Source organism: Aedes aegypti, chromosome 3 (genome assembly GCF_002204515.2).
Source record: "Aedes aegypti strain LVP_AGWG chromosome 3, AaegL5.0 Primary Assembly, whole genome shotgun sequence".
NCBI classification, from domain to species: Eukaryota; Metazoa; Arthropoda; class Insecta; order Diptera; family Culicidae; genus Aedes; species Aedes aegypti.
The window spans coordinates 369,513,945-369,620,161 of record NC_035109.1 but is presented as its reverse complement, the minus strand read 5'-3'; the positions used below and the strand labels follow the sequence as shown (position 1 = coordinate 369,620,161).

The window sequence follows — 106,217 nt, the reverse complement described above, 5'->3', positions numbered from 1 at the left end:
ACGTAACGCAAAATTTGCCAATTTTTGACCCCCTCCCACCCCCACGTAACAGCTTTTGTATGGAAAATTTTTAATTTTTGTATGGATCGTAACACAATGTAAGACCACCTCCCTCCCCCTGTTGCGTTACGTAATATTTGAACGATCCCTAATTAGGAGTTGAATTATTGATAGGACAAACATTTCAAAAGGGCACATCGACATTGGTAATAAACAAATTCTGTGATTCGTACCAGTATCATGAAAATCCTGTGAAATACACAACATTTAATCCTGGAATCATGTGATGTAGGAATAAAAATCAGCGGTGCAGCCAGCATGGCCAACACGCTGAACTATGGCTGCCCCTATTTCGATTCCATCCGTTCTAATAATGTCCGGGCATGGATCAGAAACGTTAAGCCAAAGCTACGTCAGCAATATAAAAATCCATCATCATTGCGAACATGACAGTTTGCCTATACCATTGGAATAAAACACATTTTTTTACGTTTTTCACTTTTTAATTTTACAAAAAGAATAAAGATACGAGTAAACCATATATAATATAGCTGGTCATCGTCGGTCTCCTTCTTGGCCTGAAGTGTCTTTCTGCTATTGGTCGAGGCAATCACGGCCGTAGGAGGCAACCACGCTGTAGGAGTCAGAAGTGAAGCTAGAACTGGCGGGGCGGGGACGATACTGTTGCTGGTGCTAACAGGAGCGATCGTCCACGGCCTGTTGTTGCCCTTTGTTGTTCAGGAAGTTGAGGTACTGAGTCAGACGGAGGACAGCAATCAACGTGACGACGTACTCCTGTTATCTTCCTTTCGAAGGGATTTGAACCAAGGGTGGAACTGGCGGCTCTTTATTGCTACCCCGACGTGTCGCTGGTTCTAAAATGTAAACAACCATACAAAACAACGACCAAACAATGGTGACGGCGTAATCAATTTTCTCGCAAACATCTTTTTTGGGAATTTAGCAGAATTTTCTGATTAAATTGCCAACAGCGCACTGCTGTAGCACGTAGCAAATAACTGCTTGCAAACAATTTCTTTCAAGCGCATTGATTACCTGTAATTTTGCGAAGAATGATTTTTACTTTTCCGCGTTAAGCCTTAAAACTGGTTCTGGACTTAGGTTGGCGGCTTTTCAATTTTACTCCCAGTTGACAGCCGCCCTCCACCCTTGATTTGAACTGCTTGTACACGGTGCGGTAGACGCGTCAGGCAACATTGTTGGAAAAGCGTCCTACACTCTGAACGGTGTGCAGGGCTGAATATTCTTAACCGAGATGGGAGCGTCATCATCATCGTCGCCTTCGCACTTCGGGAAGAGGTAGTCCAGTAAACACTCGGCCAGCTGAGCGGTGGTGTCCACGGCGATGCTTCCGTACTGGGAGGCCAGTACTTCGTTGGCTTTCTTTCGTGAGAGCTCTTTCAGGGAGGTGGCCTTTTGCTGGAAAGCCTGTCGCAGTTCGCACACTTTCTCGGTGTTAAACCGTGCCGAGGACCTTGGTATTTGCCTAATTGTAGATGTCCTGCAATTGGGTCCTAAAATGTTTGATAAAATCTTGTTTTTATTCAACAACACGAAAGAGCATGTTACTTCAACTACTTTAGCAATTTTTCCCGCTCATATAACGGCTATATCATGTTTAAACATTAATTTTAAAATTGGGTCCATAAATGAACCTTGACACTTGAGATCATGTTTGACATTCGCTTAGTGGACAAAAACACCACAGGGGTTTTATTTTTAACACTGGGGTTGTTCCTATCTGACATTTCGGAAGGGACACGGAAAACAAAATTCACCCAAAATTTGAGTTTAAACCAAGGGGTGTGACAAAATCTAAAAAAACATAAAAAAATGTTTTTCGGACTTAAAACAACGGAAAACTTTGGAAAATTGAGTAAACATGTGTTTTTGGCCTAAACTTAAGCGTTTGGCACTAAAATCGGGACAGGGCTTTAGGACCCTATTGACAAAAATCGATGAACATCCCTAAAACTCGAATGTCAAATTTTGATGTTTATTTTGTTTCGGTTCCACTTTTTACTACGAAGCAAAAAGAGATTCCCCAAAGCACTCGCACCAACAGAAAACCCCATAAGGAACTGTCATCGTGTGCGTGAAAAAAAAACAAAAAATATCTCTCTCCTTGTTTTTCTCACAGAAAACCGAAGAAAACATCGGCAGCTTCGTAGTCGCGATTTGTGACCGGCATTACTGTTGGAGAAAATTTGATTGCCGGACTTCGCAGAGTGACTACTACTCAAATTGATAAGAATTGATAAGACTAAAGTGTCCGACTGATTGTTTCAAGTAAGTTTTACTGAAAATCGAAATAGAAGAATCAGGAAGTGAAGGAAAATGGAGAATCCTGCTCGACCGGAGACGATCAGTCGAGCCTGTTGCCCCATCGGGTACCGTATGCTCAAGCTGCACGCTATGGACGTTACTTGGTAGCAAACGCAAAATGTATACGGACACATGAAAGACTACAATCCTCTTTTGAGCTGGGCCTCCGGAACGGCCGAGGATGTGGTCCACCGTGCCAGCATACCCCGCTGGTGCACAAGTACGACCGCCTGCTCCAGCTGGTCGACCAAACCCTGGTCAAGGGCATTGACCGCCTCGAGGTGAGTGCACCAGTCATCAAGGAACAATAGGGTCCTAAAGCCCTGTCCCGATTTTAGTGCCAAACGCTTAAGTTTAGGCCAAAAACACATGTTTACTCAATTTTCCAAAGTTTTCCGTTGTTTTAAGTCCGAAAAACATTTTTTTATGTTTTTTTAGATTTTGTCACACCCCTTGGTTTAAACTCAAATTTTGGGTGAATTTTGTTTTCCGTGTCCCTTCCGAAATGTCAGATAGGAACAACCCCAGTGTTAAAAATAAAACCCCTGTGGTGTTTTTGTCCACTAAGCGAATGTCAAACATGATCTCAAGTGTCAAGGTTCATTTATGGACCCAATTTTAAAATTAATGTTTAAACATGATATAGCCGTTATATGAGCGGGAAAAATTGCTAAAGTAGTTGAAGTAACATGCTCTTTCGTGTTGTTGAATAAAAACAAGATTTTATCAAACATTTTAGGACCCAATTCGATGAATTCTTACAGATTTTAAGGGATTTTTTTGGATTTCATCGATTTTTGGTGATTTATTATCTATTTTATTTATTTCGTTGAAAACTTGACTAATATGAACATTTTTTGCCTAAAATGGAGATAACCTGCAAGTGTCGTATCCCTAGTTTTATCCTCATCTTGCACATCCTTGCGTTGATCGGCTGCCACCCGATAACGCGTTGTCGCATCTTGCCCAACACTATGAAGCCAGTTCCTAGCTCATTTGTGGTGCCACAGCTTTGGTAGAAGGTAGCCGCTCGATGCCCGCTTTTCCACACCTTCTGTCCAGTCCAACAAAGTTCCTGCAGCGCTACGATATCGAAGTTACGGGGATGTAGTTCGTCATAGATTATCCTGTCGCAACCTGCGAAACCAAGTGACTTGCAGTTCCATGTTCCAAGTTTCCAATCGTAATCCTTATTTCGTCGCGTGGGTCTTTGCCGATTGTTTCGGGTCGTATTATCTCCTATGTTATTCGCAATAAGGTTTTTTACGGGTGGCTTATTGGGCCTACGCCAACACTCCTGTCTCGCCGGAGCGCCATCGTGCCAGCTCTGTTTAACGTCCCAACTTAATGGGATGACCGGACAATTCGGATAAAGACTTACGTAACTCGCTAGTTATAACAAACGTGTCTTTATTACTCGAGGAACTTTTACAGAGTGAAAAACAAGATGGCTGTGTATCAGATCTCAGAGGGAGACTGTGTAGAGATTTACTATACACGGTTAAACGGTATTACCTGAATTATACCTCAATACCCCTCCTTAATTCATGGAATCTCGTAACCCTATGGCAGATCGGAGACGCTTGAAATGACCGGCTGGCAAACCTTTCGTTAAAATGTCAGCTTCTTGCGTTTCCGTTGGAACGTATTTCAGCACAACGCTTCCTTGTTGCACCAAATTCCGCACAAAACAATCCTTCACATCAATGTGCTTAAGTCTGCTTCGATCACGAGGTTCTTGGACGATCCTTATGGTAGACTGATTGTCTTCATGATACGGTATTGGCACGTCGCTTCTGTAGCCAACATCTTCGAGTAAACGTGTCAACCAGACTCCATCGCAGGTTGCCTCGCAAAGAGCACACAGCTCGGCCTCGGTGGAAGATAAAGCTACGGTACGCTGCTTACGAGTTGCCCAAACTACCGTACAGTCGAATACTTTAAAAAGATATCCGGTAACCGACCGCCTGTCACTGATGTCATTCGCCCAGTCAGCGTCGCAGAAGGCCGATAGCATATCAGCGTCGTCTCGTCCCATGTATTCGAGTCCCAGATCAAGTGTACCCTTTATGTACCGCAAAATTCGTTTTAGGTGTGTCCAATGCATGTCTGTTGGGCAGGACTGGAATTGGCTGTAATAATTTACTGCTGCCAACAAATCCGGACGGCTCGTCAGAGCTACATACATGAGACAGCCTATTAGTTCTCTGTATGGCTTACTCGTTCGGTTTTCTTCGGTGCCCTTATCCAAACGAAGACGGCACTCCATCGGTATAGAGCTTGTTTTACAATCAGCCATGTTGAAACGATCGAGTAGAGCTTCCAGATATCTGCGCTGACTAATTCTCATCGTACGACGTTGCAGATTTCGCTCTATCTTCATCCCAAGAAAGCTAGATATTTCTCCTCCATCTGTCATGTCGAAACCTTTTGCGAGACTCGTTTTTACAAGTTCGATCTCGTTTGAATCATGTCCGATGACAAGAATGTCGTCGACATACAGAATCAGAAAAATCTTCTTCTTACCAGTGCCGCGCACATAGAGGCATTGATCGCTCTTTGATCGTCGAAATCCTAATTCAGTCACAAAGCCATGAAACTTGTCATTCCATGCTTTGGAAGCCTGTTTAAGGCCGTATATGGACTTACGCAATTTGCAGACTAGTCCATCTTCTTGGTGCATACCCTCAGGCTGAGTCATATATATTTCCTCAGAGAGAACACCATTCAAGAATGCCGTGCGCACGTCCATTTGATGGACAGACATGCGCTCTTTATTAGCTATCGCCAGCATAACGCGCAAGGTATCCAATTTGGCGACTGGCGAATACGTTTCATTGAAGTCAAATCCTTTCTTCTGGCAAAAACCCCTGGCTACTAACCTTGCTTTAAATCGATCCGGCTGCTCGTCGTCTCCGGGCTTGATGCGAAAAATCCACTTACATGTTATTGGCTTTCGCCCCTCCGGAAGCTTACACAGGGTCCACGTTCCATTTTTCCGTAGCGACTCCAACTCTTCTTGAACGGCCAACTTCCATCTCGGCCAGTCAGCACGCGTTCTCAGCTCAGCGATCGTATCCGGCAAATTATTCACATAATTCATGGCACCAAGCGCTACTCCAGCGAAGGTCATGTCATAATCCTGATGCCATGACGGCGGCTTCCGTTGCCGGCGAGCACTGCTTTGCACAGGAATTATTTCTTCACCAGCACTGTCATCACAAGTGTCAAAAATCTCAGAGTTATCACTTCTCACGCTCTCTTCTAGTTCCGCTTCAGCGTGGTTATCGTCTTCTTCTTGCTGTCCACTGTTTTCTTCAGCGTAATCCCATACGCTCGATTCACGCACTACTTCTTTCTTCGATTGCACATCGGCCAATCTCGCATTCTCGTCGATGATGATATCACGCACAGCAACAATTTGTCGCGTTTCGGGGTTCCACACTCGATACCCATTCGCGCAGTACCCGACCAGCACTCCCTTCCACGTCTTCTCATCCAGCTTCTTCCGACGTTCTTTTGGGATGTGGCAGTAAGCTGGCGAACCAAAAACTCGCAGCTTCGAAACATCAGGTTTCGTGCCTTCCCACACTTCACTCGGCGTCACACTCGAATCGAGAACACTACACGGGCTTCTGTTCGTCAAATACGCCGCAGTTTGTATCGCTTCCCCCCAGAACTCACGACCGACGGCGGAATCGAATAACATCGAACGCGCTTTCTCTACGAGGGTTCTGTTCATTCGTTCACATATCCCGTTTTGTTCGGGAGTGTAGGGCACAGTAAGTTCCATTTTGATACCCTTACTCGCACAGAACGAACGCATTGCCTTACTGGTGTATTCACCACCATTGTCCGACCGAAAACGCGAGATTTTCACTCCGAACTTTGCCGTTACTTGCGCTTCATAGTTTTTGAAACAATCCACTACTTCGTCCTTTGATCGGATCAGGTACACGACCGTAAAACGTGTCCAATCGTCAATAAAACTCACAAAGTAACGCACATTGTTCCATCCGACAGGGGTCACAGGCCCACAAACATCCGAGTGGACAATTTCTAAGACACGACTCGAACGACGCTCTTCACTCAGCGTAAACGGATTTCTCGTCTGTTTCGCAGACACACACGGCTCACAAATTGTTGTCGCACCACCACTACACTTCGACGGAATTCCCTTCACTGTTCCGTTCTTCATTAGTGACGACAAATTTCGATCACCGAGATGGCCATACCGGCGATGCCAAAGCTCGGTTTCTTTGCTGATTTGTCCCGAAAAACACAACATGTCATTGTTGCACCGACGCGAGAAAAAGTTCAACTCGTACAGTTTATTCCGCCTTTCACCGGTGGCTACTACATTCGACCCACGAAATATTTCCAGCCGACCACCAGCAATCACTACTTTCATTCCGGCAGACTCCACTTTGCTCAGCGAAAACAAATTACATCGCGCCTCCGGAATAAACAACACTCGGCTCACTGTCGACTCGATCACTTTTTCTCCGACGACCGACAATACAGGCACATCACCAACGTATTTGGCTGTCACCCACTCGCCGTTCTTCGCCACGGCTATTTCCATCGGCTTCTTCAGTGGGGAGAGCTTTGCAAACAAGCTTTTGTCATTGCATATGTGTTCGGTGGCGCCCGAGTCCACGAACCACTGCACTCGACTCATCGGTGGTTTGCTTTTGCGTTCGTCCGCCAAAAACACTACACCACCACCATCATCACTTGGCTCTGCACAGGGCTCCGCGCTGTAGGCCGACGGTTTCACTGCTTTCTTCTCTTTCTTCTCGGGGCAGTTCGCAATCTTGTGTCCCTCTTTCTGGCACCCGAAGCACTTCCACACTCTTGGCTTTTTCAGCTTTGGGGTGCGAGAAACTTTACCACTACCACTGAAAGCGGCGGACTCGTTGTGGTCTCCACACACATCACTCGCGGCAATTGACTTTCGCTTTATCTCTTCGTCGAGAAGTCTACACTTAACGAACTCCATCGTTATTTGTTCTTCCGGCTGACTCTCGATCGACGTCACGACAGCGTCGTACTCCGAGCCCAACGACAAAAGCAACCGACAAACGACGTCGATATCGTCGATTTTTCCACCGGCGTTTCGGAACAAACGAATAAGCCGATCGTATTTCACAAAATAATCGTGTAATGGACCACCCGAGTGACGTAGCTCGAAAAGTTCGCGGTTCAGCTGCATACGTTTTGCAACACTTTTTCTCTCGAAAATGCGCACTAATGTATCCCACATCTGTTTTGCCGAACTTTTCCCGTGAAGCAACTCTAACTGATCATCGTGGATTCGCGATACGATGATGGACTTGCACTTTTTGTCTTTCTTCTGGCGCTCCGCGAGAGCTTTTCGTTTTTGCTGCTGCTCAGCCGCCGTATCTGTTTCTTCCACTTTTAACTCCTCTACGTCGTCGATTTCGACATCGATACACTCGACCAAGTCATGTTCCTCTAACAAGGTCATCATGCGAAATTTCCACGAGACGAAGTTGTGGCCATCAAACATGGCGACTCGACGGATCTCCTCCTTTCCGGAATCCTCCATGATGCACACAAAACACTTTCACTCCGCGTTTCTCAAAGCACCAGAACTAGAACCACTTTCGCGACGCAATCCGGAACCGGTCCTGGGCCCATAACCTAATGGGATGACCGGACAATTCGGATAAAGACTTACGTAACTCGCTAGTTATAACAAACGTGTCTTTATTACTCGAGGAACTTTTACAGAGTGAAAAACAAGATGGCTGTGTATCAGATCTCAGAGGGAGACTGTGTAGAGATTTACTATACACGGTTAAACGGTATTACCTGAATTATACCTCAATACAACTAACACTAGGACGATCGCGCTGATGGGGCTACCACCTTGGATTTAGCTGTGCGCGATTCAGCATTTCTTGCTCAGCCGCTGGATACCAGAACAGACGCTGTTTGAGCCGCACCTCCTGGTGAACAGACGCTCGAGACGTACCTCCTCAATCTAGCTGATGTCAGAAGGACAACAGTGCCCAGGCTGCACTACCAGCTAAGTACGCAACCCTTAGCTGGCGGTCTTTGTCATCGTTTGACCCGTGGAAGCGTGAGGTAGGAACTTGTGAGGACCAGAGCTGTGTTGAACGCTCCTTCCTTGTTGTCGACTCACCGTTTTGCAGCCCACCTGATCAAAGTGGGTTGCTATAAAAATCACAGTGAACTGAAATTTTCGTCCCAGCAACCATTGAGTTTTCTGAGTTGTTTGTTATTTGTCAAACAAGAAATTCATAAAACTTTCGCGTTGGCTTCGGGTTTACTTTCAAAGACGGAGAAATGGGTAAAACGTGTAGGGATCTTCGGAGACATAATCGTCATCGTGTGTCCAGAGGATTACAGTATTCCACACATACTGCATCCCGATGATTTCACCGTAATGATCTCCCAACTTTTCGCATCCTCTCCCTTGCCCCACGATTCTATACATAACCGTTGATGCTCCGTGCAACTGTTTCCATGTTGTCTCGGAATTCATATGGGCCTTTTTCTACACCTTCCCATTGAAGTCTTACATCAAGCATATGTATGGCTTTCTCGTCTTCCCCTGCGATAAGGGAACGTCCATAAATGACGTAGCATTTTTTGGCAGATTTTTAACACCCTTTCCCCATCGTAGCTCCTATTTTTTATACCTAATACATGGTTCGTCACAAAATCGTAGACTTCTCCCTCCCCCCTAATCTACTATGTCATTTATGGATGGTCTTTGACGTTAGTAAAATGTATCCCGGATAACTACCGCCCATGAAAAACAATGACGGGGAAGTAATGTAAAACTTGAAAGGCAAACCAGAAGAAAATTAAACATGTCAATGCTTGCTGAGACAGTTTTTCCATAATTTCAGTTCATTGTTTTTTATTGCATGTAGTATTATAGTACGCTTGGCACGCTTGGCACACCTTGGCGCTCTAACGGCACAACTGTGCCGAATGAAGTGCGTAGAGTGACCTCCCCCTTGGGTGGCGCAGATCATTGATGCGTGACACTAGTTCTCTCTTTTATTCTTTCGCTATTCTTATGCAGAGCAAATAGTGACGTCAGCCGGAAAATAAAAGAAAGAAAAAGTGGCACACAACAATGATTTGCGCCACCAAAGTAAATTCAGAACATTGGTCTCAACTTTGTTGATATTCGGGTTTGGATGCACTACCAAGACCCCAAACAAATGGAAACTGGGACCATCAGGAAGAGCCGTCGCGATGAAATTCTTCATGGACAGATGAAAGATCCCCTTCTTATCCTTCGCATGAAGTTGCTGTGGTGCTCCAGCTAAATAATTCTCGAAAAGAGTGCTACTCACTCCTGGTTTTAAGGCCACTGGAAAATAGGCGACAAAAAATTTCACAGCGTGGCAGCATAACATCTTTGGGCCCATTCACATATTTCATAACGCTGAAGGGGGTGGGTGGGTGTCTTCAAGATGTTACAAGTCATACAAAATTCGGAAAATATTCTTACAAAATGCGTTATGAGGGGGTGGGTGGGTGTTGAAAATGATTATTTTTGGCGTTATGAAATTTGTGAATAAACCCTTTTAAGCTATTTGATCCTAATTCGAGATCCGTAACAATGCCGCTTTCAAGGTTGCAAGAGCTGTTTGATTAATAAATTTGATTCGGATTCTGCCCCGGCTTCCATGGGATATCCGGTAATAAAAATGAGACGCTTCCGAAATCCTCGTTGCCAGTTTGCCGCCGGCCATAAAACCACAAAAGAGCAGGAACCTATCGCGGATCATCCGGTGCACCACAGCAGCTTCAGCGGGTTATTTGTTGTGGTCCTGAAGGATTTCAAAGTTGAGAATATCATTAAATTCCAACTACAAGGACGGCCATTTTTCGTGGAGTTCTTGTGATTTCGGTGACTGTTTGAGGGCATAGAAGCAGCACGCTAAACCAGATTCACGCATCGCATGAGTTCGATCTGCATAAAATAAGGCAATGAATGCAAAAATGTCTGAATAAGTGAAAAATCTGTGCAATTCGCACACATTCTTTGAGCCTATACGAAAACATGTTGGCTATTGGCTATATGCAAATCACTGAAAATAGAACTGTCATTCATCACCCATGTGACAGCAAACAGTTGACTGTTGGTAAGATGATTTCTTACCGGGAATTTTTTCATCGAAAAGCTGAAAGATGGTCACATTCTGCGGTCACATTCACGAAATTTGTTTCCCCATTTACTTCCGCTTTAAATATTAAAATAGAAAAAAAACTGAAAAACTTAAACATTGTCATGTTTTCATAATCAAAAGAAAAACGGAAGCGAATTCCAAATTTCGAGCGTTCCTTCGCTGTGCGTAATTTACTCATTGATTTTGGTTTACAAGACATTGCTCAATAATGAATACAACCTATTTTCACAGGAAACGTGCTGCATGTGAAGGGGCCAATTTTGTGCACCCGCTACTTATTTTTGAGCGGAACAAGTTTAGCGTGAGGTTGATGAACAACAAACCAACGAGCGAGTCAATTTTGTTGTTGCTGGATTTGACATTTTGTTGTGTCTACAAACATTCAATGCAGGGATGTTGTAAAAATTTTGAGAAATCTCGCTTAACATTACTGAAGGACCTATCTAACATTGAGAGGCTCTCTTTGTTTACTTTCTCTTTCATTAATAACTGTGTCACATTAACCTCTTCTGTTGCGTTTTTTGTATGAAACGCTAGTCAAGGAAATTGACTTTCGATCTATAGTGAAAAACTTCTCAAAATCTTTAGTATTCCACTGTTTTAATCGAAAGAGAACGAGAGAGAAGAGAATCTCTCATTTGTACATAGGTCCTTTAGTAATGTTCCGCGAGAAATCTCCACTTTCTACACCCAGGGTTGAAACAACTGTGCCGCACGACGAATTTCACCTCAAATTCCCAAATTTTCAAAAAATTGTAAGAAAATCAGGAGTGCATACAAGGGGTCATGCACAAATTACGTCACGCTCCAAGGGGGGGGGGATCGAGCCAAGCGTGACAAGCCTTACAAAATTTTTGGAGGACTCATACAAAAAGTGTGACAAAGGGGGGGGGAGGGGGTCGAAAAAGTTGAAATTTAGCGTGACATAATTTGTGTATCATCCCCAAAAAATATCTGAAAGCGCCAATAATCATTAAAAAGTATCGCCTTTCGAAGAAAAATATAAAAATTAGGGGTAAGGTCTGACGGAAATGGTCTATTAGCCGAACTTTACAGTTTACATAAAGTTCTTTTAAGTTAAACACAAAAAAAATTCAATTCAAACTTATTCTCAACTTTCAAGTTGTTCATGAGTTACTCTTCTGAGAATCAAGTTTATTTAATGGTGCTGATAGTTTTTTCTTAATCAGCGAAAATGTTTCACTGAAACTAGGTTTACACCAAAAGTGGACTATGGACTTCACTGCTTAAGTACTATCCGAACTATTGGTTGCTTGGGGACCTAATGCCAAGAAAAAGAAGAATGGACAAATGCACGAGTTCACTAGTTTGACGTTTGAGCGGTGCCGCATTCACTCGTTGCCATCATGGTCACATAAATAACACGGCACCGCACAAACTTTAGATAGTGAACTTGGCATTGGTCCATTACATCGGAGAAATTACATCGGTCGCATTTATTACACCAATCTGCCGCGAGTATTATAATATAATATATTGTGCTCTGCAAGATAAATCCACGTAATGAGATTATCTGAAAATGTCGATATACTGTCGCAGTGATAATGAAAATCATTAAATGTTTCAGTTTTAGCAAATTTGAAACATTTGTGTCCTTGAAGCCTGATTTGCTACTGAAAAGGAATCGCTAAAGAAATTTCTCGCCGATTCCTTACAGAAATTTTCTACAGCGACTCCCATTTGAACTGACATTTCTTTTCAACTGCGTACTGCGATCAGAAAAAAGTGCATTCTTGATCGATTCCTTGCAGAAATTTTCCATGCATCAAGATAGGCCGAGAAATTACTTGTCAGCAGCGAATCAGGCTTGAAGGACGAAAAAATCCAAGCCTACTTGAATTTTGACGTTGCGTTTGAATTGCGCGCATATCTTCTGCGCGTTACTGCCGCCGCTGGATGTGGATTTAATATAAGCGCCGCAATAACACGATCGAAGGAATGACTTGGTTGCAGCGGTTTCGATGTATTTACATAACATACTCAACAACTTTTTACTGTGTGAAATGTGTGAATCAATCAGCAAATATTTGTTTTTCAGTGCACGTTGATGCCATAAATAAATCTGGTCACCTTGGCCACATTCATTTTTTGATGGTGTTCATTTTCGTAAGCAAAGCGATAGGCCTATTCACATGACGTCTCAAATCAGCTGATCGGGAAGCACTTTGACAGTTCTTCTATGAAAATGACAGGCCCGTGTTAGCACCGGTCCTCCACCGATGTAAACAAATGCATAGACGGATCTGTCACATGAAAAGGCCTATGATCATCAAAAATTTTTTTTTTCTTTGGATTGTCGTACTCGACAGGCTAAGACCATTGGTTGGTCCATCTCGCCGATCATCAAAATTTAAGCAAAAGCGACAAAAACAAAGTGAAACCCGATCGAAAATTGTAAAATTTATATTGATTCTCACCTTTAAAGTGCTCGTATCTGGCGAAGCCAAACGTCGCCATGCCAAGTAAGTGCGCCGTGTTGAGTTGCCCCATCTACTCCCCCAGCAAGGAGCACCACCTGTTCCGGATTCCGGCCGTTCGGGTTCGGGCCAGTGAAGACCTTCGACAGCAGATGCTAAAGAGGAGAGCCCGTTGGGGAGAAGTTCTACGGCTGACCGATCCTCAGATGACGCACGCCTTGGTGTGTGGACGACACTTCGTTTCCGGCAAACCTTCCGCGTCGGATGACGTTGAAAGCGTAGACTGGATTCCGACGCTTCATTTGGATGTTCAGGATGACCAGGTCCGAAGGCGCAGTATGTATCAACCGGTGAAGCAGGAGAGCGACTTGGGGCATGAGCCAATGGCCGGGACGGGACTGCCAATCGTGAGAATTGAGACCACTTCATCGACGTGTTGCATTCCGGGATGTGTCAATCGGGAGCAGCAGTGGCTGACGGATTTTCCCCGGGACGACGAGTTGCGGGAGAGATGGCTGAAGGCAATTTCGGTCGGAAGCGGGGAGACGATTTCTGCGGATCAGGAGGAGGAGGCGGACCGTAAGGCGCAAGTTTGCAATATGCACTTTGCTGCTCAGGCTCCGGAGGCTATTGCAAATGGCGTGGATAACAAATACCGGGAACCGACTCTGTTCGTGAGGTGAGCACTGATTTTTTTTGGGCATTCTAAGGGACTGGTAGCAGGGCTGTGTTTAGAGATTTGGTCACTATTTAAATAGTTTTTTGAAGAATATTTGAACCTTTTGTATACTATGCTTAGGTGAGGTAATAGAAATACCATTTAAAAGCAAGCCTATGGAAAGGATATGTGTAATGGATGGTCCCCAAACTATCGTTTTAACCAAAATGGTCTCAATACTACAAGTGAGAGAATACCGGGGAATTCAATTTTACTCCTGGTACGCCAAGGAGTTTCACTTAACAGGGTGTCTACTACCTGGAAAAACCTGGAAAACCTGGAATTATCAGGGAATTTTATTCAACCTGGAAAAAACCTGGAATTCTCAGGGAATTTCGATCAAAATCAGGGAAATTATTTTGAAGCAGTAATTCATGATAGAATATGTTCACGACAAAGGATTTTTGCATTATAACCCAGAGCTATCATTAATTGCCAGAAAACTATCTTCATTCGAAAAAAATTCGGCTGCGCCGCTCTCCAAAAACTATATGAGCTGTTCAGTGAGAATTCTTTCGAGTATGAAATTTCATCAGCTTATCAAAACATGATTGATGTTTTTAATGTATCTAAATTTATTCGGTAAAGGATTAACATATCTACGGCTGGTAGCAGGTTTCTTTTTAGATACCATTTTTTTGCAAGTCTCTAAAAAGTCTCTATTTTTGATAAAAGGTGTCTGAAGTCTCTATTTGAATCAAAATAGTATCTAAAGTCTCTTTTCTTTCCTGAGATAACTGAGATGCAAAATTTCTTCTCGTATTTCTCGAGAACAGCCTCAGGAAATATCCTTGTGGTTTCTCCAGAGATTTTATTATGAAAAATTGCTTCAGCATTTTTTTCATAGGATGCTTACAGGCGTTCCTCCATAATTTGCTTCAGGAAATCCTTGAACATTTCAACGTTGATACATGTTATGAGATGAACCAGCCTAGGGCTGAAAGTCTCAATAATAAAGTAAGAAGAAGAAAAAAAAACGTAGATACCTCTAGAATTTTTTCTCAGGCAGTACTTTGAACAAATACTATCTTAGGACTTCCTCCAGATATTTTTTCACTAACTATCCAACCGAATTCTACAGTCGTTAATCAAAGAGATATCCAAAGTTTCCCACAGAATTTCTCCCAAGAAAACTTGACAAGAATTTTAACGCCATTTCGTCTACGGTTATTCCAAAGAATTGATCCAAAAGCTCCTCGAGGCGTTATTCGAGTCAATATATTGAGAACATTTCAAATAATTTCCTCAATTCGACCTGTTTTTCATTATTAAGTTTCTTTAGTTTTTTTTCTAGGAATTTCTCCAACATTTCATCCAACGATCACTGGAGTTCATCCAAACATTTTTCAATGAATTTCTCAAAAAATCCCCATGAAATATTGAAAAGTTCTTTTAAGGTTCCACACAATTTAACACCAATTTTTTCTATGAAATCCTTCGACTGTAGGAATGATTATTCCTACACAATTTTCTAGTAATTTCGTCCTGTGTTCCAGGAGATCCTGCGCAATATCCTGCGAGATATTATGATTTTTCTTTTTATTCTACGATAATAAGTAGCAATAATCTTGGAAATCTTCTAAAAGTTCTTCAAGAGTAAATCTTCCTGAAAATCCTCTTTAATCAAGGGTGGCCTAAGAAATTACATAAGTAACTGTAACAGAAGATACCCATAAATTTACGTCAAGGATTTTTTTTAAATTTCTCAGCTTTCTTGGTGAAAACTCCTGGAAGAATGCTTGAGAAAAAGGTTTTAAAAACTTCCTTGAGAATTAATAGAAGAATTTCCGAGAAAAAATCCTAGGAGCAATCCTGAAGGTATCCTCAGAGAAATTTGTTTTTTTTTTTTTTACTTAATCATTTATTTACTAGGCTCATGCGCCATTAGGCATTACGGAGCCGACTTCTTTTGATTGTTTTAACAATTTCATGATGTCTTCTTAATATACTATGTTAGCTTTGGGGAACCGTAAAACTCGCGGTTTGGTCGAGGTTAGGGGTAACAATAATTTCAAGGAAGGGATAGGACAATGGGATCGTTCCGTTGACAGCAGCTTGAAGATGTGACGTGTTTACTTTGCTGCTGGTCGAACGTGGAGTGGACAATGACAACCTGTAACGATACAACAAGACGAATTTCGAGGGGACACAAGGTGGACAAGTAGACCGACGAGATGGGGGAATCAAACACAGATGTTAGCTTGTTTCAAAAATTCGTACAAAAGCTTCATGTACACAAGGTCAAGTTTACCCAACACATTTCTAATGTCTTCCTTTTCTGGTTTCCCTTGGGCCCTGAGGGATGTACAAAAATTAGATCTGGCAATACCGTATTCGAGGCACTCCCAAACTACGTGGTTGATATCTTGGTAACCTGCACCGCAGCTGCAGTGATTGCTATCTGTGAGCCCTATTCGATAGAAGTGAGAGCCTAGAGAGTAGTGGTTGGACATAAGTCGACACATTACCTTAATAAAGTCTCGACTTAAGTCTAACCCCTTGAACCACGGCTTCTTCGATACTTGCGGGAGAATGGAATGTAACCACCTGCCCAATTCTCCGGCATCCCATTTTTGTTGCCAGCTGACCAATGCATGTTGACGAGCAATTGAGAAAAATTCATTGAAGGCGAGTCCGCTTTCTCATTGCCCGGGATCGAGCAATGTGAAGGGACCCAAACCAAGGTGATAGTATATGAATCATTCGATAGAGCACTCAATTTAGATCGTATTTCACTGAGAAAATACGGGGAGTGCTTCACCGGCCTCATTGAACGGAGCTAAGGCTATCCGTAAAAATGAAATATTGATCAGAGGGAAGAGAGGCAATTCGCTCTAATGCGTAATGTATAGCCGTTAATTCCGCGACATATAAGGAGCAAGGATTCTGAAGTTTATATGCGGCGCTATGAAACTCGTTGTACATACCAAATCCAGTGGAATCATTCGTTTTTGACCCGTCGGTGTAAAACCTTCTCTCGTAGCTGATGTGACCGAACTTGCTAGCAAAAATTATTGGTATATGCTCCGAGCGAAGCAGATCTGGAATTCCACGGATTTCTTGCCTCATGGACAGATCAAAAACTACAGTTGAACTTGAGAAGTCTGGGAAACAACTACGATTGGGAACATTCGAAGAAGGGTTAACCTCCAGAGTCATGTACGCGTAGTACAATGTCATAAATCTTGTTTGAGGATTTCGTTCGATTAGCTTCTCAAAATTTTCAATTACCAACGGGTTCAACACTTCACAGCGGATGAGGAACCTTAACGACAATTCCACGAACCTATCTGATAAAGGCAGTATTCCTGCTAATATCTCTAAACTCATGGTATGAGTCGAGTTCATACAGCCTAACGCGATCCGAAGACAACGATACTGAATACGCTGGAGCTTCAGAATGTGTGTTTTCGCGGCGGATTGGAAGCAAAAACTACCGTATTCAAAAACCGACAGAATCGTTGTGCGATATAGCTTTATCAGATCGTCCGGGTGGGCCCCCCACCATGTTCCTGTGAGTGTACCGTAAAACGGGGCGAATAGAAACAAAGCGACCTTTTGTTAAAAATGCGACTATTATGCAATTATAAACTTCAGAAACGTACTGAAATATATTTTTTTCATTAGTTCAATAACAACAGAGTATCGCTAAACTATTTTCAAATTAAAAATTTTGCTACATCTCAAAAAAGTATTGATATTTATTGAACAATGTTTCTATTCGCCCCATTGCGGGGTGAATAGAAACATACAACATTTTCATAAATCTTTGTACGATATAATTTTTATTTTTTAACAGCGATTGGGGTCATAGCAAAGGAAGACGCGACCCATATTTAAGACTAATAAAATTGGATTTTATCCACACGGTTTAAGTTGTACACATTCAAACATGAACATGTCGAAAAGTGTTTCTATTAGCCCCATTTTACGGTACGCATGAAGTTGATTCGTTGCTGGCACTTCTGATACAGATACCTAATTTGTTTTCCCCAGGTGCATTTAGAATCAAACCAGACCCCTAAATACATATGCGATAAACCTTGAGTCAGTGCCTTACCCATAAACTGAAGTTCTAGCTGTGCTGGATCACGCTTTCTAGAAAAGACAACTAACTCGGTTTTCTCCGGAGAGAATTCGATACCCAGCTTCACAGCCCAAGTGGAGTCCAGAGTATCTTGCAATGGTCCTTGCAGATTGTCCACCTCTGGTCCTGTAACAGAAACAACGGCGTCATCCGCAAGCTGTCTTAGCGAGCAATTTCCCTTGAGACAATCATCAATATCTCTTACGTAAAAGTTGTAAAGAAGAGGGCTTAAACAAGAGCCCTGGGGGAGACCCATGTAACTTATTCGAGAAGTTGTTGAGTTTCCATGTGAGAAAAACATGTGCTTCTCAGACAACAAATTGTACAAGTAGTTATTCAAAATCGGGCAAGTCCACACTCGTGGAGTTTGTCTGAAAGGACATCAACGCAAACTGCATCAAAAGCCCCCTTAATATCCAAAAAGACTGAGCCCATTTGTTCTTTTTGAGCGTAGGCCAGTTGAATTTCATTAAAAGGAGCGCAAGACAATCGCTCGTTCCTTTGCCTCTGCGGAATCCAAATTGAGTATCTGAGAGAAGGCCAGTCGATTCAACCCATTTCTAGCGTAACATTTGAAAAGGGCCTAACTGCAAAATGTAAACAAACTTGATTATTCATTATTCGTATCATTTTTTACGTAAATTACTCCTACATACTCTTACGGGCATGCAAAATGCATTATTAAGGGTAATTTTATTCAAATTTAAAAGGGCCTATCTGAAAATGATAAAACTAAGAGGGCCTAACTGGTCATAAAAGGGCCTAACTGAAAATTTCCATCAAAATCAGATTGGCCCTTCCGTGCATTTTTAATTGTCCTCCATATTTTTCAATATTTAGCCATTGTATAGTGCTTTTCTCACATAATGGAACCTGGTGAAATAATTGAAAAGGGTCTATCAGCATAACGTAAAAATTGAGAAATGCTCGATTGAAGATTCTGTAACATATTGATTGTTACTATTTTAAACTCATTGCTATCTAATAGTTTTAAACTTTGGTTCGGCACTCATAGTCTATTACTGGGCCACGTAACGTTTTGAATCTAACATAACATAAAAACTAGTAAAAAATGTTGAATTCAAACATCATCGGCAGATAGGCCCTTTTACGAGTCTTCAAACCAGTTAGGCCCTTTCAATTAGGCCCTTTAATTGAACATGGTTTCAGTTAGGCCCCTCCAGTTAGGCCCTTTTATTTAACATAGTTCCAGTTAGGCCCTTTTGGAATTTGTTAAATTTATTGATTATTGAATAGATTTTCAAAGTTTTAGAACATAATCAATCGATTATGTGAGAAAATCAACATTGAATATTGAAAATTCTTTATTGAAGATTCAGTACTATATTGATTATTTATATTTCAAACCCTTTCTCCTATTTACTAGTTTTATACTTGTGTTCGACACTCATAATAGTCTACTAGGTGGCCCATAACGTTTTAAATCCTAAATAACAAAACAACTCGTGAAAATGGTTGAATTCAAACATCATCGGCAGATAGGCCCTTTTACGAGTCTGCAAACCAGTTAGGCCCTTTCAGTTAGGCCCTTTGATTGAACATGGTTTCAGTTAGGCCCCTCCAGTTAGGCCCTTTTATTAAACTTAGTTCCAGTTAGGCCCTTTTGGAATTTGTTAATTTTATTAATTATTGAAGTGATTTTCAAAGTTTTAGATCAAAATCAATCGATTAGGTATGTGAGAAAATCAACATTAATTAATAAAAATTCTTTATTGAAGATTCAGTACTATATTGATTCCTATTTCAAGCTCATTCTCTTTCTTACTAGTTTTATCATAATCTTAATACGAAGTTAGTTAAAAAACTGATTTTTTATCCTGGAAAAAAATCAATTACATTAGAAATTTTGAATAATTTTTATTTGTTAATTTTTATTTGTTAATTTTTATTTGTTGCCTCTAGTTGTGGATCGAGTTCCAAAAGTCGCGATTTTCACAAAAACAAATTCGTTTGTATTTGTAACAGCTCTGCAAGAATTGTTCTTATACTTCTTCTTGGCATTACGTCCTCACTGGGACAGAGCCTGCTTCTAAGCTTTGTGTTCAATGAGTACTTCCACAGTTATAAACTGAGAGTTTTCTTTGACAAGTTGCCATTTTCGCATTCGTATATCGTGTGACAAGTACGAAGGTACTCTATATTCAGGAAAGTAAAGGAAATTTCCATTACGAAAAAACCTGGACCGACCGGGAATGGAAGTCTGATACCTTCAGGATGGCTTTGCTTTGTAGCCGCGGACTTAAACTGCTCGGCTAAGGAAGGCCCTCAAGTATAAAACAAGTAAAAAAGTGAATGGGTTTGAAATAGATATAATCAATAAGGTACTGAACCTTCAACCGAGAATATCCAACATTTAGCTATTACATTGTTTTTCTCTCGCTTTATTTTATTTAAAAACTATGAAAATCACTTCAATAAGCAATAAAATCAACAAATTCCAAAAGGGCCTAACTGGAACTATGTTTAATAAAAGGGCCTAACTGGAGGGGCCTAACTGAAACCATGTCCAATCGAAGGGCCTAACTGAAAGGGCCTAACTGGTTTGATGATTCATTGAAGGGCCTAACTGCTGATGATATTTGAATGCAACCATTTTCACGAGTCGTTATGCTATTTAAGATTACTAACGTTCTGGGCCACGTAATAAACCATAATGAGTGTATAACACAAGTATAAAACTAGTAAAAAAAAGTGAATGGGTTTGAAATCTCGCGTAACAGTTCTAAAGGGCCAATGATCAAATTGTAAACAAATCGGGTTTTGATACCATTCGATAGCATCTTCCAACACCCACAAACTATGCAAACATTGTCAACATAATCATAAAACTTACCGTTATAAACTCGGTTTTCAAAACGGCCAATAACCGCTTTTTTCCAAATCATTCATTGGCCCCCACTCGAAAAGGCCAATGATTGGTTCTCGCTCCATCAAGAGGGCCTACAATCGGAAAATTTCGCAAACTGTCATTGGCCTTAGCATGGTGAGAGGCCAATGACTCTCTCTTGCTCATTCATTGAAAACCGAAAAGGCCTAGCCTTGGGCCAAGCACGCTAAAAAATTTCTATTTTGGCCAATAAAAAAGGCCCATGCCTTGATGAAAATCGAAAATGGGCCAAGCATTTAAACTTATCATTTTTTCCACATTTTTGTCAGTTTTCAGAATAAAATCAATTATTAGCGTGTAGTAATAGTAAATCGTCACTCAACTAGCAAGAAATCACATTGATTGAATTAAATACTGAAAAATCGGAATTGAAAATGTGGTGAATAATATTCAAATCGAATTTTCTCAGAGTCAACGATCTGAGGATTGGCCCTTTTGAATTGTTACGCGAGAAATATCAATAATCAATATGTTGCTGATTTTGTATAGAATAGTTTCCAATATTTAGCTTGTATGATATTGTGTTGTTTTCTCACATAATCATTAAATGTTGTCGAAGAATTATGCAAATCACTTCAATAATCAATAAAATTAGCAAATTCAAAAAGGGCCTAACTGGTTTGAAAATTCGTAAAAGGGCCTATCTGCGGATGATGTTTGAATTGAACTATTTTTACAAGTTGTGCTATTTCAAATTCAAACCGTTGTGAGCCACGTAATAGACCATTATAAGTGTCGAACACAAGGGGTTATCCGAAAATGACGTCCATCAATTGGGGCCTCCTCCAATGGGGGGATGTACGAAAACATGACAGTATATGGATTGGGTATTAGAAAAAGCGTGACAGAGGGGGTAGAAGGGTTCTAGAAATTCCGAAAAACGATGGAGGTCATTTTTGGATCTTCCCCAAGTATGAAACTAGTAAAAAGCGAATGGGTTTGAAATAGGAATAATCAATATGGTACTGAATCTTCAACCGAAAATTTCCAATATTTGGCTATTATATAGTGTTTTTTCACATAATCGCTAAATTTTGTTCAAGATTTATGCAAACCGATTCAAAAATCAATAAAATTAGCAAATTATAAAAGGGCCTAACTGAAACCATGTTCAATCAAAGGGCCTAATTGAAAGGGCCTAACTGGTTTGAAGATTCATAAAAGGGCCTATCTGCCGATGATGTTTGAATTCAACAATTTTTACTAGTTGTTGTGTTATTTGAGATTAGAAACATAATGGGCCACGCAACAGACTTTAATGGGTGTCGAACACAGGTATGAAACTAGTAAAAATGCAAATGGGTTTAAAATAGGAATTATAAATATGGTACGGAATCTTCAATTGAGAATTTCTCAATGTTTACGTTTTGCAGATAGGCCCTTTTCAAATGTTACGCTAGATTTGTCCAGTCGAAAGAGAATCATCTTCTCTAACAACTTTCGGAGACACGACAACATCGCAATAGGACGGTACGAGTTGTAATCCGATGCAGGCTTTCCTGGTTTTTGGATGGCAATAACTCTCACTTGTCTCACATCATCCGGAACAATGTTGCTCTCTTTGCGACGTCTGGGAGGTTTTTCAGCAAGTTGAACTTAATTCTATCCATACCCGGGGCAGAATTATTACATGAGAAGAGAGCAAGTGAGAGTTCTACCATCGAAAAGAGTCCATTGCATTCCTTTCTTCTGGATAATCACGAATAGTCATTTGAATTTGGACAGAGTCCGGACAAACTTTTTTCGCGAAATCAAATATCCATCGAGAAGAACTTTCACGATCCTCGTTTACCGATTGTACGTTCCGCATTCTTCTACCGACCATCCACAGGGTTCGCATCGACGTTTCCCTTTATAATCCGTTGACGAAGTTTCTCCAGTACCCGCGTTTCTTCGCTTTCACGAGGCTCTTGAACTTGCGGTCAAGAGAACAATACCGATCGTAGTTATCGCGCGTTCCACGTTTCCGATATTCTTTAAACGCATCTGATCTTTCGCGATAGACTCCGGTGCATTCGCCATCCCACCACGGGGTGGGCGGCCGACGTCGTACTAAAGATCCTGGAATCGGTTTACGCTGAGCTTGAAGAGCACTGTTTATAATCAACGCGGATAAGAATTGATATTCTTCCAGCGGTGGAAGTATATCGACCGATTGCTCATTTACGGAGATCGCTTCAGCGTATTTTCCCCAGTCGATATGCTTCGTGAGGTCATACGCTACGTCGATCTGGTGTGTTCGACACGAATTATTGGTAACTGAAATTTTGATAGGCAGGTGATCACTACCATGGGGATCCTGAATTACTTTCCACATGCAATCCAAGAGAGATAAATTTGTAGTCAAAATCTTATAAAAATTCTAAAGAACAATTTTGTAGAAAATCCTGAGATATCCTTGGAGGCATCTGGAGAAATTTATAGTTGAATATTACAACATGTTTTAAACGGGAGTCCTGGAGGATGTTCTAGAAAAAGCTAATTGGAGAATCACCGGATAAAATCCTCGAGGACTAAGGGTTTTTACAAAAAATATCTGAAATAATATGTGAAGAAATTTCTGATGAAAGCCTTGTGGTATTTTTTGTGATAATGTTTGGAAAAATCTTGGTTCTATTTTGAGATATAAAAAAACAAATTTTTGGAGGAATTCCTTAGGAAAATTTTTGGAGAGTGAATATCTTAAATATAGATATGAATCCATCCCTTTCGTAATGTCGTCGTAATACATCAATGAATGTTTGTCCTTTACTGGCACATCTGCTGGTATGTCGTCGTAATGTCGCAAAAAAATATAAGGTACCGTGGGGCAAGTGGGTAATGGAATTCGCATAGTTGAGATTCTTCAAATTCTAGAGACTTTAAATTGAAACAAATGAGGTCATGTATATTTTTAGCTTGACTCCCACCAAATATAAGCAGCATGCTGAAATTGATTTTTATGAAAAATTGAAGAAAAAATACAGAAAAAGTTTTTGAAAAATGTCTCCTTACTTTTCACTTGCCCCAAAAGTGGGGCAAGTGAAAAGTTTACCGTTTTGAACAATAAATTCAAAAACAAACAGTTATATCCACGATTTCTATAAGCTTTAACATTTGTTAAGGCTTCCCAATGAACAATAACATAAGTAATATGTAAACAAAGAAAATATTTTTCTTTTCGTTTGAATTTTCTTCGGTTCAGTTATGTTAGTTGAAATGATTCGACAACATTATAACTGCAACATTTCCAATGTTAGTTTTTACATTATAGGACAGCCATTGCATTTCTGCTCTGTATAATTCCCACCGCTCGTTATTTGTTTTTGAGAAAGTCGGATATGACGTCGGATAACTCTTCGGGAGAAATCAAACGGAATCCTTCAATAACGTATTTAGAATCTTTTTTATGTGGATAGACCTATATCCCATTTTTACGTTTTGAACGAGATTTTCGTGTGTTCTCTAATATTGCAACTTTTCAGTCAACGTCTTCCTTTTAATTGGCTGCCCGAAGTAGACATATTAATATTGTAATGTTTGGCCACATCTTTTAGAGAAGTTCCACGATTTCTAATAGCTTTTAACGCTTGAGTATAGTGTTTCTTGAGTTATCAGCACGTTATGTTTTTCTATGATAATGACGAACCATGTTTACTTATGGCTACTTAAAGAGAAAACACAAATTCAATCTCTTATGATAAACTTTTCACTTGCCCCACCTGATAAGAAAATTGACGGTGTTTAAATTTAGTTATTTTTAGGTCTACGTCGAATAAAATTTTAAAACTTTTTTATTGCAGTTTGAAACTGTCACAGGGGACAACTAAGAAGTGGTACAGGAAATTATTTTCCGCAACTTTTTTCCACTGAAAATATTAAAATAAGATTGTACGCCGCCAACTTGTTACGGAGTAACAGTTGACAGGTTAACAATTTTTCGCTCTATTATGCAATAATGGCTGAAAAATCTCAGAAATATCTTACCTATCGTAATGTTCTCAATGGCCTCAAAGGTTTACGCATGAGTTCAAAACGTTTTTTTTCACATATTCAGTGAAATATATCAATTGTTTTCACTTACCCCATTTACCCACTTGCCCCGTTGTACCTTATTTGAAAAAAAAAGTTTTAAAAATAGTTTCAGAGAAATGTCTGGTCTGATTAAACTATTTTGTCCGGGTTCCTGTTAGGTTTCGGTTTTTGATTACTGTTTTGTCTCTTTTCGGTCTCTTTTTGGTTACTTTTTAATCTCTTTTTTCCTGGAAGGAGGTCTCTAAATTTCATATTTTCAAGAAACTCATTCATTTTTAAAATTAACATCAGAAAAAAAAATTCGAAAAGTAAACTGGAACTTGAACAAAAATCAATTCGAAATTTCGTAACAATCATGACTAATTTAAAACTTTTTCGAATGAAATGCAAACATTTATAATTTAATCATATTACCACAGTCAAATGTTATACGGTCGAACGCGCTTACCCAGGGGCTTGATAATCCGTGTTTCTATCATAAAAAAAATGGATCCGGGATCCAAAAGTTTTACGAATTATTTGTGTTAATTTAGATTGCAGATATATTGCCACATATCCTAATAAAGTTTAATTTAGCGCCCATGAAGCTGTCTAAGTTATCCAAACGACCGATAGAAATGAATGGTACATAATCTGTACAAAAAATACTTTCAAGAAGACACATACTGATGCACTTGAATGTTCCGTTCATTAATTTGTTTTAGACATATAAAATTACAGTATTTCTTGAACCTGGAATTATTTTTAGAAAACCTGGAAAAAACCTGGAAATATCAGGGAATTTCATTTTGCTAAACGAGTAGACACCCAAGCAGGTCAGGCAAAAAATCACAGCATCTGAAAGAATTGTTCAAATATGATTCATAGAAATTATATTGTTACATTGGCTTCTTCGTTTCAGAAACGACATCCTCATCCAGGTGGCCAGCTGTCGGTTGTGCATGAAATTCGACACGGTAGACAACATGTTCAATATGAAGCTGAACATCAGCGACGGTCACTCGCTCCAGTGGATGGCCAAGAAATACTTTGCTCAGTTCCTTTTGATTGCCGAATACGCCGAGGAGGGATACTTCTGCGAGCGATGCACCGTACAGATTGATATGAGTCACGCCTTTTGGCGGGAAATCAGCGAAAAATCACGCAGGTTCAAGTTGTTACTTCGGAAGATGACGACCGAAAGAGTGGAATTCAGTAGCAAGGTTGAAAGTGGAGACGATCCTAATCAATCGGAATGCACTCCAGGGGCTCTCATCATAAAAGACGAGCCCTTGGATGATGCTGACATGCAGCAGTATTTCTATAATCCCGTTGGCCAGTCCCGTAATGCGTCGATGGAAAGTACAATTACCGAGGAAAAGCCCAGTTTATCGGACCCATCTTCGATACATCTCGTCAAGCCTCCTCCTCTGAAGGTGCAGCTCAATTTCAAATGCTACGTTTGCTCCTCCCGCCACGAGAGCAAAAACGCCCTGATCCACCACTTGATGATGGACCACCAGGATCACTCGTCGCTGAACTGCCAGGAGTGCAACCTGTCCTTCAAGAATATCATCCTCTTCAACAAACATCTGGCCATGCACGATCCTTCCAAGCGAATCAAGTGCTCGCACTGTCCGTTGAGGTTCCGGAAGACCAGCGCCAGGACAAAGCACGAAGTGGCCAGGCATGGCGTTGCACCTCCACCAAAGAATCAGTACATGACTGCAAGTGCGACAACAGCGACAGCAGCAAGCAAGGATAAAGTCAAGCGCTATCCGTGTTCACAGTGCGACAAAGGCTTTATGTACATGTCCGAGCTGCAGCGGCACGAAAAGGTAGGTTCAATTTGTGACTTGCTTAGATATTAAGTAATTTTCTAGGATTTGGTTAAGTTTCACATCAATTATCGCTAGTAGATCAGTATTTTTCTGGTACTCTTTCTCTCTAATTGCTATGCCCCGCCCGAACAAAACAACACTCGAGGAGTTTTGATGGCACTATTGTGCTTTGTGTTGCATCTTCCTCGCTCATTTTGCGTTGCCTCTCTGCTTAGTATTTTATCGCTCCCTCGCAAACAGGTTATTAGGCCTCAACATCATCAGTGTTCGGTGACATATTCTAGGGCAGCGTGATTCCTTTGCCTCTTTGCGAGGGAGCGAAAAAAGGACCATATCTACAGTATTGGACAAAACATTTGCAACTTTTTCGATTTTCCATACAAAATGACCAACTTTGGTAAGCTATATCTCAGTTATTTATAGACCGATTTGAATGAAATTTTGACAGAACATCAGACAAAACTTGAATTTTAACATATATTTTTGAGTAATTTTTCCAATCACAAGTTCAAAAGCAGTAACGGTTTGACTAAAGTCAATTTTTTGACGATTTTTTATAAATGACATAACTAAACATATTGAAGGAATAGCTTCGTGGTATCTTCAGTAAAGTTGTAGATTTTAACGATGTGAACAAGTTTGCTGAAGACAGTTTTTGTGTAGGGCTATCTGATTTTGAGATAAATAGTTTTGAATTTTTCGTCGAAAATTACACTTTAGATAAACCGTTATACCGTGAAGGCCCCATACTCTGCGCACTTAAGGATTTTTAAATTTCAAACAGCTGTAATTAATTGAAAACAAAACACAATCCTCTGAAATTTTGGGAGCAAATACTTATTGATTTCATGTATAAGGAAAAAATATAAAAGCTTCACTAAGTAATGATTTTTATTGCAAATTTTTAATTTTTCTCAAGGGTGTCCGTGTTCCTAACTCTGCGCACTCATTTTTGCAATGCTCCATATTCTGCGCATTCAGGTTCCTAACTCTGCGCACTCGATACATTATTTATAACAGTTGAAGTATTTTGCTAAAAGCATTACTAGCATTCAAACTCTGAATTAATCTTAATTTTCTTGCTTTATACGGCTTTACGTCCCCAGTGGAGCGTGGAATGTCTCTAACATAGAAGTTTATTAAGTGAAGTGAATTTTATCTTTAATTCAATCCATGATAATTACTGTTACTGAATGCCATTAAGTGGAACTCTCAAAATAATCGAAATCATCATATGATTTCCAAAACATGTAATTAACTTAGTTTTCTAAAATCCAAAGCAACATACAAAAAGGGTACAAACTACATCTTTTTTGCATTCTTTCTTGGCGTGTAAAGGAAAATTAGCTTTGACTGTTTATGAATTTTCACTAGAAAATATAAAAACCAAATTTTCTTTTATTCGGTTCGGGTCCGAGTTTGAATAAAATTATTATTTTTTTTTTTTTAAAAATTTCTTTATTAGTATCATTCTAAACATTACATTCATTTCTTATATCTAGGTGTTCTGTGTTATTTGACAACACTATCATCCTAATTTGGTAAAACAAATTTAAGATTTAATTAACATTTTGTTAACAACATATTACATTTCATTTGCCGTAGCAGTTCAGTTTTTTTACAGGTGAGTTGATTGATTGGGGCAGCAGGGACGACAGTCCAGGGGCTTAACGGACCCCCCCCAGGACCTCTGCGAGTTGGGGAGTTGCCCAGGATGTGGTGAAGTTCGCAGTGGGCTCTGATGAACCTTCATAAAAACCACAAAAATCCGAATGCAACTCTGTCACAGCGACCGGTGCCGCTTAAAGTACCCTAGCCCAAACTAACAGGAGTGCCAACCGGCACATCAGGATTGATACCAGTGAGATCCTGATTATGGCATACTGGTCGCGATACAAACGGACAAGGCATGGAATTACGAGTAGGAGTGCTTTGAGCACATTGGGACCAACGCCAGTACGGCCCCAATTATGTATACTGGCAGCGCACGACAAAGGACAAGTAACGGTATATGTACTGGATAATATGCTTTGAGGCTGACAGCGGCGACATTCTACTCCCTTAGTAGGGTCGGGTGACACTGGCCCGAAACGGCGAGTGGGTTAATGGCGCAGGCTGCCCCCGTCCCGTAAAACCGTGGCAGGCCTTAGAGTACGTTCCAAATCCGTCGCCTGGTTGTTCCAACTGGGCGGGAGTAGGCTCAGATGCCATTACCTGACCTGCGCCGATCCGGCTCTGAACATAGTACCCCATAAAGGACTATGTCAACCCTAGCATGGCCTCCCTGCTTGCATAGATAACCATGGGATTATAAAGGCGACTATTCCAGCGGAGATGGATAGCGGCTCTTAGGGGGACCCATAAGAGATGATCAACCAAAACAAACAACTAGCGGAATGTGAAGGAGAGGCTTCTGGACCTACCAGTAACCGGCTAAGGAAGGAGGCGACCAACTTTATTGAAAACAGTGTGGGCAAAAGCCTAGATACTGTGACGACGGCAGGCACTGGCCGCTCCAGTGCAACATGTGTGGTGACCGATGGCCCGGGACTAATCGAGGCCATGGATCGCAATAGCGAGTACCTCCCTAAAATGCAGGTAGCTGCTGAGCAACTTGATGTCATCATCGAATATGTTAAAAGCAAAACAAATATCAGCAAAGACTTGAAAACAAGTCTACTGAAATTGCGACAATCAGTCCTAGCTGCAAAGCAGGACTACGAGAAAGCCAAGGAACAACTGGGCAAGGTAGAAGGCCAAAAAGACACTAGGTCGTGTCAGACCGAAGTGTTTTCCTTCACAGGCAACGCGAATATATCTGATGATATTATTCGATACGCGATGCGGAAGAGGGAAGCTTCCGGTGATGAATACGTGGCGAAAAGACGTATGGTTGCTAAGGGAAAAGTGACCTACGCGGCCGTCCTCCAAAGCGGAAAAGCTGGCACGAGCCAAGCCCCGCGATCAAGAGGACATGGCAACAAAGGAGAACCCAACACCAATCCTAAGGCCAAGAAAGCCAAGAAAAAGGAGCCACGGGTTAGCCGGAACCAGGCAGTGCATCCACAGGAACCACGGGCGCAAGGCAACAGCAACCCGTGGATACGAGTTGGAAATAAGAAAAAACAGAGGAAACCGAAAACGGAGCCCAAGGAGAGCGCTAAACCGAAAACAGCGAAACGTAGGAATTTAGGCGAAGCCCTCGTTATCAAAACAGAGGAAGCAAAATACGCCGAGGTTCTGAAGGCGATGCGAAGCACAGAGAAGCTATCGCCATTGGGCGCAGACGTGCGAAGCATAAGGCGAACTAGGATTGGTGAAATGATCCTAGTCTTAAAGAAGGACGCCAAGGAAAAGGGTGCAGTCTATAAGCAACTGGCACAAGAAGTACTTGGTGACGAGGTTGATGTAAGATCCCTTACTGCTGAAGCGACTCTCCAGTGTAAAAATCTGGATGAGGTCACCGATGCAGCGGAGGTCTCGGCTGCCCTCAAAGAGCAGTGTTACATCGACGTAGCCAGTAAGGCCATCCACCTTAGAAAGGGCCCGCAGGGCACCCAGGTGGCGGCGATCAGGCTGCCGGTCGCAGAGGCCAACAAAGCGAAGAACTTGGGCATACTCAAGGTAGGCTGGTCGGTTTGCCGGCTGAGCATACAACAGCCTCCTGAAGTTTGCTTCAAGTGTTTCGGGAAGGGCCATAAGTCATGGAATTGCAATGGTCCCGACAGAAGTAAGATGTGCAGAAAATGCGGCGCTGAAGGCCATAGGGCAAGCGATTGTAAGCAAATCGCTAAGTGCCTAATATGTGTCGACAGAGCAGACAACGGACACTTAACGGGCGGACCCAAATGTCCGGGCACAAGCGGAGTATCAAAGCAGCCAAAACGGAAGTAACACAGTTAAATTTAAACAACTGTGATGCAGCCCAGCAGCTGCTTTGGCAGTCAGTCTCGGAAACCAAGACTGACGTGGTGTTATTATCGGACCCATACCGCATACCAGCCAACAACGGGAACTGGGTGGCGGATAGGTCTCAACAGCTAGCAGCTATAGGGACGACAGGACGATACCCAATCCAAGAAGTAGTCTCTAGCTCAAATGACGGTTTTGCGATAGCAAAAATCAACGGCGTGTTCTATTGCAGTTGTTACGCGCCCCCAAGGTGGTCGATTGAGGAATTTTCCCACATGGTTGACAGGATGATGGCCGAACTAGCTAATCGGCAGCCAGTAGTGATAGCTGGCGACTTTAATGCATGGGCAGTGGAGTGGGGTAGCTGCTGCACCAATCAAAGAGGCCAGCTATTGTTGGAATCCCTGGCCGCATTAAATGTAGAACTGGCAAATGTGGGTACAGTGAGTACCTTCCGCAGAAATGGTGCAGAATCGATCATCGACGTGACGTTTTGTAGTCCTAACCTTTTAGGTACCATGAACTGGCGCGTTGATGACGGTTATACTCATAGCGATCATCAATCGATTCGCTATAGTATAATACCAGGCGGGCAGAAGGCAGCGCGATGTAACTCGACCCAAGCCCGAGGATGGAAAACAGCGCGCTTCGACGGCGAAGTATTCACTGAAGCCCTGAGGCGCGAACGAAACACTCTGGACCTAAACGGTGAAGAGCTAGTTGCTATGATATCACGAGCGTGTGATGCTTCCATGCCGAGAAAAGCCCCTCCTAGAGAGAACAGGCCGCCAGTGTATTGGTGGTGCGAATCAATTGCAAATCTTCGAGCAATCTGCCTTCGGGCTAGACGAAGAATGCAACGCGCACGCACAGAAGCACAAAGAGAGGAACGCGGTGCAGCATTCAGAGAGGCAAAGTTGGCTCTCAAAAAGGAAATCAAGAGTCGAAAACGGGCATGCTTTGAAAGTCTATGCGAGAGTGCCAATTCTAGTCCATGGGGTGACGCCTACAGAGTGGTAATGACTAAGACCAAAGGAGCCATAGCGCCCCAAGAGAAATCGCCCGAGTTGCTGCGATCGATAATCGATGTACTCTTCCCGCACCATCCCATAAGCCCATGGCCCCCAGCGCCGTATGCGGCAGATAAAGGAGAAGAAGTGGCGAGAGTGACGAACGAAGAGCTGGCAGAAGTCGTGAAATCATTCGCGTCAAACAAGGCACCGGGACCCGATGGTATCCCGAATGTTGCCTTAAAAGCGGCAGTGAACACGGATCCGGACATGTTCAGAACCACGATGCAACGCTGCATTGATCAAGGAATCTTCCCGGATGTATGGAAGCAACAGAAATTGGTGCTACTACCAAAGGCGGGGAAACCACCAGGTGACCCGTCGGCGTATAGACCTATCTGTCTACTAGATACGACGGGCAAGTTATTGGAGAGGTTGATTCTCAACAGACTAGTACCGTATACGGAGAGTGCGGACGGCCTGTCCAACAACCAGTTTGGATTCAGAAAAGGTAAATCTACTCTGGACGCCATCCAGTCGGTCGTTCAAACAGCTGAGGTGGCAATCGAGCATAAAAGGAGCGGCATCCGTTACTGCGCGGTTGTCACTCTGGATGTGAAGAATGCGTTCAACAGCGCAAGCTGGGAAGCAATAGCACACGCGCTTCACCGCCTCAAGGTACCGGTGCAGTTGTGTAAGCTTCTAGAAAGCTATGTTGATGGTAGGATTCTACTGTATGACACAGAGGAGGGGCAGAAAAGCGTTCGAATTACCGCGGGAGTACCCCAAGGTTCAATCCTGGGCCCGCTGTTATGGAATGCGATGTACGATGACGTACTGAGGCTGCCCCTTCCGACGGGTGTTAAGATTGTTGGCTTCGCCGACGATATCACCCTAGTGGTCTATGGTGAATCGATGGAGGAAGTAGAGTTGACAGCAGCGCACTCTATTTCCCTGGTTGAGGAATGAATGAAGTCTAGGAAACTAGGACTGGCCCGTCACAAGACTGAGGTGGTGGTGGTCAACAACCGCAAGTCCGAGCAACGGGCGCTTATCTCGGTAGGTGATTGCACCATAGAGTCCAAGCGATCCCTTAGGCATCTTGGGGTAATGATCGATGACAAGCTGAGCTTCGCTAGCCACGTTGAATATGCCTGTAAAAGGGCATCTACGGCTATAGCGGCGCTTTCGAGGATGATGTCTAACAGCTCTGCTGTAATTGCCAGCAAACGCAAGCTGCTGGCAAGCGTGGCGCTATCCATACTAAGGTATGGAGGACCAATCTGGTCAAAAGCGCTTAGAACGAACAGAAACCTAAAGCGGTTGGAAAGCACGTACAGGATAATGTGCTTAAGAGTAGCAAGTGCATACCGGACGGTATCTAAAGAGGCCGTGTGCATCATAGCCGGGATGACGCCCATCGGGCTCATCATCAAGGAAGATGTTCAATGCTTCAACCAAAGGGGTACCAGAGGAGTCCGCGACACGTGTAAAGAGGAAACGCTCAGAAGCTGGCAGCTGGAATGGGATAACTCCACTAAGGGTAGATGGACCCATCGACTAATACCAAATGTGTCAGATTGGTATGGTAGAAGCCATGGGGAAGTGAACTTCCACCTGACGCAGTTTCTGTCAGGACATGGTTGCTATAGACAGTACCTGCATAGGTTCGGGCACTCAGAATCTCCTGCGTGCCCCAATTGTGCTGGTGTAGAGGAAACAGCGGAGCATGTCGTGTTCGATTGCCCCCGTTTCATCGTTGTGAGAGGTCGCATGCTCACTACATGCGGAGGGGACACGTCCCCCGACAATATTATAGAGAGAATGTGTGCGGATGCCGAGTGCTGGAATGCAGTAACTACGGCTGTCACTCACATTATGTTAGAATTGCAGCGTCTATGGCGCGCCGACCAAGAGTTGGCTGCAGAGGATTAGCTCTGCCGAGGCTTGTCCCTTGTAACATTGTTTAAGTCGGCTAGGAGAAGCAGTTTGCCTAGGCTACTTCTGCTACACGTGTTGTGCTATATGCACTGGTCCCTTCCCGAAGAAATACCGTAAGGTGGTTCCGGGGAGATGAGGGTCTGAGTCCAAGGGTCATGTCGATGCACTGTTCACCACTTGAGCAATTCTAAATGAATTGCTCATGCACAGTGCATAGGCTGGTTTTAGCGGGTCGTCGTTGGTGCGTCATCCCCGCATTCCCTGAGTTATCTTCTCAGGGGATCTGTTTGCAGATTTCCCCCTTGTAAAAAACAAAAAAAAAAAACAGGTGAGTTGATTTCACCTGCTTATAAGAGAAAAAAAAACGTTTTTAATATACTTAACCTAACTTAACCTAAACATATAACGCATTAATCGTGGCAATAGAAGATTGTAACGATTTTTGCCTGAAATTATTAATGATTGTATTTGACATTTGTTCCAATGTTTCAACATTGGATATTCTATGTAACTCATTGGTACTATACCAGGGAGGAAGCCTCAGAATCATTTTCAAAATTTTATTTTGAATTCTCTGCAGAGCTTTCTTCCTGGTATTACAACAGCTAGTCCATATTGGTACAGCATACAACATGGCTGGCCTGAAAATTTGTTTGAATATCAAAAGCTTGTTCTTAAGACAAAGTTTTGATTTTCTATTAATAAGGGGATAGAGACATTTTACATATTTATTACATTTGGCTTGAATGCCCTCAATGTGATTTTTGAAAGTTAAATTCTTATCTAGCATGAGCCCTAGATACTTAACTTCATCTGACCAATTTATTGGAACCCCTCTTATCGTGACAACATGTCTACTTGAAGGTTTCAAATAAAGAGCTTTTGGTTTATGTGGGAATATTATTAGTTGAGTTTTGGAAGCATAAGGAGAAATCTTCCATTTTTGCAAGTATGAAGAAAAAATATTCAAACTTTTTTGCAATCGACTACAGATGACACGCAGGCTTCGACCTTTGGCGGAGAGGCCTGTGTCATCCGCAAACAAAGATTTTTGACATCCCTGAGGTAGCTCAGGTAAGTCAGATGTGAAAATATTGTATAATATTGGTCCCAAAATGCTGCCTTGAGGAACACCAGCTCTTACAGGAAGTCTTTCAGATCTGGAGTTCTGATAATTAACCTGAAATGTACGATTTGACAGATAACTTTGAATTATTCTAACAATGTATGTTGGAAAATTAAAGTTTTTTAATTTTACAATCAAACCTTCATGCCAAACACTGTCAAATGCTTTTTCTATGTCTAGAAGAGCAAGACCAGTAGAATAGCCTTCAGATTTGTTGGAACGGATCAAATTTGTTACACGTAAAAGTTGATGAGTGGTCGAATGCCCATGGCGGAATCCGAACTGTTCACTGGCAAAAATTGAATTTTCGTTGATGTGGGCCATCATTCTGTTCAAAATAACCTTTTCAAAAAGTTTACTGATGGAGGAAAGCAAACTGATTGGACGATAGCTAGAAGCTTCTGCAGGATTTTTGTCTGGTTTTAAAATTGGAACAACCTTAGCATTTTTCCATTTGTCAGGAAAATATGCTAATTGAAAACATTTGTTAAATATATCAACTAAAAATGATAAGCTACTTTCTGGAAGTTTCTTGATGAGGATGTAAAAAATTCCATCATCGCCAGGAGCTTTCATATTTTTGAATTTTTTAATAATAGTTCTCACTTCTTCCAAATCAGTCTCCCAGGCATTTTCGAAAACGTTCTCTTGATTGAGAATATTTTCGAACTCCTGAGTAACTTGATTTTCAATTGGACTAGTAAGTCCTAAATTAAAATTGTGCGCACTTTCAAACTGCATAGCAAGTTTTTGAGCTTTTTCGCAATTAGTTAGTAATAATTTGTTTTCCTCTTTCAATGCCGGTATTGGCTTCTGAGGTTTTTTCAAGATTTTCGATAATTTCCAAAAGGGCTTAGAGCCAGGGTCCAATTGAGAAATTTTATTTTCAAAATTTTTGTTTCTTAATTGAGCAAAACGTTTCTTGATTTCTTTCTGCAAATCCTGCCATATAATTTTCATAGCATGATCGCGAGTGCGTTGAAATTGCCTTCTCCTCACGTTTTTAAGACGGATCAAGAGTTTAAGATCATCGTCTATAATCACGGATTCAAATTTTACTTCACATTTTGGAATTGCAATGCTCCGTGCTTCAATAATGGAATTTGTTAAAGTTTCAAGAGCATTGTCAATATCAAGTTTATTTTCTAAAGAAATGTTAACATCAAGATTGGAGTCAACATACGTTTTATATATATTCCAGTCGGCTCGTAAATAATTGAAAGTGGAGCTGATAGGATTGAGAATCGCTTCTTGGGATATTTGAAATGTAACAGGGACATGATCAGAATCAAAATCAGCATGAGTAATCAGTTGGCTACAAAGATGACTAGAGTCGGTTAAGACCAAATCAATCGTAGAAGGATTACTAGAAGAGGAAAAACATGTAGGGCTATCAGGGTATTGAATTGAGAAATATCCTGAAGGGCAATCATCAAATAAAATTCTGCCGTTGGAATTACTTTGAGAATTATTCCATGACCGATGTTTGGCATTAAAGTCACCAATGACAAAAAATTTTAACTTATTGCGAGTCAATTTACGCAAGTCAGTTTGGAGCAAATTAACTTGCTGCCCAGAGCATTGAAAAGGCAAATAGGCAGCTATGAAAGTATATTTACCAAACTGTGTTTCAACAGAAACACCTAAAGTTTCAAAAACTTTAGTTTCAAATGATGAAAACAGTTGATGTTTTATACGCCTATGAATGATGATTGCAACTCCCCCACATGCCCCATCAAGTCGATCATTACGATAAACAAAAAAGTTAGGATCTCTTTTGAGTTTAGATCCAGGTTTTAAATACGTTTCGGTAATAACTGCTATATGCACGTTATTAACCGTAAGAAAATTAAACAGCTCGTCCTCTTTACCATTCAGAGAACGAGCATTCCAATTTAAAATATTTAAATTATTATTTGGATCCATTAGAAAAACGTAATCCAATAACAATTTGATTTGTAAATTTTACACCTACTTGGACTGCTTCAGTCATAGTGGTGGCTTTGAACATTGCATCAATCATTAGATTCAATTGTTCAGTTAGAAAATTAAAATCAGAGGCAGACATGTCATGTGATTTCCCATTGGAATTTCCGGTAGACGAAGAAGCGGAGTTACCTGTGGCGGTAGGGTTTTTTCCATTTGATTTGAAACAAGTAGAATGGGTACCCTTGGAACGAACAGGGGAGGAGTTCGAATTTCCTGCTACGATATCGGCAAAGGATTTACCGTGGGTAGATACATTCGAAATAGAAAGATTTGAACGGCTACCCGACGGATTAAAATTAGTTTGTGAATGAGCATGATTATGATCTTCCTGATGGGAATGATTCATGATCAAGCGATCGTTAACTGAAAAATGAGCATTGTTCGATACTCTACCAGGCAAATTCCGGAAACGACCGTTATCGTAACGGATATTATCTTTCATCTGCCTGGCACGAGCCTCAATGACTCTTTTGCGTGAAGGACAATTCCAAAAATTGGACTTATGGTTAGCCCCGCAATTACAACATATGAATTTGGTGGTATCTTCCTTCACTGGACAGACGTCTTTGGCGTGAGAAGAACCTCCGCAAATCATGCATTTAGCATCCATGCGACAATTTTTTGTACCATGACCCCACTTTTGGCACCGACGGCACTGAGTGGGGTTCTGGTAATTTCCTCCAGGTTTCTGGAAATGTTCCCATGTCACACGGACATCAAACAAAAGTTTTGCTTTTTCTAAAGCTTTAATATTATTTAGTTCTTTTTTGTTAAAGTGAACTAAATAAAATTCTTGAGAAAGCCCTTTCCGAACAATGCCAGATTGGGTTCTCTTTTTCATAATGATTACTTGGACTGGGGAAAATCCAAGTAAATCATTTATTCCATTTTTGATCTCTTCAGGTGATTTATAGTCACTTGAGACAGGGTTGCGATGGATCTTCTTCGTGAACAATGATCGACGCATCTTCGCGATCCAACATTCGCCAAAATTCATTTTTCATTTTTGCGTCACGAAGAGCATCGCAAAAAGCGAACGGATGCAACGCCGAAGAAGCAAAATAAACACACCGATAAGTGGTTCGCGAAGCCTTTCCCCTCGTAGGATTCATTTATCCACGTGCTGTTCATTCCCTTGATTCATTGCAAGGTTGCTTCTTCTCGTAAAGTCAAGCAAACACTTCAAGCTAAGCCAGCTCCACGCAGCGCATGTGTTAAAACTACACAGAATGAGGCAACCAATGCAGAACTGGCTGACTGAGTGAAAATTCTAAGTAGGTCACACTAATTCTGTGAGTTGCCGACGTTTTTGCCTTCGGCTGTCCGAGATCGATGGAAAGGGAACTGTCAATGATATCCCGCGTGGCAGCAAACAGTTGGCCGTTGGTAAGATGGGGAGTTTTCTAAGATGTTTTCTAGCGAAAAGCCGGAAGGTGGACGCATATGCGAAAGTTTTTTCCCCATTTGCTTCCGCTTCGGCTATTCAAATGAAAAAAAAATCTCTGAAATTCTTTAAAATTGGAATGTTTTTTTAATGTTTTCAGAAGCAAAACAAAAATGAAAACGAATTCCGCATTCCAAGCGTTCCTCCTCTGTGCGCAATTCACTCATTCAGTTTTGTTTACCACCGTTTGCACAAAACTGTGTACAGCCCCTTTGCACAGAATCTGTGCTGCACGGAAAGAGGCCAATTTTGTGCGCTCGGCACTTATTTTTGAGCGGAGCAAGTTTAGCGTAATTGTTGCAAGCCCACATGAAGATGATCGAAATGAATATTTTTCTGTTCTTCGCGAAGAGCAGGCAGCGTGGATCGTACCGTTCACATTACCAAGCGATGGAAAATAACCCGATGATAGCGTCGGGAGAAACAGCGATCCGAAAATGAAACACGAATGAATGAAGCGCCCGAACGGTTGTTTGTGTTTATTCGCAGATTCTGTTTTGATGCCTACGAAAATTCATCGTGCCTCGCGTTTCTGATCGTTGTTCAGCAACATTGCTTTCAAGACAACTTTGAACAAACGTTCAGTTTTGTCCGTCATAAGTAAAAAATTTGTGCTTCTTCTCTTCAAGATGTTTGAGAAGAAGTTCACGATCTTTAAGAGTTTCCGGCAAAACGCGACAGTCTCCTTTCTTTGCGATTTGGAAGGAAACCTTGATTCCCCTAATGGAGTTCAAGATCTCCTGCCTAAATCCCCCAAATTCGGAACAACTGACCACGATAGGCGGCACTCTTTGCTTCCTCACTTGAATCAAAGAGCCTGGGCTAGAGGCTGCTTCGATTTGGTGTTCGGAAAATTTGTCTAGAGCATCGAACTGATTGCTCATTTCGATACAATTATTCATTTCACCCTTGGAAGAAATTTCGCATTCCGGAGAAACGTCCTTTCTTCCATTCTTGCCACGTGTAGTGACAGTTTTAAAACCCACTTTTTTGGAAGGAAGTAGTGAATTCAGAGATTCACCCTTCCTTTTGTTAGTTGTTGATACCATGTTTAATTAATAAACGAAAGAAGACGTGACCTTCGAAAGGTTTTTTCCCAAGACGGTGTCCAAGAAGGATTACCACCGCTAGCTTTCGCCAACGGGTCCAACGAAAAATCGAAGGCACGGGTCCAAACAAGGATCGTAAAGGGATCAATAGTAGAAAAAATAGTACTGAAAAGTACTGTTTTAGTAGCACTGAAAAGTACCGTTTTTAATTTTAGCACTGAAAAGTACTGTTTTTGTAGCACTGAAAAGTACTGTTTTATTGCTTTAGGTAGTTTTTAAGAAAACTTCCAAGAGCAGAGAGAATTCGTGTACGCACAGCACGAAGGTACGATGCGCACTGAGAATAAAATTAATAAGAACCTGGTTCTGATTTGTTATATGTGAAACCCGAACATTCCTACTAAATACGAAGAATAGTTTAAGCGAAAGGGTATATCCATGCTTAATGTATTGTTCATCACTCAATCGACAAGTATCGCCGCCCTGTATAAGCATGACGTTATTAATGAACGATTCATATTTCAGATCAATAACAGTACTTTATTGGCGTTTCTATATAGCAAATACGATTAAACCTCGATGTTCCATTACTCGATATTGACTCATGAAACTATACAAAAAATCAAAATTATTCTATTGCATGGTTAGGGAGCATTCAAAAATTACGTCCATCGTTCAGGGAAGGAGGAGTCTACGAAAATGTGACAATGCATCCATTAGGTACTGTTAAAATCGCGACAGGGGATTGAGGGGACGGAGTGTAGAAATCCTTAAAATATGTTGGACGTCATTTTTTAATCTTCCCTTACTATGATGATCCCCTTAAACAATTTACCAAAACATTTCCATTCCATATCTCGATGGTGTCGACAAGTCGATGGTTCCCTTCAATATCGACCTCTGGAGGGTTGATTGTATGTTGAAAATAACGTTTTATAACTGCTGCGCATAGTAAGGGACATAGTTGAAAAATGGTTCCTTACTATGCGCACTTAAGAAGAATAAGAAAATGAAGAGAAAATAAGGTGCACTTTACCAGTGATGATTGCTCGATAAATAAACTAGTGCCTACATACTAAAAATCTGAAATATATTCTCTTTAACTTGATTCAAATGACTTAAGTGATGAGGTACTCCCTTAGCATTTTTGCTAACGGGCAGTCAATTTGGACGTTTTTCAATATTTTTAAAGCTATTTTATTTTTTATTAAAGTAATAAACGAAAATTTGTCAAGAAAATTCTTCACGTACTTTTTTATTACTATTGTATCAATATATGGATAACAAATTTTAAACAAAAATTTAAATGATTTACCAGATTTTGGTGGATTTTGGTAAAAGTGCGCAGAGTTAGGGGCCCTCACGGTAATTTATAAACCCGTGATTGGAAAAATCACTCAAAAATATATGTTAAAATTCAAGTTATATCTGATGTTCTGTGAAAATTTTATTCAAATCGGATGATAAATAACTGAGATCTAGCTTACCAAAGTTGATCATTTTGTATGGAAAATCGAAAAAGTTGCAAATGTTTTGTCCAATACTGTATCTGTGTGAAACTTGTGCTATTATCGGTTGCTTGCTACCCCGAACTCATCCAGTTAGATCAGCTGACGTGCTCCAAACGAACATGGAAAAACAATTCGATCGCTTCCAAAGCAAGCTCCAATTGGAGGACAGAAGAACTTCTTGCAACAATCTCGTTGAAAACATCAAACCGAAACTGGAGCAAAACTTGCTAGTACCTGCTCACAAAGTGTGAACTGCTGTCGGATTGCCATAAACAAGGTTCCATTTTCTCCGAGCGAAACTGAACGGCCCATTGTGAAGGACTTCCTCTGCTTCCTCGGCATTACGTTACCACTTGCTTTCGACTACCAGTCAAGCAATCCAAAAATACCGATCGTAGCCTCTCGCATACTGTTCTTGTGGCCCTTGACAGCAGAGAAATAAGGTCGCTTGTACTCATGTGCTACTTTGAAAAGCACAAAGATGCAAAGTTATGCAATCTAAAATCCTCTGCTCCACGGGAATACCGGTTTACAGATAACGAAATGATTTCAATCCTGCTTTTCGCATCCGTAACCTGGAATCTTCTGTGTTCTTCGATACCGTGTCTGCCGACGTCTCTCACCAATGAATATAACCACTCGCTAACAATTTCCATAACGATGCATTAGATACCGCCGACATTAACACTAAGACTCAACTAATAACAACCGAAATTCAAAATCTGATGGACCTTCACGCTCCGGAACGAGAAATAGTGGTCAGGAACGCACGAACACCTTGGATCACGGCGGAGATTGAGAGGGCGATTTTCTTCAGTGACTTAGCACATGCACTCTATGCGCGAAAGCCAAACAGGAGAAGAAACGATGCCCAGTGTAACGACTTCGTAAGAAAGCGCAGTTTGGCTGCTGCCTTGATTTCAGCAGCGAAGAAGCGTTATGGTGAAACTTACTTTGCTCACGATCTCCCAGCTAAAAAGCTCTGGAGCCACCTCCGGCGCGAAGGCGTTCACAACAATTCTAAGAGGAGCGATCTCATCGAACAAGCAAACCCGGACGAAATGAATCGCTTTTTCTGCGAAGGACATCTACTAGTAGCAAACAACGATGGAGCTGAGGAAGACCAGGCACACCGGATTGCCACAGACCATGGTGAGGTACCTTTCAGCTTTCGAAGAACAACAACCAACAAAGTTGCCTGTAAAATTATGGAAGGCCAAACCAACGCTGCAGGCTCCGATCAATTCCAATATCTTTCATAAAAATGCTAACTCCTTTTGTGCAACCAGTTTTGGTTCACCCACGGCATAAAAATTAACAAGGCAGGCTCTTTACTGATGTAAATATCAAGTTTGATTGTAAACATGTGACGTCACTCCTATCGTACCATATACCTTCCGGACCACTAGATCATTTTTTTTCGCAAATTTGTTCGAGGTAGATAGGAATGATGTTGTCAAGTAGCTGTCAGTTTTCGGAATATATCACCTTCTTAATATAGTACACCGTGGGTTCACCTATTCAACGTAATAGAGGCACGTTCGTTTCCATCTATCTGGAAGAAAGCCCTCATCACCCCAAAACCAAAGGTAACCAATCCAGCCGAACCCAAGGACTTTCGGCCTATAAGCGTCCTTCCAGCAATTTCTTTTAGATGTAGCCGTAAATCAAACTACACTGTTTGACGGTTGTTAGGGAAGTGAAAATTTTATTCTAATAACAAAAGCATAGCCTACTATAAATAGTTTGGTTCGGACTGGACGCATTGCGCCTACTTGTTCCGACACTCCTCCTCGGACTGATCCGGACGCAAACCTATCTCCCAACGCAGCTTCTCCAAACGAACTCTTTGAAGAGGTTTTGTCAGCACATCTGCGAGCATCGATTCCGTCGGACAGTAACGCAAATTAATAATAACTTTCTCCTGCAGGTCTCGTACGAAAAAATACTTCGTCTCGATGTGCTTGCTGCGTCGCTCGATCTTGTCGCTCTCAACTAGCTTGATGCAGCTCTGGTTGTCCTCAAATACGACGTTTGGACCTTGAGCTGCTTCTCCAATCTCCTCGAGTAGTCTTCTGGTCCAGCACAGCTCCTGGCACCCTTCAGCAAGGGCAACAAATTCCGCCTCGGTGGAGCTCAGTGCAACACAAGTTTGCTTTCGGGAACCCCACGCGATGACTCCTCCTCCAAGTAGCAGCAGGTGACCAGAATTGGATTTCCGGTCGCGGTAGTTGCCGGCCCAATCGGCGTCAACGAACATTTGCAGCCCGTCATCAGATGAGCCAAGATGCAGCTTGTGGTTGCTTGTCGTTGATAAGTAGCGCAGGACCCGTTTCGCCTCGTTCCAATCTTGCTGATTTGGACAGCTTGACTTCTGCGCTAGGATGGACGTGCTGACTGCGATATCCGGTCTGGTTTGAACCGCTACGTACAGCAGACCACCGATCAGACTCAAATAGTCCTTGTAGTTCGGCAGCTGATCCATCTCCTCCTTGTGCTGGAAGTAGCCTGGGTCGAGAGGGGTCTTCGATGGCTTCGCGGTCTCCATCTTGAACCTTCCAACGAGCTTCCGGATGTACGCTGTTTGGTTCAGTTTGTAACCGGCTGCGCTCTTCTCCACCTCAATTCCCAGGAAGTGACGGATGTCACCGAGGTTCGACACGGTGAAGTTCGCTTGTAGAGAATCGAAAATGGACTTGAACTCCTCCTCGATTTGAGTAACAATAACCATATCGTCGACATATATGAGGATGTACGCCGTCTTGCCGTTCTTCCGCCGGATGTACAGGCACGGGTCCATCTTGGATTGTTGGAATCCCATGGCCTTAAAGACGGAATCCACCTTCCGATTCCAGACGCGCGCCGACTGCTTCAATCCGTACAGGCTCCTCTTCAAAAGACACACAGTACGGTCATCGCCGGTAGTGTATCCCTCCGGCTGGCGCATGTAAATGGTTTCTTCCAGTTCACCATTCAGGTACGCCGTTTTCACGTCGACGTGCTTGACGATGGCTTTCCTCCGGCTGGCAACGGTCAGCAGTGTCCGGAACGTCACCTGTTTTGCAACCGGTGCGAAAACTTCATCGTAGTCGCTGCCGTACTTCTGGGTGAAGCCCTGCGCTACGATTCTAGCCTTGTGCCGCACCACGGCACCCTTCTCGTCGACCTTGGTTTTGAACAGCCATTTACATCCAACGGCTTTCTTGTTTGGTGGTAGCTGAACCAAGTCCCACGTTCCGTTGTCCCTCAACGCTTGAAGCTCCTCCTTCATGGCGGCTTGCCACTGGATCGCGTGGGGACCTCGCATCGCTTCCGCCAGAGTTCGGGGGTCATCAGATCGTTTCGGCAAACACTTGCTCGCCTTCAGTCCTTGCTGAACGTCACTGACTGGGACCGGATTGGTCCTCAGATGTGAGAACGGCTGGATCTGTTGGATGTTGGAACGGAAAGCGATTGTTCGGAAAGATATAATCTTTGTACTTGCCTGGTATCGCGCGCTCCCTGCCACTGCGCCTCAACACCTCGCGTGACACGGGTGGATTTGAAGATTGTTGCGGAGGGAGCGCCGAAATCGTCACGTCGCCTATGTCGTCAGTGGAATCTTGATCTTCGCCACCGCTGATTTCAACTTGCGAGAAATATTCCACCTCGGAGTCCGACTCGTCTTCTGCTTCAGAAAAGACTTGATCTTCATCAGCCACTTCGTCAACAGGATCTTCATCTTCTTCTTCCATGAACGGCTGCTCTTGCACAGTAGCGACTTCAGGTTCAGGATCATACTCCAGGCTGACGTACGTCTTCGTTCGTTGCTGCTCGCGCCGGGTGACTTGCTGCTGGTCATCAGGTTGCTTCTCGGAATTCGCTTCGGATATGAAGACGACGTCACGGCTTCGGAACACGTTTTTCTTGACGGGGTGGTACAGTCGGTAAGCTTTGGTGTGCTCTTCGTAACCGACGAGGATGGCTTCCGTTGACTTGGCGTCCCACTTCTTCCGTTTTTGTTTCGGAATATGAGCCATTGTCTTCGTACCAAAAATCGGGTCTGGGTCATTTGGCATAAAGCCATTTGGCATAAGGTCATTTGGCATAACGCTATTTGGCATAAAGGACATTTGGCATAACAGCCATTTGGCATAACGGTCATTTGGCATAATTATGAACCATGTGCAAATAAAGGGTCATTTGGCATAACGGACATTTGGCATAACGGACATTTGGCATAATATCAAGACATGTGTAAAGTAAGAATCAATTGGCATAATATCAAACCATATGTGAAGTAAAGCTCATATCGGACATTTGGCATAATATCAAACCATCTGAAAAGTAAGGGTTATTTGGTATAATAATTCAGATATTCCTTTTTCTATGTGAAAAAACTGTTGTAATATTACGCAAAAGAAAAAGTCATGTTAAAAAGAAGGACAAATTTCTATATAACAAAATAATGCGTCGAATCGCTATAGCAATAACCTTCGAAAGAATACATTATGTTTAAAAGAAGGGTAAATCTCTAGATAAATGTCATGACTAAACAGGATAACAGAAGATGAACTAGGGCGTCAATCAGTGACGCAATATTTCTTAATTTGAAATTAAAAATTGAAAACAAGGTAATGACTTTGTAAAACAGAAGAAAAAAATAACATTTCGTGTTTCAACGAACCCGATCAACCAGTGCACACTGGTCCAGGAAGCTAATTTAGGCGGACATGAGGTTTTCGTCTCGATTTATTGATTTTAGAGCCATAGTTACTTCTGATAATATGTTCAGAATTTTCGGTTCCGGGTCATTTGGCCGAATGTCATTTGGTCGAATGCCATTTGACCAAATGCCGTTCGGCCGAAATTGAAAACAAAAGTGAACGAGCATGGATTTATAATGAATTTCAAAGAAATTATTCAGCTTACACCATCATTGACATACACATAATTAGCTTTTTAGTAGTATTTCAAGAAACATTTCGTGCTGAAAGGAGAATGACACTCACCCAAGTTGAGGTAAAAAATGTGTTTTGAATGAGCCTCTGTACGTGCCATAAATCCTTTTGTTTGACTTTTACTGTGCGGCAACTTGAAAACAGGGCGCACAGTAAAAGTCAAACTTTTTATAGCATGCATAGGCTCATAAGACGTAAGGGAATCTGGGGTAATATGCGCCCTTGAGGCAAAACAACCCCACGGTGCCTTTTATGAGTATTTGTAAAAAAAATTGGAAAAATCGTCAAGGGCGGATAGGAGTGACCCACAACATGCAGTTTTACAAATCCAACTTCCAGAAAAATGTCTAAATTTTTCTAAAATATTTGTAGAATCCCCGAAAACTCGTTTTACTCCTGGGGTGCATATTACCCCTGATACCTTTATTATAAGCTTTAACATGAATAACTATGAGAAATACTTCACTATTGAAAGAACAGCCTATGATCAAAAGAAGGAAAAATCTCTTATGAAAATTTAGGCAAGTGTAATGCATATAATAGTTTTACCAGTAAAACTACAAAGAACTTCCGATGATTTAAAGAAGGTAAAATTCCCAATTAAAATATAAGCTGAACTATTTTCAATAGTATAACTCGAATGAATAGCCTATGTGCAAAAGAAGGAAAAAATCTGATCAAATCAATAAAAAACTTGAAACCTTATTACACCTTTGGTAGTCCAGAGGCGAATTCACCGTCACCTCAGAGTCTTGACGCAATGTGAGTTCACAACTTCGTCCTGAATTAATGGGTCGATTTTATCATTCTCTTAGAGCTCTTATAGAGTGACAGGAGTGCGAAAAGAGATCCGCGTTAGTAGTGTGTGGTCTTCCGATTCCATGGCAAGCTCCTGCAGGGCGAGCGACGGAATCAAGACCAATTGTTTTCGGTCCGCGTGGCGCGAGTGCGAAAAAATATTCGCGTTAGTAGTGTGTGGTCTTCCGATTCCATGGCATGCTCTTGCAGGGTGAGCGATGGAATCAAGACCAATCGTTTTCGGTCCGCGTGGCGCGAGTGCGAAAAGAGATCCGCGTTAGTAGTGTGTGGTCTTCCGATTCCATGGCAAGCTCCTGCAGGGCGAGCGACGGAATCAAGACCAATCGTTTTCGGTCCGCGTGGCGCGAGTGCGAAAAAAATATTCGCGTTTCTCAGTTAGTATGTATGCTTCAAATAAAGCTGAAAATTGTGGCTGCTTAATCAAGGATGAAGGATCAATTGGTGAGCTCGTTTCATGCTTTTTTAATCTATAAAATATGTATGACCGCACATTCAATCGTTACAACGGTGGGACATAAATATGATTATTCAACAAACTATGAATGGTTCGTCACTGTAAGTGTCGGCATAAACTCTAATTCATATTTTTATGCATAAAATCCTTCCTTTTACCTTTATTTTTATTAAAAAAGGCTTTGAATGGTTTGGTCTGTTTGTCTGTGCTAGAAGTATAGACTTGCAAAACGTTAATTTTATTCAAAACACTTTGAATGGTTCGCCACTGTAAGTGTCGGCATAAGAATATTATGTGATGATCCAGCCAATCGATTTATATTTTTTAATTTGAGTAAAATATTGTTACACATGCTTTCGTCATAACAGCTGTAGGAATGTTGCTTTTACCTATTTGTTCAACAAACTTTGAATGGTTCGTCACTTCATGTAACGACATTATTTACTCCTATTTTAAAATTTTCCATGTCAATTGAATATATTATATTCCTAAGCATGTAAACAAATAATCGTTTATCATGGTCTAATCGCTTATCAAAGTGAATCCTGTGACCCAACGATCCTCCCCATTAACAACCATCCCTCCCAGTAACCTTTGTGGAGATGCAGAGGTAAACACGGTCTCCAAATAGCAAAGGTTACACACTAACATTCCTTCCCTCAACCCCACCTGACTGCAAGGACGTGGCCGGCGCCGTTATTGACCATGAATGAATAGAGGCACTGAATTATGCACACTGAAGAAGATTATGGCCAATCCCAGCCGAACTTCTAGTTGATTCTTTGTGCATCTTCACTGACTTTGGTCAATCACGGAATAGCAACCATTGATATGTGTAGTCAGTCTAAGCTAAGCTAAGCTAAGCTCTTAGAGCTCTTATAGAGTGACAATAAATTACGTCCAGTCACATTATGAAAAACAACAAATTAATTAGCTTATCAGTTATTGGGTCACACTTATGAAACCTACACACTTAAATTATTTTACGGATTCCTGTAAAATCTCAACAGCTGAACAGTTCGGTGAAATAAATTAACGGAGTACGGTAATTGTTTACAGTATTCAGTGAAAAATCACCTGAATCCGTAAAATTTCGACGGAGTTACGGTGTTTTATTTCACCGAACTGTTAGCTGTTGAGATTACGGTGAAATTCACCGTATGAGCTTAGTGTGTACATATCAGAGGTGGTGTTATCTGATTTTTATTTTCATGATTCAGCCAAACGGCATTCGGCCAAATGACCCGTTCGGCCAAACGGCATTCGGCCAAGTGGCCGGACACCGAATTTTCAGTACTACAAAGTGTACGCATCAAAATTTGTTTACGATGATTATAAGATTGAAGTAGGTACAGGCCAACTTCTTTATTTTAACGAATCGTGAGTTGCTATGTTCAGCAAAGTTGTAGCAAATGATCAGAGTTGCTCAATATCAGTCATAACAGCGTATGGCTGATTTACATAAACTATTAATATCAGTTGCGAGCTATCAATATCACTTTGATTTGGCAACCACAAGCAGTGATGCGACATCGCACTCTAGATTAAAATCAATTCAGAATGAGTGATCACGTGACAATTCTCCTTCTTCCTGGGGCCTTCCTTAGCCGAGTGGCTAGAGAGCGTGGCTACAAAGCAAAGCCATGCTGAATCCCAACTGAGAAACAGTGAGGACGTAATGCCAAGAAGAAGAAGTGACAATTCTCCAAGCTATTAATGTTCTTCTGTGACCAACACATAGTTTCCATTCATTTGCAGCTTTATCAAAAATATCGTATTGATAAGTTGCCATTTTATTTGCCTAATTTAAAATTGAACTTAACCCATCATTGATATCCATAGTCTATCGCTATCAATCATCAATGCATTGGTGATGGAGTAGACAGCATGATGTTGATGTTATATAGAATGATCCGTATTGTATCGCAGTCTGCCTGTACAAATCAGCAAGTTTTAGGCGTGGATAGTGACAGCGAGCAACTCTGCAAACAATTAGCTTAAGAGCCGCGATAATTGAGTATTTTTAATAAAAAAAATCTTCGCTCTCAAGTGTTTTATTTTTTCGATTTATTGGCCTACTAAGTTCTGCAAAGTTTTAATACTTATCATTTGCTACAACTTTGTCATAGTTGTATTTCTTATGGTTTTCATGTTATTTGAGTTTTTCATCTTAAAATTTAATATTTTGTGAGCCTTGTATCTCAACTATGAGCACCTGAAGAAAATGATTCTTCCCACCTAATGATTTTGCAGTCTTTCGAGTATCTCTGAGCAAAATTAAGAGAAGAGGATATTGCTGTTTGCATTTGACGTGCAAATCCAGTATAACTAAGCTGCAAATGCGGTAACACAAAGTAGCTAAAGGATACTTAGCAACCATGATCCATGACACCGCCAATATAGCAAAGAAAATCACTCTCTTTGACTTCGCCTTCCTTATTGAAAATCTTACCGTGTTTGGTGTTCCCGCATTTGATATTTGCATTTCAAACGCACACAGCTATATTTTCTATCTCGTTCAAAATCGATTTTACTAATAGACGAAATGAGATAAATCCATATTTATTGAATATTCAAACATGCTCAATTCACAAAAGTCATCACCTGAGCATATAAAACCTGAAAGAAATTTCACCATTTTTCCCTTCGGTATTTCGTCTATTAGTAAGCGAGACCATTGGGAGTCAACAAATGTCGTATAAAATACATCTACAAAGTTTACAATCCGATTGAATTCGGTGGTATGATTTAACCGGAATCTTCTGATGGATTCATACCGCATTTGTTGTGCTTCTTCGGCGGCTTGCCAGAGAAGAGAATAAATAAACTATTATAGAACAGATTAAGCTGTTACCACTTAGTTAAAAATTATGCCAAATGTCCGTTATGCCAAATGACCGTTATGCCAAATGTCCTTTATGCCAAATGACGTTATGCCAAATGACCTTATGCCAAATGGCTTTATGCCAAATGGCCCGCTCCCCCAAAAATCCGTACGTGCGACAAATCGGGCTTGCGGCCACTCCAAGCTTCTTCCGGGGTCAGATGGTGTCCTTTGTTAGGGGATCGATTGATGAGGTACGTCGCAGCAGCTACCGCTTTCGCCCAGAATGACTTCGGCAGCTTTGCTTCGTGAAGCATACAACGGGCTCGTTCGACCACGGTCCGATTGACTCGTTCAGCCAGCCCATTCTGCTGCGGCGTGTATTCCGTCGACATTTGATGCTGGATTCCAAGCTCCCTCAGGCGTCTCTGTAACGATTTTTTTTTTTTTTTTTTTTTTTTAATTTCTTTATTAGTATCATTCCAAACATTACATTCATTTCTTATATCTAGGTGTTCTGTGTTATTTGACAACACTATCATTTTGTTAACAACATATTACATTTCATTAGCCGTAGCAGATCAGTTTTTTTACAGGTGAGTTGATTTCACCTGCTTATAAGAGAAAAAAAAAACGTTTTCAATATACCTAACCTAACTTAACCTAAACATATAACGCATTAATCGTGGCAATAGAAGATCGTAACGATTTTTGCCTGAAATTATTAATGATTGTATTTGACATTTGTTCCAATGTTTCAACATTGGATATTCTATGTAACTCATTGGTACTATACCAGGGAGGAAGCCTCAGAATCATTTTCAAAATTTTATTTTGAATTCTCTGCAGAGCTTTCTTCCTGGTATTACAACAGCTAGTCCATATTGGTACAGCATACAACATGGCTGGCCTGAAAATGTGTTTGAATATCAACAGCTTGTTCTTAAGACAAAGTTTTGATTTTCTATTAATAAGGGGATAGAGACATTTTACATATTTATTACATTTGGCTTGAATGCCCTCAATGTGATTTTTGAAAGTTAAATTCTTATCTAGCATGAGCCCTAGATACTTAACTTCATCTGACCAATTTATTGGAACCCCTCTTATCGTGACAACATGTCTACTTGAAGGTTTCAAATAAAGAGCTTTTGGTTTATGTGGGAATATTATTAGTTGAGTTTTGGAAGCATTAGGAGAAATCTTCCATTTTTGCAAGTATGAAGAAAAAATATTCAAACTTTTTTGCAATCGACTACAGATGACACGCAGGCTTCGACCTTTGGCGGAGAGGCCTGTGTCATCCGCAAACAAAGATTTTTGACATCCCTGAGGTAGCTCAGGTAAGTCAGATGTGAAAATATTGTATAATATTGGTCCCAAAATGCTGCCTTGAGGAACACCAGCTCTTACAGGAAGTCTTTCAGATCTGGAGTTCTGATAATTAACCTGAAATGTACGATTTGACAGATAACTTTGAATTATTCTAACAATGTATGTTGGAAAATTAAAGTTTTTTAATTTTACAATCAAACCTTCATGCCAAACACTGTCAAATGCTTTTTCTATGTCTAGAAGAGCAAGACCAGTAGAATAGCCTTCAGATTTGTTGGAACGGATCAAATTTGTTACACGTAAAAGTTGATGAGTGGTCGAATGCCCATGGCGGAATCCGAACTGTTCACTGGCAAAAATTGAATTTTCGTTGATGTGGGCCATCATTCTGTTCAAAATAACCTTTTCAAAAAGTTTACTGATGGAGGAAAGCAAACTGATTGGACGATAGCTAGAAGCTTCTGCAGGATTTTTGTCTGGTTTTAAAATTGGAACAACCTTAGCATTAGGAAAACCATTTGTCAGGAAAATATGCTAATTGAAAACATTTGTTAAATATATCAACTAAAAATGATAAGCTACTTTCTGGAAGTTTCTTGATGAGGATGTAAAAATTTCCATCATCGCCAGGAGCTTTCATATTTTTGAATTTTTTAATAATAGTTCTCACTTCTTCCAAATCAGTCTCCCAGGCATTTTCGAAAACGTTCTCTTGATTGAGAATATTTTCGAACTCCTGAGTAACTTCATTTTCAATTGGACTAGTAAGTCCTAAATTAAAATTGTGCGCACTTTCAAACTGCATAGCAAGTCTTTGAGCTTTTTCGCAATTAGTTAGTAATAATTTGTTTTCCTCTTTCAATGCCGGTATTGGCTTCTGAGGTTTTTTCAAGATTTTCGATAATTTCCAAAAGGGCTTAGAGCCAGGGTCCAATTGAGAAATTTTATTTTCAAAATTTTTGTTTCTTAATTGAGCAAAACGTTTCTTGATTTCTTTCTGCAAATCCTGCCATATAATTTTCATAGCAGGATCACGAGTGCGTTGAAATTGCCTTCTCCTCACGTTTTTAAGACGGATCAAGAGTTTAAGATCATCGTCTATAATCACGGATTCAAATTTTACTTCACATTTTGGAATTGCAATGTTCCTGGCTTCAACAATGGAATTTGTTAAAGTTTCAAGAGCATTGTCAATATCAAGTTTAGTTTCTAAAGAAATGTTAACATCAAGATTGGAATCAACATACGTTTTATATATATTCCAGTCGGCTCGTAAATAATTGAAAGTGGAGCTGATAGGATTGAGAATCGCTTCTTGGGATATTTGAAATGTAACAGGGACATGGTCAGAATCAAAATCAGCATGAGTAATCAGTTGGCTACAAAGATGACTAGAGTCAGTTAAGACCAAATCAATCGTAGATGGATTTCTAGAAGAGGAAAAACATGTGGGGCTATCAGGGTATTGAATTGAGAAATATCCTGAAGAGCACTCATCAAATAAAATTCTGCCGTTGGAATTACTTTGAGAATTATTCCATGACCGATGTTTGGCATTAAAGTCACCAATGACAAAAAATTTTAACTTATTGCGAGTCAATTTACGCAAGTCAGTTTGGAGCAAATTAACTTGCTGCCCAGAGCATTGAAAAGGCAAATAGGCAGCTATGAAAGTATATTTACCAAACTGTGTTTCAACAGAAACACCTAAAGTTTCAAAAACTTTAGTTTCAAATGATGAAAACAGTTGATGTTTTATACGCCTATGAATGATGATTGCAACTCCCCCACATGCCCCATCAAGTCGATCATTACGATAAACAAAAAAGTTAGGATCTCTTTTGAGTTTAGATCCAGGTTTTAAATACGTTTCGGTAATAACTGCTATATGCACGTTATTAACCGTAAGAAAATTAAACAGCTCGTCCTCTTTACCATTCAGAGAACGAGCATTCCAATTTAAAATATTTAAATTATTATTTGGATCCATTAGAAAAACGTAATCCAATAACAATTTGATTTGTAAATTTTACACCTACTTGGACTGCTTCAGTCATAGTGGTGGCTTTGAACATTGCATCAATCATTAGATTTAATTGTTCAGTTAGAAAATTAAAATCAGAGGCAGACATGTCATGTGATTTCCCATTGGAATTTCCGGTAGACGAAGAAGCGGAGTTACCTGTGGCGGTAGGGTTTTTTCCATTTGATTTGAAACAAGTAGAATGGGTACCCTTGGAACGAACAGGGGAGGAGTTCGAATTTCCTGCTACGATATCGGCAAAGGATTTACCGTGGGTAGATTCATTCGAAATAGAAAGATTCGAACGGCTACCCGACGGATTAAAATTAGTTTGTGAATGAGCATGATTATGATGTTCCTGATGGGTATGATTCATGATCAAGCGATCGTTAACTGAAAAATGAGCATTGTTCGATACTCTACCAGGCAAATTCCGGAAACGACCGTTATCGTAACGGATATTATCTTTCATCTGCCTGGCACGAGCCTCAATGATCTTTTTGCGTGAAGGACAATTCCAAAAATTGGACTTATGGTTAGCCCCGCAATTACAACATATGAATTTGGTGGTATCTTCCTTCACTGGACAGACGTCTTTGGCGTGAGAAGAACCTCCGCAAATCATGCATTTAGCATCCATGCGACAATTTTTTGTACCATGACCCCACTTTTGGCACCGACGGCACTGAGTGGGGTTCTGGTAATTTCCTCCAGGTTTCTGGAAATGTTCCCATGTCACACGGACATCAAACAAAAGTTTTGCTTTTTCTAAAGCTTTAATATTATTTAGTTCTTTTTTGTTAAAGTGAACTAAATAAAATTCTTGAGAAAGCCCTTTCCGAACAATGCCAGATTGGGTTTTCTTTTTCATAATGATTACTTGGACTGGGGAAAATCCATGTAAATCATTTATTCCATTTTTGATCTCTTCAGCTGATTTATAGTCACTTGAGAGACCTTTCAAGACGACTTTGAACAAACGTTCAGTTTTGTCGTCATAAGTAAAAAAATTGTGCTTCTTCTCTTCAAGATGTTTGAGAAGAAGCTCACGATCTTTAAGAGTTTCCGGCAAAACGCGACAGTCTCCTTTCTTTGCGATTTGGAAGGAAACCTTGATTCCCCTAATGGAGTTCAAGATCTCCTGCCTAAATCCCCCAAATTCGGAACAACTGACCACGATAGGCGGCACTCTTTGCTTCCTCACTTGAATCAAAGAGCCTGGGCTAGAGGCTGCTTCGATTTGGTGTTCGGAAAAATTTATCTAGAGCATCGAACTGATTGTTCATTTCGATACAATTATTCATTTCACCCTTGGAAGAAAGTTCGCATTCCGGGGAAGCGTCCTTTCTTCCATTCTTGCCACGTGTAGTGACAGTTTTAAAACCCACTTTTTTGGAAGGAAGTAGTGAATTCAGAGATTCCCCCTTCCTTTTGTTTGTTGTTGATACCATGTTTAATTAATAAACGAAAGAAGACGTGACCTTCGAAAGGTTTTTTCCCAAGACGGTGTCCAAGAAGGATTACCACCGCTAGCTTTCGCCAACGGGTCCAACGAAAACTCGAAGGCACGGGTCCAAACAAGGATCGTAAAGGGATCAATAGTAGAAAAAATAGTACTGAAAAGTACTGTTTTAGTAGCACTGAAAAGTACCGTTTTTAATTTTAGCACTGAAAAGTACTGTTTTATTGCTTTAGGTAGTTTTTAAGAAAACTTCCAAGAGCAAAGAGAATTCGTGTACGCACAGCACGAAGGTACGATGCGCACTGACTGTAACGATTTGTTAATGAACTCCTTACCGTTATCACTGCGAATGGTCTTCAGCTTGCGCCCCGTCTGCCTCTCCGCGAGGCTGTGGAACTGGTTGAATGCATTCATCAACTCGGTTTCGGATTTCTGCTCCAGGAAGTAGATGAAAATCCTCCGCGTCTTATCGTCCGTGAACGACACATAGTACCTGCTTCCGCCTAGTGATGCTTCCTCCATGGGTCCACATAGGTCTGTGTGGACCAGTTCCAGGATCTCGGTTGCTCGTCGTCCTTACTTGGGAAACGGAAGACGAAACTGCTTACCTTTAGCGCACTCGACACAGTTGGACATCGCCGATTCCTTGAACTGCACTCCGGAGGCCAGGCCGTTCTTCATTTTATGCAGACTGTGCACGTTGAGGTGGCCCATCCGTCTGTGCCAGACATCCAAGTTTGCTGGCGAGGATGCAAGGGATAGTGCTCTGCGATCTTCGTGCTCTTGAAACACGAACAATCCGTTCTTCACGTCGTGCCTGCCGGTTGCAATGATTGCCGGACGATCTGACTTACCGACAGCAGGTTATGTGACATCGTAGGGATAAGCTTCACGTTATTCACTGTGATCGAGCCTTCAGGACAGCATTTTGGCTTCAAATTCACCGCACCGGTAGCTACGATGTTCATCGCACCTTTGTCGGCCGCCATGACAACACCACTCGCCGCTCGGTCATCCATCAGTAGGCTTCGATTTTTCGTAAAATGGTCTGAAGCGCCTGAATCGAAAATCCAGCAGTCATCGGTCACACCAGCATCCGTAGCGAGCACAGTACAGAAAGCGGATCCTTTCTTCGAACGACAGTCCCTGGCTATGTGTCCGTACTTACTGCATCTCTTGCACTTCGGTCCCTTCGGCGGATCAGCTGACCTGTCCTCGGTTACGCCTTTCTTCTGCCTTGGGGGGAACGGTTTCCTTCCGATGAATGCGGTCTTGCCTGCCGATGCCTCGACCTCTTGAAGTAGCTTGGTCTTGATGCTATCCCCGGTGATCGCCAGACCAGAGTTCTCCAGCGCCATGATCATCGGCTTGTACTCCTCTGGAAGTCCATCGAGGAGCAGCGTGCCGACCCACTCTTCGGAGATATCGAATCCTACGCCGCGTAACTGATGGGCGGTGGAAACGATTTGGTTGACGTAGATGTCCACACTGCAGCAGGTCGCAAGATTGGTCGTGATGAGCTTACGTAGAAGAGCGACCCGCCGGGTCAGTCTGGTGTCCTCGAACGCCGCCTCCAGTTTCTTCCACGCGTCACGAGCCGTTTTTGCGTCCTTGACATGGACGTAGTTAACGGGATCCAACAGCAAAATAATTTTTGCTTGTGCCTTGCGACACTTTCGCTCGTCGATTGCTGGCATCGTTCCGTCTGCACCTGGGACCGGCTTCACAGCTTCCCATAAATCCTCCAATTCCAGGAAGGTCTCCACGGCAAACTTCCACGTCGGCCAATTGTCCCGGCCGGTTAGCCGCTCGATGGACGGAAGACTGTTCAGGTTTTGGACTTGATACGGGGCTTGAAGATTCGGCTGCGGTGCTTGAGGAACTGCTTGAGGATCGCCTTGTCCGTTTGCGAAGGACATCTTGAGTTTTCTTGAAAAACTTTAAATTTCTTTTGCTGGGCCTATAACCTTTTAGATGTAGCCGTAAATCAAACTACACTGTTTGACGGTTGTTAGGGAAGTGAAAATTTTATTCTAATAACAAAAGCATAGCCTACTATAAATAGTTTGGTTCGGACTGGACGCATTACGCCTACTTGTTCCGACAATTTCCAAGGTAATCGAGCAAATCATTGATTATGTGGAAGATATTGATCATCAACTTCTTGCATCAAATCAGTCAGGGTACAGAAAAGGTTTCAGCACAACAACAGCTGTAGCAAAAGTAACCCACGATTACTTCGACAGTGCGCTGTTCCTGTTATGGTTTGGTCGACTTTTCATTGGGCTTTAACTGTGTAGACCACCGTAAGCTGCAGAGAAAACTGCGTGAAGAGTTGTGTTTCTCACTTGGTGAAGAAGTTCGATTCTTCTGGCCTCGTTCCTTGAGCAGCGCACACAGGCGGTGCGCATAGGAAATGTGATCTCCTCTCAAATACCAGTGGCTGATGATACACCTCAGGGCTTTTGCCTGAGCGCTTTGCTGTTCAGCCTCTACATAAACAGCCTTCCTCTGGGGCTTACGTGTAGTTATCAACTCTATGCCGACGATGTAAAATTTAGACCAACGAGTCTCGATCATCAACGACAACCTGGGAAGAATTGAGCGATGGGCCAAGCGAAATTCCCTCTTCCCCAATTAGAAGAAGACCAAGGCAAGTATCTATTGCAAAGAAGGCGCGATAACACCAGCAAGCAACATCATTTTCTGCGGTGAAAACATTCACCTGTCAGGCTGTGTAGTGAATCTAGGCGTGCGAATGGATCGCAATCTGAAGTGGACCAGCCATGTGAACGATGTGACATGACACTCAAATCTTCTAACTGATACCTAGCTGTTATTTTATAAAAGTTTCAAAATCAATTGTTGTTTCCTTGACCTCCCTCCCCTTGGTTATGCGACCTTGCCGCGATGGGAGGGCATAATCCAGTAGCTCATAAGATGGAAACCAAAGGCGTAACCTGTAGTGGTGGTATCACATTTTGGCACATGCATTTGGCATGCCCATTTCAAATAATTAATCTATTCGAAGTGGACATTAATACTATTGGTGACGATCAGTTTGCCTTTTGCTAACCTGAATGATCCGTAGCCACTCTCACTATTAGCTAGTTATCATATTCGACGTAGGGAATATAATTCTGAGGAAAATGACTAGTAGATTCACTGAGTAGAAATAAGTGGCGACAATCTTATTTTAATATGCTTCTTACATCGCCATAATAAGGAATACCTCTTTTGTAACAATGGTATAAACAATCTAATTCCAGCTTCATTTTCGCAAAATTTACAAGTAGAAAGTAGGCGTTGTGAAGCATTGCATATCTAGGTGTTCTGTGTTATTAGACAACACTATCATCCTAATTTGGTAAAACAAATTTAAGATTTTATTAACATTTTGTTAACAACATATTACATTTCATTTGCCGTAGCAGTTCAGATTTTTTACAGGTGAGTTGATTTCACCTGCTTATAAGAGAAAAAAACGCTTTGAATATACTTAACCTAACTTAAACTAAACATATAACGCATTAATCGTGGCAATAGAAGATTGTAACGATTTTTGCCTGAAATTATTAATTATTTTATTTGACATTTGTTCCAATGTTTCAACATTGGATATTCTATGTAACTCATTGGTACTATACCAGGGAGGAAGGTTCAGAATCATTTTCAAAATTTTATTTTGAATTCGATGCAGAGCTTTCTTCCTGCTATTACAACAGCTAGTCCATATTGGTACAGCATACAACATGGCTGGCCTGAAAATTTGTTTGAATATCAAAAGCTTGTTCTTAAGACAAAGTTTTGATTTTCTATTAATAAAGGGATAGAGACATTTTACATATTTATTACATTTGGCTTGAATGCCCTCAATGTCATTTCTGAAAGTTGAACTTTTATCTAGCATGAGCCCTAGATACTTAACATAATCTAACAAATTTATTTGAACCCCTCTCAACGTGACAACATGTCTGTTTGAAGGTTTCAAATAAAGAGCTTTTGGTTGATGTGGGAATATTATTAGTTGAGTTTTGGAAACATTAGGAGAAATCTTCCATTTCTGCAAGTATGAAGAAAAAATATCCAAACTTTTTTGCAATCGACTACAGATGACACGCAAGCTTCGTCCTTTGGTGGAGAGGCCTGTGTCATCCGCAAACAGAGATTTTTGACATCCCTGAGGTAACTCAGGTAAGTCAGATGTGAAAATATTGTATAATATTGGTCCCAAAATGCTGCGTTGGGGAACACCAGCTCTTACAGGAGGTCTTTCAGACCTGGAGTTCTGATAATTAACCTGAAGTGTACGATTTAACAGATAACTTTGAATTATTCTAACAATGTATGTTGGAAAATTAAAGTTTTTTAATTTTACAATCAAACCTTCATGCCAAACACTGTCGAATGCTTTTTCTGTGTCTAGAAGAGCAAGACCAGTAGAATAGCCTTTAGATTTGTTGGAACGGATCAAATTTGTTACACGTAAAAGTTGATGAGTAGTCGAGGTAGTGCTTCGTGAAGCCCAAGCAGGACAGTTCGGTTTTGCGTCGTCCGATTGATTTTGGTGACGGATTCGCGCGTTTTTGTTGCCGGAGAATTTTTTTCCCCCTGTTTTGGAGCGTCTTGCTGGGTAGTGCTTCGTGAAGCCCAAGCAGGACAGTTCGGTTTTGCGTCGTCCGATTGATTTTGCTGACGGATTCGCGCGTTATCGTTGCCGGAGAATTTTTTTCCCCCTGTTTTGGAGCGTCTTGCTGGGTAGTGCTTCGTGAAGTCCAAGCAGGACAGTTCGGTTTTGCGTCGTCCGATTGATTTTGCTGACGGATTCGCGCGTGTTTTCGTCGCCGGAGATTTTTTTTTCACCTGTTTTGGAGCGTCTTGCTGGGTACGTATTTGGGAAGGCCCAAGCAAAACGGTTTATTTTCGGGACGCCAAGAAGTTTTGCTATCAGTGACGCGATCCGCTCTACTTCTAAATTATCGCTTAAGGCGCGCTTCTCACTGAACATATTTGATTTCGATTATTTTTTCTCACGCACATTACAATTTCAGCGATTTCCCTTTGAAGTCCCTATTGAATTCATTGCTCCTTTCTCTTCAAACTGTCCAACAAAAGGTTCTGCGCTCGGAGACACCAAAACACTTCACTACGTGCCATTCACACGTGGTAACCGAGAAGAAAATTCTCACAGAGATTCTAAAATAACCTCGCGGCTTCGGCCATCCCGAAACACTCTCCACAGGCCAAAACAGAAGGTAGAGAAAAAAAATGTCCGGTGCAGAAAAACACTTCTACATTATGCAGCACTCCACTGCTATAAAACATCCACAAGCATTGTTGTCACTTCACAATATAACCCTCTCACATAGCACCAGCCGATTCAATTTTTCACTTGTCGAACTTGTAAATGACGCGGCAATCAAAATCAAAACTTCTCATAAATTGACACTTTTCATCAAAACACTTTCCGGGTGGCATAGCACCATTCGCCGTTTAGACACTTTCACCGGTCGAACTGGAAACAATGAGGAGCCGAGACAAAACGTGGCAGCAAATTCAAAACACATCCACCCGCGCGCAAAGCCTGCTGCGTTTTTTCTAGTACCGTTTTTAATTTTAGCACCGAAAAGTACTGTTTATGTTGCACTTAAAAGTACTGTTTTATTGCTTTAGGTAGTTTTTAAGAAAACTTCCAAGAGCAGAGAGAATTCGTGTACGCACTGCACGAAGGTACGATGCGCACTGACAATGAATCATTAAAATAACCAAAACGGCCGCTATGAAAAGCACAGAGAACGCCACGGTAGACGTGTGTGTTTGACATAACAGCGATGCTGTCACAATGTTAAATCCCATATACGGTAGCGCCGATGTTTTAATGCGGTGAGTGCCGAAAGAGTTACCTTCAATGATCCATTTTTAAGGCCGGTTTGCTACTGACAAGAAAAGGAATCGCCTATCTCGATGCGTGGAAAATTTCTCCCAAGAAATGGTCAAGAACATCATTTTTTTCTGATCGCAGTACGCAGTTGAAAAGAAATGTCACTTCAAAGGGGGCTCTCTGTAGGAAATTTCTTGACCCTTTCAGTCAAGGAATTTCTTTACTTTTCTTGAGCGAAACAGCATACTTAGCTTTAAATTGAAAATTTTCTCGACCTCATAGAGTATAGTGCGCTTGCCACGCGGTATACGAATGGAAGAAAAATCTCAGTGAACAACTGGGTAAGTGCTCATAAAACATTGATCTGAAAAGCAAGCTTTTCATGGTAAGCTCTTTATTGTTTTGCAGGAAAGATTCAAAATGTCCTCAAAAAACATGAAAAGTTTTAAATACCTTAGGAAAACTTCTTCAAAGCTATGGAAAACCTGTACCATTTGGCTTTAGAAGTCTTTTCCAGAAGCTTTTCTCATAAGTCTATGTAAGCTTCTATTGATAGTTTCAAATTATTTTCCCAAAGATCAAACTAGATTTCTTAGGAAAGCTTAATCTTTTACGAGAAGCCATGGAGAGCTTCTCAATGATATCTCGGAATACTTCAGCTAAATTTCTTCTCTAAAAAGTCTTATACAATCCTTTTTTAAAAACCTTCAATTTCTGGAAAGATTCTTGAAAAGATTTTCCCAGAAGCAGTGGAAACTTCTTAACATTTCAGTAGTTGCGCTGTAGTTTTTTGTATAACACAGGTAAAAATAGGCTCGCTTTTTGTTCTCATTGTCAGCTTGGTGGTGGGCAACCCAATCTCTATCTGGGTGGAAATATATATCAGAATATCACTTTTCAGATTGATCACGGAGTAGAAACTACGATGTGTAGAATGTTTTTTTAAATATCCAGACTCGGGTTCCTAGTACCGGCACCTTTCGACGAGTACCAGTTCTACGGTACTATAGCTCTCAGTACCGGTGGTACCGGTAAAATACCGGTACCGTAAAACGGGGTAACTTTGATAGTTTTTTCGAAGAAAACTTGAATATTTATGCATGCTGTTTCAAAGAATAATAATTTATATTTTTAAAACAAGTACTGGCATCCTAGCTATCGATTGCAGTCGATAGATTGCCAAAAGATTTATTATGAATGGATATGCAATTTTTCATATAATCGAAAGTTGGTTTTCTGTTTTGGGGTAACTTTGATAATGGAGTATGAATCGAACAAAATTGAATGAATAATCAACATTTGTAGGGCATTGCATACCTCTAGACGTTTAACGTTATATGGAAATTTCTGACTTAGATTACAAAAATGATCCCAGTTTGTGAAAATGCTATTCGCTAAGAGATTTGAGACCATATTCAAGTTCTATGATAACTAGGCTGTCAAAGATAAGTGGCCAACTATTCAAAACTACATCAAATAGTGATCGTAGAACAGATTGTTTGTAAGCGTTTCGAAAATGATAAAATTGTGTCAATTTTTAATATTCGTATAAAAAGCCTCAAATGCACTTGATTCCAATGAAAATAGCTTTGACATGAAGTGTCATACTAATACTCTTTACTTTTGCATTTGTTTTGCTTAACTGATTAACAGAAACTTCGTTATTTCGTTTAATATGTTGTGGGTCTCGCACTATCAAAGTTACCCGCATTATCAAAGTTACCCCGTTTTACGGTACTTGAAGGTTTCTTATGGAACAGATATATATTAAAGTGGTTCAAAAAATCGTTTTTGCTCCACACCCCTTATTCGATTTTAGATCAAATTTTGAGTGTCCTCCCAAAATTTGAACTTATATTTGGATGAAAACTGAGACTGCACAAGCCCTTTAAAGTTTATATGGGAATTACTATGAGAAAAGCAAGCAATTAATTCAATCGGTCATAGTGTTTGCCCATGTGCTCTTGGAGATTAGAGCTACGTTGATACTGTTAGATACATTCATCAGCTACAACTTTGCCGAATACCGTTTTCAAATCGGACGCCTCAGTAATTAATTAGTTACTGATTTATATCCAGTCACGAATTCTTCAGCAGTGCTCATTTAACTTCTGAACAGGCAACATTGCTGCATTAGGCGCGAAAGATAGCACACACAAATCATGGCTACTATGTTTTACTGCAAATATCCAGTGATGCCTGCAGAACAGCCTAATAATTATAGTCAAAGTTTTACAACTCATTCAATAATCAATAACTAATTACTGGGGCGTCCGATTTAAAAACTTTTTGCTTGCTTTTCCCATAGTAATTCCCATATAAACTTTAAAGGGCTTGTGCAGTCTCAGTTTTCATCCAAATGAGTGCAAATTTTGGGAGGATAGTCAGAATGTGATCTAGAATCGAATGAGCGGTGTGGAGCAAAATTTGATTTTTTGAACCACTCTAATATACATAAAGCATACAGTATTGGACAAACAATACACGGATAAAGCTCTTTTTTAGTCCATCCGGATGTTGACAACGCATCATGAAGTGTCAACAAATATTTCGTTTTGAACTTGTAATACTTGTAATACACAATTGAAGCAGCTCTAAAGTTTCAATATCTAAAAACCTTCCTTTCTATTTGTACTTAGTTGTTTATACTTAAACCTTGACATTCACCATCAGCAGTTTCATTTGTATTAAATAATTTATAATCCTCGATAATCCTGTTGGGAATTACAGGATCTTCTAAGTCATTTCCTTTCAGCAACATTACCCTCAGTTTTTTTTATGTTCCCAACCATGTTTTCAACGGAAACAAGATGCAAACAATAAGCATGCTTCTAACTTCTAATCTAGGGGAAAGTGGGGCTGCTTGGCCACCTTAAGGAAAAGTCTATAGAAATGTTGGAAATATTATGGAACCTTCAGACTTGTGCATGGTTTCCAACTATTTTTAGATCAATATACTAGATCCGAATGATTTCCGTTGTTTCATAAAGTTCACGAATAAATGAATTATTTTTCAAAATTTGTCATTTTTCGAGTCGGTTTTTTACCGATGGAGTGATATGAAGACTCTATTTTTGCCGTAAAATTATCTCATATAATTTAAAAATTCTATAATTTTTTTCACTACCCTTGATTTATTATTAGTATTAATAAACACTCCGTGTATTCATTCCAAAATGATAAAATTTGAAACAGACATTCGGGGCAATATGGGCAGTTTTTTTTTCGAACTTAATTTATCTCTTTTTCTTTGAGTTTTGAACTCTGACTTTATAACATGCCTATTGCTTAATTTCTTTGCCAGCTGTTGGGTTGCATGTTATTTCAGATGAAATTTCAAGAACTTATGCAGTTTTCAAGAGGTGCTCATTTCACCCCATTGGCCAAACCGCCCCGACTACCCCTGCGTACCATTGGTACATACGATTGTTTGATTTCTATCAGTGCCGAAAATATCGGTGCTCAAAACCGTTGTCATGGCCTTTTTCGCGCATTATTATCATTTCATTGCGCCATTCAGGTGTCCGTTGCTCAACGATGATCAGCTATTGGCACTTCACTGGAATACTGTTTCCGCTTGTACTTGTCGGACCAGCCATTCCTTGAACATAATTCCACGTACCCGCCAATGCCCTAGGACTCTTTGTTGATGGCTGCTTTGAGGATCTTCCTGCAGTTTTCACTATTAAGTCTCATCATCCTGTGTCCAACAACCATTCATAAATGCATACAATGGCCGTTGAACTAAATAAGTTTTTCAATGAAGATCTTAGAACCTTCATTATTCCAATCTTAGCGATTCTCTTAATAAATTATCTTATCATTTTCAAACCTACATATACAGTCCTGTTCAGGTAGTTTCGAAACAGAAGATGAAACCGAAACCGGCACGGATCTGCATGACGAAGAGTCACTTCCACCAATCTATTCTAACGATTTTGACGCAGCGGCTGAGACTGATTCGGATTCAGTGGCCGACATGCAACAGGAGTCGAACAATCAGACGCCACCAACAACGCAGACGTCGCGAAGAAGCAGGGGTCGGTATCGGGAGCCGCTCATAAATGATTGCGATTGCAGAATGAAGTGTGGGTCCAAAATCAGTGTTGCCAAACAGATTGAAATCAACACGCAGTTCTGGACATTGTCCAAAAAGGGTCAACAGTCGTTCATACTGAACTTTAGTCATCGTAGGCCTATTAAACGACGGCAGGAGTCAAACTTTCGCAGACTGTTTTCCTACGACTACCAGCTGGAAGACGAACATGGACTTCTGCAGGATGTATGCAGCGCTTTCTTTCTGAATACACTGGGCTATGACGTGAGAAGCAGGTTCGTATTTTACGTTCGACAATCAATATCTGGTGAAGGTAACTTAAAATATTGACTATCTTCAGCAACATGATCTACCGGTATCACGACAGAGCGCATGCAGGACCAGCGCCACCGTCTGCCCGCGGCAAATACACCCGCCCGAAAGCACTTCACGAAGCAGTAAAGGATGACATTCTGACTTACGCATCGATCAGCGTTCAGGATGGTCAAAGTATGTATCTACCACCGTCTCTGTCGTACCAGGGTATGTTCGATTCGTTCAACGAGCGTCGGCTGCAAAATCAGGAACAAACGTGCAACTACAGCTTCTACTGTAAAAGATTGAGGGAATTGAACGTGAAAAAATCACTCTAAGTCTGGAATACTGGCGAACAGCAAGACCGGTTTGGAAGATGATGTTAAAAGGTAATTTCTCAAAATAGGTTAATACTATTACCTGTAATTCGTACTTGGATTAGTCGCGTTGACTTCGTTTACTGAAGAAATCCGTAAGGGGCTATTTTTAGTGATGAAACCATCGGATTTCTTCGAACATTAATCCATGTTAGTTCATTCAAACTTAATGAAAATTATATATTACATTTTCTACATATATTTTACCCTAAATACACCCTAAAACTCATTAAAGGCATAATTTTTTTTTTTCTATTTTCACCCTTCTTACAACCATAAGAAGGGTATAAAGATCGCTTGAAAACCCGACTTTTGATCCGAGGCCATCCAAGTCTCATATACCAATCGATAGAGCTCGACGAACTGAGCACATGTCCGTGTGTGTACGTGTGTGTGTTACAAAAATGTCACTCAATTATCTCAGCCGTTTGTCAACCGATTTAAACACTGAATGAACCGATTTAGCTCTAAATGAAAGCTACAACAGATTTGTTAGAAAGGACGATTTCAATAATTAACTTGTTGATTTATAATCTACATTTTTCGAAATAATAATTTTTAGAGTCGTAGAGCAGGTAGAAAGTGAGGTTACGAGTCGCCATTGTTACAGAGATATCAAAGGAAGAATTTGCTAAGGTACTGGAAAAATACTTTTTTTTCTAAAATATTCAACTTTTTACATTTTGATTAATTTCTCCGCTATTTTTAATCAGTTTTAAGCTCTTTTTTCATCGATTGAAAGCTCTGACATCATCCACAATCATATTGCAATCGAATTATAAACTACAGAGATAAAAATCATTTTTTTCAAAAAATCTCTAAAATTCCCTTTTTTTTAAATTTAAACCTGCACATAAATCTTAAAAAAATCGCTGACAAAAACATTTTAGAACATCAATTTTTCATTTTTCGATATTATTTTATAGGATGGCAACATGGGTTTGTAGACCCTCTTAAACTATGACAAAAAGCGTATGAAAAGTAATAAAGTTTTATATCCGCCTTTTGACGTGCAGTTTCCAGGACTTTCTCGCAAACCATTACACTATTAGGGCAGATAGAATATAGTCACAACATTCTAAAGTTTAGTTATACTGGTATAAGGTTCCAAATGAATGATGAATAATAATTATCTCAAACCTGTATGGAAATGTAAGAAGGGTTCAGTCCAGGGTGGGTTGCGTATATCCCCTGGTTCAGTCTCACCATCGGTGGATTAAGTCAGGTTTTTAAAATTGTTGTTGCTTATTAACGAAATCTTATGATTTTAATTAGATTTTTCTTCTGTTTTCAATAGAATTGGAATGTTATCCAAGAACTCATGTTCGAGTAAGCGTATTTTACCAGGTACAAATACGCGCAGAGATTTCTTCGAGATACCTATATGACATAAACTTCAAGATAATCATTCACAATCAGAATAGTCTCATTGTATGTAATTGGTAGCAGGTCATTGATAATTGTATGTATGATGTTGTATGTACCTGTGATTTTTTGTTTCGTTCATACGCTAAAACCAAGATACACTAAATTTGCACAAAATCGAGCTCTTTATTTTTTTCAAAATATACGACAGAAGAAAGCCCAATTTGTGTAACTTTATTTAAGAAAGCAGTACAACGTTTGTTCAGTCAAAATTATCAGGCTCCAGATATCTTATAAAACTGCCAAAGGATTTGAAACTATGTATTACAAGTGACAACTTGTTAGAACACACATACAGTGGGGATAAAACAGTCGATTTAGTCGAATAAAGTACACTTAGTCCGAGTCATTTGAGATTATTTTGAAGAAATCGATTGTTTACAAAAGATGAAATGAATTACAGCTTCGCACAAATTCTTCTTCTTTCTTTTAGTCATTCGATGAATACCATTCGGCTGTGATCTAAACCAACAAACGCTCTAAGGGCCGATTTCTCCACCTTAGCTTAAGCCATAAATCATGTTTACCCATACGATTAAACCAGGTTTAAGTCCTAAGCGGTGGTGACGCACTACAAAATTAGTTTCCTACTTTCAAAAGCCTGATCAATTCCTCTCCTTCTCTCAATTTTTCTTCAACAGTTCAAACACCAAGGCGTACCGATTGCCCGGTGCGAAATCTGCGACAAATCGTTCGCCTCGAATCGGAACCTTTCGCGCCACCTCAAGCTCCACCGTGAAAACGCCAAAGCGGAAAACCTCGGGACGACTCGTGACGTGGTTTCGGTCGCGATCCGTGCGGAAAGCGACACCATTCCAAGCTAATGATGATGAAATAATATCGCCTCAAGTATCAGTACGAGACGTGTTAGATATGTGCCAAACGGTTCATCAACGAATCCACACCGTTCTGGTACCGTGCGAATGAGCGGCATGTGCCATGCGTTTCGGGTCAGCGCCCTCGTTAATCCGGCATAAGAAGACTTGCCCCAAGATCGCTCGAGCGATCCTAATCAGGATAGTGCGTAGATAATCGGCTTTGATTTAATGTAAGTACATGCCTGTGTAATTTCCGATATAGCGTGATCGAATCAAATTCGTGTCTTTATCTTCCTTCGAAAGCCTTCACCCATCATCATCTCTTTAGCATTACGTCCTCATTAGGACAGAGTCTGCTCATCAGTTTAGTGTTCTTATGAGCACTTCCACAGTTATCAACTGAGAGCGGGTCTACCCCGTTTGGCATAATGCCGTTTGGCATACAGTCGTTTGGCATAATAGCCGTTTACATACAAAGGTATCGACCGTGATAATTATATTTTTGAATTTGTTTATCAGCATATCGGTCTATTTTGCTCGAAGTAAGAGGGAGCATGGAGAAGAAAGCAATGAATACTAGATGGATAGGTACCGTAAGGGAACGGCGAGAGAAATTGGATTAGATGTTGAAGAGGGCATACCATATTAAGGGGCGATCCATTAATTACGTAAGGGTTTATGGGGGGAGGGGGGGTCTGAGATTTCTTACTTGCCATACAATTTATTTTTCATTTTCATACAAAAAATCTTACCATGGGAGGAGGGGGGGTTGAAAAACCCCGAAAATTGTCTTACGTAATTAATGGACAGCCCCTTAAAGAGTATTACTTGAAACGTCCTTCCTTGTGGCTAACGTCCCCTATGGGAATACAGCAAGGAAATCATTGTAAATGCCATTAACAGGGTGTCTACTACCTGGAAAAACCTGGAAAACCTGGAATCATCAGGGAATTTTATTTAACCTGGAAAAACCTGGAATTCTCAGGGAATTTCGGCCATAATCAGGGAAATTATTTTGAATCAGTAATACAAGGTAGAATATGTATTTTTTGTGTCATAAAAATTTTCGGCCGCGCCGCTGTCAAAACGGTACTACAGATTTTCAGTGCTTAAATTTTTATAACGAATTTTATTTATCCAATATATTTTTTTTACAATTTTAAGATTAAAAAGATGGTAAAGACAAGTACAGTTCCCATGCACGGTTAGGTGTCGTTCATGAGCATATGAAACTTGGTTGAAAACATTCCAAATTTGTTTACAAAAATGTTTTTTGAGTTTTTCACAAGTTCTGGAGGAAATTTCAATGTACGGAGTTCTGTTTGATCTTTCGACCTTGACACTTGCTTTTGCCGGGGCGAGCGATGAGGGCAGGATCAAACATGTCGCGCGTTGGTCTAGTAAGTGAAAAAGTGGCGTGATCGGTGAGTTCGGTTGGAGTAACTGAAAAAGTGCCGCGATCGGTTAGTTCTGTTTGATCTTTCGACCTTGACACTTGCTTTTGCCGGGGCGAGCGACGAGGGCAGGATCAAACATGTCGCGCGTCGGTCTCGTAAGTGAAAAAGTGGCGTGATCGATGAGTTCGGTTGAAGAAAGTAAAAAAGTGCCGCGATCGGTTAGTTCTGTTTGATCTTTCGACCTTGACACTTGCTTTTGCCGGGGTGAGCGACGAGGGCAGGATCAAACATGTCGCGCGTTGGTCTGGTAAGTGAAAAAGTGGCGTGATCGGTGAGTTCGGTTGGAGTAACTGAAAAAGTGCCACGATCGGTTAGTTCTGTTTGATCCTTCGACCTTGACGCTTGCTCCTGGGCAGTGCGTCAAGAAAGCCCGAACAGTTTTTTTTTTTATTCTTTTTGGGTCGCGCGCTTATTTTTTTTTTCCTGAGTGCTTTTTTATAGCCGAGCAAACGAGTGAAGCCGAAAGTGGATTGTGGCTGTTCAGTCAAGGATAACGGATCAATTGGTGAGCTCGTTTCATGCTACTATTTCTAATCTATAAAATATGTATGACTGCACATTCAATCGTTACAATGGTGGGATGTAAATATGATTTTTCAACAAACTATGGATGGTTCGTCACTGTGAGTGTCGACACAAACTCTGATTAATAATTTATTTATGTTTAACATTTTTTTTCAGAACACCTCTTATATACCTTTATTTTTGTAATTAAAAAACTTTGAATGGTTCGACACTACAAGTGTAGACTTGCGAAAGGTTCACTTTATTCAACAAACTTTGGATGGTTCGCCACTGTAAGTGTCGGCATAAGAATAAGAGTGTTCTATGATGTCCCAACCAATCGAGTTTTTTGTTTCTTTTCAAATGAGTAAAATATAATAACACATGCTTTCGTCCTGACAGCTGTAGGAATGTTACATTTAGGTATTTGTTCAACAAACTTTGAATGGTTCGTCACCTCAAGTGTCGGCATAATTTTCCTCTACATAGAAATTGTTCATATCAAATGAAAATATTATATTTACGTATAAGCATGTATATATCTCACAAATCATTGTTTATCATGGTCTAATCGCTTATCAAAGTGAATCCTATGACCCAACGATCCTCCCCATTAACAAACATCCCTCCCAGTAACCTTTGTGGAGATGCAGAGGCAAACACGGTCTCCAAAAAGCAAAGGTTACACACTAACATTCCTTCCCCCAATCCCACCTGACTGCAAGGACGTGGCCGGCGCCGTTATTGACCCTGTATAAATAGAGGCACTGAATTATGCACACTGAAGAAGATTATGGCCAATCCCAGCCGAACTTCTAGTTGATTCTTTGTGCATTTTCACTGACTTCGGTCAATCACGGAATAGCAACCATTGATATGTGTAGTCAGTCTAAGCTAAGCTAAGCTAAGTTCTGGAGGAAATTTCAATGTACGCTTCAGGCATTCTAGTGATTCTTTCTGGAATATCTTTATAAATCTCTGCTACCTCTGAAGATGCTACCAGCAATTTTTCAAGGGATGCTCAAATGAATTCCTTCACAAATATTGTCGAGAAAATCGTAGATTTTACCTCCAGTGATTTTCACATAGATCACTTTGAAAAAATGACAGTATAATTATCCCAGGATTTCCTTCAGATGTTTTTCCACTGATTCATCCACCGATTTTTCTAGTTGTTACTTCTATAAGATTTATCCCATATCCTAAAGAATTCGAATTTTGCAATTAATCGTAGCCAAGCTTCCCCGTGGCAATCGGTCTACTTTGCTACAAGTTGGCTCTGCACTCGTTACTGCTAAGTTGACCTACGGAATAGGGCTAGTAAGCCGAAGAGGATCAACAACCCTGCAGACCCTTGCCCCGGTCTACAACAAGATGGTTCGTTTTGCTTCCGGAGCGTTCGTGACCAGCCTGATTCTATCAACCATGGCCGAGGTGGGAAATCTGCCGTTCGAAATTCTAGCAGTGCAGTCCACAGCTCGAACAGCAATTCGAATCTTAGCAAAAAGTCGCTACAACATCAACCTCCCTCTAATTCGTCGTATATCAGACCGACTAGTTTGCAGGCCCTGGAGGCAGGAAAATCTAAGTACCTGTGGGTCCAGCAAATCGAAACAATAGCGAGGACCAAAACAAACAAACAAACAAACCAATCCTAGTCCGCCTTACGTTCTTCCACAATAGTTTATTCCATAGTTTCGATATTTTTTCCAAGAAATCCTACAACAATTGTATAATAATACGTCGATTGTTTTCATTTTTCATTTTTATTTTATTTTATTGTATCAGCAAAGATTACTTTCAGAAATTGCCCCGAAAATACTTTCAGGCATTATTCGATGGAATCTTCCATTAAATTTTCCAACAATTCCTCAAACAAATTTACCTGGAATTCCCCATTAAGGTCTTCTGGAAATTTATCTCAGAATTTCTCCAGCATTTCATCAAATTATTATTGCTGTAGTTTAAACTTCTGTCTAATATTTTTCTTCAAATAATATTTTCAAACTCCATGGATTCTTCAAAACTTCGTTCAATGTTCCACATTAGCTGGAGCAACATGAAACTTGTCCACATTAGCTGGACAACGTTTCCACTGCCATCATACGAGGCTCGATGCATGCTTATTGACATCCAAACTTTAAAGGAGCGTCGCGAATTAGCCATGATTTCATTTGTCAATGATATAGTATCGCATCGTATTGATTCCACCAATCTCTTATCTAGTTTGAATTTCTACACGCCCGCCAGACAGTTGAGGAATCGGAATTTGTTCGCATCAAACAACCATCGAACTAATTATGCCAAATTCAGCCCAATAATTCAAATGATGTCTCTTTATAACCAGCATTACACAGAAATTGATTTAACCATGTCACGAACGAAGCTTAGGCAATATTTTAGTTCCCTGAGATATAATACAACATAGTATTAAGCAAACATGTAGTCTACAATTGATTGACGAAATAAATAAATAAATAAATAAATTATAACAGCCATTCTTGCAGGTATTTTTCAAAGTATTCATACTTAAATTTCTCCAGGGAGTCTCTCCGAATTTCTTCAAAAAGTCTTGTAGGACATTATTCACAGATTTGGTGGTTTTTCCAGGTATATTAGCATTTTAGGGCTTGTTCATATATTTCATAACGCTAAAATTGGTCATTTTGGACACCCACTCACCCCCTTGTAACGCTTTTTGTATTGATATTTTTTCTATTTTTGTACGAACCGTAAAATCGTAAGGACACCCACCCACCCCCTCCAGCGTTATGAAATTTGTGAATGGGCCCTTATCAAGAAAATCCTATGGAGAATTTCATCAAGAATATAGTTTTTTTTTCAGAGATCCTCGTAGGAGTTCATCAAGGTATACTTAGAATTCAAACAAAAATTTTCTTCAGAAACTCCACGCGGATTTTTATCAAAATTTCCTCAAAAAAAATCTGAAACAAATCCTTGACATTTCTCTAAAGAAATTTCTGAAAGAATGACTACCTACATATTTTTAGATTTTTTTGGAAAATAAAAATAAAACGAGGAATTACTGAATGAAATTTGAATTTTGAAGATGCTCTAAACGGGAATGTTGGAGAAAGTCCTATGGGAATCAGTGGAAAAAATAATGGATATATTTCTTGAGATGGTGGGACTTCCTTTGAAAATTTCTTCAACGGTTTTTGGAGGGATTCTTGATGGTAGTTTCAATGGTCATCCTCCAGATTGAGTCCTTGAAAGTATCCAAAACTTAATTCTTGGAAAAAAATCTTAGAAAGTTCTTGAAAAATCACAAAACAAACCCCTGCAGAGATCGTTGGAGTAAGATGGTAAGATGTGAAAGAATTCCACAGTCACAGTCTTTTTGGTTAATGTTTGTTTATTTTTCATCAGGCAAGAGGTATTTAAAATTCTATTTCCAAGACGACCAAACGCTACCAGACCCGATTTCCCCAAGATAAAATTTTGGAAAAAATACAAAACGTCCTCTAGAGAAATATTGTGGGTGCATCGCTGATGTCCATAATTCAGAACCCCATTTTAAGGGAAAGGGTTTTTTCCTTTAAATTCGAATACAGTCAAACCTCCATGAGTCGATATCTGAAGGGACCATCGACTCATGGAAATATCGAGTAGTGGAAACAAATGCTTTGGAAAGCACTTTGAGGGGACCATCGTAGTAACCATGAAATTTTGGTTTTAGTATGGTTCCATGAGTCGATATCGAGTTATGGAACATCGACTCATGGAGGTATCACTGTATATTATTTCCTTCGTATCTGATTTTGATGATTAAATGCACTTTCAGATCATTTGATAAGAATATTTTTTTTTGTGGAATTCAAAAAAAAAAACACAAAACATTAATTGGTTTTTTGTGTATTGTTGTTTACACGTTTAGAACAAACCGATAATAATTTTTTTTGTTAAATAAGGTGAAAAAAAAACTTCGAATTTTATCTTATTTTCTTGTGTAAGTGCTTTGATGCACTTTAAAAAAAATAGTCATGTAAAATGAACTATTCGTCAATCATTTATGTTTCTAGAACCTGGAATTGTTTTTTTAACCTGGAAAAACCTGGAAATCTCAGGAAATTTCATTTCTGTTAATGAGTAGACACCCTGATTAAACAGATCAACGTAGCAGGGCAGATCAGAACGACACGAGGATCGTAAAAAAACTTAAGGAGAAACGAGTGTTCTACATCAAGGCGGATAAAGGCAATGCGGTCATCATCATGAACGAGACGGATTGTGACGAACAAATGGCGAAAAAGATAAACGAAAGCCCCTATCGACATTTGAGAGTGGATCCACTACCCGGACTTATCAAGCTTACGGACAAAACTCTGAAGGACTGCAAGGATTGATCATTAGCGAGGCTTGTTTGAAAGAGGCAAATCTCATTTTTCCACGAATCAAAGGACTTCCGGAAAATTCACAAACCAGGAAAAGAAATGCGAGAAATCATTTTGAACGGATCCCTCACCCATAAACTTGCGAAATGATTAGTCAAGGAATTCCAGAGTATGCCGATTCCCTTCCCCACTAGGTCAGTTAAAAATACCCAGGAATTCTCCCAGAAACTATTAGAGTCGGGACATTTCAATAATAACAAGATAATGGTTTCTTTCGAGGATATTTTCCCTAGCGTTCCCTAAATCTTCTTTTTTTCAATTCTGAGGAAACTTCTTTAAGCAGACGAAAGGAGCACCCGGGGGAAACCCTCTCTCTTCGTTTTTGTGCGAGCTATTCATGGCGAATTTTGTTGACAAGGAGTCGTGAGTTCGAGTCTCACTAGAACGCGTATTTTTTCGCAAATTCATGTCTCAATTTGTCGAACAAACACACTGTGTCTTCTGATTACAAGTTCCCAAAACTATATTCCGGAGATGTTTCCGGAGAATCCTTCCTTAGGATTCCGGAGAATCCTTCCTTAGGATTCCGGAGAATCCTTCCTTAGGATTCCGGAGAATCCTTCCTCAGGATTGTCTGCTTGAGCACGTCAGGAGTTATCATCAATATTAATCTCCTTTTCCTGGGCAGCCTAGATAGCCGCGTAGTGTCGGTTAGGGCTGTGCACTTTGATGGTTTATCGGTATCGGCGATATCATATTTATTCAATATCGGTATCGGAGATATATCGGATTTGAAATTATCGATATCGAACCGATATCCGATATTGTTCAAAGGAGATTTTTGGAATCAATTTCGGCTTTGTTCGACACCAACTTTTGCATTATTAAGTCCATTATTTAAATTTTGTAGTGATACTTTGCCATACCCAACGGATATCTCAAATGTTATTGAACCATTTTCATTTATGTAGTATAATCAATAAATGCTGTTCTGATTATCGGACCAGATATCGGATCGATAATAGTTTTATCGTTATCGAAAAGTATCGGCCCGAGAGATATCGGATATCATATCGATAAAATCGATCCGATAATATCGATATTATCGATAATATCGATATTTGCACAGCCCTAGTGTCGGTAGCGGTTGTTTCAACTGGCTAAGAATCAACACTACGGACTGCCTGTTCCGGTGGTAAAAGTCCACCTCACAGGTGACCCCTAATTTATGTTGTGATGCGTACCGTGCCTAGGAATGAATGGTTAGGGGGTCTAAATAAAACCTAACCGCCCTCCACAGTATTGAGCCCTTCCTGTGCTACCCGGAGCAATGGTGCAGGTGACCTTGTGTTTCTCCGAGATAATCGGCTGCCCTTCTTCAGTCTCTATCCTGAGGCTTAAAGGGGTGGAATTATGAATATGTTGACATTTAATTTAAATTATCACCTATATGGATCCGCATTATGCGTTTTACACAGTGTATTCTGTGCTCTTTCGTCTTTGGTGACTTTAAATAGATACCGATCTGGTTTTTTCGTTGCTGGTCTTTTTCGTGCTGAGATAGCAAAAAGCTTAATCCTGCCTAGTTTGGGTAGTGGCTACGGTTAGGTTAGCTCAGATCAATCTTCAGCATAAAAGAACAGAAACGATCAATCTTTGCAGACTTCCTCAGGATTCCGGAGAATCCATCCTCAGGATTTGGGAGAATCCTTCCTTAGGATTCCGGAGAACCCTTCCTCAGGATTCCGGCGAATCCTTCCTCAGGATTCCGGAGAATGTTTCCTCAGGATTCTGTGAATCTTTCCTCAGGATTCCGTAGAATCCTTCCTCAGGATTCCGGAGAACCCTTCCTCAGGATGCCGGAGAATCCTTCCTCAGAATCCTGAAGAATCTTTCTCAATGGTTTCGGAGAATCCTTCCTCAGAATTCTAGAGTATCTTTTCCCATGGTTTTGATGAATCCTTCCCCATGATTTAGGAGAATCCTTCCCCAGGTGAGAATTCTTCCTCACACATTTTTTTTTTGCATTGCGGATATTCGGATCAATCAGCTTATGCTCCCATGCTAGTAGATTGCATTGAATTTATTCTCATCAACTTTCGTTATGCGTCGGATTCTTCAGTAGAGTTTCTCATGCGAGCTCACATCATATCTTCCGAGTACTGACTCGGATCGCCATCGGTCGACTGTCGCCACATGTCGTCCGTAAAGGCTTCCACCTTACAGACTACACTATGGCCTTCCATGCTCGAGTCATGCATTGGGAGTTCCATTTCACCACCGCCATCGGAGCTCCTCGAATCTTCCGTTGTCGGTCGCTTCCGGCCGGGTCGAACCGTTGACTTCCGCAGCTGTTTGCCTGCCGCTCGTGCTTTGGAGTATCGGAACAGCTTCGCCCGGCAGAATTGTTCCAACCGCTGCGAATCGTACGTAGTGTCCCCGAGCAGGACGATGTTCAGTAACAGGTGCGTCACGTTGGCAAACTCCCGGAAGCCTCGGGACGATTTCTGCCCTCGATTGATCCCGGTCCAGGTGAAGTTGTTCCAGAAGTCTCGCGTGAACAGGTAGTCCACGATGGTGTACAGGGCGTTGTCACCGTTGCTGGAGCAGTTGGTCGGGTGGATGAACTTGGCGAAGTAGTCCAGCTGAAATGGTTGATGTTATTCAGAATTCAACTTCTCTTATGGTTAGATGACAAGCTCACGTATTTCTGACAAATCACTGGATCGGCCAACCTGGTGTTGAAATCATCCAGCTCTGGCTCGATGCTGATTTTCTTGTGCTTCTCGACCTCCGCTTGTACGGGTGAAATGATCTCTTGGGCAGGTTGCGCCGCAACTGGATTGTGACCGTGGAATGCCTGACTTTGATGATCGAAGGTAGCCATCGAAAAGCGGTTTAAGTTTGAGCGGAAGCTTCTCTCGGCTGCGGCTTCGACGGCCGTCTGAACTAGTGAGTTGAGATCTGCTTTCAGATGGTGGATTTCGTTGCGGAATGCCGTGTGAGTGAGAATATCTGATGACAGAAGAATAAAAATCTGCGGACAAAAATGTGAAAAATCAGTACTTTACCTTTAGGAAAAGTCGTTGAGGCGGACGGTTCCGGGTTCCTTCGTCTGAGAATGACTTGAACAGCTGCTTCTGCCGAATGGTAGTCTTCGAACTGTTGCAGCACAATTACGGGGAAGCTGTCTGTTTCGATGCCTTCATCCAGCGCGGTTCCTTCCTTGCGCAGAGCGTAAATCGCTTCTCCGTTCATCAGCTTGGGCCACAACAGAAGGTCGTCCTTTAGCCAAGTCATAGGTACGGCCAGAACTTTTAGGGCTGAAGTCTTGGAGACGAATTCAACGACGGCAAACAGTTTTCCGAGATTTTGTTTCTTTGGAGGTGGAGGTTCGACCGGTAGGTCGTCCAAAAATGGCTCTCGTGGTAAATCAACCAGTGGTTTTTGTTCAACGACTGGGTGGATTTGTGCCGGATTCGGTGTCATTTGATTGCTTGGGATTAGTGGCAGCTTTTGGGTGGACATTTTCTCTTGCAATAGGCGATACTTCTCGGCGGCTCGCTGGATGTCCATCCAGAAAGCATGTGTCGCTTCAAGTCGTTCCTTGCACTTTTCGCAGAAGTACTGCACCTCCGATGCATTCGAGGGTTCCAACCAGACCCCAAAGTGTTTGTTGGCCAGCCAGGATAAGGACCGTTCCGCTATGGATGATCGATCGTTAGCGTTGAACATTCTGTCCAAGGTGCCATGACAGAGGCATAGGCGACAGCAGAGGATTTGCAGTGGGACGTTGTTTCTGGAATGATTGAAAGTCTTTCATAATTCAGGTTTATACCAGTGGTTGCGAGTCGCAACTTGCGACTTACATTTAAGTGTACAATCAAGTAAAGATTGGACTCGGAAAAAATGAGACACACAAAAAGATCACCAAAAATTCATTTTAAATCGGATACTTCTCAAATTTTCAGAGATTAAATAACTATATATTAGCTATGTTTTGGCATATTTTGTTTAATGAATTTCCTTCCCCAAGCTGAATGCTTGTACATTTCTCTTAACACTGCTCATGAGATCATGGGCGAGGTTTTGCCCATCTTGCTTACGCAATTTCTCCCAGTTTTTCTTCACAGCTTCATCGGTTTTGAGTGTTTTTTCCGCTTTTCTTCAACTTCTTCTTCATTATTGCCTAGTACTTTTCGATCAGACGAAGTTCTGGTGTATTTGGCGTGTTCGCCTCCTTCGGGACCACATTACAGGCTTGGCGTAATGGCACGAGGCGAGATCCGGCCAGAATATCGTGGGACCACGGTTAGCACGGAGGAAGGGCAGCAAGCGCTTCTGGAAACATTCCTCTCGATAAATCTGACCGTTTATGGTTCCGGTTGTAACGAACGGCTTGCTGTACCGTCCGCACTCGCAGATCGCCTTCCACAACAGGTACTTCTTCGCGAATTTGTCAATCATTTTCTTTCGGAACTTTTGCGGAACCTCCATGCGGGACGTACTGACATAAACCTCGAGGTCGGAGATTTGTTTGGTGTCCGCCTTGATGTATGTCTCGTCGTCTATGACGAGACAGCCTGGCCTGACCAGCCACTCACGGTACAGCTTCCGCGCACGTAATTTGGCCACCGTGTTTTATTTGTCAGTCCGGTTTGGCGCCTTCGTGACCTTAAAAACACGTACCCGTACGTTCGTCTGCTTTTTTTGTTTTTACAAGGGGGATATCTGCAAACAGATCTCTTCTGAAAAGGTAACTCAGGGAATGCGGGGATGGCGTACCAACGACGACTCGCTAAAATCAGCCCACGCATTGTACTTGAGCAATTCTTTTAGAATTGCTCAAGTGGTGTACACTGCATCGACATTACCCTTGGCCTCTGACCCTTATCTCCCCGGAACCACCTTACGGTATTTCTTCGAGAAGGGGCCAGTGCATATAGCACAACACGTGTAGCAGAAAAAGCCTAGGCAAACTGCTTTTTTTATCTTTATTAACGAGATTTTTAGCCCTGGGCTAGTTCATCTCGGGACCAACGGCTTTACTTCCCTTCCGAAGGAAATCGTCACTGAAATTTTTGGTGACTATCTCGGGGATGGGATTCGATTCCAGGTCCTCGGCGTGAGAGGCGTGTGTTCTAACCACTACACCAGGTCCGTCCCCAGGCAAACTGCTTCTCCTAGCCGACAAAAACAATGTTACAAGGGATTAGCCTCGGCAGGGCTAATCCTCTGCAGCCAACTCTTGGTCTTTTCTCGGCATGGAAGCATCACACGCTCGTGATATCACCAGGCATTGCATTTCATCTCATCTTTCGATCATCTGAGCAAGATATGGATCAAGGTGACAGCGTTTGAAAGAGGTTAAATTTGTGAAAGATTCGCACACACAACGAAAGTAAGTGAGCTGACATGTTTGGAATGAAGTCAATTTTTATTTTAATATTATTTCTTTCTTCTTCTTTGCAGCATTTGACTGATATCGGTTCAATACTCATTCATTCACTGCATAGAACATATCAAATTCTGTGTACAACGTGCCATAGAATCTGACCGCATATTGGGAAACTCGAATACAATATTTGTTTTGGAAATCAATTATTCTAGGACAGTGAATTAGTGTAATAAACAAAGAATTAAATAAAAACGTTTCTATTGTATTTGCCGGAATAAACGCAGTTTTTTTTATTTCATACATCCTTGGAATGAGAGGTTTGTTACTGATCCATGTACAGTGATACCTCCATGAGTCGATGTTCCATGACTCGATATCGACTCATGGAACCATACTAAAAACATAATTTCATGGTTACTACGATGGTTCCTAGAAGCAGCTTTCCAAAGAATTGCTGTTCCATGACTCGATATGTCCATGAGTCGATGGTCCCTTCAATATCGACTCATGGAGGTTTCACTGTACGATACAAATCTATTTTTTTACAAATATTTGTGTCAGGACTAAGACTAGGTCTTACTCATTGATTTGGAGAAAAATCATCTATCGCGTGTCGGTAATTTAGCCACATGTGAATACTGAAAAGTGAAGGTTCTGCCATGGATGATTATTAGGAAAACAGAAAATTCTCCACTGGTGCACTTATTGCTTCAAGTGTCTTCTGGTAGGAAACAGTCAAGTGACCGTAATAGGTTGACAATACAAGCTTATATTTGTTACGTTTTTATCACCTCTATTAAGTTCAATAACCGACCGAAATGCCCAACGTATCTCCTCCCCTAACTTAGTCATTAACCGTTCTTTTTCACGTTTTTTGTCTTCAAATTCGTTGGTACACTCAAGGATTAGCCTATAGTTTGCTAGTAGACAACACGTTCTAAAAATAGCTCTTTCCAGAATCGCAAAATGATATTGTTTCCAAGAAAAAGCTAATCAGTTCAGAATAACTAATCTCAAATTTCGTTAGTAAACACCAGTACCAGCGGAAATTTTATAATTTTTCCAAGACGTATCAAGATCATCAAGATGGAAAGATAGAATCATTTCAATGCGCTCTTGGATTGAGGATAATATCTTTTAACCATACGGAGATGATCTCTTTGATCAGATGAGATTGTAATGCCTGGATATCACAGCAACTAGCTCTTCACCGTTTAGGTCCAGAGTGTTCCGTTCGCGCCTCAGGGCTTCAGTGAATACTTCGCCGTCGAAGCGCGCTGTTTTCCAACCTCGGGCTTGGGTCGAGTTACATCGCGCTGCCTTCCGCCCGCCTGGTATTATACTATAGCGAATCGATTGATGATCGCTATGAGTATAACCGTCATCAACGCGCCAGTTCATGGTACCTAAAAGGTTAGGACTACAAAACGTCACGTCGATAATCGATTCTGCACCATTTCTGCGAAAGTTACTCACTGTACCCACATTTGCCAGATCTACATTTAATGCGGCCAGGGATTCCAACAATAGCTGGCCTCTTTGATTGGTGCAGCGGCTACCCCACTCCACTGCCCAATCATTAAAATCGCCAGCTATCACTACTGGCTGCCGATTAGCTAGTTCGGCTATCATACTGTCGACCACCTTGGGGGCGCGTAACAACTGCAAAAGAACACGGCGTTGATTTTTGCTATCGCAGAACCGTCCTGTCGTCCCTATTGCTGCTAGCTGTTGAGACCTATCCGCCACCCAGTTCCCGTTGTTGGCTGGTATGCGGTGTGGGTCCGATAGTAACACCACGTCAGTCTTGGTTTCCGAGACTGACTGCCAAAGCAGCTACTGGGCTGCATCACAGTGGTTTGAATTCAACTGTGTTACTTCCGTTATAGCTGCTTTGATACTCCTTTCTAAGCATCCACCTGGCTACGTCGATGTCACACTGCTCTTTGAGGGTAGCCGAGACCTCCGCTGCATCGGTGATTTCATCCCGATGTTTACACTGGAGAGTCGCTTCAGCAGTAAGGTATCTTACGTCAACCTCGTTGCCAAGTACTTCTTGTGCCAGTTGCTTATATTGGCGTCCTTCTTTAAGACTAGGATCATTTCACCAAACCTAGTTCGCCTTATGCTCCGCACGTCTGCGCCCAATGGCGATAACTTATCCGTGCTTCGCATCGCCTTCAGAACCTCGTATTTCGCTTCCTCCGTTTTAATAACGGGGGCCTCGCCTAAATTCCTACGTTTCGCAGTTTTTGGTATAGCGCTCTCCTTGGGCTTCGTTTTCGGTTTCCTCTTTTTTTTCTTATTTCCAACTCGTATCCACGGGTTGCTGTTGCCTTGCACCCGTGGTTCCTGTGGATGCACTGCCTGGTTCCGGTTAACCCGTGGCTCCTTTTTCTTGGCTTTCTTGGCCTTAGGATTGGTGTTGGCCTCTCCTTTGTTGCCATGTCCTCTTGATCGCGGGGCTTGGCTCGTGCCAGCTTTTCCGCTTTGGAGGACGGCCGCGTAGGTCACTTTTCCCTTAGCAACCATACGTCTTTTTGCCACGTATTCATCCCCGGAAGCTTCCCTCTTCCGCATCGCGTATCGAATAATATCATCAGATATATTCGCGTTGCCTGTGAAGGAAAACACTTCGGTCTGACACGACCTAGTGTCTTTTTGGCCTTCTACCTTGCCCAGTTGTTCCTTGGCTTTCTCGTAGTCCTGCTTTGCAGCTAGGACTGATTGTCGCAATTTCAGTAGACTTGTTTTCAAGTCTTTGCTGATATTTGTTTTGCTTTTAACATATTCGATGATGACATCAAGTTGCTCAGCAGCTACCTGCATTTTAGGGAGGTACTCCCTATTGCGATCCATGGCCTCGATTAGTCCCGGGCCATCGGTCACCACACATGTTGCACTGGAGCGGCCAGTGCCTGCCGTCGTCACAGTATCTAGGCTTTTGCCTACACTGTTTTCAATAAAGTTGGTCGCCTCCTTCCTTGGCGGGAACCTTAGCCGGTTACTGATAGGTCCAGAAGCCTCTCCTTCACATTCCGCTAGTTGTTTGTTTTGGTTGATCATCTCTTATGGGCCCCCCTAAGAGCCGCTATCCATCTCCTCTGGAATAGTCGACTTTATGATCCCATGGTTATCTATGCAAGCAGGGAGGCCATGCTAGGGTTGACATAGTCCTTTATGAGGTACTATGTTCAGAGCCGGATCGGCGTAGGTCAGGTAATGGCATCTGAGCCTACTCCCGCCCAGTTGGAACCTTTGCTTTCAAATCAAACACTTCTTCATCATTTTGCATTGAAAATAATCCAGACATTCGATGAACATTCTTTTATACGTGGATATGTCGTGTCAAATGAATGGCATGGTGAAATAACGTGTTAAACATGTAATTCGATTAAGATTTGACTTTGGTTCAATAGCAAAGCCTTTAACACAAAATTTCAGCGGGTTTTACATTTGCGAAATTAATCACTACACTGAAAACAGCATTGCGGTAAAAACTACCATGTTGATGGTTTAAATTAAATGCACAGCACCACTTTATTTGTGCAGACTACGCAGTGCATTCATTTTGAACTCTTCGTGTCGTTATTTTTACCATGGTGGCAATGCAAGACTGAATCAGTCAAAACTACCATGTTTCATGGTTTTATTGATGACAAATAAAAGTTATTTTTTTCAACCATCTCTTGCATTCAAAGTTACGACTATCGTGTAGTAAATTTTACTGATTGGGACATGGTAGCTACGAATACAACTTTCAGTGGAATTTTCAACCAGTAATTGCATTTAAAATAACAAAAGCCGTGTAGTGGATTTTACAGAATACATGTATTTATCTAAAATTATTAAATCCTTTATAACGATTCACGCATAATGCATTCAGATATGCAAATTTGTACAATATACCTATAGAACTGATCTTTATGATCGTCCGATATTTGGAAAATTTGTAATCTGATACATAATGCGTATATCTATACTAAATAATATATATTTTTTTAGTAAATAAATTTTGTATAATTATATTTTTAAGTTTTTGATAATTTGTACACACCTTTTTGGTCCGGTTCACAGTACAAAAAAGTACGGAATGAAATAGAATCTAATCGAATTAACTTAATTAATCTCAGACTTTATAGAACGGAGATGTAGTGACGCGTTGATCAAAGAACTGTTCCAGAACTTGAAGATTTTCCGAAGCCACTAACAGTTGGCGCGATTGGTGCTTAGCTGACTACATCCGGCTCGTTGGATGTGATGACCGTCTAACTAAAAGCTGCAAAACTTTATCGGGTGGAATGGGTGGTACGCGCTCAAGAGGAATTTACGTTTTTTTGTGGAAGATTCGCTAAGGCTACCGACGTACGAATACTGATCCGATGAGCCTTTCCAGTGGAATAATTCCGGCTCATGGAATCGGATTGAATAGTGGCACAACAGCGCGTGCAAGCATGCAACAAAAATATGTATAGCGCCAGCCCACGGTACAGTAAATAAAGTCACCAATGTCTAGAAAATAAAACCATATTATTGATGAAGTTTTAAAACATGTCTAACATGCTAACTTACCTTATACACCAAATTGATCTTCATGATGTGTCAGCAATTGAGCTAGAACACCATGGGGAAGCCACTTCCCAATAGTAATTTTCTATGAATTTTATCACGGGCTAAAATAACAAGGAAATATTATGATTTTCCCTATCATATCATAATCATACTTACCATCAATCTCTTGATCCTCATGTATCTCTGATCTGTCGCTACTTTGATGCTTCATTTATTTTTTTTTTGCTTTCAATAACAAAGTAAATTATCCACCTAACCATGCGAAAGAACTGATAGGCAAAAATGGCGTCCTTCACTGGGGATGAGCTTGAGATCTTTTTCTAGGTTGCAATTAATACCATGGCCATGGTAAAATCGAGAACATTATTCTTTTCTTATCACTACACATGTAGTCTATTTGACTTCAAAAAGTATAACTTTTGACTATAATAACAAAGTTGAAAGTACACAGTATTATAGTCTTATGACATGGTAATTTCAACAACATTGTTTTCAATATTAATACTATTTCATTTAATTTAAAAATATCTTGGAATAGTTGCGTTAACAACATTGTCATGATTAAGGTTACTACACCATTAGTTTTAGTGTAGTCAAGTCACAGTAGAACTCAACTAGTTTGCCTATCATGATATGGATTCTAATTTGCAATACCCGCGTGACATGTTTATTGACGTGCATCTATAATGGGTGCGTGGTATCAGGAAATCAAGGAATCGCTAATAAATACATCAAAGATTTCGATAATTTGTAAATTGACGAGTACATCTGAATTTCGATTGCCTATAGCGACTGGTTTTACACCATCGATTAATGTGTTGTACAATGAGTAAAAATTCATGTATAAAACACGTTGATTGAGCTTGTAGAATGTTTTCAGTGTGGTATTACGTACTCACTGGGACAGAGCCTGCTTCTCAACTTAGTGTTCAATGAGCACAGTTATTAACTTATTATTAGAGTTTACTTTGCCAAAATTGCCATTTTCGCATTTGTTCATCGTGTGAAAAGTACGACTATACTCTATGCCCAAGGAGGTCAAGGAAAATTTTATAACGAAAATATTCTGAACCTGGGAGGGAGAAACCGATACAAAATTTATGTACGTCAAGGTGAGCTGAAATTTCTGTTGTCACGAACTGTCACAGTGAGCCCGGATCGTAAAAGTGGACAAACACGGAAAAAGCGCGTAATTGAGCCAAAAATATTTTTGCATTTTATCGAAATTGATATCAATCGATGGAAAATCAATTTCTGCACGTCCAAAAGCAATATTACGATTGAACATTTTATTTTGATTAAATATAAAGTATTGAAACACGCATACTTTCACTCTTTCTAAATAAAATGCACCGAAAACATGTTTGTCCAGGAAGATCGAAGGTGCACTACAAAAGAAAACTAGCGATTTTCTCCAAGCCTGCCTTGATTGTCGTTGGTGAGCTGGAGTTATCTTGCAGTTTGGAAATAGTAGTTTACGGAACAAGTTGCAGAATGATGATTTTTACAGCACAAGTCGTAAATTTATCCTACGAGGCTTGCCGAGTAGGATAATTACGACGAGTGCTGTAAAAATCTAGTTCTGCAACGAGGTACGTACAACATTTTTTGCAATTTCGTAGAAGACCATTTAAGGTTATCAGAAATTATGTCGGAATGCATTCACCATTATTTTACAATTTCTGAGAAATTGTTGTGTTATGATTCATTACGTATCTCAAAATAGTTGCGTAATGAGAAAGCGTTGCGTAATGAATCATTACAGCACTGGTTTCAATTAGGTAATGACTATTCCCGCACTGTATACTTCAGTGCAGGAAAGTAGGCCGTTTCATGACAGATTGGCGTTATGAAAAACAGCCTATTACGATGAGAAATTGCAAAAAGTGTTTTTTCATATTTCGTGTGTAGTATTTGTGCCTCCCTCCCAGGCATTGAAGACATGAGCGAGCTTGATGAGCATGAGCATTGAACAATCAAAGCGACCTTATGCTGTGATCGAACTGAGCTACTCAGTTAGACGGTTGTTAGCGATCATGAAAGCTCACTGCACGGATAAACAATGAGCTTGAAATTTCACTACACTGATAAGAAAAACATAGTAACGGCAACCATGTCAAGGTTGAATTTAAAAATGTTGTACCACTTGGTTTCAACGGAAAATGGAACATGATTGGTAGAACAATATCGTTGTGAAATTTACTATGTTTTGACAACCAATTTTAACGTTGTAAGCTTTACCATGTCTTTATTCATAATTACCATAGAACAATAGTAAAATTATCCACCGTTGTTGTTGTCGCATGGTAAATCGAAGTTGCATATAAAATGTCAACAATAAGAAATCAAACAGCAATTATGTTCAATTTATTTACTCCTCTTTAATACAGATGTGTTCTTACCATACATCATTTTGTTTTTTATCTATGAGATCTCCAATTTAGTCACGTATTTTGTCACCAAAAGTCTTTCTGTTCAGCAAAAACATAACGGATTCCGCGCTGTTCCTGCTGGTTGGGATCGAACTCTATTTGCCGATTGGCAACAACTTGGTCCACGACGATACGCTGCTGGAAGGTACAATACTCGGCAGGCCGTGGTCACTTTGGTACTAGCGTTGATCAGCAAAAATGCACCGGATGGAGTGAGTCGACAGCGTATCTTGCAGAAAGATTTCATTTTTGCCTGGAGAGCTACCGGAACGTCGAACAGTATACCCGCTCAGAGCGTGGATAACCTCGTCGATACACTCGACCTCTTCATAGTTATCAATCGTTTCCTTCGATCCATTGGCGACCACCACGGAAACATCCTCCGGGTTGAAGTGACTTGTCCAGTATGTGATAGATTTCGCCCACTCACTCCGGCAAATTTTCGTTTTTCGAGTCGTCACCTTGAGTTTATGAATAATATTCATCAACCTGTGAAATTTAGCAGAAATTAGTTTACATAGTTCCAACTAGGGTATCACTTACCGACATTATTTCGAGGCAAAGGTGCAAAAGTTGGTTGAAGAATTTGTTCTTACTGTTTCAGAAGCTGCAGTGAAAAATGGAGTATTTCGAAACACTTTAGCCAACTACGTTTCATAGTAATATTCACTATTTGAATTATCACCGATTCGTGGTTGTCTTTACTATATTTCGGTTCCTATAATTGTGTTCGTGGTTATGGTAACTATTTTTACAGCATAGTAAATATAAGAACGGCTTGATATTTAAACACACTATTATTTTTCTATCAGTGTAGGCAACCCCAAAGTGCATGCACTGTGTAGGAGGTTGAAATCAAAGCAAACCAAATTGATTTGTAAACGTCAATGGATTTGCAAAGACGGGCTTTGAAGGAGTTCTGTTTTTAAAGATTTGCATTTGGATTGTATAAAATTTTACGGACCACAAAATTATACCAAACTAAGACATTAATGCAGATGAATCCCATCCGGAATCTAGCGCACGAGCGTCCATATTTGTACAACATTATGAGTTACGAACTGTGATAATTGTGATTTGAGGCAGCGTCCATTTATTAATTAACGCCATTATGGACAATTTCATATCCCCACAATGCTCCCAAGAATGCGATTAGTATATTTTTTTAAAGTTTTTGTATTCGTCATAACGCTGAAGCCGACATCTTATTTTAAACTGATGCGTTCCGGTGGCGGTGGGGCCTGGGCCGTAATTTCAATACATCAATAATCTTGAAATGGAATCCGAGTGCCGTTACACATTTCTACTGAAAATTAATACAATACTCTATATAGTAAAGACTCCTTTTCTCTGAATTATCACGGAAAAGCCCCACATGGAGAAAAACATACTTCTCAACTTGTTACCTCAATCCCATATAGCACCTATAGGTGCCCCGCATACTGCCAAAACTTTATAAAATAACTTCAATTTGATCAAAGGACTGTCATGCTCAGTTGGTTTTTACCTGGGAGGGAGAAACCGATACGAAATTTATGTACGTCAAAGTGAGCCGAGATTCTGCTGTCACGAACTGTCACTGTGAGCCCAGATCTAAAACAATGGACTAAGAGCAACTTTAACGGTGCGCGACTAAACTAAATTACATTGCGCAGCATCATTACGCTGATCCGTACCGGGCGCTGCTAACCGGGGTAGCAAAAAGACAGCGCTGCTTTCGGGAAGCATCGGGTGAGCAAATTTAGTTGCGCGATAGTAGCGCTGCTATTCGATTTTAATTTAAGCATACAGTGGGAGTTCTGAGAATCTGGTGGGAATTTTGAAAATTTGATGCGCATAAAGTGGAAATTATGAAATTTTGGGAATTCGGGTAAAATTTCAAGGTTTTTTAAGAATACTAGGAATCTGATGTGATTATTGGGAATCCGGGAGAAGTGGAAATTATGAAATTTTGGGAATTCGGGTAAAATTTCAAGGTTTTTTAAGAATACTAGGAATCTGATGTGATTATTGGAAATCCGGGAGAAATTTTTGATATATTCGATTCCTCGAAAGAGTTTATCTTTCAGGATTTCACCTCGAATCTTTGGGATTCCAACCGGAAACCTTGAGATTCCAACTGGAATCCTTGAGATTTCAACCGAAATTCTTGGGATTTCAACAAGAATTCTTGGGATTCCAACAAGAATTCTTGGGATTCCAACAAGAATTTTTGGTATTCTTACCGGAATCTTTAGGATTCCAACCAGATTCTAACTGGATTCCTCGGGATTCCGACTGGAATCCTCGGGATTCCGACTGGAATCCTCGGGATTCCGACTGGAATCCTCGAGATTCCGACTGGAATCCTCGGGATTCCGACTGGAATCCTCGGGATTCCGACTGGAATCCTCGGGATTCCGACTGGAATCCTCGGGATTCCGACTGGAATCCTCGGGATTCCGACTGGAATCCTCGGGATTCCGACTGGAATCCTCGGGATTCCGACTGGAATCCTCGGGATTCCGACTGGAATCCTCGGGATTCCGACTGGAATCCTCGGGATTCCGACTGGAATCCTTTATCAAATGTGACAAAAAAATCGATTGAAAAGCTATTCATGCTCATTCAAAAGTAATGTCACAATAGAAACTTTTGTTCTGACTGAATATAAAGTATTTGAAAAGCATCATTTTACTTTTTCCAATAAAAACGAAAATGAAATGCATAGAAAACTTTGGCCCTTTTTCCATGTTTGTCCAGAACGATCTAAGGAACACAACAAATGTAAACTAGCGATTTTCATCAAGTCTGCCTTGATTGTCGTTGGCAAGCTGGAGTTTTCTTGCAGTTCGAAATAACTTTGTGTCATATTTCGTGTGTAGTATTGGTGCCTCCCTCCCAGGTTTTTACTGCTGAACTCCACTGATCAAGCAGAGAGATGATGATGATCGTCAACACTCAATGAACTTGACAACTCACGACCTACTGTTTAGCTGAGCATCAAGTTACCCTAAAATCTACTGATCTTTGCTCATGAGCTGAGCATTTTCAATGTCCCTCCCAGTTCTGAACCAACCGGGAATTGAACCCAGACACCCTCAGCATGGCTTTGCTTCAAAATCGCGGACCCGGCTAAGGAAGGCCCCTCAAATCAAACACATAGATCATTATGTATGTTTCATGAATAAGAGATGTGTTATTTTCGGAGGCACTTCCCGTGGATCATCTTCAAAACTTAGAAATTCCACTCGTCTCAGATTTTTCAAAGGTATCTATCGGTTATAAAAGCATGATTAAACCTAAGATGTCATTTCACGACAATAATTATTGTGACATCGTAAGCGAACCCTTTGCATATGACTCTTCCCCTATAAAGTGCCCGGTACTCACCTGTAAAATAGAGTCGGTTCCTGGTAATCCATTGCCGGCGTTGTTCCCTTGTCGACGAAATGGGCGTTGCAAACTCGAGCTTCCAGTGGCGACAGTCCACCGGTGCCGGCTCGAATGGCGTCACTCCAGTGAGCTTGCAGCAGTTCATCTCGTGGAAGCGGTGTTGTCCACTCGACGTGCCGATTGCTACATCCGGGAATGCAGCAGAAGAACGATGACGACATATTGGACACTGATTTTACCAGCTAAAATCGAGAACCGAATTTCGTGCAAAAATCGATTGATGCTTGTTTTGCAAAATTGTTGACGAATATGCAAGCAAAACAAAAAGGTTAAACGAATGTGATGACAACAAAAGCTTTACACAGTGAAAAATAAACTATAAAACACTAATGTTATTTTATTATTGAAGTCAGTTTTCTCAAATTTTCAGGACTTTAGCGCTGTTATCTTGGTTTAGGAACTACATGCATACAATATATCGCATATAATGTAAAGAATTTTAGTAAGATTCTTACACAAACATTAACTTGTTTAACAAAAACGACATGATAATTTTAAATAAAGTGAATCACCACCAGCAACACTGGTCTACCCGACCCATCGCCATAAAATTCATTTTGTGTCGGATCGGAACAGCATCATGCCATCCCTTTACCTTGCCGTTCGTTCAGTGTCAGTGCCGATTCGATATTCAGTCGTCCGTTCCGACATCTTCTTTTTTTTTCGGCAACGAGATTTCCCTGTTTTCAAAAAGCGACCTCCGATCCGTGACGTGGTGAGATGGCGAAGAACAACCATCTACTGATACAAAGCGATGTGAACAAAGATGAGCAGCTTATCTCGCTGGTGGAGCAGAATCCGGTACTGTACACGCAAACCCATCCCAAGTACATGGACTCCAAGTACAAGCAGAAGGTTTGGGAAACCATCGGAGCGTTCGTAGAGGAGGACAGTGAGTATATGCTCCCGAAAGTATGCAATGTGATACAAAAATGCATTCCATATCACGTTATTCTAGCATTGGCTTGTAAAGCCCGTTGGTACAACATTCGCGACAACTATCGCAAATCCCTCAGGAACAACCTGACCCGTAGTGGTTCCAAGAAGGCCAAATTGTACAAATACACCACACAGTTAAGCTTCCTCAGCAACTATGCGGATGAAGTTATTCGTGAGCATGCCACGATCAACATTGACGACCAAGAGACTCGATCGACGCTCCCTTCACCTACCCGTGCACCGACCCCACCACCTGCCGAGGAATCCGTTGAAGAACCCACTCAGGATTCGGAGCACGAGGAGTTCCTGGACGACATCGTCATGAAACATGAAACCAACTATTCTGAGAATGAGTTCACGAAAGATCCTCTAAACACTTCAAAACCAGCTATGCCATCAACCGTCAAAACTGCAATTGATAACGCCAGTGTCTCGGGGCCCCAGACCAGAATCATCCGAAGAATTCGGCGACCCATGCTCGAACATTCGGAGAGCGAAAGTTCCGAGCGAGTGTTGGATCTGCTGGTGAGAAAAATGCTCACAACGGCGGAAAATCGTGATCCGGTGGATGCGTTCCTGGCGGGGATTGCCCCAACGCTGAAATCCCTACATCCATACTACCAGAATCTGGCCAGGTCGGAAATCTTCGCAACCGTACAAAAGTACGAGCTCAAGATGCTAACCGAGCCGCCGCCGTTATGCAACTCGAATCAACGGTCTGGAACGTGAATGTGGACTGGCTCCAGCAGGGGTGGAATTTAGAGGATAAAATGATATGAGACTTTTGTTTAAGACACCTATAGACTGAAAATAAAAACGATTAATTTACTTTCAAATCCATGATACCGTTGTGCATCAATACCCGGATGCTTAAGGTGCCACAAATATCCTAACTTCAATATGAGCGTGTTGTATTAGAAAATCCCCAATTTAATATTGCTTCATAGATTGCTTCAAGCCAGATCTTCACGAAAGTGATGGAAATTTTGGTAAAAATCATGATTTAAACACAAATGAATCAAATATTGAAGCATGTCTTGGCTATTCATCATCAAACGTCAACATCCCACCGCAAAATCGCTAGTGTTTAAAGGGGATTTTAACCTCCAAATTGCCAAATAACCTCCAAATGATCACCTCCAAGTTAGTTCTAATACACTCCGTTATATGAAATATGGTGGCGCGTCGATCGTCGCATGATCGTTAAACAGTCAATAAATCCGAACAAATTAGGCAAATGGTGTCTTTAATTCCGGACACCTTTGGATCGACATCCGGACAACGGTTCTAGAGCATACAACATCTGTTAAATTTTAATGAAAATAATATCAACACGCAATATTATATAACAAACTTTAATAAACTTGATATCCACGTTTGCCGCACAATGGCAAAAAGAATAACACATATGTAATAATAGTGGTTTGATTACCTGAGTTGAAGCACACGTAGTTTGAACTGCATTCGACGCAGCTCGAACAGCTATTATTGAAGATAAATGCAATTTATCCTATTACCAATTGCATTCGGAATACTCACTATCCATCCATAGTTGGTTTTCAAGTATTCACTTATTTTTTCTTTTGGGAATCTCACACTAGTAAAACGGGGGTCCATTACGCTATGTCCGGATCCTATAACTCTGGCTAATAATCCCGAACAGTCTTTTTACACATCTGTAAATGTATATTTTCAACATATTTAAGTATAGTAGAGTCACCGAACTTCCAAAATACAGTGGCCCAATTTCATATTCGTACAGGATACTGTTTTCACATCAAGTTAGTAAATAATTATTTAATGATGTATTGAGTTCAAAATACTTTATCCACATTGAAGGTAATAGGTGTCATCTATTATTAGCCAATCACAAAATGTTTCCATTTACATTCATCTTTGAATTAATAGAAAAATATTGAATTTATGTCTAAAATTCACCCAATTCCATATTCGTACATCTACCAAAATTCAATCGTACAACATTCAAAACTAAATTTAAAAGCTCTATTTGATTGTTGAAGTGCTTTATTATGATATTTAGATGTAGTGAAGTACATTTGGACAATTTATTAGCGGACATATATGAAATTTAGGTAAAATCATGAGAAATGCCAGTTTTACAAAGGTTTTTCTATAAAATTCAATAATTCGAACAATAACGTTCATTTTTGTCATTGGATCCAATCTATTAATTATATTCGTGAGCTTCGATAGAAATTAAGTTGAATTGTATACAGTTTACAGAAATCATAAACAGTTTTTATCCCTTTTGAGTTCAGAAAATTGTTGTGCCGTAACTTCAAAACTCTTCTAAAATGATATTTTTAATCAATGTTAGCCAAATATTCATTCTAAACAACAGGGTAAAGGTTTATTTTGAACTTGTCTGTAAAAAAGAATTTGAACTACGAACTTCGTTTTACAATAAAGTACCCTAAACTGCGCTGTACATACCTCCACATAATTGATGTTATCGCAATATTCAATTATCTTTGAATTAATACTAAAATTATATTCAAAACTGTACCCTATTTTGCAAATCATTGATTTTATAAGAAAAATACAAAATAACTTGACTGAGCAGAGAGCATTAATATACTTTTTACTAGAGAATATCATATTGTTCTCATCATTTTAAACACGTTTGTGTTGCGGTTACGGCAACAACAACTATTCCGTAAATCTCTATAAACATGTTTGGTAGTAAAATGTAAATCTATATAAATAAAAATGGAGTGGTGTTTGTATGTCACGAAATGGCTCGAGAACGGATCAACAGATTGACGCAAGTTTTTCACTGTTACCCTCCACAAGGGATGCGACGTGATCGTGCGAGGAAAAAGTTCAGGAAAGTCTCCGGAATAATGGGGAAAACGGGAGAAGACTAAGGTGTCATTTTGTATGGGGGATTTCTTGACGTTTTCCAACAGCCTACTTGATGGCAAGACGAAGTTTGCCGGGACCACTAGTTAAAAATAATAATTACGCAATGTTTTGATAGGAACATTAACTATGGATTATGTATATCCACAGACAAGTATATCTATTTAGAGGGATTCCACGGAGGCATGCAAGTCGATTCTGATCGACCTGATATCTGAAACTTTGCACAGTTTTCCAGTTCCATCTAAATCGTCATTTTCCGATATCAAATCTTCAAGTTGAGTCACGACTAACTTTTCAAAAGGGTGTATGTGAAAATGGTTCAAAAATATTCAAAAAGCTGCACAGCAAAAACGGTTCGTTCGATTGTTAGACAATTAAAGAAACAAAGTTAGACAACTAAATAAAGATTCAAAAAAAAATACAGTAAAAAAAATTTTTTTTTGCATTTAAAAACATCATTTTTGTCACAAAAACTCAAATATCTCAAAACCCTATCGGAATACCAACGTAATTTTTTGAGGGAAAACGGTTCATTATATTAGCTATCCACCATAAAAATTTGGTGATGTTATGACATTTCAAATATTTCACAAATTTGACACTTAGTGAAAAAAAAAAATTGTTTTTCATTGTTAATTTTTTTTAGGATCGCAGTTTGTTGCTGAATTTTTTGTTAAGGGTACCACATGAGGTTAACAAGTTGTTTTCATGATATTTTATTTAATTATTCATAACTATTATAGCATCTATTAGAAAGTTAGACGCGATCCAGTGTTGTGATCTAAAGTCTTGATAGTGTCATATTTTTTATTGTACGTAACTGAAGAAAAATTCTCTCAATAGTGTTGAAACCTTTTGATAAAAGAAACCTATAAGAAATCTAATATTGAAGACAAAAGCTACAAAAAAAGTTTTCTATACAGGTATACGACTAGTTTACCTGCAAAAAGTTTACCTCGTAGAGAACAAGGCGGGTCTATACCCAGGTGATCTAGTATACGTAAAGCAGGTCGGTTTTCTCGGCGCTGGTTTTCTCCACAAAGTTAAAATCTGATTACACCTGGTTATAGACCCGCCTTGGTAGAGAATAGACTTTGTTAATCATATTTGGGAGAAAGCGAGTAACTTCAACAACATCAAAAACATGATAGGTACATACCATGAACATACTCACGAAAAAGCTAAAAATATACTACCACTATGGTTATAAAAGATTTAATTGTAAAATTTTTCTTCAGTCAAGCAAACGACACCAAACTAGTCAGTAAAAACTTAAAAGTGATTTTGTTTATTAAAATCTAACAAGCAACATGAGTAGTCGCTTTCTCAACTGTTGCAGGCCGTTTGCAGAAAAAAAGTGTTCGAAAGAGCTACGAAATCTCACCGAAAGCACCATAGATAAACTGAAAGCGGCTGGTTATGCTCCAATGTCTACATTGAATACAAATTTACGCATTTGTACGTCCTGCTGTTTAAACGTTGACAAACGGGCAATCTGTACATCATCGGTGGATCAGGTTGCAGGAAGTTCGAAAACAACAACAACTGAGGAATTACTAGATGCACCGACAACAACTGAGGAGTTACCAGAAGTACCAAGTGCAGATAGTCTTGCCACGGTACCATCAGCGACATCTGTTTCAACAAATCAATCAGAAGATGAGTGCATCCAGAAGGTCAACATCGAACGCTTCAACGAAGGGATAGCTGGATTAAAAGTGACTCCGATTAAATGGACGAAGATGGGTTACGTCAATTATCCCGAGAAAAAATACCGTGAAATCAACGAAGCTGTACGAAGAAACCTCTTCAAATTAGGACCTGAGGATGTGGAAAATACAGACTACGATGAGGTAATTATGAATATGAAGGAAAGGTTCTCGAATCTAGCCACGACAAGGAAAGAAAAATTATTGATTTTGTCGATGCTGCCAAGCTCGTGGTTTCAAAACCAATAGAAATACAGCAAAAGAGGCAAAACAATTCAAAAATAACTGTCTTGCAACCAAAAATGCTAGGTCGAGTACTTCATTAACAGATGAGACAAAAGAAAAAATAATTCAATATTTTGAAGACGATGAAGTAAGTAGAGCTATGCCTGGCCAAAAAGATTATGTATCTGTAAAAAAGATGGAAAGCGTCAAGCAATCCAAAAACGATTAATGATGACTACTTTAAAAGAAGCGTATACACGCTTCAAGGAAATTAACGAAAATATTAAGGTAGGTTTTTCCTCATTTGCAAGCCTTCGTCCAAGGCAATGCAAGCTTCTATCCAATTCAGGAACACATAATGTTTGTGTGTGCACAACATACGAAAATATTAACCTAATCTTACATAGTTTGAAAAGAATCAATTTATCAAAGGATATTAAAATGTTAACTGGTAGTCTTTTGTGTGAAAATACAACATCAAATTGCTATCTACGATCTTGTTCGGATTGTCCAGATTCTTCATCATTGGAAAATACTTTATTCGCTGAGTTTGAAGAAAATTATATTGATCAGTTATCATTTGAGCAATGGGTGACCACGGATAGGTGTTTGTTTGTTTGTTTGTTTATTAGAGACCTTTTAACCGCTTGGTCATTCAGGTCTTGGGTATAAAATTACAGAGTTTATTTACTTAATGGATAGTATAGTATAGTAATCTGGTCCGTCCTTCATACAGGGCTGATTGCGGCCCTGGCTGCCTTGGTCGCCTGCTTCTGCAGCTGGTTTTTGATTAGCCTGGATTGACTATTTCATCGGTTTCCTCTGAGTCTGAATGGATATACTCTATTTGATCACACGGTGTCATTTCGGTGATTCCTTGCTTCTTCCTGGGGGGTGATTGTATGGTGTTTTCTTGGCTCCTCGTATATTTAGGGGCTCCCTTATAACCGTAAAGTTTCAGCATTTGCTCCAGTTTGATGCAGTTCTCCTTAAGTTTTTCAACTTCTTTTTCAGCCTGCTTTCTTCGGTGTTTTTCTTCTTTGTACGAAGTTGCGAGGTGTTCGCATCTTTTCTGTAGTGCTAGCATATTTTCCTCCATTTGTTCCATTTCTTGAATGGAGTTACTCAGCTTCTCTTTATATTGGTTCAGTTTTGCGTCAAATTGTAGTTCCAGTTCATTTTTCAGGGTCTCAGCGTATGTCTTTTTTTCTTCGTTTAACTCATCGATTTTTGCACTTTGAGCACTGTTTTCTTCTGTAAGCCTTTTCACTTCTTCGTCGATCGAAGCTTTGACGGTGTTTGAGTACCGTTTTGACTCATATTCCGAACACTTAAGGCCAACAGTGACTTCAAATACATCTAATTGGCATAAATTGACTGATATTAGTGTAAATTTTCATTTCTTCGCAAAGCCTAACTGTTGGCTGTTGGGTGTACCAATAATAATGTTGATTTAATTAGTTTTAGTAATGTTTTTACGCAAAAGTATGGAACAACATTTTGATTCAAATGCCGAACACTGTGTTCATTCTGTCTCATATTCCGAACACCTTGATTCAAATTCCGAACAGCACGAATAAATCGTATCCAAATGGATAATTTCGCAAACAAATTCATCTGAGCTTATTCTACTGATCTTAAACTAGAGAATCATCACTACTGCCGCGGTATAAATTATATTGGAGACGTTAAAATTGAATTGCAATTGACTGCCATTTCCTTGTTATTTGGTGACATATTTCAGCGAAACATTTCAACCAAACTGCCATACAAAAACTGAGTGTTCGGAATATGAGTCTGTTCGGAATTTGAGACAAAACGGTACTTGGTTTTGAGTCCTTCTTCAACAATATTCCTGGCTTCCCAAAAGGTAATGTTCCTGTCGATTTTTAGTTTTGTGATTTGTTTTTCCTTAGCAAGCACTGGACACTCCTTGGCGAAAGCGCCATGCTCATTTTTACAGTTCACACATTTGGCTTCGTTGTTGCATTCATCGTGGAATGCTTCACCACACTTGCTACATTTTTTTTCACTATTGCAGTCCTTGCTAGTGTGTCCGAACTTGAGGCACTTGAAGCACCTTAGCGGGTTCGGGTACCATGGCCGGGTCTCCAGTAACAGATATCCTAGTTTTATTTCCTTGGGAGGACAGATTCCCTTCACGGTCAATATGAATATGCCGGTGGGGGTTTTGTTGTCCTCCGGGCCCTTCATAATTTGTTTTACTTCCGTTATTCCTTGTTCTTTTACGATTGTTAAAATAGCGGCGTCTGTATCATTTTTCACATCACGGCAAAAGACGACGACTTTGCACGAGTTCAGTGATTTGTGCTCGTATACCTTGACCGTTATTTCATCAGCTAGTTTGCTTATTTTAGCCAAGTTTTTGGCTTGGCTCTCGTTCCGCACTGTTACGAAGATTTTTCCATCCTTGGTCTTCTTTGCAGCAATGACTGTTCCACAATAACTTTGGATGGTCTTCTCCACTAGCACTGGAGACAAGCCATGAAGATTTTTGCCTTCCTCTTGTCTTTCAATCACCATAATTTTTTCTCTGGAACCTCCGCCAGAGGTTTCCCCCAAACGGGGGAAACTAAGGTTGTTCATCTGGCTCGGTTATCGCCAGCTGATTTTAATTTAATTTGCACTCGCATATGCTATTCACTAAGGTTGTTCACTTTGTCCGTTTGCCTAGTAATCGTTTTCGCCGGTAGGCCGGGAGCGTAATATGACACCTTTTTAATTAATAACCGCGAGCACCGATTGCGCCGATGCGACTTAACACGACCGGGGTTGCACTCGAACTGACGACGGATAGGTGTGACCTAGAAACTATTGTAAAACCTGTAGATGAGTTTGTGTCATTTTTTTGCTTGAAATTAGAAAGTTTAATTCCTCACGACTTTATTAAAACAGAGCAATCCCGCTTTTTAAAAAATACGAAAAATACATTACAAGATGGTGAATTTTTTGTCATTTGTGATTTTTCTGAAAACTATAGCTTTGTATTGCAAGATGAAGTGCAGTCCCATCACTGGAACGTACAACAAGCTACAATTCATCCATTCGTTATTTATTTCAATGGAAGCACGCAAATTGAACATTTTAGTTTTATTGTAATTTCCGAAGATTTAAGACACGACTCAGTATCTGTAAATTTGTTCATTGCCAATGCCAAAAACCGTAAGAATTTTTCGAGCCTATGTCAATTTAAATCAAAGTACGGAATTGATGCAGAATGGCATTTCTTTGCTACGTCACATGGCAAAGGTCCTTGTGATGCTATTGGAGGAACCATAAAGCGCATGGCCACAAGAGCAAGTTTAGCCAAAGAACGTGAGCATCCAATTAAAAAAAAAATTATTTTCGTGTAATCTGTTAATTCATTTTGATTTATACATATATACATATACATATAATATTTATACATATACATAATATTTATACATATAATATACATAATACTAATGAATACATGAAAACGACTTGTTTAATTCACGCAAGGCCCTTAACAATAAAATCAGCAACAAACTGCGGTTCCCGTAATAATTTACACCGAAAAAAAAATTTTTTTTTCTACTAAATGTGAAAATTGTGACATGTTTGAAATGTCATAACTTTTTTGTTTATTGGTTTACCATCACCAAATTTTTATGGTAGATAGCTAATATAATGGACCGTTTTCGTTGGTATTCCGATAGGGTTTTGAGATATTTGAGTTTTTGTGTCAAAAATTATGTTTTTTAATGCAAAAATTTTTTTTTTGTGTGTATTTTTTTTGGAATCTTTATTTAGTTGTCTAACTTTGTTTCTTTAGTTGTCTAACAATCGAACGAACCGTTTTTGCTGTGCAGCTTTTTGAATATTTTTGAACCATTTTCACATACACCCTTTTGAAAAGTTAGTCGTGACTCAACTAGGCCTTTTCATGTGACAGGTCCGTCTATGCATTTGTTTACATCGGTGGAGGACCGATGCATACACGAGGCTGTCATTTTCATAGAAGAACTGTCAAAGAGCTTCCCGATCAGCTGTTTTCGAACGTCATGTGAATAGGCCTCTTGAAGATTTGATATCGGAAAATGACGATTTAGATGGAACTGGAAAACTGTGCAAAGTTTCAGCTCAATAGAAAAAAATGAATTAAATAAAAAATTTACCAAATTTTGGTGCTGTTGCTTGGAATCACTCTTTAGGAGCCAAACTGTGAGAAATTAACTCAAATTTTTGGTTTTGGATTTGTTATAAATCTCGCATACTCTGAGATAACGCCCTAAAAGCCATTGGTAGCCACGTGTGTAGCTCGTTGTTTCTGAGCAAATGAAAGAATAAGCATCCAAACCAACATCACGGGCAGGTAGATAATGATCTTTTCTTCCCCATAGCGTTGTTAAATAACATGAAAATCCATTCAAATGCTCAGAAACAACGAGCTACACACATAGTTACCAATGGCTTTTAGGGCGAGATCAGAAGTTATGCGAGAAATGTTATATTACCTAAGATCCAAAAGTATAAGTCGTCGATATCTATTCCTAGCTTTTCTAAAACTGGTTATATTTTGTTTAAACTTGTGCAATATTCGCAGTTATCATTCTAAAGGAAGTGATGCTGGAAAAAAGAAAGTTATTGTTCGACTTACCGAATATTTTAGCAAAACACATGGGTAAATTTTTCTTAAATTTACTTAAATTTTAAATATGTCCGCTTATAAATTTTCTAAATGTACTCTACTACATCTGAACAATACAACGAAGAACTTAAGCAATCATCTAGTCCATTAAAACTTAGTTTTGAGTGTTGTATATTTCATTTTTGATAGGTGTACGAATATGGAATTGGGTCAATTATAGACACAAACTCAATACTTTTCCATTATTCCAAAGATTTGAGCAAATGAATACAGTTTGTCATTGCCAAACAATAGATGACACCTATGACCTTCGTTATTGATAAAGTATATCGAAGTCCATGTACCATTTAATAGCTTTATACCAACTTGATTTGAAAACAGTGCTCCATACGAAAATGAAATTGAGTCACTGTATCTCTTTTTAAACAGTTTTTGATAAAACATGCCATAAAAATATATTTCACTAACTTTTACTTCAAACAAACGTTCGCGCGTTTATCGATCGTTCAACTCGAGCGCCACGAAATGACGTCCAACGTGCACAAATTATTTGTTTTTATTTTTAATAATTATTTGACAGTGGTTGCTAGATTAGAAATTAATATAAAATGATCAGCATTGTTCTTTAAAAAGCGATGAATAAAAACTAAACATAACATCACTTAATTTTAACTGTAATTAATTAATATAATTGAAGTGTCCGAATATTGGTACCGTCCGGATTTTGATTCACCAATACCGACTAGATAAACGTAGAGTAAAGTGGGGCTACAGTTCGAGTGGGGCAAGAGTTTCTTTTTAAGATTTCTAGCTCTGAACAGAACAATAATGGTATAAATTATTCAGGGCTGGTAGTGAGTCACTTTTTAGTGACTTGGTCACTTTTTTGAAGCCTGTCACTTTAAAGTCTCTTTTTTGAAGCCATTTCAACTAAAGTCACTTTTTTCGTCAAAAAGCCACTTTCTCCAACTATTTTGAGCTAACATTTCGGAAGAAAATTGAGAACAGATGTTTTGAAATTTAGACTAAGTTTTGAGGTAGGTCATAATTAAGAACAACGTCATGTAAGTATCAAAATATTGCTTCACGGTTTTCTTGTGGAAAAAGTTAATCTTCCATAGAGTTCCATGTGGATTGTAATAGTATCTAAGTATTATTAGTATGGTGCAAGTTCATTGTTGTAAAACTAAATGTTTCAATGTTTAGTATCGTTTTTGAATATCTTGTGCATTTTCATTTATTGACGGTACCTGTTGCAAACCATCGGGGTTCATTTTTAATTTGAACTTCTAGTCACCCTATAAGCAACAGAAAATCGTATTTCTGGTTACCCCTTTGGCTTTTTTGTTTGATTCTGCGTTCCGTTTCGCAAAGTTCCTTTCCACTTTACTCCATTCCATGAGCTAATTGACGTTTGAATCATTTTTAATCTGAACGATGTGCAAATTAGCGGGGTACAAATTAAAAAGTGTTCAGATTAAATGTGGTCAAACCAACATGGATACCTGGTATTCGTTGATTTTAGACACAAAAATTGTTATTTTCGGTCGGACTTTCATTGCATTGATCAAAATGAAAATAAAATCCCATTCTATTTTTCATGTAAGATCGTTTCTAGGCCTATGATAAGGAACTATAAGAAAGTTGGTATGATCTATTGTACTTCAACATCCCGCCTCAATTGACCAATCCTAGCATCGTTCGCAACTTGCCAAATCTCGGAGCAGGAAGTCCTTTCGGAATCAGGTCCGCTATTTGATCCTCGGTTGGCTGATACAGTAGTTTGATCTGCTTCTGTTGGATAAGGACTCGCAGGAAAAAATACTGAATATCGAGCACCCAATCAGTTTCTTGTAGAGCTTCTTCGAGAATTGCGTCGGTAAAATGTAAAGTTTAAGAGCTTCTGTTGAGTGTCCATGGATATAGCAGATGGTCTACACTCTACAGTCTGCCAGCCCGAAACGCTGCAGGATCTTCTTCACATACTGCTTCTGGTCGATCGACATGACACGAGGTCCGTCCCACTCGGGTTCAGATCGGATACTACTTCTAGTACTGCATTTAGTCCCTTGGTACTGATCGCAGTACACTTTTTACGGCATTTTGCTCTATTACCTGATGAGCCATAACATTTTGGGCAACTGCGAGGGACATGGAGGTCTTTATTTTGTATTTGATGACATCTTCCGCTTGGTTTCTCTTGATGTTCAGCCCAAGAAAAACATTGTACTTCACCGATGTCCTTCATCTTGAATTCTCTTAAAACCTTTTATGGCCGCAATTGAATTCCCAGCAATCATGATGTTGTCCACATATTGCCTTGTTGAGTTTTCAAACCAGATCGCCTCATGATTGCCGCTTATAAATTCCTTCGGTCAATTCGCCATTCAAGAACGCCGTCGTGACATCCATTTGATGCACATGCAGATTCCGCTGGTTAGCCAGGTCCAGTAATATCCTCAACGTCGTCATCTCTGCAACTGCCGAGTACGTTTCCGAGCAGTCGAAACCCTTAGTTTGCGTAAAACCCTTCGCAACTAATCGGGCTTTGTACCGATCAATTTTGCCTTCACCGTTACGCTTGATGTGAACACCCATTTGTTACCAACAGTTCGTCTTCCATTCCGGGGCTCCAGTTTTTCACTGCTTATCATAAATTGGACGTTATGGTGCGGCTTATTTTTCAAAAGTTCTCAAAACCAAAAATTCGTGTGCTCTACTGAATTTTATTTACATCAAAAGAGAAACCCCAAAATATGAGCCAAAAATATTAACATTTAGAGGTGGCGCAAGCGTCTTGAAGGTGAATTTTCAGGTGATGAAAAATTACCTTCAGTGAAGTAAACATAACTTTTATAAATTTCAACCGATTTTGAAACTTTTAGCATCAATACTTTCAAAATTGAATTTATGAAAACTTTATATAACATCAAATTTGTCTAAAATCAAAAATAGTTTTAGTTAAAAGTAATTTATTCCAAATTTTTCCTCATTTTTCCAAAAAATTCGACTTTGCTTGACCATAACTTCATGATTACTGAACCGATTTCAAATCTTTTTACATGATTTTGAAGCTAATTGGATTGTTTTCAAACCTTTCATACATCACATTTCACTAAAAAAATCTCTTGACCAAGTTTTTTTTAGCAAAAACTGAACAAAAACATGATTTTTTAACGAAAAATGCCAGTTTTTCCAAATTTTTAGCCAGTTAAATATTATCTCTAAAGCTGAAACTTTTTTTCTCATTTGTTAAACCTTTGTGCATGACTTTGCAACAAATTTTGAATAATTTTGAAACAAAAATATGTTTGCATATGTTAAAAATATATGCACTATTCAACTTGTAGTTAAGGCAAGATACTTTATAAATTTAAGTTTTATTGAAAAAATGCATTTTCTGGCGAAAAAAAAACTTAAATAATCAATAGAAATTTGATTTTTTCATTGAAAAATCATGTTTTTGGGTAGTTTTTGTTGAGTAACTAAGTCAAAACCATTTTTTAGAAAAATGTGTTGTATGAACAGTTTAAAAACAACTAAATTTGCTTAAAAAACATGGAAAAAGATTCGGAATTGATTGAGTAATTATGAAGTTATGGTCAAACAAAAATTATTTTTTTCAGTAAAATGAGGAAATTTTTTGACTCGTTTTGATTTTAGACAGATTTGATGTTCTACAAAGTTTTTAAAAATTTAAATTTGAAGGTATTTATGCTAAAAGTTTCAAAATCGGTTCGAAAATAACAAAGATATGTTTGTTTCACTGAAGGTCATTTTTCATAACTTGAAAATTCACCTCCAAGGCGCTTGCGCCACCTTTAAATGTTAATATTTTTGGCTCATATTTTGAGGTTTCTCTTTTAATGTGATTTGAATTCAGTTGAGCACACGAATTTTCGGTTTTGAGAACTTTTGAAAAATAAGCCGCACCCTATTGGACGTTAGAAAGCAGAAGATGTTAAACAATTTACTCATGTGGAGCACCCCATTCGTGACAACTGGAACGGTCAATGGGCAGGTGTACCTGAAGGAATGCTTCGAAAAGCGTCTACTTCCTCTTCTGAGGTCATATGATGGCAGGCTTTGGAAAATTTAACGATCATTTATACACGAGCCATAATTTCAGTCAAATTATCCGCGTGCATTCATACAACACGCATGACACTTATCGTTTGTTGAAGATAACGAGTCATGAACTAAAACAAGACAGACACACACCACCCACTGTTTGGCCCCGATCACTGTGTGTCAACACTTGTAACATTCGCTGACCCACACTCATTCTGATCAAGGAACATAGGCGAATATTTTTTTTTATTTTCTGTGCTATGTTTGCAACCAAAGGGGTGTTCAATGGTCCAATAGATTATAGTTTGGTTGTTAAAGGCTGCATTATCAGAAAATATGAAAGTTATTACCAATTTTATGCAAAACATAAATCACCCTAATGGCTCGATACTGTTGGAGTCTGTGAGAGTTGCTGCTCTTGAACGCTCTCGTGCCACGTACCAAACAAGAGAGTGAATGTTTACATTCATAGGGCTCTCCGAATGCGATGTGCCACGAACTGCTATGGTTCGCGAACTGTTACACTCTCCGAATATGCACCCTCATTCTTGTTTACGGCGGATCCAACTTTCGATCGAATCCTATTCGTTCGAATCCATTGCCGATTTGATTTTGCTGGCGTAAACGAGAATGCGAAACGGTTTTCGATCGAAAGCAAGAATAGGGTTGATGTTTCGATCGGCTTGTTCTGATCGAAATCCAAACACTGTACGATGGTCCTACGATTTTCTGGCCGGATTTGGACTCGTGCCATTACTCAAAAGAGGTTTTGAAGTGGTACAAGGCTAAGGAGGTCAACTTCGTACCGAAGCATCTCAACCCCTCGAACGCACCGGAACTGTGGCCAATTGAAAAGTACTGGGCAAGGATGGAAAAAAATCGCCTCTAGCGACTATCAACATAGTATTTGAATGGTCTAAGAGGGCCGTTGCTCTTGCAGAAGCATAATTCGAACAGCTCATCACGCGTGCATAGAAAGGATAAATGGAGCATCTGATGCACTGTTTGTCGCGGGACAAACCGTTTGTCGGATGTTGTTACAAGTCGCGATTAACATAAATCAGAACGCGTTCACGGCATAATTTTGCACTCAGACCATACCCGATTCACATTCGAATCTTAAATGACATACCACAAGGTAGATCGCGGAATAAAAACGTAAAAATCCCCCAAAAGTTATGACTTTGGTTTGCGAACAATTGATCGTTAGCACACATGCCGAGCGATTCATTTTTCGCAGAGCGGAGTTTGTTGTTAGGACTTGACGACTAATGGTTAATCGTTGTTGCTATGATCGCACGATAAAGAACAAACGCGATGCATCATTTCTCGAAAACTTATTCATACAGACTCAAGTCAAAAGAGTATACAAACTTACTTTATCGATCCTACGTGTTAAGCAGGCGGAATTCTACACGTACCGCTCTGTACCAACTCAACTTTTCACTTTTAGAACGTTTAATTTCCGGATTTACAAAACGACGAAAGTAACATTTTCAACTTTTGCAACCTAACCACTACTTTCGCCGCCCCGCTGTATGGAGAGACAAAGTGACTTAACCACGAATCAAAACAAAACACTACTTGAGCCGATTTTACACTGGTAGAAAAACGTCGAAAGTAACTGAATGAAACGGCTTATCATTTTCTTATAATTATTTTTGTGGGAAATAATAGAAACTACCTAGTTTTTGAACGTGAGCTGAGTGTATGCAAAATTTGAGCGAAGTACACGGCAAAAAAATGTTAAAAAGGTGATTCATTTTAAAACAGTTTTAGAAGATAGATTGTGATTTTTTCTAATTAATTTTCTCAAAACCGTATAAAAGTTACTTACGTCGATTTGAAAAAGTAATCGAGATTTATTTTGTCATGATCACTAGATTTCCATCCTTGGTACTGGGCGATCATGAAGCAGGTACTTTGCAAGCATCCTAAGGAAGTGAAATCGGAGAGAGATATGAGAAACAATGGCTACCACGCATAAAAAAAGCTGGTCCAAGTGTTGTACAGGACCTTATGAGTAGTGTGAAGAGAAAAGTTCGTGCATTTGGATATGGAAATATATTCATAACATGTTTTATTTTACTCCCTGAGAGTTTGTCGATGATTGATTGAATGTGCGAATTTGACCAAATATGTGTGTTGCAATTTGATTCCGTACACCCTTCAGTGGCCCTTTTGGTTATTTTAATGATCCATTCGAACTCACGATCATCAGTTTGGTGTTGCTGAATAGCTGCGCGTTTACCGCTACGGCTATCTGGGCCCCTTTTCAAACCCGCTTGTCCGGATTGACTTGTTTCAGAAAACTTGGCAGATTCCTTATAGACTACATTCCGCAGGTGTAGTTCTTCCAACTACTTTTCAAATTTTCA

General features: G+C 40.3%; 3 protein-coding genes and 1 long non-coding RNA gene across 5 annotated transcripts; 2 read left to right on the top strand and 2 right to left on the bottom strand.

Moving 5' to 3' along the window:
• The first annotated feature begins 12,853 nt into the window (after nt 1-12,853).
• LOC5568447 (zinc finger protein 675) lies at nt 12,854-67,500 on the top strand. 2 transcript variants are annotated; one of them, XM_021850603.1, is made up of 5 exons: nt 12,854-13,664; nt 25,614-26,529; nt 64,097-64,584; nt 64,650-64,992; nt 67,047-67,184. In XM_021850603.1, exons 1-4 carry the CDS (start codon nt 13,024-13,026, stop codon nt 64,939-64,941), a joined length of 2,337 nt encoding a protein of 778 aa, XP_021706295.1. In that variant the 5' UTR covers nt 12,854-13,023; the 3' UTR covers nt 64,942-64,992; nt 67,047-67,184. The 2 variants fall into 2 exon arrangements, with proteins under 2 accessions (XP_021706295.1, XP_001652279.2); XM_001652229.2 differs by lacking the exons at nt 64,097-64,584; nt 64,650-64,992 and having other exon boundaries at nt 12,855-13,664; nt 67,047-67,500.
• Nucleotides 67,501-75,604: 8,104 nt separating this feature from the next.
• Nucleotides 75,605-89,987, bottom strand: LOC5568443. The gene is made up of 4 exons (XM_021850591.1): nt 89,314-89,987; nt 76,611-77,338; nt 76,244-76,554; nt 75,605-76,184 (listed from the first exon to the last, which is right to left on the bottom strand). Exons 1-4 carry the CDS (start codon nt 89,535-89,537, stop codon nt 75,681-75,683), a joined length of 1,767 nt encoding a protein of 588 aa, XP_021706283.1. The 5' UTR covers nt 89,538-89,987; the 3' UTR covers nt 75,605-75,680.
• On the bottom strand, nt 82,160-84,445 carry LOC110678064. The gene is made up of 3 exons (XR_002501430.1): nt 83,666-84,445; nt 83,510-83,610; nt 82,160-83,449 (listed from the first exon to the last, which is right to left on the bottom strand). It is a non-coding gene; the product is annotated as an uncharacterized LOC110678064 (long non-coding RNA).
• Nucleotides 89,988-89,989: 2 nt separating the features above from the next.
• LOC5568446 lies at nt 89,990-91,158 on the top strand. Its single transcript, XM_001652227.2, has 2 exons — nt 89,990-90,268; nt 90,335-91,158. Exons 1-2 carry the CDS (start codon nt 90,097-90,099, stop codon nt 91,042-91,044), a joined length of 882 nt encoding a protein of 293 aa, XP_001652277.1. The 5' UTR covers nt 89,990-90,096; the 3' UTR covers nt 91,045-91,158.
• The last annotated feature ends 15,059 nt before the right edge of the window (nt 91,159-106,217 follow it).

Bases quoted from the DNA above. Each gene is read 5' to 3' on its own strand.
- LOC5568447 (XM_021850603.1), top strand. From the start codon at position 13,024: ATGCCAAGTAAGTGCGCCGTGTTGAGTTGCCCCATCTACTCCCCCAGC. The intron at 13,665-25,613 runs GTGAGCACTGAT...TCTTCGTTTCAG, and splicing joins GAACCGACTCTGTTCGTGAG to AAACGACATCCTCATCCAGG. The intron at 64,585-64,649 runs GTTCGTATTTTA...GACTATCTTCAG, and splicing joins GGCTATGACGTGAGAAGCAG to CAACATGATCTACCGGTATC.
- LOC5568443 (XM_021850591.1), bottom strand. From the start codon at position 89,537: ATGTCGTCATCGTTCTTCTGCTGCATTCCCGGATGTAGCAATCGGCAC. The intron at 76,555-76,610 runs GTAAAGTACTGA...TTCTGTCATCAG, and splicing joins CTCAACGACTTTTCCTAAAG to ATATTCTCACTCACACGGCA. The intron at 76,185-76,243 runs GTGAGCTTGTCA...CAACCATTTCAG, and splicing joins CAGTGATTTGTCAGAAATAC to CTGGACTACTTCGCCAAGTT.
- LOC5568446 (XM_001652227.2), top strand. From the start codon at position 90,097: ATGGCGAAGAACAACCATCTACTGATACAAAGCGATGTGAACAAAGAT. The intron at 90,269-90,334 runs GTGAGTATATGC...ACGTTATTCTAG, and splicing joins AGCGTTCGTAGAGGAGGACA to CATTGGCTTGTAAAGCCCGT.